The following is a 142,502-nucleotide window of genomic DNA, read 5'->3' as shown; positions in this document are numbered from 1 at the left end:
ATTGTGCTTTCTCTCTGTCCTCTACTCATGCCCCAGTTCAGTCACCTCTACAATTTGGGGTTTTTTTCAGTCTGTTTTCCAGCTCTGCTGAAATCAGGAACAGTTTGAGCTGCACAACAGGGCTGGAGCCTTCCTGATGGCGCACACCTGGCAGGCTCTGGTTTTCCTTAGGTGGGGCCAAACGGGAGCTCTGGAATCCAGCAGCAGTTGGAAGAGGGCTGGTGAGCTGGGACATCTCCAGGTTCAAATGGCAATCTCCTCCAGGGAGACTGGGAAAACCATGTTACAGGACTGGCCCAGGGCCCCGGCAGAAGCGATGCAAGGAGGAATGGGGGAGCTGGACAAAGTCCCCTGACCCCTCTCTGGTCACCCCTGAGCCCACACTAATAAAAACCCAGGCGATGTCCACGTGTGCAGTGCCAGGAGGACAAGCCCACAAGAACGGCACCTGCACTAACACACACCACCCACCAAAGCGCTTGCCGAGACCCTGTTGCTCAGCAAAACAGCCTGAGACAAGGAGTTACTTGCCAGAGCAGAAGAGGTTCGTCTCCAGCACATCCTTCACTCAACAGATGTATTTTGGGTCCTGCTGAGCTGTAAAGAGACTGGCCAAGAGTCCTTGATGGGTGCAGATGGGCTCAGCTCCATTAGCCATCATTAACTAGACAAAATGTTTTTCATTAACTCAAGAATTCTGGATTTTGAACTCAAAGTCGAGCTGTACAGGCACTAAAGCCACCTGAACACTTGCTTACATCACCTCTTGCCAATGCACTGACCATCGTAAGCCGCAAACCCAACCTGCTGCTGGGCTGGAGGCGCAGCCGGAGGCAGCCGCTGGCAGATCCAGCGCTGGAGGCTGCTGGGCACAGGGGGGGAGAAGCTGGACTTGCATGAAGAATCATGGCAGAAGCACATTCAACACGAGTAGCTGGAGCAACAATTCGGGGTTTCTACGTTACTTGATCATTTCAGATCACAGATGAAAATATCCAAGAGAAGCACCTTGTAAATCACACAGGCTGTGGTTTTTCCCTTTTTCCTCACTGTGCTATGATGGAAAATTGCAGCTGGTGTTTCCAAAAGCCATGAAATACCATGCAGGTCCTGGCAAGTTCACGTCCAGCTGAAGCAAACTCCACTCCAGTTTGCAGCTCGCCTTTGAAAAGGTCACTGAACCCAACAGCTGCATTTTGCTGACTGTAATTTGCAACTTTCCCCCAGCTCATTTGGCTGCTCTGATGCCTTTTGCATCAGTGTTGACTCAGTGTTGTTCTCATGCCAGCCTTGCACCCCTTGAACACAACTGCAACTGGTGGATTTCTGAAAGAAAACATGGAAAAAGGCATGGGCAGGCAGCTGTGAGAGAAACAAGAAGGGATTTTTTTAATGTCATTCTCCAATAAAAAGAGAAAAGACTGCTAAAAGTTGCCATGCTGTACCCAGCAAGAGAAGATGCTTGGGCCCAGAAGATCATCTCTGCTGCTGCCTTCCTCCACGGCCGGGAGAAAGCACAGCGAGCGCTGCGGCAGAGACACCTCATAGCACTCGGTGCCACAGCTCTGCCTTCAAAAACCACGTTCTCCACCTATGCCCAGCCTCAGTGGTGCAGGGGCAAATTGTCACCAGCCTTTCCCCGATGCTGCCCTCTCACCCCTCCCTGTGCCTGGGGGCTGCCCCCATTTATCCACGGGGCTCAGGGCGAGCATCGTGCTGTTGACTGAGAGCAGCAGCACTTAGTGCTGCATCCCAGATCAGGCTGGCATCCAGGATATGGCCCCTTGATTACCCTGGAGCTATGCTAATGGCTTTCTATTTTAATTACATGGAAGTCTAAACATACTGCAGGGTCTGGCTAATTCTGCACAGCACAGAGGAAGGCCTGCACGTCACCTGGCAGCTTATTTTTTTTGCATAATAAAGGTAAAGTGACAGCGGGGACATGTGTCTTTATGGTCCCATGTCAGCTGCCTGCAGGTCCTGAGAGCCGTGAGCAGGGGGAGAGAGCGAGGGAAGGAAAGCAAAATAAACAGATAAATCCCTGGAACATATGGCTTGTGCTCAGTATCTTTACGCATGAGGCACCCCACTTAATAAAAGTTTAGGATGGAAAAGCCAAATAAAATTGATAATCTGCCCAGGGAGGGTGATACAGATGAAGTAAGCACATTACAAGGGGGTGACTGATTTACAGTTTTCTTCTATTTGCAGTTTTATGACTATTACAGTTATTCTTGTGAATATAATTCATTACCGTGCTATTATTCCCAGAAGTGAAAATCAAAGGTTTATCAGCCGACACCGGCAAGCATGAAATACTGCCCCAACGCACAGCTCTACACTGGAATCAAAGCTCAAAACCCACCGAGGAGGCAGGAGCCGAGCACTCGCCTCTCTCCATCCCCAGGTCCCCTCCTGGGATGTGAGCTGGGGCAAGCAGCTCAAAGCCTGCGGCATCTTCCAGCTGGGCAGGGAGGAGGAGAGGAACCAGATGGGTATCGGCATGACCAGGATCTCATCCTGCAAAAGATGACGGACACAGGAGTGGGAGAGCGAGGCTGGCTCAGTTATTTGCAAAAAAGTAATAGAGGCGTGTGTGCTGGTGGGCAGCCCTGGGGTGGGCACAGGCAGAGGAGAGCTGTAGGAGCTGGGTACCAGAGAGGGGTCAGGCACGCTGCCTGGTCCGGGGCCACGGCACACCCACAGGCACGGGTTCAGGCACAGCATCTCGCTGCGCTGTGAGGTGCTGGCAGGGGCAGGGTGGTGGGCTTGAAACCAAGAGAGGATGACCTGGAGCCAGAAAGAATGAATTCAAGGGAGGGTTTTGTTTTGACTCACAGCTATAGCTGGGAGAAATGGACTAAACCAGGGTTTCATCCAACCTAAAAAACAGTGAAGAGAGGACTGAAATATACTTTAGATTGCTGCTTGGTGGGTGCCTTATTCTATAGCCCACATTTAAGGCAGAAGCTGTTGCTCCTATGGCAAGGTTTCTCCAGCGGCAGCTGAAGACCAGCCCCAGCCAGCCACTGGTGCAGCTGGTGCAGCCCAATGGCACAGCCCTCCCCGGCTGCATCCTGTGGGCTTTCAGGCTTTGTCACTCCTACACACCAGGCTCAGCTGTGAAAACCAAGACAAATCTCTGCCAGCTTCCCTCTGCTCCTCTTTTCAGCAAGTTTTTAGCTAAGAGTCACCCTTTGCTTTCCGCTGTTTGGCTCCATGATGGATACTTGTCCCAAAGTCTTCTTTGCAGTACTCCAGGTACTCTTGTTGTCCTGCTCCAGCACTGATTGATAGTTAGCAGCTCTTGATTAAAAAAACCCTCCAGAAGCTAATGGCAAAGAGAGCCCTGCACAGCATGGAGACCCTGCAATAACCCCCTGTGAATGAGGAGAGGAGAGGAGAGGAGAGGAGAGGAGAGGAGAGGAGAGGAGAGGAGAGGAGAGGAGAGGAGAGGAGAGGAGAGGAGAGGAGAGGAGAGGAGAGGAGAGGAGAGGAGAGGAGAGGAGAGGAGAGGAGAGGAGAGGAGAGGAGAGGAGAGGAGAGGAGAGGAGAGGAGAGGAGAGGAGAGGAGAGGAGAGGAGAGGAGAGGAGAGGAGAGGAGAGGAGAGGAGAGGAGAGGAGAGGAGAGGAGAGGGAGCCCAAGAATAGCATTTGTGGGCCAGACCAAGGGCCCTTTCAGCCCAGGATCCCACTGCTGGTCCTGGCCAAGAGTGAGTATGATGGAGGGATGAGGCAGACTTGAGGGACATGTCCCTGGCATCTACCCCTATGGGTCCCAGAGCTTGTCTTGATGCTTAATAGCTCTTGATGGATTTTTTCTCTTCCTAGAATTTGTCTAATCACTGTCTGAAGCCTTGCGAAGTTTTGGCGTTTGCAGTATCTTCTGGTAATAAGTCTCCAGCTGAAGGACATGCTGCGGGAGGAGGTTTGTGTGCTTTCAAAACCCTGGTCTGTGGTGCTGGGATCTAAGTCCCATAGATGTAGAGAAGCACGAGCACAGAGGCAGAGTTTACTCCTCATCACTACAAAGTGCCACACTGGGGGCAGAGTCTCTGAAGTCTGAATTGCTTAAAAGGAAATACAGCTGTCACCAGCTGCATTGTCAGAGCCTGTCCTCAGCCCTCTGCTCTCTCCGGGGCCCTAAAAATGGCACTGCCTGGAGCAGCTGAAAACAAGCCACCAGGACGAGCCACAATTGCTGTTTAACAGCTTTAGATCAGGAAAAAACCCTAAACCCCACACTTAAACAAATGTGCCCATAGCACTGGAGGGAACTGAGCCTCGTTCAAAGCGAAGCTCATGTCAAGTGCTCTGTTGAGAAGGGGCAGTTTGGCGAAGCCAAGAGCTGTGCTAGAGGGATGTGACCACACCAGCAAAGCCTCAGCCTAACAATAGCCACTCCTGTGGCCCCTCGGACTGGCAGTGCCAGCTCAGGCCACTCGTCCCTGTCCCGCTGCCACGGCCAGATGCCAGGCTGGGGCTGTCCTTGGCTTCCCCAGCACCACCAGCACGGTGGCTTCCAGCCAGTGTTTCGGCAGCAACTAGCTCCAACTGGACATGCGCAAAATAAATCCTATTAAGCTGCAAACGGCATGAAGTAAAGGCAAATCAGCTGCAGCAATAACCGTGTACTTCCCCTGCCAGAGGCTGGGGACAGTGGGCAGTGGGGCCCTGAAAGTGCCCAGCGAGGACACAGCTCCAGACTGAGCTAACGGCACATGTGCGGCCGAGAGACTTCGGCATCGCAGTTAATTGTGATGAGCAATAAAATTCCAGCTGGGGATGAAGGTCCCAGCGCCTGCCAATTAGTCCTGGCACCCTGAAGACAGGCTGTAATGGGATTATTGAACCAGTCCTATTATGCACTAAAGTGTTCGGGGAACCTCGCCACTGTGCCGCTGCCGAGCTGATGAGAGTGATGTGCACACCAGCTCATGCTGGGAAGGGCTGTGTGGGGAGCCAGGGTGGGAACCAGGCACCCGCCTGCCCTTCCCACAAAAAAATAAGCGCTTTTCTCGCTCCCTGGTTAAAGCAGTCATCATGCCAAAAGTGTTTGAGTCGACAAGCAAGCAGTAAATTTGGGCAGTGACTGAGATTTTGCTGTTTAAGATAAAGATGGAATAATTTTCTCTCTTGAAAGACAAACTCGGAGAAGCTGCATCAGCCCCCAGCTGAGAATATTTAAAAGGCAGCACTGATGCAAGAAGCTGTTTGCTTGGCCATCTTACTATAATGGCAGGTATTTGTGATTTGGAGCTTTTTCCTTGGCAGCCCTGCTGAGATTTCGTGTTTATAACACTACAATTAAGGGTGGGAGGATGGGCTCAGCCTGCCAAAGGAACTGCTGCTCTCTCCGGCTCATGGGGGACATTTGGGGACGGTGGTTCACCACAGCAGATGATGGAGGGAGCATACTGCAGACCCCTCCTCTCAGCAGCTGCTGAAAATACGTGACCCTCTGGCTCCGCTTGCTGCAGACGTTGCTGGAGGGACCTCTCTTTGATGGGGGAGAGACCAAAACTGCTATTTAGATGACAGAAACACTGGCAAACCCAGGCCATGGAAAGGTGCAAACATGTGCGTTGGTGCTGCACCTTTGTCTCTCCCAGCACCTCCCAGGGGGGTGCCCCTGGCAGTCAGCAGCTCAGAGGCAGGGCCCACGTTTGGTGTGTGCCCACACCGTAGCCCCTGTGGTGCCATCCTCAACCCTTCCTGGAGCCCTGAAGCCACTAATCACCCCAGAGAGCCCCTCGTCTGGTCTGGAGCTGAGGTCTCCTAAGTTATCATATGGTGCCCATGGTCCCTGTGCCACTCAGTGCCCATCACTCACAGCTTTTGGCTGAACGGCCAAAATGTGCCTTCATTTTGCACTCTGGACTTGACCATAGAGATAAAGTAGTACTGTGCTGAGAAAGGTCATCTTCTGCTCATGGCTCACTCCAAAACTTCCCCTCCTCTGGTGCAAGGACCTGGCCATCAAAGGGCTCTCTCAGCTCCTCCATGGAGGGACCCAGGAGCTTTCTGCTGGGGCTCCAGCCCCTCCGCTCTTCCCTGTCTCCCCTCGGCAGCACTGCTTCTGCGGGATGAGCTCAGGAGCCCGTCCGTGCTCGGGGGCAGGAGCCCACGCCAGCCGGGGTCAGCGCCTGCCCCAGGGGAGGACGACAGGCATGGCAGGTTTACAGGCAGATGATGGAATTGAATCAGACGCCATTTATTAGGCAATAAAGGGGCAGACTAAGCGGAAAATGAGTGAGGTGGGAGAGGATGGGCTCTGGGCTGTGTCTGCAGGAAGCATTAGCAGGACATGGTTTACAGGGATGAAAAGCCATTTGATTATTAGGGCAACATTTAGTGCCTGTGGCTGCCGGAGAGGAAATGCTGCTGCTTTTCCCCTGCTCAGCACAGCGCAGAGCCGGAACTCGTCTGCCCGTGCCCCAGGGCTGCAGAAGGTGGAGGAGCGCAGCCACCACGGCTGATGATGTGCTGTGATCCAGGGAAAGGTCAGCAAAGGTCCTGCTGCTAGAGCAAGGCTGTTCTGCCCACACTGGGCTGCAGTTAGGCCTCTTAAAAAAGCATTAAGAGGGTCTGAATTTTATCTTCAGTCCATAAGGAGCTTTGCTTTTCCACCTGGGAGACTGGTGCAAGGTGCCCAGAGGTGGGGATTCATTTATCATGCTGGGCAGATGCCCCCAGGCTCCTGGCAAGGCTCAGCCAAGATGATGTGCACATCTCAGAGCCCAGGGAGTTGCAGGGAAATGCCCTGGGAACCCCTGGTGGCCCACGACCTGCCCTGCTGTCCCCATGAGGCCAAGTGACACTGACAGCCCACAGCCACACTCCAAATCAACTCTGAATCCATCATTTCCACTGCATTAATTTCTACTTATTATTGATCACCTTGTAACATGCTAGGACTGTGCTGCACTCCACCAGCCATCAGTTATGAGCCCATCATTTTTTGGCCATGGTAAACCGTGTGCTCTTAGGAGCCATCCTCCCTCCATGGGAGAGGAGAGGAGAGGAGAGGAGAGGAGAGGAGAGGAGAGGAGAGGAGAGGAGAGGAGAGGAGAGGAGAGGAGAGGAGAGGAGAGGAGAGGAGAGGGAGAGGAGAGGGAGAGGAGAGGGAGAGGAGAGGGAGAGGAGAGGGAGAGGAGAGGGAGAGGAGAGGGAGAGGAGAGGAGAGGAGAGGAGAGGAGAGGAGAGGAGAGGAGAGGAGAGGAGAGGAGAGGAGAGGAGAGGAGAGGAGAGGAGAGGAGAGGAGAGGGAGAGGAGAGGGAGAGGAGAGGGAGAGGAGAGGGAGAGGAGAGGGAGAGGAGAGGGAGAGGAGAGGGAGAGGAGAGGGAGAGGAGAGGGAGAGGAGAGGGAGAGGAGAGGAGAGGAGAGGGAGAGGAGAGGAGAGGAGAGGAGAGGAGAGGAGAGGAGAGGAGAGGAGAGGAGAGGAGAGGAGAGGAGAGGAGAGGAGAGGAGAGGAGAGGAGAGGAGAGGAGAGGAGAGGAGAGGAGAGGAGAGGAGAGGAGAGGAGAGGAGAGGAGAGGAGAGGAGAGGAGAGGAGAGGAGAGGAGAGGAGAGGAGAGGAGAGGAGAGGAGAGGAGAGGAGAGGAGAGGAGAGGAGAGGAGAGGAGAGGAGAGGAGAGGAGGCTCTCCACACTCCTGCTCTGCATCCCAGGGCAGTAGCCATCAGGTTACAAATCCTAATGCAGCCACTGAAAGCACTTACCTGCTCCTAATGGAGCGTAATGAGCTAATTACAGAGCTAATCACTATAGCGGATTCCACTATAGGCAGAGCACTCCTGAGGTACCTGGGAGCCAGAGAAGAGAGCAAGACCGGGGGATATCAGTTGTTTACATTTTTAAAGACTTTAGGGTCAGTAGCCAGGATTTATCCTGAGTTAGAAGTGTGAACCGGTGCGGTGCATTCAGTTTGCCCAGGGCCAATGTCCCACTGGTGGGACCCAGATACACATACTGGAGCCACTTCTCAGACCACATTGGTGTCTCAGTGGTCCCTCTCACACCAGCACTGCCCTGGCTGCGCAAGTGCCTGCTGGGAGACCCTGAGCTCTCTCTAGAAGAGGACTAAAAGCACACAGACCCCCCCAGAGCTCCTTCTGTAGATTGGTGCTGTCACCTCCTCCCAAGGTCATGTTTGAGCTATTTAATCTGCAAAGTGTCCTGCAGTCCCCAAGGCAGTAGAAGGCCCCAGCCAGGCAGAGGCAGGAGCAGGAGTTTTGCTGGGAGCAGTGGCTGCAGGTCAGGGGCATAACAAGCTGATGAGCCAGTGCCAGGCTGGTCACCGTGAGCATCCGGATAAAATAAAAGGGGCTTATGACACGTGGGAGCACCCCACAGACCCCCCCTTGGCACTGGGCAGCTGCCTCCAGCCCTGCTCGCCCACCTTGGTGCCCTGCGGGGTCTCCTCGGTTCTCTCAGCAGCCTTCGCACCCGCTTCTAATGAAAAGTGCAGGTAGCAAGGGGAGAAGGGGGGAAGCTCGGTGCTGGAGGGTCTCCCAAAAGCAAACAGTACTTGGATTTATTAAAAATTAGATGCTCAAGGGCTCAGCTCACACTCAGGACTCGGGTACAAGAGCTGTGTGCATGCTGCAAGCGAGCGGGGGCCTGTGGCCGGGGAATGCGCTGTCAGGGCAGCCTCTGCGGATACTGGAGGTAGAAGCAATATCAGAGGGGTTTTGCTCCTCCTGTTGCAGGGTGGGAGGTGGGTGGCAGCAGGAACCATGCCCCTCGGCAGCGCTTTGTGTGCATTAGGTGCATTAAAGGACAGAGCAGCTACAGCATCAGCTGCTTTGGAGATGCTGGGAGGGAGGGAGCATTGATCTCTTCTCGGCTGACAGTTTCTGTGACCAGCGGCAGCAATTAGAGCATCCCCGAGGAGGACGCAGAGCCATCGCAGCCGCAGAGCACTAATGACAGTGGCAGAGGCGAGGCAGGAGGACTTGGTCCTCGTTGTGCCGGTGATGCTGCACATCACAGCTTCGTGCCCCGGGTGAAGCTGTGCACCAAGAGTCCCAAGGCACTGTGACAGCTCCCTACCCCAAGGAGAGCACACTGGGATGTCCCCAGCTTGCTAACGGTGTCCCTGTGCAGCGGAAAGGGAGGGAGAGGTGGTGGCCTCCCCCAGGACAGGCAGGACAGGAGTTGAGGTCAGGCTTAGGGCGAGGGCAAGATCAAATTGCTCAAGCAGGCAGTGAGCAGCAGCATTTCCCCCCATTGAATTCGCTCTCGTTTGGCCTTGGGTTTCCCTCTTCCCGCTTCTCCCACCCTGAAGGGCTTTCTGCACACAGGAGGGAGCTCTTCCCACAGCCCTCGCCTTGAAATACTGTGTTATTGATCCTCCTGGCATGTCAAGACATCACCTCCCTGTCACCCCCTGCTAATTGCAAGATAAGCCTGGATTTGAGGGCAGGTGGCACACAATGTTCGGGCGCATGGGGGAGCGAAGGGATGCCAAACATCGTCAGTCGGAACAGGGACACCCAGTGAGGCAAGGGGCTGGCGGTGAGGTCCCTGGAAAGTATCGGAGATTGCAACGTTCACTGCACAGAGCTATTTGTTTGAGAGGGGTGAGGGTGTCCTTACATTACAAGAGCTGACATGCCTTCAGCTGACCTGCCGTAAGCTGTGACATGAGGGAGAGGACAAGGAGGGCTGGCTCTCCTTGCTCAGGGACAAGCACACCCGTGAACACTGCTCCTCTTGACAGAGCTCGGCTCAGCGGCTGGTCCATCACTGCGCAAAACTGCTCTTGCCTTGAGCAGTTCCTCAGCTCTGGACACCTGAGTGAATCCTCCAAGACAGCAGAACTCCCCCGGCGTGGGCCGCTGTGCTGACGGCACAGCCGCACGCACCAGCTTCCTGTAGGTTATATTAATAACATTTATTTTAGGTAATTTTTGTTGTTATGAGCTGCAGACTCAGAAATGCTAGCTTCTTGCCTTCATCAAAACCCAGAGCAGCTCTGTATGTGCATTAAAACCCAGCACACGCAATTTATCTCAAACCACCTGAACTTCTTGTTCTGGTGTATCATCTGCCAGCATCGGCCCTGGAAGGCGTTACAAGGCATTTCTCTGCATGGAGCCCCAGTCCATCAGAGCCTCGGTGTTTTAGATCCTATTTCCTCAATAAGACATAAGCTGTTGGAAAAAAAGAGCAAACACGCTGCAAAAATGACAGGGAGCCTGTGAGCACAGATGGAGAAAAGGCAAAGCAAGTTTCGGGTTTCCCATCTACACTCTCTTGAGAGTCCTATTAAATTTGCAAACTGACCGGAGGCAGAACGATCCAAAGCCCAGCTGTTTCACAGCTGTGTAGGGGGAATTGCTCTTGGCCCCCATGCTGCAATTTGTCAAATGGCATTTTCATCTTTAGAGGCTCTTAATTAGCCCCTTCCTCATTCACCAAAACTCTTTTTGGTTTTGCAGCCTGCATGTTGGGATGGGGTCACCCTGGGTGCATGATCCCAGCATCCTGGATGGTGCTGCCCTATTCCTATAGGACCATTCCGGTTCTCCACAGCAGCACTTCCCTCCAGCCCCCTAATATTTTTTCCAAGTCATTTATTACTAAGAAACTTAGAAACAGGCTTAAAACTCTCATTTTGGCTCCAGTACTCTAACATACCAACGCTATAAACAAATGGCAACAGTCTCAAACCTTCAGGCAGAGGCTCCTCATTTGGGAGTGATCCTCTCCCGAGCCAGGCTGCTCCTCGGGGCTGCGATGCTGCTCCCCCAAAACAGCGTGGGGCACCTGCAGAGCTCCAGGGGGGCTCAGAGTGGGCTGCATTGTGCCCACAGCCACTGCCAGTCCGTGCAAGTGGGGGATGGCGATGTCCCCTTCCCACCAACACCCAGTCGAGGAGGGAAAGCACAGGGATGAAGCAGGACCTAAAACATCACAGGGGTTCTAAGTGACTCAGAGGAGGAGCAGCCAAACAGCACTCCCTTTATTGATTTATTTATAGAAAATGAGATATGAATGCAAGACCTGTTGTTTGAACTGGTTTCTTCTTGCTGTGCCAAGAGAGGAGCCCTGCTGGGCCTGGGTGTGTGCGTGCGCACGTGCAGGCGTGTGCAGAGTGCTAATCCCTGCCCGCTCCCCTCCTCGCTCCATCTGTTCCTTCAGATGATTTACTTCGACTTCTCAGCTTCCAATTCCCTTTTCCCCAACCTGAGCAGGGAGCAGTGGGGAAACGTTTCATAATGCACATGATTATTCCTTAGTCCGAGGAATTTTAATTAGCTGAAAATACAGAAGAACAAGTTTTGCAGGTCGGATGCTGCAGCCTGGCGGTGAGACCTCGCTGCCTGCCTTCTCCTGCCCGCAATGTGCCTTGGATGGTCCTTCGTTGCTTGGTCAGAACTAGCACCTCTGGAGTTTCCTGCAGCTTTATTATTACTTTTATGTCCTGAGTTTTATAACATGCAGGGTTTACAGCAGGGTATTTTTTGTGACAAGTTTTTATCTTGGTTTTGGTTTTTGCTCAGCAGCATAATGAGATGATGGGATTTATGGGCAGCTCTGTGCTTGCTGTACATCTTTTCTTAGCAAGATCATCACTTTTGTCACTACCCTTGCTGGCCTTTCGCTCTGGCTTTGGTGGTCCCCCAGAGACGCAGCCCACATTAGTCTCCAGCTGTTGTTCGAGCAACCCAAGCAGTGATCACACAGGAGCTGTTGTAGCCAAATAAAAGTTTTGAGAACAGCAGGGTTTTAAAAGTCTTCTGAGATATTTCTGCTGTCATCCATTAACACCGGCTTGAGCAAAGTCCTGCTTATGGGAGACAATGGCAAAAAGCATCCTCGGTTGGAAGACTAAGGACTAACGCAGCAGTCTTGAATGACTGGCTGGGGACTGAGAAAGCAGCCGAGAGCTGCTGCAAAGCCAGGAGCTATAAATTGGCAAATGGATAAAAAGAACCAGGGTGTTCTTAACCCTAATGATGCCCAACTCAGGACTCAGGTGGGGAAGGTGTGAGCCAGCTCCCGCTTGTGCCCGAGCTGCGCTGGGAGGAGCTGCCTCAGGGCTGAGGAAGGAAAGGTTCTGCCTGGCCGTGAATTTGAGGCAGCGGCTGTGAAGACTGAGGGATCCCCAGAGACCAGCACGGATGAACCTTCCTGCAGTTTTGTGATGAAGGGAGAGCAAAGAGCACCCTTCAGCTGAGGTCATGGTGAGAATTTGGGGAAACACCTTGCTGGGTAGCCAGCAGCCCTTGCAGGCTGATTCCCAATCCAGCCCTGTCTCAGAAGCAGGGCACCCAAAACACAGCATCGGCTGTGTTTTACCTTGTGGGCTAATGAGATTCACTCATTAAAAACCCCGCCAGCCTGCCCACCCACCCAGCAAGAGTGTGAGGATAAAGATCCAGCAAAAATCTTCTCCCCCATGATTTTGTGAAGTTAACACTTGAGTCTTGTGATTTCCTTTATCTGGAGCCCCAGAGCGGGTACCGAAGGGCAAAGGGATGCTGGTACAGCGGACTTGCTCCTTCAGCCTCTCTCAAGCAAAGATGAGGGCCAACAGCTGCCTTTTCACGCTCTTATCCCTGATAATTTGCAGAGACAAGGACATTTCAATGCTTTTGCATACACTTTGCAAATATTGCCCCACACGTTTGGCAAAATATTGAATATTTTCCCCTCAAGAGAAAATTCCCAGTTGCAATGTGGTCCACGATAGTGTTAAGACAAATACAAAGACTGGAGGTGTCCTTTATAAAGGTGCATTTCCTAGATCTGCGGCTCAGCTTAGCAATTACAAGATCATTATCTTGCAAGTCCTTCCCTGGAAAAGACTACGGAGGAATCACGGGGGGGGTTGACGTGAGTGGCACAGACACCTGGCAGGCAGCATGCGGGCAGGGCCAGCCCCATATAGGATGGGGCAGCTTTGCCCAACCTCCTCATGGGCTTCCCTGAGCTCTGCTACCTCCAGTGCCACTTCTCACACCAACAGCCCCCTCCTTGCACTCAAGAAATAATGAAGACAGGAGGAATTTCTAGAGGATCCAACTACCTCGTCTTAGGAAGCCTTTCCCATAGCAGGAGCTCTCCTTCCCTCCTCCTGGCAGCATCAGGGGCACGGCAGGGCTGAACCTGCTCTCCAGCAAGATGAGGAATTGCTCATTGGGCAGTGTAAATATTTCAGCAGCATTATCTGCCACATTTAAGTGCCCTGTCCACTCCCACAGACTCGCTGCTAATTCCCTGGGGACCTGTGCAAAAGCAAAACTGATGCAAAAAAAAAAAAAACGCAGCTGAATTGTTGCCAGTCTTCAAGGAAAATTTAAAAAAAAAAGAAGGTGAGTTTGTTCACGTTTTATGTGCTCCTAAAGCCTGGCCAGGCTGTGAATCACTTGGCTCTGCACAGGGCTGGGGCCAAGCTGGGACAAACTGAAACGAACACAAGCCAGGATGAAGTGACTGGCTGAGCAGCACTTTGCTCCAGAGCCCTGGAGGCACGGCTGAGGTGGTGTGTCCAGACCCTTGATCTTTGCATAACCGGAGAGCTGGACCTTCAGGGACATTATAAACCCAGGTCCCTGGGGATGAGCACCACGGGCTCTCATGGCCATCCATCATCAGAAGCTGCCTGGGCTGGCAGCAGGACAAATCATCACCCGTGCACTGACCTCCAGGGCTTTCTGGCAGCTGGGGGCTGTTACAAACTGCTGCAGGGACACACAGGGCCTCAGTGGGCTGGAGACACTTGTCCACAGCCCCTGGGCAAGGGAAAAACAAAAAGGCTCAGCCTGAAGCAGAGGAGGTTGAGGGAGGACACTGGGATGTGTGTCCCAGCTCCAAGGGCAGGGTAGATGGAGGTGGGTTATGAGCAGGGGAGATGAATATGGATCGGAAATGGCATGGTACAGCGGGTCCTACTCCAAAGCTGAGAGAGATGGTCTCTATAGTGATCCCTTCCTATGAAATCTGCCTGTAGAAAATAAAAATAATGATACTCATCCGAGATTCACCAGCTACACATTACCTACATCAACAAGGCACTATCTCAGCATTAGTAAAGCCTCCCTCCCTGGAATTGCAACCAACCAGGCCAGCAAGACATTATCCCATTATATTTGGGAACGCGATGAGAAATCTTGTATGGTTTCCCTGCAAGGGGCAAAGCAAAGAGGGCTGGTTTCTCTGGCAGAGCCACAATAAATGTCAGAGGAGGAGGGAGCCAGGCTTTGCCAGCACTGGGCGATGTGAGGTGGCAGCAAGGGATGCTGATAGAGCGTGGCTGAGGCCATCTCCTCCCCATGCTGGGTGTCTGCAGGACACAGCTGCTGCAAGACCAAAGCCAGGTTGGGCTTGTGCAATGCAACCCAAACCCAACCTGTTAAGCAGGGAGAAATTGCAGGAAAATGACATTTCCAGATTTAGAAGACAGAGTGTACTTGACAGGAGAAGTTAGCAGAGAGATGAGATGCTCAAAGGGGTGCTTGCTATTAGCAATCAAAAGAAAAAGGGGCAGGGATGCGGAATAAAAGCAGAGCTGCGGACGCTGGTAAAAGAAATCTTTGGCAGAGGCACAGCTCAGTGTTCATCTTTCCCAGACTGCTGGAGGACTCAGGCTGACCTGGACATCTCTATCCTTCATCCCACAGGAGACTGATAGCAGCTCCAGGAGGAACAGCACCTGTCCTCAGTAGCCTGTGGTCAAAATAATAATAAAAATTAAAAAAGAGGCCAAAAGCAATCAAAGCCCAGGAGAGTGAGGTGAATTTAAAACCAGGTAGGAATTTCCCGGGAGACCAGTTTGCTGGCTGAAAACGCCACTTTCATAAAAAAGAAAATTTTTCCTTTGGGAATATTTCAAGATTGATGAAAAATTATGAGTTTCCTCTGGGAGAAGGGGTGGGAGAACTGAAGACATTCACCTAGTCCCATCTCTGCCTTCAGGGAGAAAACAAAATTAATGGGCACCAGTTGAGCAGTCACGCGTTGAGCAGAGAAACCCCACTGAGCTCTCCTGAAGCTTTTTCCACCCACTCTGAATACCTCCTCCTGTGAAAAAAAAAAAAATCTGATATTACACTTCACCCCAATTCAGGTCAAAAATTGGCTTCAAAATCACATTCTTGAGCATGGATGGGATTTTATTTTCCATCTGGCAACAGCGACCTCACATCAGCAAAAGATGTGCTATCTGTGGCGTGCCCTGCCCAGCCTGCCCCAGTGTCACCAGTTTAATTAGCTGCCATCCCCAGTGCCTGCGGCTCAGCTTAACCTTATGTGAATAAACCCTGCTGTGCTGGCCAAGCTGAACTCCTGATTGCACCAGGGCGAAACCAGTACCTTTATCCCCATTTTTTTTCACTAAGACCTCATGCCAGGCAGAAGTTAAAACTCAGAAGAAGCCCCCAGGTGGATTCGTACCTGCCTCAGTCACACAATCTTGTCTTTTATCTTAGGAGGAAAACAGGAAAAAAAGGGACCTAAGGGAAATTAATCCTTCACCAAACCTTGATGTGCAGCTTTCCAGGCTGCCAGTGTCTGCCTGGGAGTGGGATTAATACCCATCGTGGGCAGTCATGGAGGAGAAAAGCATCCTCACCAGACACAGGAGGGTGCAGAGAGGTGCCAGGGTGGCCACACAGGGGTAGAAAACACAAAGACAGGCTGGCAAAACTGGGCTTTAGGCTCAAAAAGAGCAGGTTGTAACAAAGTGATAATGGGGAAAGTGATGGCAAGGAAGGGAGATGTTAGTTCTTCATCCTCTGCTGGTTAGGACAAGGTGGGATGGACAGAAACAACAGCAAGAACATTTGGGGTTAGACATCAGGCAAACTCTTCAAGGACAGTGATGAAACATGGGGCAGGTTGTTCATGGTGAAGAACAGACCAGATGCACGTTTCTCTGGAAAGGTACAGGTGGAGCTGGTCCTGCCTGGATGCAGGGCTCTGGACTAGACAAATTGCTGAGGTTTCTGCTGCTCATTTTCCGCTGGTCCAGCCCAGGGCCTGACCCTGCCTGCCTCCCCAGGGGAACCAGTTTACAGCTGCTTTTTGTCACTTTACCCCTCGGTTTCCCAAATGACAGCAGCACCCACCGAAGGCTTGGGTAGCCAGGTGGGACCCCATGGAGGCAACTGGATTTACTGAGCTGCAAGGCAAACCTTCGCATCCCCGTGTGAGCCGAGGGGGCTGGCAGCACACGTGGCTGGATGCAGCGAGTGGAGACAAGGACATCTGCTTGCAAATTTTGCACGGGTTAACACAGCAGAGGGGACTTGGAAAAAACTCAGAGATGTTTGCTGAAGCGAGGTTTTTCTTGCTTGGCTCTATCAACCAGATCAGGAATTTGCAACTGGTAACCCACAGCACTAAAGTGATCACTTTGCCTTTGGACACATGATCAGTGACTTCTCCAAAAGGTAGTAGAAGACAGATGGGATATTTTCTCTCAAGAAACAGAGCCCCTCCAGTGCTCAGGACTGCATCTACCAGGCTGACCTGTATTTCCCTCAACCAGCAGCTGTGTCCTGTTCCTTCCCCCATGGCTCAGGGGGCTGGTTTGGCTGGTGGCCACAGCAATGAGCAGCGGTGCTCTCAGGGACAGGGTTTCGTCTCGCTGTCAGGGTAGAGGAGGGGAGCGGGAGTGATAGTAGGAAGGGGTAACCCTGCTGCTACAGAGTTTAGCAGCCTTTTATGGTGCCTGATTTTTGTCATCTGCAAAGCCATCAACTGAAAACGTCAAATTAGTGCTGTTAGTCCACTGCGTGGCTCTTATCTGCTCCTCTCAGGATGGAAGACACTTCAAGATGATTATTGTTCCCCACTGCTCATGAAATGAAATCGGCCCTCCTGGAGCGCTAAAAGGGAACCGAGAAATTGTTTGCCTGAATTTGCATGAAAAGCCTCGGAGACGTAATGAAAGGGGGTGACAGGCCCAGTGTCACCTTCTGCCAGCTAAATGATGGAAGAAAAATTTTCCTTTGTGTTTCTGCTTCATTTTAGGGCCTTGACTCCCTCTTCTGCCCCTTTCCCCCCACCTGCCCCTGAGCTCCTGAGCCCTGCGCATCTGCCTGCCCCATGACTGCCATGGGTGCTGCCTGCTTTGGAGCCTGGATGATATTTTGCCACCCAAGGAAGGATGATCTGTCCCCAGTGAAGATGTGGACCCTATTCCCAGCACCACAACAGTATCTGTGTGCCCAGGAACTGGCTCTCCACCTTGTCTCTGTTTAGTCAGTTGTTCTGTCACCCAATGCCCACCCCCGACTGAGAAGGAACATTGGGAAAAGGAAAGGAGACCCATGGGTTGAAATTAAATCAGATTTAATAAAATAATAATTAAAATCTAATATTTACTAATACTGATACTCATACTAATACTAATATAAAGTACACAAAGTTATACTCAGCCCATTTAGTGGCCGCAAGCTGTGCACTCCCAGCAGCGAATGCTGGATGTCAAGCTCTGCAAGCACCAAAGCTCCAGCAAAAGCACGATGGTCACAACAAATGGGAGAGTGGGCCTTGGGAGCAGAATGATAGGCAAGACCCTCCAGGGATGGTGACCATTGAAGAAGAGGGCCATCCCCAGCAAACTTCCCAATTTATAGTGATTGTGATGTTCATGGTATGGAATAGTTCTGTTGGCCAGCTTGGGTCAGCTCCTTCTAGCTTTAGCATCTGGCTAACTTGTCAAAAATGCAGCTTTCCTGAACAGAAAATTGATTCTGTGATTCTACCCCAGCAAAACTAGGACACACCTTCACCCTGGGGGCAAAGTGGGGTCCCCTTTGCTCTGGGACACCCCATCCTGCTGTAGCTTTTCCCCTATTTAGGAAGTCCTGCACACTGGAAAGGGGTGCAGTGACACAAATTTGAGTCACAGCCACTCTGCCATTGCAGCTTGACATTTTCCTTCTGATCCACTCACTTCACTGTGAATAAGCAAGGATAACATGGTCTTGCAGGATAAACAGACAACCGTGTGCTTCCAAGCCTCCTCCTGATTGCCATGGGATCGTCAGCCCAAACCTGCAACACCCTGTATGGGGCAGCAGCTTAATGATGGGGTCTGCTGCTGAAACACCCACAGCACGAAGGCAGGCATTGCTGGGGTTTGGCTGGGGAGAGGTTCCTCACTGGGCTGACTTCGCAACATTTCGGCAGCCAGCTCCTGCAGTGCCCAAGTGGGACTCCAAATCCAAGTCCTGTTTCACCCAAGCGTGCTCATAAGTGTGCGTGTGTGCTTGCCCACGCTGGGCAGCATGCAGGCTGTGCAGGCAGCTGGCTCAGGGCAAGCTGCAGCCGGCTTCCAGTACTGAATATGCTCACAAGTTGTATTTTGTGGTATCACTAATTCTCACCAGCCTTGTGGTGTTCGCTGCCTTCCTCCAGCGCTGGTTATCCCCAGTTCATGGCTTTCCTTCGGAGGAGGAGCACCTTCTTAGATTTTGCATTTGCGAAGAAGGCCTGGAAAGCATGATGCAAACCAGCCCGAAAGCTCAGAAACCCGAAGGCAAATACTAAGATTGCAGAAAATGTGATTAAAACAGAAACTCACAATCTATTTCGTTTGTGAAAGGAGACAAGATGCTCTGCCTTGCTTTGCAGGGCAGTGCTGGGCCATCTCCTCCCTGGCGATTGTGGATGCTGCTTTCTGAGAGTCCAACCCCATTGGATCCTCTGTTCCCAAAAAACTTCATCCCACATGGGTCTTCTCTCTCCTGCCTCCAGCCGAAGGGCTGCTCAAGCACCAGCACAAGCGCTCTGCTCTGCATGGGTGCAAATGCCTCCAGCTGGAGGTGCAGGGACCTTAATCCACTTGGTTTCACTTTTCATCCAAACACAAGGAAATATCCCAGAGGCAGGACCAGCTTCTGCTGGGATCTCTTCCCCAGTCTCAGCCTTTATTCCTAAACCAATTCCTGCATTTCTCCTGGTGCGGCATCTTCTGCTGCCAATTACCCAGCGCAGGGCTCACAGATCACAGCCCATCTAATGAGAAAGGGCTGTTCCCCCGGCACCAACGCCGGTGATGAAGGGAAAGGGGAGCAGAGTGAAAGGGCTGGTGAGCTCTGCAAGCACCCACTGTGTCAAAGAGGGAGGCTCAAAGCAGTGATAACTCATTGCCTGAAGATTTCGTTCCTCTCATCATCAGGGGGAAGGCAGATATAAGCCCCTGCTCAGCAGATGGGTGGAAATGGCTATTTCAAAGATGGAGACTCCACCAGTGAGCCCCAGAAATGGCCCCGGGGCAATGCCAGGGGCGCAGATGCTTCTGGCTCACTGGGTCTATCCCACAGGATCCATTCCCTTGCCACAGCCTCAAAACTCACTTTCTTCTTGATCAGTAAATTGGTCCCAGCCGTGCCCAGCCCCGGGACGGCTGGAGCTGCTGTCACCTCACTGAACCAAGCAGGTGTCCTCAGGTTCACGTGGCAGATGAAAAACGCCAAGTTTTGGGGCACTGTGATTTAATTTGCACGGTGGGAGGTGGCGTTAGGAGATCAGCCCAGCTAAAGAGCACAAGCGGGGAGGGATGCATGTGCGATGCTCTGCCTGTTGCGATCTGTTTTCTCTGTTTTAATGGCAGGCTCAGGAGAAGGCAGGAGCACCAGCCGCCGCTGCCAGCTGCAGCAGGGCTTTTGGGGGTGATGAAACCGTATGGCACATGGAGGATGCAAACCTGCCCTGCCACGGTGCTGTGTTTAGAGTATTTAATCCCGGCACCTTGCTGGCTGCGGCTCTGTGAAGGACTCAGCTGGGTCTGTCAGCCTATACATGTTCCCATTTCGCCATCACCCTGCCCGGCTGGTATTTTTGCCTCAACCTCCACATCGGGGAGCTCTGGAAGGGCTTTAAAGCACAGCAGCAGCCCCCCCAGCCCCTGGGGGGAGTTTTGCAGGGCTGGCCTATGGATGCATTGTGGCAGCAAGAGGGATGAGTGAGTGTTTGCAATGCAGTGTGCCGTTCCTGGGGAAGGGATTCCTGTCCAGAGCAGGGCTCTGAGTGATGAAACACGATGGAGCAGCCAGCATGTGCTGGGGCATCTCTGTGGCAGGAGAGCTGATATGGGGCTCCCACCACGGGGACCTGGTGGGACATCACCATGTCCATCACTCTCCCACTCCCCGACACATCTGCCCCTGCAGAGCAGCACCATCCCCTTTCCCAGCCGGACATCTCCTGGGTGCAACACGGGCAGCATCCACAGCAGACACAATGTCTCACAGGGTGTTTTTGCCGGCTCTTGATTCCCTGTAACAGCTTCTGCCTCGCCTCGCAGGGACCAGGAGCCCACAGCCCATCTGTGCCGACAGCAACCCGCCCCACACAGGGTCGCAGGCAGGATGCGGAGCATCTGCACATGAGAGAAAATGCAACCGGAGTCCCATAAGCGTCTTTGTGCCGCTGCTTGGAGAAACCATGCTGACACATTCTCTCTCTTCCCTATTTTTTTCCACCTCCAGCAGCATAGTAGGAGTTTTCTTGCTGCTTCAGCTCCCACAGCCAAGCGAAGGTGGGATGTTGTGTAACGGGCGTCCTCGGAAAGGGAAACTGAGTCACACCATGGGGAGTTAGGGTCCATCCCCCCACTTTGCTGGAGGGGGGGGCGAGGGAGGGCAGTGAGCAAGCCCAGCTTGACCATCGCTATGTGGCCGGAGAAGCCCCCTCCAAACCAGGGCTCAGGCGCAGCGGGGTGCCTCCCTGCAGCAGACCTCGTTGCCATGGTGGGGAATAAACCTGCCTGGAGTGAGAGAGAGGAGAATGTGTAAACAGCCATCACATCCCTGGGAAGGCTCGTACGCTACGGCTGGCTGCGAGGGGAGAAACTCAAATGGAAAAATATATGGCTGAGAACTAGGAGGGAGCTTTTGGAGTCAAACAGAGGGATCAAAAAGCCTGGCTGCAGAGTCAGAGAAGGAAATGCTTAAAGCTCTTGTGGTTCGGTGGTGAAATGAAAGCAGCAATTACAATGGGAGAATGTATACATAGCCGAGGAAAACTAGATAGCAGTTGTTACATTATGGAAGATGTGAAATGTTAAGAATGTAAAAAGCAAGATGAAAATGCCAGGGAAAAACCATGCCTGGAAGGGCTAAGGGCAATAAGAAAGGAGTTTTTAAAATTATATTTGTGTTATTACAGACAAATGCTTAATAGAGATGGCAAAATTGCTAATGATGATACGTAACAGGCAGAAACAGGCAGCAAATATTTGTTTGGTATTTGGAAATGAGCAAGCAGCTGTATTTGTCTCACGTCAGGCTGCTGAAGCACTTTGTAGTTCATTAATGATGCGGCCTTATTAAATATCATCTGCCAGGAATAAACACTGGAGAAGCAGTGGGCCAGGGCACCTCTGCTCTGTGCCCTGCCCGAGCCACAATCACGGGTCCTGGAGCAAAGCCCGGAGCTGGGGACACTGCAGGAGGTAAAGAGGGGGGAGTAAAGGTGAGTTGGCTCCCAGAGTGGGGATGTGGGATGACCCAGATCAGTGCTGCCTCCTCAGCCTGGCTTTAATCCTAGGCAAAATAAAAAAGAAGCTGATGTAAGATTCAATTAATAAAGAATTAAAGGATAGAAATCTAATTAATGCCAGTCCACATGGTTTATGGAAAACAATGTCTTGTTAAACAAAGCTGGTTCGTTCCATGATGGGGTGATCAGTTGGGTTAGTGGAGGTGAGCACATGCTGCACCAATGCATGCTTGGCGGGACCCCGGCTCTGAACTGGGGGTGTCCTGGTCCCCCGAAACTGATGTAATGCCCATTAGCAAAGAGCATGTGGCCGGGATGAAATCTAAGCTATGAACAGCTCACAGCATCGCAGGGACCCTCACCCTGCACAGCGCCAGCTTCTGGCCCCACTGGTGATCTGACCCCGTGGCACTCACACGGTGACAGGCACAGGGACCACTGCTCTGCCAGCCTGTAAGCTCTTAAGGGCTGGAGTTTCCCGTGTTAGCTGAGGCTGAAGAACACCCTCCATGGCTGCCTCTCCCGGCAGGAGGCATGCTTGCTGTCCCTCTTGACAATGTGCGAGCCAAAATGACCTCTGCTCGGCTCCTGCTCTTTGCACAGTCAGCCCACCAGCTTGTTTCCCCCTTTTTCTTTTTTTCATGATTCTGTTATTGCTTTCACCTTGATTTTTTTTTTCCCCTTTAGTTTAATCTGTAGCTTCTTGGGGTCAGATTTCCTAGGTAGACTAAATACTGAGGATGCCTGTCTCAGGGGAAGAGGCTGTGTGTTTACTGAGGCCAGAAGGATGCATCTCCCACACTTGCTGGGGTACGCAGGAGGATTTGGGGGACTGGAGGGGAGTGGTCCCTCTCTGCATCAGGAGCTGGGGTGCAAATGGGTGCTGTCTTCAAGGATGCAGGCTGTGACACTTGTGGCAGAGGTTGTCTGTCTGTCTGTGAGCGGTGGTCTGTTCCTCCACCCTCCTTGCCCTGCTGGCACACACACCCCTATTTACCAGGGACTGCACAATTCTGGCAAGCTGCACATCCCTCTGCTTTCACTCTGGAGGAGGAATTATCCTTACAGGAAAATACAAAGGTTCTGGGAGGCCCTGATGCAGCTGGTGCGTCACCTTGAGGTGCATCACCGGAGGGGGAATGAGAGAGCTGCTTGCAGGGCAGAGCGGGCTAAAATAGTCCCTTTATCAATGGGAAGGGAACGGAGAGAATAGCTTCTGTTCAAGACAACGTGAGCAGAGGGGAAGAGGGAAAAATCAGAGATGTCTCAGCACATGCGGGAGCACCCTGGTGCCACGAGCCCGTCTGGCCGCAAGTGCCTGTGAGGCCCCATCCCCACGCAGCCGTCCCCTGCCTGGGGGCCGTGTCCCCAGGTGGGGAGCACAGAGGGACATCTGCATTGGTTTCATCTGCGCTCCAAGCTCAGCCCATTTCAGCCTCATTGCAATTCCACGTCCTCATGGCATCTCCTGACACTGGATCATTTACAATGCCCAGGAGGCAAATACAATGACTCATTATTATTAGTTAATGAAGCATCCAAGCACTAAACCCACAGTCTGCCGGACGGATAAAGAGCTCAGGCTGAATCCGATTTACCATGTATCTTGCTGGCTCCTCTGGCAGCGATGGAGCTACTGCCTGCTGCAGCCCCCTAACCCCTTCCCCACCACAGCGAATGCAGGGAGTGGGGCCAGGAGCATCCATCCCACTGCCAGAGCCAGCGAGTGGTGCTGGCTGCCCCTGTTGTGTCACCTCGCAGACCAGAGACCACCAGTAAGGCACCAGTATCTCCTCTCCTACAGTGCCATGGGCTTGATGGAAAAAACCCTGACACAGCATCAACTTCAAAGCCAACAGCCCCAAGGAACAAGGGACCCCTGGGGGACAAGGGACCCTGCTCTGCATTTTGAGCCTGCACCGAGGGGACCAGGGAAGGGGAGCAGGGGCAGGGGGAGACATGAAGGACACGGCATGTCCTTGGCCAGCAGCACAGATAATACAGAATCTCTCAGGCTGCATCTCCCTTCCCAGAAGGATAAATATTTGATAACAAATTACTTTGAAGATAATCCACTTAATTCTTTGCCATGTCTCCAGGTTTCACTGTAATTAAAGTGTGATTAATTTTCTAAAGAAAAGCTAAAACCCCATGCCTCTCCTCACCCCCTCTCCCCAGGGTGCAAGGGGCAGGCTCAGCTCTGTGAGAGGGATGATGGGGTCCTGCCTCGCTTGTTGTCGGTGGCTGAGCAAAGCCCAGAACTGGACCCACACACACCCTGCACAGCTCAAACCACCAAGCTTGGAGCAAGGGCATGAAAGCCAGATGTGCTTCTGGCACTGGGAAGGGCTGACACAGAGCCCCCAGAAGCTGCTCACTCAGATGTGTCACTGGACTGGGAAGGGGGGTTAGACCCCATATCAACTCCCCCCAAAGTCTTCCCCCAGCCCCTTAGCTCCCTTAGACCTTGTATCCTGCCCAGACCAGCTCATGTCCCACTGGTGTCCCAGTTTGAAGGCTGGGGTCTACAGAGCTGGCAGGATGTCCACCCCATGCTCTTCTGCATCTTCCAAGGTCTGGTGCAGCTCCACGCTGGGGGTTTCAAATGCTCAGCCCTTTAACCCCCTACCTTCATAGAGGCAAAAATGTGTTACAGTGGCTTTGCTCGTGGCAGGGAGCTGCTGGTGCAGAGCCAGCATGGGCCAGGGAGTGACGCAGAGGGGACATGCACAGGCAGGGCCCTGCTGATGGAGCCAGATCACCTTTCCACTCCTCGAGCACCAAACCCAGGGCTGACTCAGTTGATCAAAAATAGAGAGTGAGGGGAGGTGTGAAAGCCAGCAAAAAAAAAAAAAAAAAAAGGAATAAGGGAGAAAAAGACAGAAATCCCAACCAACCTGACTAAGGCAATCTGCATCCACCTCCTCCGAGGTCCCAGAGCCCAGGGAGTGGGGACCCGGCTGACGTTGGGGCATTTCAGAGCTGAGAGATACTTCCGGGGAGCTGCGCTGACAACTCCCTGATGCTCCCAAATGTGGCAGCGCCGGTCCCCGTGGGGCTGGTGGCAGCTCTGTCTTGGTGTCACGCCTCACTGCACCAGGAGGGCTGCTGAGGGGTGGGGGTCAGGGTGCTGGCAGCAGGAAATGGAGCGCAGGACCCTTCCTCTGCTCTTCACTTCCCAGTATGGCTACTGGGGGCTACTGGCACCATGAGGTGCATCCCTCGTTCCCAGCTATGTCCTGTGTCTCAGAGCTGTTTGCAGCAAAACGCAGTCGGATTTTCTTGCTTTTTGCTGGTCGGTGTTGAGTAGAGCAACCCAGGAAGCCCCAGCTTCCCTACAGACTATCACTGTCCCAGGTTTGGGAGCTGTCCCTGGGGCAGCACAGGCTGAGCTTGCCCCAGCCCCATGTGTGTCCTGTGGTCCCACTGTCCCCTGTCACTGGGGCAGAGTGGAGGAGAGGACAGAGGCAGCCCTGGCTGCTGGCACTTAGATATTCCCCTTCCCTCACAATACAGCAGCTTTCCCAGCCAATACTGTGAGGATGGACTTTGCTGCATGCAACTGACTCTTGGCCCTGCATGACGGGTGTCACCACCTTGCTGGCCCCAGGGAATTTCCCGGGACTGGGACAACTTCAGCCCAGGTTTCAAGGCTTCAAAAAGTTCCCAGCTCCAGGACAGCTCCCTTCAAGCCAGGTTTCAAGGCTGGACGCCCTAAAGAGTTCCCAGCCCCAGCACAGGCCAAGAGGAGACAGCCGAGCAGCCAGGAGGGTAAAGCTGCAGGGGGTGGTTGATGGGAGCTGTCCCTGCTTGGGAACATCACAGCACATCACAGGCATGAGGCCACCATCTTCAGTGAGAGGCAAGCCGAGCTGTCCGTGCCAGCTAGGGGAATGTTAATTTGCTTTGCCCACATCTAACAAGGACGTGAATCCCAGCTCAAATTAACACTGTGCCTTCACTGAACCAGTCCTGGTGGGGCTTTCCTTATTATCTGTCTCAGGATAGTTGTGTCTTCAGGTCAAAACTGTTAAGAGAAGCTTTGGAGTTCAGCACAATTCATCATAGAGTAAAACCCCCCTGAGAGCAGGGAGCATGGGAGAGCTGCAAAGAGCCGCACTTACCAGATAGTTCAGCCCAGTGCTGGCTCCGAGGACGGAGATGAAGCTGCATTATTCAGAATATCAGGTTTTCCTATTGAATCCCAATAGCTGGCCAGCACTTATGAAGCAGCAAACAGAACGGGCACAGCGCTGTAAGTCGGGATGCTGCCCTGGAACCGCTTCTGCAGCAGCCACGTGTGCACAGGCGTGAATATTTGCTGAAGAGAAAGAGCCAGTTGGTGAAGGCTGCCAAATTGTCAATGGAAAAAGAGTTACGCTGCTGAAGGATCAGTTATTCAACAGAGATGGCAGCTTCATTGCTGGGATGAATCAAAGAGCCGTGTCGGCCCGTGGCGGGGGGACTCTGCCCACACAGCCAGCAGAGGCTGCACAGCCGTGGGGGTATGTGCTGCTGGACGCCGTCGGTGTGGTGTTGCACTCTAAGAGCAGGGAGATTTTCCAACAAAATACCACTAGTTTTTGCATCACGAGGTCCAGGGTTTTCATTAAATTGTAATGATAAGGAATAAAACTCAGCACATTCCCAGTTTTTCTCTTGCAGATGTTCAGCACAGTGCAGCCTGCAAGGTAAGTGAGCTCTGCTGTGCGTACTTTGCTTTTGCTGTACTCCAGGGTAGCCCTGAGGAAGGCAAGAAACAGTTGCTTTCACAAGCGCTCCTTCCTTCCTCTTTCCTCCTCCTCTTCCCCCCATTGAATTCAGATTCACAAACAAAACCAGGGAAAGAAACTCCCGTGATGGTCACCGGCTGAGCCCACTCCCTTCACTTGGCTGCAGCAAGGAGCTGTATTTTAGGAGCACCCCGCCGGGCTTTCTGCATTTCTCTCCCCCCTTACAGCGCCCAAATGAGCCATACTACAAAAGACCAGGGGAAAGCGCTTGAAATCACCATCTGCCTTGACCAGCATCTCCAAAAGCCCTTTGGCAGTGTGGGAACCCCAGAAGCCCTTCCCTGGCTCTGCGTCCTGGCTGGCAGTGAGACACAGGGGACAGGCTGAGCATCCCCGCTGCCCCCTGTGCCCCGGGGTGCCCCCAAGGGTTGTGCCCACACTGAGGCACAGTTGAGATCCACCCAAGGCAATGCCAGCAGGCGAGTTTTGTGTTTATTTCCCTTGAAAACACCTCCTTAACGGGCACTTAACGCTACGCTTAAGTGACAAGGAATTACACATTTTATTTAAGAGCAGGCACAAAGAACACTGTAATTCCCTATAGACTAATGGTGCATTTCTCCTCACAGACAGACAATTAAATATTTAATCAGCACAATAGCCAGTTAAGTATTGAATATGGACATAAATACAGCCCAATACATTTCCACGCCACATTAAACTGAAGCTTGTAGACACTTGTCTCCACAGCATCAAGCACAACAGCTCAGTCAATGCATCCTTCGAGAGAAGATTCTATTTATTTTCTGTCGTATTAAGGAGGCATCATTTCTGTCCTGTCCCAGCCAAGTATATTAACTCTTCAGCAGCACCGTGTGAATAATCTGCATCGAATTGTGGATTAGGGGAAGATCGCTGCCTTCCTGCTCAGCAGCTGTGAACTGACTGCAAATTTCCACGAATAATTTCTCTTCGGGTCACATCCTGGAGCTGTAGCAGCAGCTGGAGGGCCATTGGTCTCCGCACTCCTCAGATGCTTTAGAAGAGACGGAAGATTTAGCAGTTAAAGGCACAAGATAGAGAAAAGGGGAAATAAAAGAATTCTGCTCCTCGTTCAATGGAAAATGTTGTGGTTAAAAATGAGGTTTTCAGACAGGGCATCCCCACATGGAGGGAAGGACAGGGCATACGGCACCCTCCAGGTTCACAGCAGAGCACTCAGCCTGGCTCTCAGTGAAAGGCAGCATGGGCTGTGGCTGTGGGCACAAGTGGGGTTTCCCGTGGGCAAGCAGAGCCGTCCCCAAAGGGGGGCAGTGCCAGATCTCCATGGGCAGGGCTATGCCCAGTATGGTGTGCAGAGAGAGAAACATTCATTCTGTTTTCCCACCATCTAGGAAACATATTCATTCCACAAGCGTCTTCCTTCAGGCTTGACTTCTATTCAGCATTCTTTCAGTCTCCACTTCCCAAGCTCTCATCGGCTCGAATATAATTGTAAGAATAAATCTGTTTACAGTGCATTGTTGCAAAATGAATCAATAAACCTGAAGCAAACACAAGGCTAAACCCTCAAGAACCTGAGCGGGTGGCTTTGGGTTGGCTGCAGCAGGTGTTGCCTCCCACATCCCCCCTGCATTTCTCCGGTAAGCGCTGTTTGCAAACGCACGGGTCGTTCCCAGCGCAGAGAGTTAAGCACGATGGATTATTGACAGCTGGTTTTCTTTTCTGGCTTCTGAGCAACTTTCGATACAAGTCCAAATCCTCTTCTCAGTTCTGCAAGCCTTGGTGCTAGTAAAGTTACAAGAGGAATATGAGCCCCTGCGTGTGGAGATAAGCTACTCATGGAAAAGGGGTCTTTGCTTGATCAAGACAAGCACGTAACACAGGGCATGCTGCGATACAGCACCTAAACACGACAGAGACTGAGCAAGAACAGGATATGGTGTTAGATTGCACCTTCCCTGCTCAAGGCATTTCTAGGGCTTTGCAAAGCACCGAGCTAGCAGAACACAAGCAGGGGGAAGTAGGAGCAAATTTGCCCCACACTGGGATGGAGCTCCCAAACATCAGGGGCTATTTCACTAGAGGGGCACCAAGGTAAATCCTGCAAAATGTTGTTGTGCAAAGGCTTTTCAAGGTTTGTGAGCCACCTTTTGGAGAGCTAGAGACTGTGAAAGGGTGGTGTGGAGAGAAAGATCACACTACGGGAGGGATACCAGTTTGGGTTAAATTTATCTATCTTAAAAGAGTCTCTATAAAAGCTGTAATGTTACATAAAGGTTTTGGGAAAGTGAAGGCTGCGTGGCTTGCTGGAGACTGATGAACCGACTAGGCACCCCATGGCACCACCATCCTAGCCCCGTGACCAGTGCTGGTGGGATTGGCTGTGCTGAGTGGGTTCACATCTTCCCAGTGAGCTGTTGTGGCCAGTTGGGGCGGTGATAATGGGCTTCATGACCTCACGGTGCTTTAATCTAACATGTTATTCCATCCTCATCCAGGCTATGAGCACGCTTGTGCCGATTACATCATCTCGGCTGAAGCACAGTAAGGCTTTAAGCCACATGAACACCCTCGGTTCTGTGCCCATTGCCTTAATTATAACCTGAATTTAATCAAAGGTTAATTTGATCCTAGACATCAGGAGCAACAGAGCTGGGACGCTGCCCTCAAGCACCCCCAGCCACTCCCATTGGCTTCCTACTAATAAATCTCCTTCCATTAGGAAACAACAGGCAAGTGTTAAAGGTGATTTCCACTTTTCTATCTCTGTTGCTTTTAGTTCAACCTTTGCAACAGCTGCCAGGAGCCATAAATCACCAAGCACAATCCTGGAGCTGGGGATCACTGTCTTGTAAAACAAATATCTTCCAGATTTTGTAGCACCTGATGCTGGTTACAAACTGTTGCTTGCCGAGTTCTTCCTTTTCTCTTCCATTTATTTCTCAGCGCCGCATCTCTGCTACTCCTTGTCTGCTATATATCTCCCGTTTATTGTTATTTCTTTCCCCCCTTTGTTTTAATAACTCTTTTACTGTGAATTCTTGTAAAAACAGCTGCTCTAGCCAGTAAAAAAAAAAAAAAAAGAATATCTGGAAACAGATGCCCTGGCATTGCTTCAACTGTAATCTGCTAGATTTATAATTCCTCTTCGGTTCAATATTGATTCAGAATAAAGCAACTCAAAACACACTGGCAGCTCATAGCTTTTTGTAGTCGTCTTCTATCTTTCTTCTTCTCTGCCGTGACATTTCTTTTCTGTTCATCCACACAAGTAAAACATACAGAGGAACAAACCAATGCAAGCTGATGAGGTGCCTGTAGAGCAGAGGGTTTATGTCTGCTGAAGCTCAAAGGAATGTTGTCAGCTCATTTTTTATTGTTTTCATTTCTTTCCTCTTGTCCAGCATTATCTACCTCCTCTCAGCATCCCCCCTTAAGTCACTCCCCTGTGTTTCAGGGACTTACAGAGTCCCCAAGGCTCACACATAGGCGATGGCAGCCCGGCAGCTCCAGGCCGGGACATGGTACCTGCCATAGGACACAGTTGTGGCCGTCCCCCTCAGGTCTGGGTTGCGGCAGCCCAGGGGCCAGGCACCAGGGCTCCTTCTCAGCCTGTCTGCCTCTGAATGGCTGGGCAAGGGTTAGTGAGTCCCTTGACAGCACATTGAAATAGAAACACTAGCATTTCCCTTCTGTAAAGTGCCTCAAGAGCCCTCAGAGAAGGGCAGGAGAAAGCTATTAGCACAGTTCTTTCAGGTCTGTAAAAAAAAAGCCCATTTAGGATGCATGTATCAAATATACAGTTTATATCCCCACCAACAAGCACAGGCACCAGGAGTCCCTGAAGCCTGCCTGTAAGTTGCTCGAGAGCCACACCATCCATCCACGAGCATACAGATTTCTTCTAACTTACCCCACGCTGATGAGATTGTACCTAAGTGCAGAGCGGAAGGCTTGTTTGGAACGTAAAAGAGGATTCTGTTCTTGTGAACATTTTCCCGTACATCAGACAATGCCATCTCTCTCCAACATCTCAGTTTCTCTCAGGGCTATTTGATTTGAATGGTTGGGACTATTTATGCCTGGCTTTTCCCTTCCAAGCCCCATCCCCCCTTGCTCCCTCCTGACAAAGCTCTGCCAGCCCTACGAGCTGTGTCTTCCCGGCAGAGCTCTCATTTGGGTACCGTAAATTAGCTTATTAATTTCTTCTTCAGCAGAGGAGGTAGCCTGGGCTCTTTTAGGTTGCAAAACCCCAAGTGGTCTCCAGTTACCACATCTTGCCCACACACAGTACTACTCGCACTCTCCAAGCCCAGCACAGTCCTTTGGGTTCCCCCACTAGGTTCTCCCCTGGGTTCCCCTGCCTCTCTGTCTGCCTTCACCTCTGAGGAGATGGGACAAGCTCAAGGGCAGAACACAAAGCCCAGCAGCCACCCGCCTCTGTGCTTACCTAAAGCCAGGCACTAACAGACACAAACTTAGGAGGTGGAAATAAATTATCAGTCCTATGACAAGGTGAAAAACATCGCTTCTAGCAGAGCTACTCTGCTGGAGGGCATTTGATTTGTGGAAACAAGCTCCAGCCCTCCCAGCCAACCGCCAAGCTAGCTGTCTCAGTTGGGCAAGAAGTTCACCGAGTCCCCAGGCTCTGCCATGTGTCAGCCTGGGGCTGGGAAACATTCAAGTAATCACTTATATCACTGTGCCTGGAATGGCGGAGATGGTCATAGAGATGCTCCCAGAGGCTTTACATCAGCAGGAGAGCTGCTCTCCCTGCTGCCTGCCTGCGGACCGGGGTGTCCTGTCCTCCCCCAACACGGAACCACATGGTGGTGGTGGGTGATTTCTCCAGCAACCAGGAAGGATGGGAAGGCGCATGGTTTTAGCAAGCTCAAAAGCCATCTTTGGCATGTTGGCCCAACCTGGAATATATGTTAGCCAGGGAAAATGTCACAAGCAGGGGCAGCTTTCTGTGCCAAGAGTCCCCACGGTCCCCAGCCAGATGTCAGACACAGCCTGCTGTAACCAGACAGCCGACCTCTCCCACTCTTTGCCCTGTTTGCAGCCCAGCAGAGCACATGGGCAATCCTGGAAAGCCATCAGAGAACGGCAACAGTGAAGTAACTGAGTGCTTCCAGCAAAAGCACCTCAGGGGGGCAGAGGTGGTTGTGAGTCTGGGGGTGCACCAGTGCATCAGTGCATCTTGAACACGTCAGCTGTGTGTCACCAGGAATGCCTCCCTGGCTCTGTACTCAGCCCTCAACAACAGCGGTGGGGTTTATAGCTTCAATGTACCACATTTTCTGTGCTGTCCCCTCCGTCCCACAGGAACAGCCCCAGGATTGAGCCTGTATGTGAGAGCTGAGGTCTGCCAGCCTCAGACCTGGGGCCCATCACCTGCCTGAGGTTTGTCACAGCATCCTTGAAATCTGCTTGTGCAAAATGACAATGATTTAACAAATTGGCAGTCTCTGGGGAGGTGTGGAAGGGTGGGAATAAAGTTCTGTTGAAGTATTTCCAACGAGCTCTGTGGTCACTGTGGTTTTCCTTCAAGAGCTGATGCATTGGCAGAGATGCACACCCCATGCGTGGTCCCCCAGGGCAGCCCCTCTCTCCTGTGTCCCTCCTACCTCTCCAACTCATTTCCAGTGTCATTCCCTGCTGCGGTCCATCACCCCTGTTAGTTACTTTGACAGCCGGCATTTCCAGGAATGTGCAAGCAGGCAGCTTTTCCTACGCAGTCCCTGATGCTCATGGCAGGGATTGTCCCTGTCCCAGCCCGGGGAGGGACGGGATCCCATGGGGAGCGCAACAGCGTAGGGAGGGCTCACCGGCCCAAACAACCACTATGCCAGGACCTAGCAGACCCACTGCAAACCAATCTGGGGTTGTCCTAATTTCGTTATTTTTCGTCTGCCTTCAGGGTGCTGGAGGTTGGTGTACTCAGCCACGACACACGCAAGGGTTTGTGACAGAGATTCATTAGGCTTATTGCATACCGTATTAGACACAGTTATGAGAGCAAGTGGCTCTGACACAGCTCTCTAGCAAGATTTGCAGTTGTACTGGTATTCCTTGGTCTGTCTTTATTTATTTCTGGCAGTGAAAAGAGAACTGGACATGATGGTGGATGGAGAAACAGCCCGTGTAAGTCTATAGGGTAGTCCACACTTCTGTAATCCCTGTGCAAGGAGCAGGGAAACTTGATTTCCCAGCTGAGAGCATCTCTTGTCCAGTGGTGGACACATTTACTGTGTGTTCATGAGGTCCTGCTTCATTGGCAGTGGGTGAAACACCCTCCAGAGGAAGAAAGGGCAGATCTCTCCGGCTCTGTGTCGGCGGGAATGAGCAGTGCTGGGGCTCTGCCAGGAGTTGCCAGGGGCTCGGAGTGGCTCTCGAGCCTTGATAAATCACAGCAACTCTTCTCCCCTCTCAGACAGCCCAGCAGCAAAGCAAGAAGCTACTCTCTGAACTCTGGTTCACACGGTTCCTCCCTTGCTCGCTCTCCCAAGCAAACCCATGTGTCAGCTCCAGGCTGAAATGTGGGAGTCCCAGAATTGACCTTTTTTTTTTCAGTTTCCAATAAATTAAGCAAGCAAACACCAGATTTGCAGCTGGGCATGTCGGGGCACAGCAGACCATGAAAGCCTTCCCTTTGCCCCTACCTTGGTAACAGGATGACCTCTGATACCACCCCTCCAACCCTGGCCTGCCGTGATGGTGACCACACAGCTCAGGCCAAGGGACTTATGTGGCTTTTATTTCCCCTCTGCTGCCTCTCCATGATATGGGCAGGGCTCAGCCTCAGGTCTCCCTGGGAGGATGAATTTTCCCAACTCCTCTGAAGACTTTTAGGTGCGTTTCCCAGGAGGGAAAGATTGGGGGGAACCCCATGGGAAGTGTTTTGTCTTGCAGTGCTATATACTGAAAGATGATGGTTATTAGCACAATTGAAGAAGCTGCCAGTTATCTTTCATCCTGCTGTATCCCCTGGGAATAAGGCAGAAACCTCTGCACAGCGCCTTCTCAATAGGCTCAAGTCTTATCCGTAAGGCTGCTGAATTACGTATCCTCGGCAATAGTAACAGCAATGTGACAGACAACCATAGCCTGGGATGTCTCTGATGTCTCGTGTCAGCCCTGCAGACTCATCTTCTGCACGGGTGTGGGACAGGCAGTTTTGCTTCCCAGGCTTCCTCCAAAGGCAGCAGCATCCCTCCTGCCTTCCTACCCACACCCCATCCCAACACTGGTGCCTCCATGTCCTCTTCCCTGCAGAAGGAGCCTGGGAAGCGCAGGCAGGTTGCCAGCACTGAGAGCTTGTCACAGTGAGTTTTCCTGACAGTCCCAGGTTAATCATTGCCTCTCACGCACACAGCCACTTAAGGTTGTTCTTTGGTGCCTCAGGAGACTCGTGACAGCTGGGCTGCCTCACAGGGCGGGAGGAGAGGAAGGAGGAGGATGGACTGCAGACTGCAGGGGGAGGAGAAGGAAGGATGTCTGGGACTCTCAGGATGAAGGCAGCACTCTGCATGCTGAGCTTCAGCTCTCCAAGTGTAAACTGGTCCAAGCGAGTCGCCGTAGCATCTTCTGTAGTCAAAAAAAGGAAAAAAACACCTCCAAAGGAGTGTCTGCCTGCCAGAAGCACCTGTTGGGACAGGGCCTTCCAGAGATGACTGCCTCTTCATTGACCTCCAGATATGTGTACATCCGTTTATTGAAGAATAATGGGATTTCGGTTGAACTACAAGGTTCAGCTGATGGGAGGGGAGCTGTACAATTCTTTACACAATGCCTTTGTGTGTCTTAGAGGCCAGAAGCATTAGCAGACTCTGAAGGAATAGAAAGAATGAGAGCAACCCTGGGGACACTGGGTAGTAGAAAGGAAACAGGAGGGTATCCAAATCTCTGGCTTTATGATATGAGTTCATCTCTAAAAGATAAAAATCCTGGAAAATACACCAGGCAGCTGAGCAACTCCATCACTGATTGATGGCTACCTGAAGCCATGCAGCAGCCTGGAGGTGTGAAGCTCCTTGAAGAAGTGGAGGGCAGCCTTTGAGACACAGCAGAAGTGCTGATCTGACTGGTTGATGGTACAACTCATCCTGTGGGCCTGAGCAGTGAGCTCCCAGCTGCACAGAGCTCTTGGCTCTCCCGCTGCATCGCCACAAGCAACACCGGTGGGCACCTGCCCTCCCAATCACATTCTCATCCCATCCCTCACTGCGTCTGCCTTGCTTTTCTGCTTTTCAAATGCTGTTTTTTCTGCCTTTCTTTTTACAGTCAGAAAATAAAGGACAAAGGACCTGGTGTCCTTCTGGCTCTTGAATACAAGAGCTCTTGGAGAGGACCTGTTTTAAGAAAGGACAGCCTTCCCCCCACTGGAAAAGTAGCTGAGCAAGGGCAGGCTCAGCACTGTGACCTCCAGTCGGGCACTTGAGACACCTGCTAGCAGCCACTTCAGCCGCCAAATGCTCATCTGGCAGTGGCAGAAATCAATGTCTGCAAGACATGCTCCAGGAGGATTCATGGGGAAGGTGAGGAGATTCGTGCCCTGGGGAGAAGCTGTCCTCGCCATCCCTCGAACTGGCTCACTGCTCGAGCGGCAGCAACATCACCTTCTCCCTGGGGTGGGCTCCCCATGGGCGGTGGGCAAGGGCACCTGCTGCATGGCTTGGATCCCCTCCACGGCTGAACATCTTATGTTTTCAATCCTTGGGGCTGAAGAAGCAGGAGTTTGCCATGACGAGGGCTGCCCAGGCTCCCCTCACTGATGGCAGTCATGAAAATTTTTCAGTATGAAAAATCCTGAAGCTGATTTTATGTCAGATGCAGAAGTCAGGGCATGATCCTGCAGAGGCCATTTGGCACATCTCACTCTGTGATCAGCCCCAGGCTTGGGCTCCAGGGACACTCTCACCTTGGAAAGCTCTGGTGTGTCTGCTCCAGCCCTTCCTGGCAGGTCATTCCCTGCTTTTTTGATTCTTCACTTGGGAAGGTGCTTCTTGACATCTGTTCTGAATTTGATTCTCCTCTATTTACGTTTTATAGCCCTTGCTCCTCTCCCCTTGGTGAGGCTGAGCACAGTAACTTGAGATGATATTATCCGTATTGCTTGAGTTTTTATGCATTTCACTTAAATTCTCTCATAACCAGCTTTATTTTTCCCTTTCTTCTGGCTGTCTTCAGCACTAGATATTTTAGTGCTGGGTTAAGCATCTTTATCCTTCTTTCCCCTTTCCATAAGGTTATTTTTTAATGATGCAAGCAGAATTTATCACACTCAGCAAATAACCTGTTAAAGGAAAGCTTGAGCACATAAGTGTTCTTGATCCACTGCAGATCCACCCTGAAGACCTCAGACCCAAGCAATGCTCCTTTCACCCCAGAGTGCATCCAGCGAGCTGGAAGAAGAGCATACCTCTCCTCCAGGTTCAGCTCGGTGACACACAAACTACTCATGTTCATAACAAAGCTGCAAACCTCCCTCTAAATCAGCTCTATGTTGCTCTCGTGTACACACTGGAGATCTCTCTAAGATCCTCCTTGCTAAAACCATGCGAGCCCATGGCGAGCACATTTTAAAAGCCAGCCCCTGTTCCAAGCACCAACGGCTGCTACGGGAAACAGTCAGAAAAGTGAGGCTGAGGGCTAAGATGTTCAAAGCTGCCTTGCTTATTAGAGCATGAGCTTCCAAATCCCTCGAGAAGCACAGAAAGTCTTGGCCTCAAAATTCACGGTGTGCTCAGAGAAGCAGGAGCCAGGGAGTTTTGGGGACATCTTAACTGCAGTCTGCCTGGCTGGCTCCGTCGGTCTTGGAATCAGTCCGATTCATTGCAGCAGCTCTGAATTCAGAGCAGAGGGAGCAGACAAGGCTCATTGCCCATTCCAGCCAGAAAGACTGCAACAACAGTTGCAGTTTTCATTTTTTTAAAATAATGTTACTTGAGTAGACAGTCAGGGAGAGACCCTCTGTCTCCCCATCCCCAAACCGAGCCCTGCTGATAATTATGCACAAACTGTCAGGGCTGTTTTGGGAAAACCATGCTAGAACTAAAGCAGCCTGATGTGGTTTTGTGAAAGGCTTTGCCTGGAGAAGCAGGGTCCTTGCCGACCGCCAAAGCCCAGAGGGGAGAGCAGGAACCATTCAGTCCCTGCAAAATGGAGTAAGGGCTTTTTCTCCTCAACCACTAATGGTCCTGCCAGTTGGGCAGCCTGGCCCGGAGACAGGCAATGGATTCAGGTTACTCCTGGGGAAAAGCACATTCTCATGCAAAGCAAATCTCTGGATATGTTGGTGCATCTGTTTGCAATGTGGAATGCATGAGGCTCACGTCCCTCCTTGCTTCACACTTTGCTCCACTATTTATCCTCCCAGCAAGCCATCGCTGCCTCGTCCTCCAGGACTGTGCTTCAACGTAGACATCAGCAATTTCCCCTGCCACAGGCAATCAGTGAAATTACCCGCCTGATTTAAGGCCAGGGGTGTTAAGAAAGTGTTACACTCCGAGAAACTCTTCCAACAGCTTGGTTGCTTTTGCACCTCTCCGGGTGGCCGCTCCTTCCATGTTGCACCAGGCTGGAGGAGTGACCGCTGGCAATGGCATCACTTTCCAAGTAAGACCCTGAGTATCCTTCAGCTGCCTTCTCCTGCCCCACGCTGCTGGGCTCTGTTTGTCCGAAGTAAACACAGGCAGATTTCCTTGTTGACTGCAGGGGTTTTGCTTGCTCAGGTGGATCCACTGGGAATATCAGCATTTTTTGTTTTATTTATTTTTCTGCTAAAAGCTGTGCATAGGTCTGTCTTATGCAGATAAACCCTCAGGCCAGTCATGTCACGAATAACTCCCTACCTTGCTTCCCAGTCAGGGGACAAGGATCCATGTATGTTGGTGCTGTTTCTGCATCCCTGTGAAGGCTGGGGAGAGGGTTGGATGCCTTCCCACAGTGCTAGGGCTTGCAATTTCTTTTTAAAAGCCTGTAATCATCCTCATTTCTCTGAGGTATTCACGCATTTGCATTGTTTCACAGCATCTTGAGTGCCGGCTGGAAGCAGCTCCAGGTTTCAGGGTAGCCCAGCAGGATGGCTGTGGGCGGCCATGCTGGCAGGCAGCCCCCCCGCTGAGCAGCAGAGGAGGGCTGTGCTTCTGCCAACAGGTGAGCTGGTTCCTGGGCATTGCCTTTTATCGGGAAAGAAAAAGGAGGAAAAAAACCCCAACAAATCAATTCTGCTCACATGAGATTTGAGCTGAACTTCAACCAACGAACACTGAAGGATAAAAAAATGCCATGGAAAAAAAAAAGTCCTGTTTTGTCACAGCCACAGCTGAGGTTCATTCATTTTTAATTTTTTTTTTTCTTTTCTGCTCCTGGTTAAAAATTAGATTTGCAGAAAAATCACCACCAGTGTACAAACATCTATTCAAAAACCCACCCACAGGACAAGCGGATGAGTCGACTCTCCCTAGGATGCAGCCGTCTGACATAAGACACAGTGCAGACATGGAGACCTGAACTGGAGTTTCCCACTCCATCCCTCATAGTGGCAAGATGTATCTGCCGCATCCATGAACCCAAGAAAAAAAAACAACAGGCTCTTGGGTGGTATTTTGGTCCTGATATCCCCCCCTTGCTATTAGAGGTAGATATGCCATCCCTCCAGCAGTATTCTTTTCCCCTAACCCATGCTGTTCGGCTGGCACAGCAGCTGGGGTTACGGGAAGCCCAGTCTTGTCTCAGTCATGAACAGTGAGCAGGAGAAAGGGGAGTCCATAACCATTCAGCAATCTGGCAGGGGTGGAAAGGACCCACTGCTTTCCATCACCCATCCCTGCAGGAATCCCGAAGTCAGAATCTGGCCCTTCACATGGGTCGGTCCTTGCCCTGAGGAGCTGCAGCCAGAGCAGCAGAGCACTGATTCCCTATGTCTTTGCCACCTCGTTTCCATGCTGTCATGCCATCTGTGGGCTTTATCCCAGGAACTCCTGACACATCCACTCCCATTAGCATTTTGCAACACTCTTTTGCCCTTTCTCAGCATTTGCTGACCAAGTCCCCCTGGTCACTCCTTCTCCTTTATCCAAGGCTTCATGATGACGCTACCCACTTTCACAGCATCTCAACATGAGCTGCAAATCAGGCAACCCAGCTTGCTAGCAAAGAGAGCTTCCAAACGGGGATTGAGCTGCTATTAATTTATCCTATATTTGTTTTGAAAATATGCCTGGGGAAGGTACACCATTTCCCTTTCCAGTTAGAGGCTTAACAGCCACAGGCTTTCTTCTTCCTCAGAAACATAAATCCATGTTTATTTTGCATGTACCAAACTAATCCCCAAGGCATTGCTTCCAACAGACCAAAATCAGAGCTCCATCTCCACCAAAACATTTCAGAAGAAAGAGGAGAGGGAGAAATTCTGGACCTTTGATAGAAGAAACACATCTATTTATTTGGGACTGAGGCAGCTGCATGGGGTATAAATGATTTTACTTGGTAACCCCAACAGGATTCACTGTTTCAAAGCGGGAAGGAAAGACTTGGAGCATCCACATCCAGTGTGATCACGGAGGAGCAGCCAGGCTCAAATTCCTAGGAGGCTCTTCAGAGGATTTGATTGTTCAGGATGCTCTCATATATGAAATAACCTGCAGCACCATATTCTGTTCCCAGTCAAAACTTGTGCAACTCTGCTGAAGTCAATTTAGGAGGCAAACATTTAATTTAGGAAGCAGGCTCACAATTCTAAATTTAAACATATGTCAAACCAGCTAGTAGCTTTGTTTTAATTAACTCTCAAACTTTGTGACTGCCATTTCTTTATATAAAGGAGGATGTTCTGCCAAGGGCAGACTGTAATCCTATGTGCATACCTACGAAACCGCCTGCTATTTCACAACCACTTTTCAAAGAGCTCTTGCAGAGGCAAGGGGATGTGGATGTTATTATAAGGGTCCATATGGCAGCACGCTGGCACTGCAGTATTAAATCAGAGGTATTGTAGCTCTCCAGCCTAGATTCTCACAGTACCAGGTAATGTATATGTAGCTTTACTGTTGTACAATTTTAGTGGCTATGCATTATTCAACAGTGGCCAAAGTCTCTGCGCTGCCAGAGGTGATTCAGTGATGATAAAGGGAATACGTTTTGCTCTAAAGGCAGGAGCAAAGGGATTTCACGGGTCAGTATCTTCTCCAGCCATGGACGAACAATGGAAGCATTAACATTTCTAGTAAAGAAATCACCTGGCGACAAATCCTCATCGATATTAAAATGAAAGTACAAGCTGCCTTAACACGTAGTTAGACTTGGGAACTGTAACCCACTCTCTAAATTAAATGCTTTCCTTGATCATTTGGCTCTCACAGCAGGCACTGAAATCTGCTGGAAGATGCCATCTAGTGGGTTACAGAAGTTTGTTTGAGTTTAAACCCACTTGCTGGTGTGGGGTGAGGCTGGCAAGAACTGCAAATGCTGGGGGGCATAATGGTTTTTGTAGACTTTCTGTTGTTGCTCTAGGAAATAAAAGTTCCCCTGCAGGGGTTTACGTGGAAAGAGACATAATATGTATGTTCCCAATCCCCGCAGCAGGGGACTGTGTTGTCACAGCCTTGCTGTTGACATTAGCCAAGCAGCAGGACTGTTCCGCTGGCAGGGCATCCTCCTAATCACGAGGGCTGTTTGCTCTTCATTTCAGAAACGAAATCGGCTCCCCCTTTTTGGAAAAGCTGTAAAAAAAAAAAACACCCCAACCGCCATCCCATGCCTATAAATTATCTAGTTATCTAGTAGAAACCACTTAACTGGTACCCAAATAAACGGCACTCCTTTTTAATGGGAGCCATGGCAGGGGAACTGACAGGGAGCAATCCCGCCTGGCGGCAAGGCCCGGCCGATGGGCTGATGGCATCTCCATCCATGGAGCGCTGGGGACCGCAGCCTTGGCCCCCGGTCGCCCTGTGCCCGTGGGGTGAGCTGCATCCCTTCGGGGAGCAGCTGAACCCCTCGGGGGAGCAGCTACACCCCTCTGGGCTGCTCTGCCCCCCCCCCCCCCCCCCCCCGAGCCCGGCCCAGGCCCTGGGCCCACCTTTCACCCCGGGGGCCGATTCCTTCTGGCCGTTACCCCCGCCGGTCCCCGTTCCCCCCATCCCAACGTGCTCCCCCCCTTGCAAACCGCCGGCGGACTTAGGGAGAAGCCCGGCCCGCTTGTGCCGCAGGGGCCGCTGCTTAACGGCCGCGGTTACCGCCGCCGGGCTGCTAATTGCGGAGCCTCGCTGAAGCAATTAACCGCCTCGGTTTCCCTCCCCCGACGGCTGGTTCGCAGCCCTCTCCCCGCCCCCTCCCGCGGCGCCCACCCAGGCACCCGCCGGTGCCACGGCATCCTCCGAGAGTCATTATTAGAGGCTCATTAGCGGAGGGTCATTAGCGGGGAGCGAACGAGCTCGGAGAGGCGGGGCGGGGCGGGGCCGGGCCCGGCCGGGCCGGGCCGCCCTGTGGCGGCGGTGGGCGGGGCCGCCGAGGCCACGCCTCCCCCGCGCGCGGAGCGGAGCGGAAGTACCGGAGTTGCCGCCCGCCGCTGCCGCCGCGCGCGCGGGGGAAAGTTGGGCTCCCTCAGGGCGGCGGCGGGGCGGCCGGGCCGGGCCGCGCTCCCTCCCTCCCGTCCTTCCATCCTCCTCCGTCTCCTCATCCCCGGCGGCGGCGGCTCCGATGCGGCGGAAGCAGAAGCGGCTGCTGCAGGCGGTGGGGCTGGCGCTGGCCGCCCTCGTCTTCTTGCCCAACGTGGGGCTCTGGTCCCTCTACCGTGAGCGGCAGCTGGAGGGCGGCGGGGCGGCCGGCGGGGAGGGGGCCGCCGCCGCCGCGGGGCCGCCGGGGGCAGCGGCCGGCGAAGCGCCGGTGAGTGGCGGCGAGGAAAGAGGCGGGGGGGGGGGAGAGGCATGGGGTGTGGGGGCTGAGCTGCCCCCCGAGTGCGTGGGGGGCGAGGTGGGAGCCGGCGGGTGAGGGGTGGCCCCCGTGGGAGTGGGAGCAGCCGCTCTCGCATGAGCCGAGGGCAGAAGGGGTTTGTGGTTGCCTTGTGGCGAGAGGGAAGCCTCGGCGGCGGGTGGGGGTGGCGGCGAGAAGCAGCGGCCACCCCTTCTGGAGGAGGGGGCGAGGGAGAGGGGTGGAGGGGGTGGGCTGCGGTGCCCCTGAGGAAGGAGCTGCTTTTCTGTAGCCTGTGCCTGGGTTGGCGGGCGAACGCGAGTACTTTCTTGGCAATTTGCGGGTGCGGGGACTGGAGGGTCTGCTTGCGTTTTGTTTTTGGCTGAGCTTGGTAAGGGAATAAAGCGAGGTCTTTGCTGCTTGCTCCAAGGAGCAAGGAAGGGGAGCTTGTCCCACCCTTGCACAGAGAAGGACAATCATTTTGTCTCCCAAGGGTGCGCCTTTGTGCCATTTCTCTTTATCTGCCTTAGAAGGCTACAGGGAGCGAACATCACCCGTTACCTCTGGGTCCTCGCGGAGCTTAAGGCGAGGGCTAGCGCAAAGTACCAGGTGGAGCTGAGAGATTATGTCTGCGTCTGGCCCTCCGTTGGGAAAAGAGGAGTGGGTAACCCTTCCGGAGAGGGACAGAGGGTGCCTGCTGGATACATGGCCTGATGACGGTACTGCAACACATGACTGCATTCCTTTCTTGTCCCACTGGTGTAGTAGTAAATTTAACAGACAAACCCTTCTGCTTAGTGTGTGAGACAGGAAGGCTAGATCACCCAAATTAGATGTTTGGAAGCTCAGTTTAGCTGCATTTACTTTTGGCTGTGTAATTGCTTTTTCCCCTTCTGGGTTTGGCTTTGTACCATTAAGAATGATGGGGACTTGAAAGCTTGAAATGTCAGTGTGTAACTGTCAGTTCAGCTGCCACTCTACAAGGTTCTGTTCAAAACCACTTAAAACTGTCACTTGTCTAAATCTTTCCCTCTTTGGAGACTTGCCGCTATGACTGCACCGTAAAGATGGAGAAACCTACTGTGGCAATTTCTGCTCTGAGGGAGAAGAGGCTCTCAGGAAGAGGTGTAGTCGAACTGAGACTGAGCTCTCACTTCCCAGAAGAAATGTTTTTTCAAAACCAAGCGTTTAGTGCAAGTCTAGGTATAACCGTCATCATATCCTTGTAATGCCCCAGCTGGTAGGGAAGGGGATCAGCCGTTAGTTGCCATAAAACATAAATTTGTAGTGGATCCTCAGACCTGCGCAGAAATCCCTTTAATGTACACACTGATCATTACATACCTGGAGTTCCTGATGTTACTGTCTTATGCTTCTATTTCTGATGGATGCAGGGAATCTATTTTGCATGACTGATAAAAATCAAGCCCTGGAGTCCGCTGCTCCGTAGCTTCATGTGGTCTGGTGTTATGGAGACATGAAGACCACTGTAAAATCATGTGTCGTCTTCCTCATAACAGGAGGACGTTGGTAATTACTCTTAGGAGGCTTCAAAGGTCCATGTGGGAAGTAGCAGTTACTTCAGGTTAAATCTATACGGGATGGAAAAACAGTGACAAGTTGACTTTATTTTTGATCTTCTAAAATTGTCCTTGTACTGTGGGCTTTGGGTTACGGTAAGCCAGGCGGTTCTTACTGTGCAGTACATAATTGCTGATTTTGGGATATGTTCAGTGTTCTCGGTATTTAGATATCCTGTATTGCCCGTGTTGTACAGAATGTTGGCTCTGGTTTTCTTTGTCTGTTTAAAGTATGGCAGCTGTCAGTAAATTGAGATCTGCTTTTGTTTTGCTGGTGTGTTGAGCTGGGCAGGAAATGTCTGTGCAGTTTACAGGAGAATTTGCAGTAAAAACCTCTTTGCACTCGTGTAAATCAGGGTTGCTGGTTTTTGGGCTGATGGCTTCATCTTCCAGTCTAATTAACGTGGAGTTACGGGCTGTAGTGGACCCGTGAGTGAAGATAGACTTGCATCATATGCCTATTTAATTGAAGGATTGGGCCCTGAAATGATACCTCCTGTTACACTAAGCAAGGGAAAACCTACCCTAAATGACAGCTGGCTGTCTTGGTAAAAAGTTTAAGATGAAGCAGAACAAAGACAAACCAAATGGTTTTGTGTTTTTTTTTACTGTTGTCATAGAGGTATCTGCCAGCTGACTGCAGAGAGGTTTTTTGGGCATCCTCATATTCAGTGGTTCCAGCCTCTCTTCCTTGGTCCTGACAAGCATTCATGGTTTTTGTACTTACTAATCAACATCCAGCTTGTAAATGAATATGCTGGTTGTCTGCTTGTTCACGAAGCCATTCAGAAGAGCTGACTTCTTAATACCAAAACTGTAGATGAGAGGAGGCTGTATCATAAAAAATGGTGCTCATAGCAGTCAGAAAAGATTTTCTTCTGTTTCTGGCTTTAATTTGCCTTTTCGTGCAGGCTAATCTCTGAACTGAGGACATTTCGTATGTGATACAGAATTGAGCTTTTCAATGAAATCTCTGTCCAGGCTCATTCTTTCTCTTTAAATGGTGTCTGCAGTTTCAGTCAGTAATTTTATCTTTCAGAGGAATAGCAAAAGGGAGACAAGGTTTTAAGAAAAAGCTGAATTAAAGCTGTAAAGCAATTCCTAGAACATCTAGAGTGATGCTAAAATTTTGAAGTTTAAAACCTGCTAGGAGTTTGTATTGTTGTCTATCTTGTGCTGCATGTTACCTTCAAAAATGACAATATATCCGTGTAGACGATTTTGCCGCCTTTAATCTTTCTAGTGCCTGAAAGAAACGTGTCAGAAAATGAAGCAATCAGAAGCCATGTAAATATATTCTAGGGAAGATTATGCTAAATGGTTTGTGCAGAAGTGCCTAGGCAGCTAATTGCTTCTGTATTTACATGTTTAGGGGAAACATTATGGTGGCTGAAAATAATGTATTTCTTTAATAAGGTGGATTAGGTCTGTGTTCTTTCCTTCTGCCTTTGGGTTTGTTCTTCTGCAGCTCTGTTGGGTGCTTCTTGCTCCGCAGAGAGGGGATGGCCTTAAGTCATCAAGGTCTTGGCCTCAAGGTCATGCTGCAGATCTCTTCAGAAGAGCTGATGCATTGGGTTACTCTTCACTACAGCTGCATGCTCAGAAGTGTCCTTTATCAGTGTGTGGGTACAGTCGCTCAGCAGATGATGTGAACTAGAAAGCCCTTTTTTCGTGGCGTGTGTAACAGGTTTGGGTAGTGTGACTTTAAACGGGGGTGATGGTAGCAAGGTACTGAAGTGTTTCTGCTGACAGCAAAAGTATTTGCTTAGAAGCTTCTTAGACTTCGTGATTATACTTTTTTGCTCACCAGTATGCATGTATTGCTATGCTCATGTAATGCAGATTGACTTTGGTGTAGTTTCAGGTTTTTCCTTTTTTAACAAGTATTCAATAAGTAAAAGCATACGATCTGTAGGTGTGGGGGTAGGAAAAAGCAAGAGAAATGCAGCTATTCCTTTTGTCTCTTGAATCTCTGCTGTCTGCCTCAAAGGCTGCTGGGCATCCTCAGCCGAAATGTTTAATTGATGTGTAGTCCTGCAGTACGTAAAACACAGATGAGTTAGTTTGTGGGCTAGTGGTTTAGCCTTGGGCTAACACAATGTTTATGTGACTTCTAATGCTCTGCAGAGATACTACTCCACACCTGTGTGGTCAGGCTGGAGATCTGTGCTCTGCATGATACCTGCTGTTATGGGAACATGGCATTTGAACTCGGAGAGATGCTGAGCTTGAACATTTTCTTTGAACTGCTGGCTAAAAGCAGTGTAGCAAATTAGCTGCCTTTCATTGCATGCTTTTTTATCTGATACGATGTATGCTTTATGGAGTCATCCTGTAGCTTGTTGTAGTAGTAATTTGTGCTCTATAAATTAACTGCCGAGCATGATGGAAGTGTATAAATCACATAGGTGATTGTGTGGTGCCCTCTGCTGCCAGCCGGCTGGAGTGAAGTGGGATGTACCTGCCTGCTGGTACGTTGTGAATGAAAAACCAACTGCAAACTTGTGATTGAACAATGGTTTGCCAGAATGCTCCTTTTGGAAAGTTTGGGGTTGTAAACTTTGGCTTTAGTGCAATTAAGCTTAAAGTTTCCGGCTGGTATTGCTGATAACGTAGCCCTAATGAGGAGCTGAGTGGGGAGTGTTGCTGTGCTGCCTTCCAGACTGCTACTGCTGTGTCTCCTCAGCAGAGGACGATGATCAGCTTTGCCATTCTGACCTGGGGGCAGCTATGGAACTGTCAAGGATTGTCAGCTTCACGTTGCAGTTGGCAAAAGCTAATAAGAGGGTGGTTTAGCAGACTCTATGCTGCCAAGGCTGGGGAGGGAGGAGAAGGGCTTGGGAAAAGTGAGAGGAAAACCTTTCTGCTCTCTGCCAGCCGGAGGTAAATAGAATAACCATCTTACCACACTTCCTAGGCAGATTTCTTTGGCAGTTAGCCTGGTCTTGCCCTAGACCTTGCTACTGCTGTTAAGCTCTGGGGCTTGGCTCCTCACGGACCTGTTGGAGGCTGCCGTGTTGGCAGTTGTATTTGCTAGTCATTCACCAGCTGATATAAAAGCTAACTTTTAAAAGCTCGATTTGGTAAGCATAGTGTAAAACGATTAGCGTCTAAGGACTGAAGTGCAAGTGCTAGAGCTGAACAAGCCTGTTTTCGTTTGAGAGACTGATTTCAGTATGGGCTACTCCGAAGTTCATCGCTTCATTGTACTTGTGAAACAAGCAGGTTTTCCTGGAATAGATAAGTATGGACTGCACTTCTGATTAGCAAAGTGAGCTGAAGTGAACATGAAGTGGCTCAACCATCTCACAGCTGTGAAGTACAAAGTTAAATTTGGAAAAGATGTTTATTAAGAAACTGGAGCTTTCGGTGGTCTTCCCTCAGGGTCTCATTATTCCTTCTGGTGACCTTTGCTGTAATGGCAACACAGAGCTGAATGAACAAACGGGCTGTATTCTAGGTCTCCTATGTTGTGTGAAAATAAAAGGTTTATTCTACTTGCTGTTCTTTGGGGGAGGCTATCGTGGAGCAGGTGCTTCTGTTACTGGACAAGTGATTCCATGTTTCACCATTCAAACCTGCTCCATATGCAGTTCTTAATAGCTGCAATGGTTACCTTTCTTCATGGAAAGACTATTTCAGCGGGAAAACTTTATGGCTCCTGGTATCTGGACTACTTTTTAGGTCACTAGTGAAAACCATGATTGTACAGTGGTCTCCAGAGCTATGTGTTTTTCCTGCATGAATATGGATCAGATCATGGAGACAGCAAGATTTAAGAGCAACTGTAGTTATAGATTTCCTGGCAGATAACTGCTGTGTATTTGACTAAATGGACTGATAAACTAATGGGAAGTTTCTTGGCACCACTGAGGAGTGTTGGTGAAATTAGTCAGAAAAATGCTACCAACCAGCCTTCAGTGATACGGTATCGTCATCTGCTCACTGCTTAAATACAATTACCAGTGTCACTGTAAAAAGATAATGACCTGCAGTTAACCTTCCTGTCACTCTTGTATTCGCTTCTGTGTGGAGCCAACTGTAACCTTACTTACACTGCGTAAGAACAGATCCCATCTAACTTAAACTTTGAGGAAATTGTTATCCAGGTGTGAAAGCAATCTGCACTCTGTTTCTTTGCAGCCTTTTCCTATACCTGGTGGTGTAGGCAGGTAGCCTTCGATTTCCTTCTGGAAAGTAAAGAGCTGATGGGGTTCATTAGGAGTTTGTAGGAGCTGTTCCACTCCATGATTGTAATATCACTAGGAAAAAAAAAAAAGTTATGCTGCAGAAATTTGTTTTGATCCCCTGTGGAAGCAGGCACTTCAACCCGCTAGCTTGGTATCCTGTTGAGTGCAGCAGAGCTGTCGTTGGTAGGCTTTCATGGGATGCACCTTAACTGGAGTGCACCGTGCTGAGTTTCATCGTACTTCAGGATGGTGTAAATGCTTATGTAAACAAAGCTGCTGTGATATTTACTATCAGAGGACACTTTCTCTTTCTAGTGTCCATCACGCTTCATGTTTTCCATCCCGTTAACTCTGTAGAGTAACCTCTAAGGCACAGCACTTAAAATTGTTTGATAGTAGCATGAATAATGCATGATACTGTGTAGATACAGGGAGAGAGGTGGCTTCAGTGACTCTGTGCACATGAAATCTTTTAATAGTAATAGGTACTCTCAGGTGAAGTGACCGGAGTGTATGTGTAGATTTTCTTCTGGATCACGTTTGCTAGAAAACTGGAAAGGAATTTTTCCGTGTCTGAATGGGTTAAAAACTGGCTATTCTGATGGAGTGTACTGCAGTGGCAAGCAGACATTCATGATTATTTAAATAATTGTTCATTTAAGTATTGTTTAAATATTGCTTCAATCAGACTGAGGTAGATTGGGTTAGAGCTGAATCGTAACTTTTTGTTAAACTTGTATCTATCTGTTCCTATTCTTGAATCAAATTGGGAAGAGCCTTTCTGCCCTACTTTTGCACTTAGTCTTTACCTGAGCTGATGTCCCTGGACACAGTGGTTTCGGTCAGTCCTAGTGCAGTTTGGCCACCCATGTATTCCTTCTAGATACAGCTGGGCCTGGGATTGATTCCTCTGCTTCTAGAGAGAAGTATAGAAGACATCCTGACTTGACTTCAGACTGTTTGCAAAACTGATAGCGGTTGGTGGGGATTTTTAGCAGCTAACAGAAAGTGTGAATCTGTTTACCAGATTTCACAGACTCCTGAACAAATCCTGACGCTTGAGTCACTTTCAGTAGTATAACAGCATGATGCTTTATTTCCAAATCCAGGGGTAATAGCCCCCCCTTTTCTAATTTCAAGTTTTTGTGTTCTGCTTTTGGACTGCCTTTTGACTTGTTTGCAGTTAATAAACTTTCAAATTCTCAGTTATCTCTTTAAGAGTCTACTTGTGGTTTTACCTTCAGATCTGGCATGCTGCTCATGACTTCTTACAACCCAGGGAGCTAGGAAGTGTTACTGGTCCTGCTTTATTCAACATGAAGCCTAACCTCTCAGTGGTAATGGTATCTTTTCTATCAGTGTAACCGTCACTCATGGTGGTATTTCCTGCATTTTGTGTTACCCTGGCTAGATGATGGATAGGGAACAAGGAAGGGAGTGTTTATCTCCGTGGCTTTGTTAAGAATATAAGTAGTACTGGATTTCAAATTATGGCTGACTTGTCAGACTGTACCTCTTTTGTTAGCTTTAAAGGGCCTGGCAAATGACTGCAGAAGGCTACAGATAAGTAAATCAATACGTAGCACAGTAAGTTGCCGAGCAGCCCCCCTCTTCAAATGCCTGGGTAGAAGACAAACTTCTACTGTGTCTGAGATCTGCTGGCAGCTCTGCATCCAAAGTCCTGTGCACCCCCTAAAATATAAGAAATATGTTACTTGACGTGTCTCCTTATTGTTCATAAACTCGATAAAGCTTTAAATTGCAGCTTCAAAGAAGGGAGGTCTGCCATTTCTTGGTCCTTAAGTTTGCTTTTCTTTCTACATAATTAGCTCTTTTCTCTGCCCTTTTGCAGTTCCTCCATTTTCTCTAATCTTAGCTCCAGGGTTAAGAGAGAGCTCTCTAGAGAATATATCTATAATTAAGGCCTTTTAACCACAGTTACAGTGGAGTATAAGCAGTGCTCCGGTGTTTCCAATACCCAGGAAAGAAACTTGCTTCAGTAGAAAAGCTGTTGGTTTTATTATAATTGAACTCTGCTATCCCCATCATGGAGTTCCCTCTGATACTGGTTCATGCCTTCCCACTTTGGCAAGTTATCTTTCTAAGGTTGATGACCATTAATGGCATATCTTCTGTAGCTCACAAGAATAAAAATATTTATTCTGCCTGTCATTTTTTTGGAAAGACAGGCTGCCAGCTATTGCAAGCAGTGTCCTTCATGAGTATTTTCAGAAAGCTTGAGGAAATGTCATCCAGCGCATTTCTAAAGGCTTATTGCAACTCCGTCCAGGCATCTGAACTAAAACACAGCTTTTTATTAACTGTACCGATGGTTGGTGGCGTGCAGCAGCCAGACTTTCCTCTTCTGGAGGTCACGATCTAAACACGTGAACGTGTTGCCACCAGCATGAGTCAGGATTGAAATTACTCACTTAGTCGAGATGCTCTTGGACGTCTTCCAGCTACAATGGACCAGAGCACACGTGGAGGCAATGACTAAACAATAGATGATGGCTTAAAATTTGCACCCTACAAAATTCTGTTAGTATTACTATATCTTTTGCTTTTCTGTACTACTGAGTCAAACTGAAATGATAAGCAGTTTAAACATATTAAGGTTTTAAAATGGAAACCCTACTTTAAGCGAGTTAATGTAACTCCTGTATTATGATTCTTTCCTTGGCCAGAAATAGAAAGCAAAGGAAGGGGAGGAGGATGGAGTCAGCGAAGGCTTGACTACATAGTGCCACCCAGCCTGGTGGAGAAGTCAGTTCTTAATGTTTATTTGGTGACTGTGTCTTCCAGTCTCAACTCCTTATTAATTTTTCAACTGTAATACTTTTTTTTTCCTTCCCAATTAGCACATTGAGTAGCAGAAAGCAACTTCTAAGAACCGTCTTTCAAAACAGTGAATGCTGGTGTTAAGCTGATCATTGCCTCTGCAGTGAGGTAACTAATTTCTGTCCGAAGTATCTCCCCTCAACGCTATTATCTGTTTCTTGCATGTATGTTGTGTAGCTGATGTAACTTTCAGATAGGGAACTTGACCCATTCTCTGTTGCTGCAGTTCACAAGGTGACTCCTGAAGTCAGACTTCCAAAAGGCATTTCAGAGTGTTTTTTTTAAAGGCAGAGAAAATGCAGCTGTTTACTGAAATAATAACCAACCAAGGGGTAAACTTCAGACAAATGTTGAAGGGTGGTTTTTCAGGTACAAATATTTGAACTTGTGTCTTAAACTTGGACATCAGTAAATGAACTCTGTCTTCCTGCTATTTCGTCATAAAAATGAAGGATTTTCCGAATAACAGTAAATCAGTCTGTGTCCTGCAAGAACTTTCTGGAGGCATGAAATCTTCCTTCTTGTTTGAGTACTCTTTCTCCAAAAATCTGATTAGAATGACATTTTGTCTTTGTTAGTCAAAGTCTTGCAATGTCTTAAGGCTTTATCACATCTTATCTGGAAATACTGTCAGCTGTCCCTCCTACACGTAGGGCTGCTTTGCCTCTGCCCTCTTGAACAACCTTTTTTATAAGATTAAGTTGTTATGAAAAGTTCTGCTCTGATTGATCTCTAAAGCCTGAAATCCTTTGCTTGCAGTTATGAGTGCAAGCTAAGGTGACTTTGCAAAGGAAAGTCATCCTCTACTCATCTTTGCTTATGATTATTCAGAAGATGTAACATTTAAAACCTGTAGTAGCCAGGCTTGTTTTTTCTCAGTGGAAGATCACATAGGTTTGTCTTTGTATAAATTACCTTTACTTGTGTTCAGATTGATTTGGGAAGTTGTTTTTACCTAGTTCATGACACTAGCAAGAAAACACTTTTTCTCCATGATGGAAAAAAAAGTAGGGTTTTTTTCTTGATCTTACCTAACATTTCTCAGCCTTCTGATGAAGTCCAAAGAAGAAATTTTTCACAGGGACTAGTAAGCATGAGCTGTTGCTTAATAAATAAAACAGGTGAAGGAGAGTTTGAGTGTTCTTAATGTTTAGACCAAAGTTTTCAAAGATGTCTTAGAGTGTGATGTTCCTTTGAAAAATAAAAGTCTTGGTGACTTTGATCTAGGGTATGATACAAAAATAACCACATAACCAGGTCTGTCTTCCCATAAGATTTCTTTTTTGTTTTCTCTTTTTTGTATTATTATTATTAAGAGTGAGCAGCTCCTTCACTTCTGCTCAGAGTGACTTTCATCTTAACTCTGCTTCCTTGGAAGTGGCTCTCTTTAGAGACTGTACTTTCAGCTCAGATAAGTAAAACCAAAATATATTCCTTCACTAAAGAAAATCAGAACCCCAAAAGCTAGATAAATACAGACATAACTATGTTGTAAAGGGCTTCAGTTAGGCAAGTAAGTTATTCTCTATAACATTCCAGAAGGTCACTTAAATTTGGCCCAACTGTCAGTTCATGTTAGCCACCACGTAACAGGCTTATTCTGGATCTCAAAAAGAAGTGAACCCTGTGATTATCTTCTGTCTTCTCATTTATCTTCCAGGTGGCCTGTTTCCAGGGTTTAGTGTGTGATAGCCAAGTAATAAGGACTAACACTTTTTTCTTTTTTTTTTTTTTTTTTTCCAATCCTGCATGTGTTAGTTTTGCTGATCCACCAAATATGCTCTGAACTGCCACTTCTCTTTGATTCTCAGGCTGCGGCTTACTGTGGTGGAAATATCTAAAACTCCTGTTGATGTTTTGCTGTTGTGTGCTGCCTAATTTTTTTGGTGGCTGTTTTGGAATCTGATTGAAGGTACTGATTTAGCCGGGGCGGGGGGAACCAAACCCTGTTCAGAAAACCAGCATCTGTTCACAGGTCTTGTTCACAGCAGCAAAGTTATATTGGTACAATTCAAGTGTTTGGAATGAGACTTCTACAAATTATTTTGTTTGCCTTGTTCCGAGGGCATGGAAATAAACTGCAAAAACACTGCAAAGTATTGGAAGACCTGGGATGTTGATCTGGAAACTGGCAGAATTGTATTTGCTTATACATACAGAGACCAGAGGACTATGCAAGTTGTCATCGTTGCCATTTTCCTGCTGTTGCTGCTGATTCTTTGGAAATGTGGTTCCTTCCCCATTCTGCCCCAGGTTGTTTCTGATCTTCAGCTGTGAGTTGTGTGCTCTGTGAATGGAGCTGTGGAAGATTGGAGAAGTCTTATCTGCAACGTGTGAAGGTCCTACTTGTGTTGTCCTTGATTTTGATTGCTGCAGAGTATCTGCCTATAAAAGATACTAGGTTTTCTTTCACCATAGTGGCACGTTTTCTGCAAACAGGAACTTGGGCCAGCTGATTACAGGAAAAGAATCCTTGGCAAAGCAATTACAAACAAGAAAGTGTCTCAAATCTCAATCTGTGCCAAGACCCTTTTCCTTGCATTTTGGCCAAAGCTGTTATCAGCATAAACTAATACTGGTTACCATGGGTGAAAGGCCTAAACTCTGGAAATAAGTGATGTCTTGTAGCTTTCCAAGCAATTATATTTTCCTAATAAGAGGCTGCTTGTAGTAGAAATGCATCTGAGAAGCTGTGAATTGATGCACGTGAGCAGAGACCACTGGCATTGCTGATGAATTAGCTGGGAATTGTCAGCCATGTAGAAGAACTCAAATATTGGCTTAACATGAAGATGTTAAATGAAATCTAAAACTACAGATTTTATCTCTGGATATTTGAAAACAATAACAAGTAATCTGAAAACTTGTTTTTTAAAATTATTTCTAGAGGGTATGAGTTTTCAAGCCTAATTCAGTGAAGTCTATTTTTTATAGTCCTTGAAAACAAAACCTGACAGACCATATTTGCCAGCACTTATATTGCTCTGGTGACAGTGCTGCTTTTTAGAGCACGCCAGAGGAAATGCTCTGTGCCGGAGCATATGTCAGTGATTAGTGGGACCAGTGCTGCGGGATGAAGTGGGAGAAATATGACTGTGTGTAGAAAAAGCTGAATGGGCAGAACATGAGAAATGTAGTGGTTTATGGAATGGTTTTGCAGTAGGAATGGAAAATAGTTATTTTTAGGGTTATCTGTATGTAACTGTCATGCTGTCTTCCAAATCAGTTGAGGTTTAACCAGAGGACAAGTGGTGCCTCTGTACGTTTCCCTTAATTTCTTCTTCATTTAGAAAACTGTTTTCCCCTTTGAATCTATCACTATTTCTGTAATGTAGATATTTGCATGCTTTGTTTAGCTGGAGTGAGATGAAAGCTCTAGGAAGTGAGAGGCTCTGGTACCCAAATATTTTTGTGGATTTGGGCCTAAGTGGATTTAAGGGCTCAGGCAGAGAGTGATCCTCAAAAACCAGCCCATCCTCCTGGCTCCAGAGTTCTTGCCAGTCAAGCCCCTGGGGTGCACGCTCACGTTTTGCTCCTGAGTAGTTGTTGCCACCTCCTTCTCCCTGCAGCCCAGCAGCCGTGCTTAGCGTTGGCCACCTCTTGTCAAGGACGCTGAGTTCAGAGCACAGCTCTCAGACCCGAGTTCTGCGCGAGCCATGTGGGACTCCGGGTTCTTGCGTCTGAAGCCCTGGGCTGGAGGGGAGAGGAGGACGCTGCCACGCTACCCTTCCACAAGGGCTGTCGGCAGCTTTTACTCAAGAGTTGCGGTGCAGTAGCTACAGCACTCGGTCAACTTTGCCTCCCTGTTTTGGCTGTGCAAAGTAACAGGTAACCCCTGCTCTGTGTTTGAGAGGAGCAGCTCGAGCATCAAAGTGTGCAAACCGGTATGAGCTTTGATTCCTACGTGATACAGAGGCCACCGTGTATGTAAGGGCCATGTACCCAAGACCTGGAGAAATCAAGACGCCCAAAGCCTGTCTTGCCCAATTGTTTTGAATGTGATCCTGAAGACGCCTACAGACCTTACTCGAGGACATAGAGCTCCCTGTGGGAATTGCAAAGCTGGAAGCTGAGCTGCAGGATGCACAGCATTGCAATATCAAAGTTTCTTGTAGATTTAGCCCTTGACATCATAGATGTAGTCATCACTCAAGTGCTGTATAAGATGTTTTCCTGACTTACCCTGTTCTTCATATCTTGTCAGTTATGTTGGAGTGTGAAAAAATTTTTCTATTCAATATAAATTGGAATAAAATGAAAATGCCCTGCTCCCTTTATCACAATTGATGTCTGTATTTGAACTTTGCCAGTATTTGTTTATGAAAACTGTTTGTTTTCCCCTCTGAAATCTTTTTGTCAGAGCAGCTCCATACAACTTGGATTAAGGGAAGTCGCAAGAGGTTAAAGAATCCCTGAAAACTAGAAAAAGAATGTATTTGGCTGCTGCGTAGCCTTACCCTGCTGGTATCACAATTAGACTGCTACTTTTGTAGAGTAGACATTTGGCTATTAATAGTTAAAGAGATAATGCAAGAAGACAAGTTATTTCAAATTAAATCCAAGTTATGAAATAATCGTCTTGGGTTCACTACAGCTGTGACTTGTGTCTTACAGTTCTTTTTGTGTAGAATTTTTCCTCACATTTAAGATTTTTTTTAAAGCTATTTTAGGTCTGGTTTTTGCTAGCCTGTAAAGTTCTTGCTTTTGAGTGACTCTTGAGATAATTAGAAAAACAGAATTAAATTCTTTGGGCCCTTTAGGGAAAAGTGATGGCTTCGTGAGGATTGATTTGTATTTCTATAGCACACAGGAGGCCCAGTCAGAAATCTGCAAGGAGAAAGTAAAACACCCAGAGGAAGACTGCTTCTCACAAAGTAATATCAACTGAAAGTGTATTTATTTTCCTTCCCTAAAGTTGCTCTATAGAAAATGCCTTAAAAATTAGATTGTTTGCTGGTACTTGTACCAAAAACCCCAGCTTCTCAGCAGTGCAGTAATTTGATTTTCTATTGTGTCACAAGTACTGCACAGTTTTCTGAAAGGGGCAGCTGGTTTTTCACTGGTGACTGAATCCAGTGTTTATAAAGATTTTGGGCGTTTTCTGTCTTCTGATCTGTGGTGTCTCTGGATTTTGTAATTGCTTCATACTTGAATCTGCTGGCTCAGGCATGAGATTTCTGGATCCAGTTTCTTCTTTTTAGTTTGTCAGAGCTGTGAAAGGATTTGACTTTGAAACCTTGATTATTTTTAATCTATTTTTAATTCCTTAAAACTGTTAAAGGTCTGAACATTTAAGAGGAGCACCGACTTACCTCATTTGTGAGTCACACCTTCACAGTAACAGTATGTCTTTGGCAAAATGTTTTCAAGCTCGTCGAAGTCGGATCTGTTAGTAATGGGTTCACGTGGGTTTTTGGCTATATCTGCAGATAGTCTGGGGTTTTTAGCAGAAATACACATACAAGTCGTTCTTTGAAAGGCTGCTGTTCCTGGGTAGTAAAGGAAGGGCAATGGCTCTGACCGGAAGATCATCCGTGATCATGATGTTCCACCCTCTGATGGAAAGCTATTGAAAACTATCTGTGTCTTTTGCTTGTGAAGTGTTGTGATGCACTGTTAAGGTAGACTTGTTCATCGATTCCAGCGATCTCCTTCGTTCAGGAAGTAGAAAAGAATGCCAAAGAAAATTTTTCTTCCATCCTATTTATAAATTTTGTCAGCTTAACAGGACTGAGTTTGGGCATATGTTCAGTGCTGCTGGGTTATACAGTTAGGATTCTGTTCTTGCTTCCTAAATGAGAACAATGTGTAGTACATCACCATTCAGTGTGTGTGTAAGCTGTTCTTGGTTCTGTGCTGTGTGCAGTCAGTGAGAAAGGTCAGGAATTAAATAAAGACGAGATCAGTTCGTGCACCTGGATCTTGTTGGAAATCACAGGGTACAAAGCTTCTAAAGCCTCTAAAAACTCTCAGCTGCTCCTCAAAAGAGGAGGCTGGTTGGCAGAGAAGGCCCTGAAAGGTTATAGAGTACTCTTAAAATTTAATGAAATATAATCCAACATTTTAATTGCATGTCTGGGCTTACGAATTTAATGTTGACTTTAGCAATTCTGCTTAGTACCTAATGGGGCTAAACTTTGTGTAACAATGAATCTCCTCCAAAGATCTTAATCTTAAGAAATACTAATAGTTGAAAAAGTAGGGAGGGAGAGGCAGCAGTTGCAAAGATATCACCTGGTTTCTTGAAGCTCCTTGAGTTTTAAGTGTCTTTTGTGGTTCAAAGCAATCCTGACTTTAGCTTATGTTATTAACACTTACTCCTTGCTAGTCTGCAGTATGGCTTGGACAACCTGCAGCGAGTAGGTTGTGAGCTGCAGCAAAATGGTAGAAGCATTCAACAATGCTCTTTAGCAAAAGAACTGCAGAACAGGTTTCCAAAGGGATTTATTATACCTTAACCAGTACCCACAAATGCTGGCATGTGTCTATGGAATGCTGAATGTTTGAGGAATGGCACAGTTTGCAGCAGGAGTCAGTCAAGAGTTAATTTAGGTACATCCCTGCCATGTAATGCTGTACCATCACTTCAGTCGGTCCTGCAATATTACAGGTTTTTGCTTCTTTACTGTTACCTTCTGCTTTCCAACTCTGCCTTTGCTAAGAGGTGACAGTAAGGGAACAGAAGGAATGCTGCTGAACCTTTTATCCTCTGACTGCTGCACACAAGATCTTTGTAATTCATCTGTTTGGGGTTGAAAGGGAGGCAGGGAAGGGTGTGTGGTTCCTTGGATAGCGGAACTGGTACAGTTTTTCTCTTACACCTTTGGTATATAGCCGTGTGCCCAGTCTGAAATGAGATGCTACTTCAGTGATTCTTGCTCTTTGTGGTGGTTTACATTCAAGCCCAACATAGGACAGTGGGAGAATTGATGTAGTTCTTGCCAGCCACATATTCACTGACCACGGGAGAGTCACTGACTGCACCCCTTTCCAGCTACATAGGCTGTGGTGGGAATGAGACTGAACGTGCTTCTCTGAAGCCGTGGACTTCAAGAAGAGGAAGTAAACATCCATTTCTTCATCTTATCCTCAGACAACATCCTACCCAGCTGGCAGAATGGGTGACATTGGGCAAAACACTTGGCATTAGCAAGGCTGGTGGTTTTGTAGTGCTAGACAGCTGTCAGCTGTGGATCTGACATAGTGCTTGACATAACTATTAATCTATGTTAATAGGATTGCCTGAGTGGCCTTAAGTTTTCAGTCATTTCATTCATCTACCTGCAGCAAGGTGGATGCATCAAGTCTGTGGGACTGAATATGCACTCCCAAGGCACCCACCCAGCTCAGAAGTGGGAACCGCGTCCTGGCGCAGCAGGTTGATGGGCAGCAGGGGCAGGAAATGCTTGCTCTAGAGCAGCAGTCGTGGAGGTGGTGGATTGTGTGTCCTCTCCTGCTTTCATGTGTCAGAATAGCTCTGGTTTCTCTTGTGGTCTGCAGTTTGAGATTGAAAGAAAATGTCTATCATGTAAACACTTCTGTGTCTGTATAACAGAAACTGTAAATGGTAAGGTGTTTTGGTATCTTGCAATGCAATGTACCATCTAGAAACAGTGCTATTGGTTGAATGGACAGCTTTCAGAAAGAGAAAGGTGTCTGCTGTAGCTTTTGTTGCTACATCTTTGAGTTTCTGTTGCTAGAAAGAGACCTGCTGTACTTTGGAAAGGTTATAGTTGAAAGAAGTTACAAAACATCACCCCAGCAGGGTATAATCTCCTCAACATAATCTCTTGGAAACTACACATACTTGATAGACGTTTCAAGGCATAAGCCTTCTCTAAAGAGTAAAGGAAAGTTCATTGGTATCCAGACAAAGACACTTTAGCCATCTGGACTTAGATGTTGTCTGCTCCTTGCTTGTGGGTGAGGAAGTGCTGTCTGAGCTGTGGATATAAGGTGCTATGCAATGTATTTTAGTAGCACTTAAGCTCCCTTGACCTAATTCACTTGCTTTTTTACTTGAGCACGGATTAGCAGTGGCTTGCTAGTGTAAAACTAAGCAGCAATTAATTCTTGTAAGTCAAGTCCTGTATGACTGTGATTTGGGCAATGCCATCTTTTTGGAAAAAACAGAGCGAACTCCTTAAATAAACATGATAAAGAATAGGCAGGGGTGATCTGGTGCCAAGTACTGACATGGTAGGCAGATCGCATGTTGAGACTTGGACGATGCTGGCTACTTCTGACTCTGCGTTCCTTCTCTAAGTCACGACTGATCTCAGCTCTTAGCCAGAGCAGGCTTCCTTGGAGGCCTTAACACATTCCTCAGGATTCCAGATTGTTCTGGAAATACTTTCTAAATGCTGTCTTAATTAAAGATTTCTTTAAGTCAGAATTAAGTTATTAAAATGTTCCAGGCATTTTCTAGAAGTCTTTGAAAGCTGACTGTACATTCCTTTCAAAGTTGATCTACTGTGTGTTATGGGTAATAGTATGCTGTTTGTGGGTAACAGATAAGTTCAAATAAATGAATGATTTTTTTTTTGCAGCAGCAGTTTGCCTTTTTGTGAACGGACACTGCCATTGAGTCACTCTTCAGGATTTTGCAACTGTGAAGTTGTGGTCCTTTAGCAGTAATGGAAAAAAATGTCTAGTGTTCCTGGGAGAGCATTTCCAAAATCCCTGGATATGTCAGACCAGATAGTGCTGCATGAGACAGTAACAGCCATCTAAAGTGGCTTCAGTAGAGTTGTCACCTTTTCCTGGTGAATGCAGTTAACTTCTGCAGAAGATAATATTTAATCTCCCCTTTACTGAACCAGTGTTAGGAAAACTTGGCTGCTGGTTCGAAGATGAAGTCAGTGCAGAGGTGGCTTTCTGAGCTTGTGGTTGGCCTTTGGCATTTTGCTGCTCGGCTCTATAAAGTTGCAAAAGGTTTAACAAAAGTAAAATTGGAACATTGTCAGTTTATGTTGCTTCTGCTGGGACCCACGAGCAACTGTGAAACTGCTTATCAAGTTGATGTTCAGATTCTGACTGGAAATTGCAAGAGCATGTCAGACTAGAACTCAGCCTGAAAACAAATGTGTGGTTATAGACAGCACTATTGTCGTGTACATCATCCCACGATTTTTTACAATAAGTGAAATGTCAATTGTTTTCCATTTGCTTTGCAATCTTCTGATGTATCAAAAGCCATGTGGTTATCTGTCCTTACTAAAGGTTCAGCAATGGGAATGGATGACTGTCTCCATATTTGCTGTGCAACTACTGTTAAGTAACAGGAAAGCCTGCTAAGTGGTCAGTCAGCAAAAGCATTACTGGAAAATTACGCTGCTATTGAGCACTTAAAAGCTAAATACAAATTTTGAAGTGTCTTCTGTGTTCTGAAAGAAGGATGGGAGGCAGTTCTTCCAAACTTTGCACTGAGATCAGAGACTAAGCAGTGAAAGCAATAAGTGAGTGCATTAATCTGTGGGGCTGAGAAAAACATTTCTTTCCTGAGAGGACAAAGTATGACAGGGCTGTTTATCTCCCTTAAGTTTCCCAGGAGATATGAACCCAAAATTGTTGCACTCAGTCTTTTCTATCACTGTACTAGATAATTTCTTTGTAAAATGTCTTGCCCAGAGAGGTCAGCTTTCTAGCACAAGCCTTGCTCCTCTGTTCCTGCTCTGTCCTTGAAAGTGTTTTGCAGATTGGCCTTGTTTGTGTGAGAAGCTTCCTCGAGAGCAGCATAGGTAATAAAAGGTTTAGAGCTGCTTGCATTGAAAAGACAAGGCGATAACATAGTTGTGAGACAGTTGCTTCTCTGACCCACAAAACATACGCTGGGAAGGTGCGGTTGGGGAAGTTTGGGGAACGTAGTTTTTGGACCACTTTGCTGCAACCTGGAGCACAAGTTATGTGTTTATTCAGAGAATTTCCACTTGTAGTATACTGTTCTCTCACTCTGGATCTGGACAGTGGACTAACCTTAGGGGTGTGGGGTTCTTTGCTCATAGACAACGAAGTTGTGCTGAACATTGGTTATTTGAGTTGGACACGCTTGCCTGCCTGTTGGGCAAGTTCTTTCAGTTGGCTTCAACCTTTCCATGCAGGAATGCCTGTTTGGGCCATAGGAACAGCTGAAATAGCTGGTTTTCTAGGATGTTTTGCTTGAGTTGTCCCTAAAGCCAAAGCCGCAGAAAGCTTTTCCATAGAGTAATTTGAAATGGGCAAATGCAAAGTTGGCAAAGCATGTAGAGCTGGTGGCAATTGAAGGCTTGTATAGAAGCAGTCCCTGAAGGAAGGGAGAGGCTTTCCAGAGTGCCCTGTCGGTTGCTGGTTGCATGCACAGCAGTGAAACTTGCGTGGCTGGGAGTGAATCCACAGCCCTAAGTATCAGCTAGACCTGTGACACAAGTTGCTGTGCTTTTCCAGCCTCTGTGTTTGCGCACCTTCTGTCTGTGCTGATTTCCATAGCTCAAGAACCTTTGGAGCAGGAAAACCCTGCCACCTTGTTTGGATGGCTTTTGTTCAGAGGGAGTGGAAGGCCTGGGTCAAAACTGAGTTTCTGACCAGATTAAAATCCTTGCAAGAGATTCACTTAATTTGAAACAGTGAGCCAGTCTTTATTTGAGATGGAGTTTAAATTTTAAAACCACAATGTAAATTACTCGGGAAGGGATGTCACTTTGTGCACCCGTAATGGTGATAACCTGGATAAAACAATCACAGGAAACTTATTTCTGGGGGAGAAGTGAAGGGAGTTATTCTGGACATGGTGTTTTTATGATAAATTCTGGAGCTTATGCCTTTTACCAGAAAGATTTTGGATGTTTGACTGGTAAGATCAAAACCAGCTGGATTATGGGAATTTGAAGGGGTTTTTTTAAAAGCATTTTTTAAAAAATCCAAGAAGTCCAATTAGTAGAATTCATTTCATAGGCATTTAAAAATTAATGGTAAGTTACGTTGTAAAATATAGATCACTTGAGACTAAACTAAGAGCAGGCATATGGTTTTGATTTTTTTTTTTTTTTTCCCCTTCAAAGACTGGCACAGTACTGAGGCCAGACAACTTTATTTTCTTGATGCATTACAACCATCTGCAGATGTTTTAGACATTATCGCTTCTAAATGGGCTTTGACGAATGTCTCCTGGAAGCCAGCAGCTTTAAATATTACATGCAGTGTATTCTGAGGAAATGTTGAAAATAAAGTTTTAGGAATTAAACGTTCAGTGTCTGAATCAAGAAAACTTACTTTCTGCCATTGTCATGGGACTTGCTAGCTGAAAACATTCTTTTGCGAGACACGCGCAGATGTTAGTCGGGCACATAGACCGGAACAAATACTGCGATGGATGGTCTTGCACGGTATGTTACCTACTGGCCCTCTATTGCTGATACTGGATGGTGGACACTTGCTTGAAAGGGTACTTCAGCATATATCTAAATGCTGAAATTTGTAATAGGTATGCAACTTTTCAGCGTTAAGGCAAAAAAAAATTGAAACATGTGTTTGAACATATGGAAACACTGTATTTTGTGCATCAGTGACAATGGCATGGCCCTCTACTACAGAAACTTTTGGATATTTCAGTTACTCTGTTCAGTAGTAAAGAACTTTAAGTAAAGATCTCTTGTGCTTTTTGTCTTTGCTGCATAGCTTTGAATTCAACACTGGCCCAGAAGGGTAATTCATATATATATATATATATATATATATATATATATATATGGGGTACGAAATGTTGCTTGCATGTTCAAATGTATGGCTTTGGGGTGGAAAGGGACTATATGATTATTGACATGGGAATTGCATCGGATGTCCTTGACTTCTGAGATTCAAATAGCCTGATTCATCACTACATAAACAATTCACTCATTTTTCCATATCCTGAGAGAGGCTGGGAAAATATCTGTGCTTTGCTGTAGACACCTCATTAAAATGTGATTCAGTATGCAGCACCCTGAGTTCTCAGGAGGAGAGAAAGGAGGCATCCTGAGAGGACGGGCTGATTGCCCAAAGGCTGAAAGCTCAAAATCCCACACTGGGGTGTGCCAAACAGGCAATGCCTCTGATAAGAATTGTGTATGTGTTAGCAGTTCATCAGGTAACGGTCGTCCTAATTGTTTGAAATTGTTGGGGGTTTTGTCAAAATATAGAGAGTTTTAAAGGGAAATGGGGGTTGCTGAAATGTTATCACTAGCTTTTTGTGCAAAGACTTTTTTAGTAAAAAGGTATTTCAGAACAAAGTATGTACCTTTTATATATATATAAAGCTTAACGATGCATCTAATTTGTACCACATAAGGTAATCAAAGGGAATCTCCTTGCCTGTCTGTGTTACCCCTAAAGAGCCTTCCTCCTGCTTTGGGCCAGTTTAAATATAAGCCAGCTTGTGCTCTTTGAAATCCCTGGAGTCTGCCTGGCACTGGGGAGCAATTCCAAGAGAAGATTAGAGATGGCAAGCATCAGTGGGTAACTACTTGAGCAGAGACCTGCATGCTTTGCTTGAAGGGACATGGCACACTGCCCTGCAGCAGGGAGCCGAATCAAGCAAATGCAAGTCTAATGATTTGGATTTTGCTACTTCACATTAGTGTTTAAAACTGCTTAGATATAATCCTCCTAGCAAATCTCTCCATGCTTTGAGATGGCGAACATTCACTGCTGCACACTGATTTTTAAGTATGAACTGGTTATACTGAATTCTTGTGCAGCTGAACAAAGGCTCTCACTGATGCCTGGCAAAGAGGAGAAGTTTTTGTGTTTGATTCTGTTTGTGCAGGAGCATAAAATGGTTCTTTGTATCAATGCGCTGTAACAAATGAAATATTCAGCCAAAGGTTTGGTTTTGATACTTGTCAGTTGTGTAGCGACCCCGGAAAATGTATATATCAGATATTTGGTGGGAGGGGGGATTCTGCTAAATTGCTGTAGAGCTACTGGTTGCTTGTGTTTAGTTGGACGTGTTTTCTTGTCTTACAAATTATTATTAAGAAAGTTTACACTGAAGGTTGCTGTTCAGAGTATGAATCTTTTCTTAGTGTTGCTCGCCTGAACCACGAAGGAGTCTTGTTTTGATTTGGTTTTCCCCCCGCCCCCAGGATGTTTCCACTATCTCTAGAGCTTGCTCTGGTTTCTTGCTGTGACTTCATCAGAAAAAAATTTCCAAGGTAGTATGTACCCCTCAGCTGCAGCTGTCTTAATGTTCTTAGGTTCAGAGGTCCCTTCTCTGTACAGTGTGTGGAGCCTGAAGTCCTGATTAAAAGACAAGCTACCGTTAATTTTCTGAAACATCCATCAAAAGCACACAATATTTTTATGAAGCACTCAAAAGATTGATCCAAATACTCTGAAATCCGTAATAGTTATGAACTTTGGCTCGCATCTTCTTGTAAGGCAAAGAAAATGATTCTGCATTTAATGGAAACGAGCAGAAAGTTGGCCTCTATTTAACTCGAAGGAATTTGGGGTGTTTTCTAGTCACTGTAGTCTAAGCGGGATATATTGGCTTGTCTGAAACAACTGCTGCTTTTTGAAAATGCATTTAAAGGCATTTTGGAGGTTAAAGGATTTGATTTTCCCACATCACCACCACGTACTATAGTTTCCTCATACTTTCCCTTCCTGGATGAAATGTTTAGCTTACTATAGTGAGAGCTGCTATGTAAATTGTTTCAGACAGTGAGAATAGTTCTTACTGAAGATGGAGAATTAAGTGATGAAGGCTTTTAACTTACATGAGCATTGGGGTTTTTCTGAAACTGATCTTTCTGAAACTCATGAAGATGACTTAAATAGAACAGTGTAGCTGCAGAGTCGTTGTTTAATCAGGATCTTCTTTGCCTGTCACTGAGATTAAAATGTTAGTATGGGCTCGATGCAGTTCTGAATACTAAAGCAAGTGCCTGTTGAAAGTTTTATATAGGGAAGGTGTCTTAAATTGGAGCAACCAGTTAGATTCAACTGTTTGGAGATGTACTAAGCAGCCAAAAATGTGTTGGATTTCCCACATACTAGTAAGCGCTTCCTGATTCCTTTAAGGCTGGCACTGAGGTTTCCCTCCTGTTTTCACAGAAGCAACTTTCTGCTTTAGAAGGTTTTTAACCTCTTTAGTTCAATAAGCCTGAAAGTTGGGAGACTGTGGAGATTGAGACGTGTTCCTATGTGAGGGAGTATGAAAGTGTGAATTTGAGTTCGTGAGTGGTAGAGATAGCAGGAAGAATAGTAAATTAATTGCCTGAATATGCTTTCCTGCCTGATTAATAATGATCTAGTAACCAAACCATGTTAAGGAGGGCTTTGACACAAGATGTCTCGGTAATAGAGGCGATTTGATGATCTTGCCCCTATTTTGCAGCGTACTGCCCCCTTCATTGTGCTGGTATGGCTCTGGATGGGGAACTGCTGTAAACTAGATCGATGAGATGAGCTGGATTTGAAACAAGAATAAAGCCTTTTAACTGATCTTTGCTCCCAAAGATGATGAGTCTAGAATAGCAGTGTAATTCGGCAAACTGTTTTTGCTGAGCTGTGTAGAGGGAAAAGGCTGGTCTCACCTGGTCAAAGAATTTGCAGGGATTTACTTCAGGCTGTGGACAAAAGTGTCAGGATTTGTCAATCTAGGGTTAGTTTTACTTGAAAGTACATAGCAGTCTTGATTTTTGTTTGTTTTGTTATGCAAATTGGAAAGTAATTCCACTAAATTGTATGTATTAAGAATCTTACTTTTTACTTTTGGCGAGACTGACATCTCACCATTACAGTAAGTGTTACGGTCCTTCCTCCTCCTAATGTAATTTGTGAAAATCCAGTCCTACGTAGGTTGCTTCTGAGCAGCTGTCCTAAATGGGATTACTGAAACATTGACATTTATCTGAGCTTTTTACTTTTATAATTCATAATAGCCAACTGCTCTGGCTTATGCTTTTTGAGATGGTGAGCTTGTCTTGCCTCTTTGCACAGTGGTAAATTTATGGAAATACATTAATATTTCCTAATCTGGGAGCATCGTATGGACACTTAAATCTTGAAGTCTTTTTGCTTGTTACTTCAAGTTTCAAGAGATGTTCTTAAAAGTAAAAAAGACTAGTTCACTTAGTGTGTGGCCCCTAGAGTATTTTATAACATGAAGCATAGGAAAATAGGTCTAGTTGAAGGCATCTGTGAAGCAATACTGAGAGAGAAGTAAAAGCTTGAGGAGGGGTGATGGTATTTCGTTGCTCTGTATGCATGTTAAAGTGAACTTAGGTGCATCTGAAAGACCACTCTGGTTGGCATACTGAGGCTGACTTATAGTATACATTGGATATGAATTATGAAGTGATCTGAGTCCATATTCAGTGTCCATATCTTAACTCAACTTTGAATAATTTTATGCTGTTGTTTCCTAGCGTTAAGTGCCTGGCATATTTATGTTTCTCTTGCCTTTCTAGCAAAGGTGGTAGCTTTCACGTGTAGCATTTTACTTGCATTTTCAGAAGGCAGTTGCTTTTTTATATTGCCTTAAAATATGTAGCTTATCTCCCAGCGGTCTTGCGTGTGCCAGTATCCAAAACTAGAACCGTATGTATTTAATGAATTTAGTTCGGTATTCAGGCTGACATTTGTCACGGTTTGAGGCTGGGCCGGCTGCTAACGAATGACAGACGCTCTCTGCTAACCCTTCTCCCCTCCCAAAAGAGAAAGGGAAAGAGAACAAGAGAGAGAGACTTTACGGTTTGGAAAAGAAAACTAAAACAGCTTTGATGAAACAATTACAATAAAAGAAAAGATAATAATAAGAATAAGGGAATAATTAAATATATACAATATGTACAAATATATACAAAACCAATACCGAACCCAACTCCCCCCACCCTGATGACAGTATATCACCACCACGCTGCAGGGCTGGGGCAGTCCCAGGCTGGACTTGGCAGCAGACAGGGATGGGATACAGGAGCTGGACTCAGGCACTGGATTCAGGGATGCATGGATCAGGATTGACGACAGAAGAACAGACAGAGTCCTCCTCAGATGTCGGCCATCGAAGAAGAGAGGAAGAGAGCGAGACCCTCGTGATCTCTCAGCTTTATACTGAATATGACGTCTATGGCATGGAATACTCTGTTGGTCAGGTTTGGGTCACCTGTCCAGTTCGCTCCTCCCTGTAGGGGCGACCCTTTTCACTCCCGGCACCCCAACATGGAGTACAAGATTTAGCAGTGACCTTGGTCGCCATAAGAACAAGTATAAGCAAGGGCCTCTCTGCATCCCATTCCTTGGTACGAACTATAAACACCAGGCCTTATCACTGCTAGGAGCAGTCACTGTCTGGAAAAACAGGCTGCTGTTTCAGAAAATGCCGTTAGTTAGGGGAGACGTAACTGAAAAGTTAAAGCGCTAAAACAGAATTAGTTCTGATTTAGCCCAAACCAGGACAACATTCTTGAGCAAAAAAAAAAGCTTGCCATGTAGCATCATGTTCCAAGGTCTCATGGGGAGAGATTACTCACAGGTTTAGGTGTGGCTGACTTTGGTTTGGGCTAAACCATCTGCCTACTTATTACTACTAGTTTTGGTAAACAGTGTGATGGTTTTTTTCCTGAAGCTTGACAACCAGCCTTCCTCTTGTGGTTCCACTTTTACTGAAACAGCTGTCTTTCTTACCACAGCCTTTTTTCTTCTGTGTATCCTTTCCTTAAGAGGAGCACTGCGGAGGTGATGTTTTCCACAACAGGTCAGTTGATTAAATGCTGTGACAAATTACTACAGCTACTTGAAAGCAGCTGCTGTTGTCTTTAGTTTTACAGTGTCAAGTTGCTCTATTTTAACTAAGTGCCACAACGCTCCAGCTCCCTTTTGTAGAGGTCATTATATGTGGCTCACCTGTAAACAGGTCATCCCCATATGTCTTGTCTTTCACAGAGGGGAGAACAGATGTTTCTACCTACCAAAAGATGCTTCAGGCACTTCCTGCAGGAGATAGTCGCCAGGCTGTCAAAAGCAATCTTTATGGGCAGGCTGGTCTTTCACGAGGAGATGTGTTTACAGAGCATGAAATTAACATTTTTGCACAGAGGCAAATAATTGCTTACAATGGAGACTTTACTAGCAGATTTGAAGCTTGAATGATTATTAGTAAGGTCAGATGGAGCACATAGTGCTGTCCACCTCCGGAGCAAAGTCATTCAGAACTTTTTAGTTGTTCATTTATGCTGAAAGGTTTTAAGATGTTGTAATGTTCACACCCTGAGCTTGTCACTTTGGATAAAAACTTGTAATAGGCTATGTTGCTATATCTGTGTATGTGGTATGGTTCCTTGAATGGAAGGCTGTTTTTTGACTTGGAGAAAGAGCAGGGAACCCCCATTCCCATTGAGTCTTGAGCTATTATCTGGTAGTACTGTAGCAATGGCAGAGGTTTTAAGAGACTTTCCACAAAGTGTTGGTGAAACAGGCTGTTGTCAGAACAAACGGGTTCTCCGTGAAAGCTTTCTGTGGTCAGGAGATGGGTCTAAAGGGCTGATAGGTCTTGGGTAGTCTTAGCTGCCCTAAGCTGCTGTGGCTAATGATCTCGCTCGTCAGGTCAGGGATTTTTCTTAAGCAGTGATGAAAACCTGTTTCTGAAGAATGGATGTTGGCAAAATTAATCAGATGGATTCTTCCCTTAGGACACAGATCAAGTCTTGAACTTCAGTCTTCTATGGTAATAAGACCAGTTCATCATCATTAATTGCATCTCTTCATTCCTGGTTTCCTCAGCCTGCTTATTCCTTCAAGGTGACTTCCCCACTCCACAGATGTGCGTGTCTGACAGAACATTTGAAAACCACAGAGCCTGAAGTAGATAAACTTTGTGTAAAAGAAATTCTGTTTCATTGCAATTAACTATGTCACAGAATTTAGTAAGTCTGACTAATATTCAGTGCAGGTGTCCAGTCAAACTTCAAAGAGGAGGTAGCTTTTCCGCTCTGCACACCACAGTTGTAGATGGTGCTTAAGGCTTGGAGTGCTCCATTTTCAAAACATCCCAGCTTCTTCAGGTGTCCCAACCAACACTGCAAAGGCTGTTCTGAAAAACTTTTAAAAGGCTGCATGTTACACCCATGATCTTCCCATTGCTTTTCTGTAGGACATCGTTCTTCAGAGGCAGTGGGACTTCTCTTTGTCCATGTTGTGCTGAACAGCCTTAACCGTAACCTTTTCCAGTAGAGTTATTCTTGTCTGTACTGAAAACCAGTGAATGTGGCTCTTAAAAGGAACATCTGAACATCACCTGAATATTCCACAGAACAATTGCCCTCGTGTTCTGGGAACACCCAAAATCTAGGTTACAGGATACGTCTCTCTCCCTGCTCCCCTTAAAAGAAGGCTTTAAAATAAGGTTAAGCTACTTCTGTACAAGACTGAACAGAGGTTCACCTTCAGAACTCCTCCAAACAGGTGAAATGGAGCTCAGTGTTTCTGCACTCTGTAAGCTGTGCGATAGCACTGTTTTGCCAGCACTGTTTTTGCCATGAGACGTTACACTCTAAATTTTCAGAGGACACAAGAGAGATCATGCATACAATGAATTACTCGGATGCTCTATAGCAGGACTGCTAATAGCCTACCCTCTTTGAAATAGTCGTAGCGGCATGAACTTTTTTTTGCCTGTTTAATAAGACGTGGTAGAACAAACACCTAAGCAAATCCAAGGAGTTTGTATCGTGTACAACCATGCATTTTATTTCTTTATTGATTTTTCTTTTTTTGTTGATGCTTAAACAGTATTCTTTCAATATGAAGTGAGACTCATAAAAATATTAGAATATAACATGTTCAAGTTGAATTGGGTGGTACTTTATTCTGGTATGACAAGCTACAAAATCTCTATTTCAGAGAATGTCCTGCTATACAGCAATTTTTCGTAGTCCCAGGGAGCTTCATTATAGCGAGGTCAGACTATGTGCCCTAGAGAAGAGAATTTATATTTTATCATAGGGTTAATTGCTATGCTCTTGCAATGACCCTGAAGGACAGTAAATGCTCCAAATAATTCAATTTCTTTGGAATATAGTTCTACTGTGCTATAGGAGCTAGAGTAGATCTAGGAAAATAGAAAATACTGTGGTATATTTTAATGTGATTCCCACTGGATGCTTGTGAGCGTGTTCAGCTGCCATAGCCCTGTCCAGAAAGCAGACAGTGAAGATTTCTGGAATTCGATGTTTTTAGTGTACCCTCAAAGGAAAGATCTCCCTTAAGAGCCTTGTGGTGCAATGACACACCTCAAAGTCTAATTGCCTCTTGGCCCAAGATGGAGTGTATTCATTTCTGATGTAGTTTAAAAGCCTCTTTCGTAATTTCATGTGTTGTGCTTTTAATTTCATGTCTTTCCATTTTCTTCTTTGCAGCAGTGTGGAAAAGTATGAGGACTAGTTGTAACAGTTGCCCTTCCTTTCTGCCCTAGTCAGCACCCATTATTTTGCATTTGCCTTTGTATGATGTTTCTGTAAATACTTCAGGATGAAACTTGCTTTTTTCAAACAGTGGGACACAGATTCGTACAGGCTGTGATCTGTCATCACCCAGAAATGGCGATAAAACAGCCGCTGAACAGCTGCATAACAAGTAATTCAAGTCTTTTGTTCATACAGTTAATGCCTTCTTTACTCACCCTTTGAATTGTATCCCAAACTTTTTGATGCGTTGTCCTGTTGTTGGGACCGCTTTTGAATTTTAATCCTGTTCTCCACTTAGCTGCCAACATCAGCAGATTTAACAAGCATGCTTTTCATTCCGGTATTGAAATCGATAGATAATTTTACAGGGTCTAGAAAAAAAATCTGGCAAAGATAATTTCGACACGACCTGAATGTTTGCATCAAAATGTGTAAGCTTTGATTGGATTTGAGTGGATTCCATTTGGATATTGACAATAACGAGACTCGGTATACTCACTTTGCATCATTGAGTGATGAATTTCTTCTGTCTCCTGTCTGCCCAGTTGTTTCCTGTCCCAGAAAGAAGCTGCTTGTTTCTTAGTTTTTAATCCTGACATTACTGTAGTTAGTAGCTGTTTGTCACACTTAAGATGACACCCAAAAGTCATTTATCACCTTTTAGGCGTATACAGTGTTTTGGTATTTGTCCTGCTCTTCCTCAATTCCCCAGATATTTGTTATCTTCCAGTTACTGGAAATCTCATCTGTCTTCTGCAGGTGCCCTGAGACTGTCAACCAGCTTCTTCCCAGGCCCAACCAGTTTATTCTACCAGTTTCTGTTTTTTCGCTGCTGAACCCGAACCAGGCTTGGTGTGCCCTCTTGCTACGCTGGCGTTACAAGCAATCGGGTGGTTTCTTGCCATGTTACAACTTGCAGTTGCCCGTGTCAAGTGGTGATCGCTACTCTAGGAGGTGAGCGTCTCTAGGAGGAACCAATGTACCTACACAGGATCTAGCCTCTAGATTCAGCATTTCAGCATAGGTTACTTGATCCTCTCCTGGCCTTGGGTTCGCTTCATCTCAGACCGTGGTGGAGGCGTGGACATTTAAAAGATTTGGGATGGCATAAAGTTGTGTGATGTTCACAATTTCATGCTGTATTTGAAAGGGGTAAAGTCAGACCTCTTGAGCAGCTTGCTTAGGAGAGAAGTATTAACCTGGGAAGTGCGATCAGTTGGCACACGGAGTACAGACGAGTACTGCAGGGAGTTCTGCCAATGCTTCCCTTGAGGAGGGAGGAGTGGCAAAAGGGTGGTAGACGCTCTCTTGCTGGGTACGTGTACTTGGCACTTCAGCTTTTAACTGGTGAGAAGTCTCTATCGAGTACTGTAAATGCAATCTATTTTTAAGGTGCTCAGAACTTTCCATGGGATAACCTTCCCCATATGGTTCATGGTGGGGTTTTGGTCCTGAATCGTATGATGTGCATGCTCTGCAAGTCGTCTTTGCCACCCACCAGTGGTGGCTTGGTTTCCTAGAAGAGGTTGAAGACTGAAGTTGGGATTTTTGTGCTTGGCTTTTTGTTCCCGGTGGAATAATGTAGCTTATGCCTGGTCTTCAGGAGTGGCTCATGCTTCCTGATGAGGACAACTGCTTACAGGAACAGCATGACGGTACAAGAGTCTGTTACAGCTGTTGCCCAGCTGCTCTGCCCTGCAGTGTGCAGCAGGGCTCCTCCTCACCATCAAGGGCAGTAATTCTGTGTGCTGCCTTCTGTACAAGGAGAATCTGAAGATGCAAACAAAGCCCAAGTACATCAGATGAACTGACAACATGGACAGGGGGAAACTGGGGGTAGCATGGCTCAGGGTTTTGTAAGTAACTGGGGTAACAGCAGTAAGTCTGATTCTGAGAGGAGTGTGATTAATCCTGGCATTTGCTGTTGCCACGTGCGATGTACTAGTTGTCTGAGCAGCAGTAAAATAACTTCTTTGGAAGAAGAGGTATGTTAAATGTTGCTTTTTAGTGGTGATGTTTTCAGTTTAACATAACACTGTCAAGAAGCATCAAGTCTGCCAGGAAGCTGGTAAAGAATTTGCTTTAAAATCCTTAAAATAGCTAAAAGGAAAATAGTGGTATTCTGTTGCTGAAAACCAGAAGAATGTGGTTTTGCTGAACTGCTGCTAACAAAAAGCTGTGCTGAGACCAGTGCTAACAGTGTGAATCAAGAAGCAAAGCAAAAGGTGGGCTTCTGAAGTAATAATAAATGTTTAATTGAAAACAATGTGGGTGTGGGGTTTTTTTCCCTCCCCTAAACCAAAGCTGTCACAGTGATTGTTACAGGTACTGTTGGTTTCCCAGTTGACTGGAAGGCAAGTGAGCAGTGTCAGCGCTGAAGGTACTGCATGAAGAGTGCAGAAAGTAAAATAGAAAATGCTTGTGATTCTCTTTGCTTTATTGAAGTCAGTGGGAACTATTTTGTTCAAGTGATGTTTAAGTATTATGTAAGCATGGTATTGTTCCTGGTAGCAGGAGATAACTGGGGAAAAAGTACTCTCTGAAAGTACCCGCGGGTGTCTTGATGTCTTCAGTGCTCCCTAGAATCCTTTTGGCCTGGGTCTTTATTTGGTGGGGGCTCCTCTGTCACCTGGCCACGTTTCCAAGGACGTTTTATTGTTAAACCGCAGCTGTGGTCTGCTGAGCAAGATGAGCTGGCACAGCATGCCTGGGGATTATTTCCTGTGCTAGCAGGTGAATGCCACTGGTAGATGATTTGACATCATCTGCTTTTGGGTCTGACTTTTTGGCAGATGATGTTGTTGTCCTTAAATTGTGTCTCCTTTCAAACTTTTGATGAAAGATATTTCTATAACTTTATGTGTAACCCCCTAATGATGGATAAGCTAAAATACAGACTTTTTACCAGTATCTTTCAAAATTTGTTAGGGAAAAGCAATTTCTAAGCTTGATGTGCAGCTTGCTATGGGAAGCAGTCTGTCTGCTGACATAAAACACAAAATCTCAGTACCTGGCACACAGCTAAATGGGAGTTGTGGTTCTTATTCCAGGTTTTATATCTGTCACATAGCTTTTGTATGGATTGAATATAGTTTTCAGTAGCAGTAAATGTTGGCTTTTTTTTTTTACGTTGTTGGAGCATTTCAGAACAGTGGTATTAACCTCTCTGAAGCCAGTGTGCTCTGCATGCTGACAAATCTTTGCCCCTCACCAGGGCATCAGACTTCTGTAGTGTGCCCTTGAATTTTGTTTGAATAAGTTTGTCGTCAGCCCAATGTCAGTGAAGAAAGGTAAATATCTGCTCTACGTTGTCAGTTGTTGCAAAGACTGCTGCAGCTCTGTGAGGCTTATGGGTACCTTGTGGTGCTCTACCTGCTTTTCCGGGCAAAATCCAGATCACTTCTGTCTACTATTACAAACTATAACTGTTGGCAAGCTTTCAAACCTCCTTGCTCATCCTGCCTCAGAAAATATGCTATAATGCAGTCTCTTGTGTTGTGCCTTTCTCTATCACAAAGTGCAAGGCATCCTGGTAGTGTAGTTTGCGCATTGGCAAGTCCCAGAATTGTGTGGTTTTCTCTTGATTTGTCTGTCTCTCTGGAAAATATTTAAACTTCTTCCTTTGGGTGTCTAGCAGGTAGGTTTTGTCCTGTGCTCACTTCAAAGATTGTTGGAGCATTAGCATCCATCTTTTTTATTTTTTATTTTTATTATACCAGCTTACACCAGGAGTTCCCAAGGACCTGGTGCCCATCCAGGTGGATTCCATTTTATGAAAGACGCAAGTTGTCATAGTTCTTTCATCATTCAAATAGTTACAAATGCTGTAATTTTTTTTAGTAAACTGAACTTTTACTGAAAGTAAAATTTGCGGTCACACTTTGCCAGGTCCATCTACATGCAGCACCAAGCCCAGCTGTAATCTTGTATTGGTTGTCTGAGTGCTGTGAATTTCACTTCTGTGTAGTATTTCAGTGTTGGCGATATATGGGATGTTTGTTGTGGTGTATCTTTAATGAGATTTCTGCTAGTATGATGTATGGTTTGGTTCTCTGCTAGTATTCAGAATATTTGGAAATTGTATTCATCTGAGCAGTCCTTGATTGGTTTAACGTTCCTATAATCTGATCAGGAGTTTGTAGCTCGAGTACAGGGAATTCAGGGAAATGATGGAATTAATAGGTTTTGTATGCTGCATTTTTATTAAATCTTAATGCAGATTATTCAAGTGTCTCAGCATATACAGCATAATCTGTCAGTCTTAATTGGCAAGTCAGATTTCAGAACTGGTGCTCCAAAGTGCATCCTTACAGGTAACTACTACAGCTTGTGTGCTGTTTGCTGCTGTTAAACAGGGCGTGGATATATGCAGACATCTGGAGGATTCTGCCTCAATGTCTGTTTCTCAAATTGATTCGAAACCAGCTAATTCACTCTTCTTTCTGTGAATATAAGGCTGCTTGTACTTAAGACAGCTTCAGATAGCACTAAATGCTGTGGAAAACAAGTATGTGTCTCTGGATTTCGTACTTGTGGGTTCTGCTGGGAGTTGCGGTCAAAAAACAACTCTTGGACACACAATAAAATACTACATGTATGTTGGCTCCTTGGGACAGCTCACCTGGTTTCCAGAAAGCATGTAAAGCAGAAAGGGAAAGTGAGAGGGTTGAGAAGTCTTTAATCTCATTTGGAATGACAGTTCAAAGATTACATTTGTCTACATCTTCATATTTCACGTACTTGCTGTCAAAGCCCCTCCTGGCTGTTGTACCTCAGGCAGGGTGAGTCAGGGGTTGTCTCCTGCCTCAACCGGAGGGTAGCCCAGGGAGTAACGTCTTGTTTGGGAATTTTATAATGTGTTGCTGTATCTTAAAGCAAGGTCAAAGAAATGTGCTTATCGCTTGAGGGGGAAAACAAGAAGGCTTCTGGTGCAGCTAAATGCCTGCAGGAGCTTATTCCACAGTTTTGAGCAGATCTTTGAGACATGCTGCTATGTGGGAAATGGAGCATTTCTGTAGATGGGAAGGGCTGTAAAACGTTTTAGTGAACAGAAAAGATGAGAAAGCTGTTGTGGGCAAAAGAAAGCAATGAGTCCTGTTCTGAAGTCTAAAGCTAGGTTTTTAAGAGCTGAAAAAGAAGTCTGAGGTTGAAACTGCTGTGCTATCACAAGGTATGCTAAAACCCGGGGAAGAACTCCCTGCTTGGTGCTCTGCGCTGACTTGGGAAAGGCGCTGTGCATTTGGAGGCTTGGATTGAATTAGTCAAACGGTAAATTTAGAACAGCAAACACTGCAAGAAAGTAATATTATTGCTAAAGGTAAGTGAAGAACAAAGTGTATGGTGCTTGGTAGAGATACAATGACTAAGCTGGATGTCATATCGCTGTCCTTGACTGATGTCTTTAGGCTTTAATTGGCTGATGAACCAGGACTTTTTGCTAGATAAAATTTTGTGGCAAGGGATTTTCAGCAATTGAGGTTAAATAAACTGAAGGAATTTAAAGAGGGGGAAGAAGTTTCAGTTCAACAAGTACTGTTCTAGCACTTGATACAAAAAGCTTTCTGCATTAAAAAGTACAGAGTCAGCTAAAAGTGGGTGATGCTGAAGCAGTAGACTTCCCTGTCCACCAAGGAGCTGCATGCCTGCTGTTCTGCAAGGAACATATTTCTTCAATAGCTCTATACACAGCTACCAAATATCCCTGGGCGTTCTGCAGAAAAGGCCCTGCTGTGTGTCTGTCTGCACTGATCTGTTCAGCTGGTTCTGGTCCAGCTGTGGTTTAATCAGCTGACGTGGCCTCAGGACTGATCCAGGAGTGCTTGCAGGATTTGTGGCTCTACTTTCTGGAGGACTGCAGGCAGTTTTCATAGCCTGAAGTGTGGCATTCTCAAGGAAAAGCATAAATCTGAAGATGTGACTTCAGGATTACTGGTGTTTCAGATGAGAAAGAGCAGCATGATGGTAGTAGCATCATGCAGGAAACTTTTAGGTCTGGTTCAAACCTGTTGCTTATATCTGAGTAACAACACAGCTATGAAGACATACTTAGCTTTTCTGTCTTTGAAAGCACTTAATTATTCCACGTGATGTGCTGCTGTTTAGTCCTGCATTGCTTTTTAATAGTTCTGAAATGTTGAAGGTATGGATTATGTTAATGTAGCTTTTAAAATTTTGATGGACTGCAATAGCATTAAAAATTAACCTTTTGAAAACACTTGGGAAGATTGCACAACAGGCTTTTAGTCGCTTTCTTTTTTGAGTAATATGCTATCTCCTGTTCCAGTAAATGAACCTTGGTCAGTCAAAGCTCTTATGTCTGGCTTCTTGACCTAGGATGAATGCCTCATGCTGATGTTGGAGATATTTTATTTTTCATTAGATCATCTGAAATGCTCAGCTGTTTTTATGCCAGTACGAAGGATGGAGGCTGTTTGTGCTGTGCAGGTGTTGTACTAATTTGTTGTTCAACACATGCTAATAAATCTCTGACAAACCAAAAGAAGAATTTATTTATTCATGGTGCACTGAAACTTGATACCTGTTTGTTTACGAATTTGGTTTTATTTATTTGGTGTGGATGGTACCACAGTCATTAAAACTGAGGATTCTTGCTGTAGTGAGGGAGAGGATTCTTCCTGGTTTCTGCTAGACTTGGCTTCTCTCACATTTCCTGCCTTCCAAAACCCTTTGGGTACTCCAAATGTTTCTTATTTCTGTTTTGCCGTGGCACAGATCGTGACAACTAGGTTGTACCTAAGGTGCGCACTCTTGAGTCTTCTGCTGAGTCCTCCTCAGGTTGCAACTTCCTTTAATAAACAGAGGAATGGTTTGTATTTGCTCTCCCTTTCCCTCTTGTTTTTCTGGATTTTGTTATCTTTGGCATCTTGTTGTAGGATATAAATGCAAGATATACTTGTTGAAGTGCTGGGATAAATGAAGAGACCTGGGATGGCACAGATACCCCCTTTAACACTTGTCTCCAAAGATCATAGCTTCTTTGGTTTAAAAGAAAATAATGAATCGCCAAAACTAATGTTTGAACAGGGTCTGAGATCCATACAGCATTATGGTTAGTGTATGTACATCAGCAAATCTTTTTTCCTTGTATGTAGAGAACTTTTGGCTTACATCTCCATCCACCTTTCTTTTATTCTGCCTGGAGCCAGGCACAGTAAATAGTGATTAAATAAAAAATTAAAATTCCATTTTTGTGCATTTGGAGTTTGAACACTGATCAATTGCTTTGGCGGCATGTTAAGTAACAGCACGGTAGACAACAGAAGGGGCTTATTTACAGCAATCTGTCTAAATCAATTTTCAATATATTGCTTAATATGCCTTTCTACTCTAATTCATTTTCAGTTTTTAAAAAATGAAGGATGCAAACAGGCAGGAGGTTAGTTTAAGATGTTGCTGGAGAAGTAATCACTCCTTAGTGGTAAACAACTTCGGTTCTTAAGGGAAAGAAAATGTGCTTGAGCTGAAATAGAACTTATGGGCTTGCTGTAGGAGTTAACAGATAAAATTCAATGGCTTGTGCACTTACATAGCTCAACTAGATGATCATAATGAACCTGTCATGCTTTGAAATCATTGATGTTTACAGCTGACCGTTTCAAAAACGAAAAGATTTTTGCAAAGTGAGAAACTAAGGTAGAGCAAAACAAAAAAATGCAAAGGATATAGCCTTACTGACTTGTTTTGTGGGGACACAAATCCAGATCCATAATGCCAATTTACTCTTAACCATGCAGCATTGATAACGGCAATGTTCAAACAACCGTTGCCGTATTCCACAGTTAAAATGCAGAGCAGGGGGGATGTGCTCGTGGGGTTTGCACAAACACGTTATGCCTCCTGCTATGCAGTTAGAATTAATGAGAAATCAGGATAAAACTGAAAATTGACATGGAATATAGTATTGCATGCAGGACGTAGCTCCCCACAAATGAGATGCTTGTTTAGCAGTTAAAGCAGAAGTCAGTCCTAGGAAACTTGCTGTGTTTTGCAGATTGCTTAGATATCACAGTCTAGACTGTCTGTTGAAGGGGTATCATCAAGTTATGTAATTTGCATAATTGAGTCAAATCCCATGCAGCATCCCTGAAGGAAACCACTAAAAAAAGCAACATTCTGGTCTGTGTGCTGTGTCTGGATTTCTAGAGCTCAGACATATTTTACAAAGAGAAAATAAAGGGGGGGGGGGGGGGGGGAGCTTCCAAAATAACATCAATGTCAGCAACCTGCCCATTTTCACAATGCAAGAGACTTTTGAGCACGTATATCGTATCTTCCCTCTGCCCACAATGGCATGTTGCCTGCAACTTTGCACACTGCTCTGCTAATAGTAATGACATGAGCATAAAAATTGCGGTCGAGGGGGGAAGGCAGTGTTTTATCGTTCACACTGACTTATTTTGGTAGTCTGCTGAAATTAAGCTGGTCTTGAAAGTGTGATTCTTAACAAGAAATACGATGTTAATCAGCCTGCTGCAGCTACACCTTCCTTTCGGGCTTACGCATATTGCGGATGCTGGTAAGGTCACTGAAGCAAAGACACTGATATTCATTTTCTAGCACTGAAAGTGACTTCAAAATTAATGTTCAGACATTGTTGACAGAACTCGTCGATGACTCACAGCAGACTTTTCAGATTATGGTGTTTTAATAGTGACCTGCAAAACCAATATAAGCATTATATGTTTGCTTGCAAGGGATGTGGGTAGGAATATTCTAACCTCTTAACATTTACCCAAGCTGAATTAAATTTAATGGAGCATTTCTGAATTGGATTGGCTAAGTAACTTCTCTGCCCAAGACCAAAAATCTCCAGAATGCAACATGTCTGTCATGACAATCTGCAGCTATGTCTACCCTTCAAGATTTTAAAAGCTGTTTAGAGAGGTATGTTGATCCAACAGAGATTAATGTTGTGTTTGTCTTGTGTGAATCTAATTTGGCTTTAGTTATATAGGGCAGTAACATTGTGAGCACTGCAGGCAGAGGAACAGGTAATGAGTCTCCCTGCACAGTCCTCATTTTACTTTCCTGGTGCCAACATGAAGAAAAGATGGTCCTTGTAAGTCTTCAAGACTGAAAGCTGTACAGAGCCTGTTCCTCAGGACTTAAGGATCGATAACTCTTCTTCCATGTGCCTCCAAACTCCAACACTACTGTTTGGAAAGGTCTGAGAAACTGATGCGTGTACTCCATAGTTTCCCCTCTTGCTTAATTTAAAGTTTACTGAATTTTTTCTTTTGGTATCTGTGGCCTTGACAGGCAGGGTTTATCTTAGCCCAGCTCAAAGATGCTTATTTGGGACTAAGAGAGGTAATACATCTGTCTACTCGACTTTCTACTGTCTGCCAGCCTATTTGGGCTTTATCTAATACAGTAGTAGTCTCTGTGATTTCTTCTTTTTATTTTTTTTCCTTTTTTTTTTTTTTTAACAGCACTGTTGGATGGTGTGCCTCTGCCTGCTTTGACTCAGTATCACAGTGTTTAAATTGCTTGTGTTGGATTGTTGCTTGCTCTGAGGGTATTTAAATGCACGTTGCTGACCTCTTTGAAGAACGACTTGAAGCTGCACCGAAAATTTACTTCCCTGTTCACCTTGTCCTGTATTGAGTGCCCAAACACAAGGGTGACTCCAGCCCAGAGTGTGGGGGTGCTCGCCCTGAGCAGGGGTAGCTGGATCTGCTTTTTAATGGATTTTATATTGTTGCTTGGCATGATGAGCAGAGGCTGTTTTGGTGGTACAGCGTTGTAATGGTGTGAGACGCCACTCTCGGAACAGCTGATAGCCCAGTGGTGTGGCTTCCCTCTGGAGGGTGCTGGAGATGTTGATTTGAATCCTTTGGGATATACTTTGAACTTGTCTCCCACCTACTGAGAGCTGTTGCAGAGGGCAGCTCAAGATCCATCCCGTTAGCGTATTTCAAGAGGCGAGCAATCCACACAGTACCTGGGGCAGTGGACGGGTATCTTCTGACAGACGTTTTCAGGCTAGAGTTCAGAGGGAAGGGGGGTGCCTCTGCAACTCTGGCTTAAGTTGACTGAGTCCCAAGGAGTCATGGGATTTCAAAGACTTACCACTGCCCTGTTAAGCAGCTTGGGTGTCTTTTTGCTGGTGGGCCTCTTTCCTTTTTTTCCTCCAGGGTCGCCTGACTTCCCCTGGTCACTTTGTAGGGGCTTGGCATTGGGTGCTGGCTTACCATGTGCACAGTGGGTGTGTGAGGCTCAGTCGTGCTGTGTGTTTCTCCTTTTACATTTAATCCCTAGGCACTCTTACAGTGCTGCTCTTTCCAGTGGTGGGTGGGAATTCTAGCATGGGGGTAAGGGGTTTACATGTGTTGAATTGCAGCAAATGGCAGGAAGGATAGTGGCATTGTAAACAATTCTCCCAGTCCGCTCATTCAGTCCAGAGACAAAAGACACTTAAAATATTGAGGTTTCAGACTTGCCAGTTGTTCCTGTGCCTGGTATGACACTTATGCACAAACAAGCCTAGTGCTCAGAAAGTCGGCAAAACTCTCTTGGCAAGGAGGTGCTCTGGTCTGTGAGAGGTTTCCAGGACTCTTCCTGGCAGGGAAGTATCCTGGGGAGGAAACTGGCTGGTGAGCAGGCCTGGCAAGATCCCTGGATCTTGCAAAACTGAGACAAAAATCTCACAGAATGGTAGTGTGCTCTGTGCCTTATTTAGTGGAGATGATCGGGAGGGTGGCATGTAATCTGAAAAAATTACAAACCACTATGGTGGCCAGACATGCTGGACTGTTGCAGCAGCGCAGGGTGGCTGCTTCATGGTGCTGGAAGCCTGATCCGTTTTACACCAAAAATAATCAAGCTGTTGCTTCTACTGGCTGCCGCAAAGCTGTCATCCAGACCTGCTCATGTGAGCTGGCACGAGCTGGCTAGCGAAAGTCAGATAGAGTTTGCATAAATTGTTCGTGCGAACATTGGGTCAGACGGAGCCGTGGGTAGATGCTGAAGTTGGGTTTGCTTGCCCATGCCCTGGCTCACCACACCCCAAGGAAGCATCTCAAACCACTTCTGCTCGCACCCGCTGTGCAAAAGCAGTAGCAACCTCCTGCAGTGGAGCACACGTCAGGTGTCCGGCTGGTGTTGGCATACGCCCTGAATATTTTTCAAGGTGCTCTGTGATCACGTTGCTGACACCAAGCTCAGGTTAACCCGAGGACCAGCTGCATGCTTTGTTTTTCCCCAGAAGTGCTGTTGTCCACTGTGTTCCGTTTGCCCTCCCAGTGCTTTCTTACGTGTTTGGTTCCTGGCTCACACGTTCATCTTGACACTTAAAAGTACTTTTTCATTATCAGCAGGTAGAAATTCACATTAAAATGGTGTTTAATGGGATGGCTAGAAAACCACAAGGCAGGTTCAGCAATTTAATTTGATATTTATATCTGGTGAGTTCAGGGGTGGTGAGAAGCCCTTCCAGAAAAGGGGAGAGTGGTTCTTCACCACAGCTCTGCTGCTCTGGAGCTTACCTTCTCCTGCATGATGGGAATCAGTGAGGCTTTTGCAGTGCCTCTCATAAAACCTCTTTCCTTCAGCAAACGCAAGTCTTCAACATGTGCAGTCAGAGCTGAACTAAAGGCATTGGCTTGGTGGTGACAATCTTGATTTTATGCCATGATAGATGCAGAATGAAACTAAGGAAGGTGTGCTACCAGTTCCTGTATTTGAACAGAAGCAGAGTTCATGTGCTAAAAGGACAGTAATTAACAACATAAAAATGAGCTATTGCTTTTCATTCATGTAACTTCATCGGAGTGGAGAATGAGAGAACAGATAAGATGAAGAAAATCAAGGAATCATGGGGTAAATGAAAGAAATCAAGTACACCATCTAAATATAGGTCTTCTGGGATATTTCTTAAAGTAGTCACTTTTTTCTGGGTGTAACTATTCTTTCCTGCTAACCAGCCTTTTCTGGGAGTTGTCTGTTTTTCACCACTGGTAATCGCATCCTGTAGTGCGATTCTGCTCTTTCTGTGCCCCTTGACACTTTCTTTCACTCCATCTTCCTGCATCATAAGTAGTTTTCAGAAAATATCCTTGTTAGCTCCGGCTGGCAAAAGTGGAAGTTCCTTAATACTTGTTCACATCATGAACTAGCTGTGTGACTGACTTCTTGTCCATCCTGAGTGCCCTTCGCTCTCCTTCGGTGAAAATAAAATTGAGTTTCAGGGAGCAGGAAAGGGAATGCTCTGAGTATTGATGTTAGTTAATTGAAATGTGTAACAATATGTCTGGTTTCATGGATGAAGCTTGACTTCTGCCAGATATGTTATGATCTGCAAAACATCAAGAAGCTGAGTGTAAATCATTGTATGATCCGTGATTGAAAGGATCTAGATGGATTTAAAATCTCTTATGTGAGGGAAAAAAACATTCTAATGGTTCACAGGCCAGCTTTTAATCAGGTTGAGCTCTATTACTTTTAGACCACTGGTTTATTACCCTTTGGCATGGTAATACAACCAGCACAACTCAAGGTTTTCGTGCAGTTCCTTTGCTAAGGGTTACCACCCATAACAGAGCAGGCAGAGCAGAGCATGTACCTGCGTTCAGCAGGTCTAGTTCACTTTGACATCTTAGCTGAAACCTGTCTTCACTGATGGTTTTGTAAGCTAATACACAGGGCTCCCTTCCTGCTGCATGTTGTAGAAGAGGGATGATGCCATGGCGATAATCTGCAAAACCTTCACAGCAAGGTTTACCAGAGCTCGTCTGTCAGACCGCAGTGAGGTGAGCTGCATCAGGCCAAGTCTGATGCCTTGGAATAACAAGTAAATTGTTGAATGTCCTATTTTCCCAAGACAAATCTAGGCATGAAGACGAAGAGTTTGTAATTTAACTAGTCAGGCAAATGACATCAGTGTCCCAGATGCCAAAGATGCCCAATAACCTTGCAAGGTAACTCTGCCAACCGTTGCTTTTCGGTGGGTGGTTGGTTGGTTTGAGTGACCCATTAGTGAAACTTTAAACTTCTTGCTCTCCAAGGAGGGAAGCTTTTTAGCTTTTTTTTTTTTTGTTCACTCTGAAGGTCATGAGAAATTAAGAGGGGGAAAAAAACCTTTAAGTTCTTTGTGTAGCTACTTCTGCAGTAATGATACTACAAATGACTTGCATTTATATGCTACCGACATATTACAACATAATTGAAAACTTGTTCTCAGAGAAGATGTTCTCTTCTTGACCCTAAAACCTACTTAAATATATGAAATATTATACATACGTATATTTTTTTTTTTTGCCCTTGGATTTTGGGGATGTCAGTGTTTGAGATGTATCATGGGGTTTTTTTCCACACACCGTAGTCACTTTGATCCTGAATTCACCCCGTCTTTCATTTGCTAACTTGTTTCCAAAGCACCTATTGCTTTTGAATTTCAGGAACGACATCATGAAAAGAGGAGCTCTAATTGGGTTCAGTGCAGGCTCGTGCCTTGCTGTAAAGTTTGCTTTAAAGTTGAGCAGCAAGGGTCTTCATAAATAACCTTTTAAATCTTATTTTGATTTTATTCATGTAGAGTAGTGTGGTCATTAATAATGATCCTGCAATAGGTCTCCCATTACAACTTTTTTGCTAATTAAATAGGATGTAAGATGTATTGGATGTTTTCGAAATGAAAATGGGAGTTTGTAATAGATTCCCTGATGAAGAACACTGGTCTGCATACACAATGGTACCCTGAAAAAAAAATCACTTAGTGGCTATAGATAAAGTACTGTTCTGAGGTAAGCAAAACTTCCTTCCTCCCTCACCCCTTTCAGGTGAAAAACTGCTTGGTTGTGATGGTCCTACCTTAAGGAAGATGTTTGATCTCCTCGTACAGGAAGGGGAGGCTGTTACGGAAAGGTTTCACATGTTGTGTATTTAATATATCCAATCTTTTGTTTAAAAGGCATCATACGTGAGGCAAAAGAAAGACCCTTACTTTGGTGATGGACAAAGGAAAAAGGACTGGCATAACAAAGAAGCTATAAGGAGGGACTCTGAGCGTGTAGGTATGTAAGAGTACTATAAAAATATTTTAATACAGATTTTAGTTTAGTTTGATTTTTATTTGGTAGACTGAGTGCAGAGCAGCATGTTCGACTTCAGGGTCAAGATGATGGTCTTGACATGATGCAATGGTTATTGTGTGTTAATCCCAGTTAAAGCCTTTTCCCCAACTCCATGAGAATCATTTTGAGGTGAAAATATATCAGTAACATCTTGGTGTTTTTAGGGTAGGTGTAGTATTGATTTTTTTAAAAACTTAGCAAAGAATGTGTGCCTCTGCCTCTCGCAAAAATGGGAGATCTAGAAAAAGAATAAGGAAAAACGTTGTAGAGTATAACATTCCTGCAAGTTTTATTCCATAGTTCTGAGTTTTGCCTTGCATTGCATAAAAGGGCCCATTTTGAGTGGCACAGCTTTACACTGGTGTGTCTGCAAGGGCTTTATCTCCTCTGTGCAAAAGCTCAGGTTGTTAAATATATATATCCATCTGTGCTGAAAAAAGCAACAGTGATGAGGTATGAGGTATTCAAACCATATGTAATCTTCCTACAGTGAAACAAAAAGCTTTCTATCGATCCTCCACAGTGTTGCCATAGCCCCTTCATCTGTTTCTGGTGTTAGAAGGAAGACTTTTAACTTCTACAGTTTGCGCAGCTGAGTGGTTTGTACCAAAACTGCTTATCAATTAAAATTGTTAGGTTGATGTGGTTGACCCAGTGCTAAATATGACATTGAGCACAAAAACTAATGAAGGAATTTTCAAAGGGCTATAAGATGACTGCTCTTCTTTTGATACATGGATTAGTTTCTGGCCGGTTAAACCAGCCAATTAGTAGTAATGATGCATGTTTACTTTCTGTCTATCCACAGGAAATGGAGAACAGGGAAAACCTTACCCAATGACTGATGCAGAGCAAGTGGACCAGGCATACAGGGAAAATGGCTTTAATATCTTTGTGAGTGATAAAATTTCTCTGAATCGTTCCCTTCCAGACATCAGACATCCAAAGTGAGTATACGGTTTGCATTTCTGAGTGAAAGTTTACAAGTCCTAAATGACCACATCTGCAGGAGTTCTTTTTTTATTTGTCCATCAAATACAGTCCTTTAACAGCTGGGTCTTGCTGTCTGCTTAATAAAGGACAGTGTATAGTAATTGCAATGGGAAATAGAGGAGACCAAATCTGGGGAAAAAAAAATCCCTTTTTGATTCCAAAAGACTTTAAATTGCCAAAAACTTGCAGCCCTGCACAGAAGAGATCTTGAACTTAACCCAGGGGCGTTTTCTTCCTTCACCCTCGCAATGTGACAGTTCAGTTCCTGAGCCCACTGATGTAGCTAACAGCTTTTAGCAACTAATAAGGTGGAGCTCTTTCCGTCTGTAGTGGAAACTGATGTAAATGTCTGACTTGGTGTAGTCAGGTGATAACTTTGTCACTGAACATCCTGTCCAGTTCTTGTGTTGACCACTAGCTGGAAATGACCGTGAAATGCTCAAGAGCAGAACAAGATTTGAGTAGCTCCACTCAAACTATGTATGAAGAGTTTTATCAGAAATCCTTCTGATTTGTGGATTAGTTTCTTAGACCTCTTCCTCATAAAAACCTCATCAGCATTTACAAGTAGAAACTACTTCCAGTTGAATGCTGGCTTTTGAGTTCATGTATTTTTGGACGTTATACCTTTGGATGGTGTCAAACTGGATTTTGTGAAAGCCAGAAAGAGTTTTTTGTTAGCAAAAGTGCTTCAGTTAGGACTTAGCCCTTGTTTATACAAAGCTGAGAGATTTTAGAGTACTGTTTGTGCGGTTCTTAATCTGAAAGCATTGTTAGACATTTGAATGAAGCTTGTTTTGTGAAAAGCAGTGTTTATCACAGTCTAGTGAATCTGAACTCAACATCTACTTTATTCATGACATATAATTTCCAGAAGTCAGGTTTTATAATTTATTAGCTGCACATTTGAGAGATACCTCTTCAGCTGTCACACCAAACCAATCAAATACACTGGCTTGACACCCTTTCTCAATATATACTCATAAACCAGAGTAGCGATATAGCTCCATAAATATTTTAGGCATGCAGCTGAAATGTTTAAACATAGAGATAAATCAGGTAACTGAAGATCAGCCCATACTCAAGTTCTAGGAAATACAGTTTAGTTTGCTAACCTAAATTATGCCTGGCCTCCATTTACAGGGGCTGCCATGGGCTCTGAGAATTTAACACCAGACATGCGAGTATCTCCTCATCTGAGGATTTAATATATTACCTCACATTCCCTATTGTTTCCCAAAGTTGCTGACTCCTCATTGCTAATTCTGCTGTTTAAACTTCTTTAATGTGAAACTTCTAACTTCAGTCCCCAGTTAAAATTAATAAGTGAAGTGTCTGGGTCACCAACAACTTAAGCTGTGATTAATGATGTCGCTGCAGTTGGTTTGCTTGTTGCTTGACACATCCTTTCCCTCAATGTAGTGAGTTATAATTGTGGAGGTCTCAAGGAGAGGATAAACAGCATGTGTATAATGGATGCTAGGATTAGCTGGGCAGGGAGTGGGGTTACGTATAATGCAGATTTGCAGTAAAGGAATTGATGACTGAAAAGGGCTGTTGTGCATTCCCTGTGCCCATTAAAAAAGATATACTTGAAATGGTATGGTTGGGAGGTTGGTGAGGGCAATTTGTAACAAACTTAGGCTGAGGTGAAGTCCATAAAGAGCGTTGTAGAAAGAAAGGAGCTGTGTTTTGGAGCACTTAGTTTACCTAGCCTTTTACATATGGTAAGAGATAATAGAGACTTTGTCGTCTAGAGATGATCCCACAGACAGCAGGAGCGTAAGGAGGAGGTGAACCAGGAAAAATGCAGCATCTGTCCTGTCCCAAGCTTTGGGGATTCTCCCCAACAGCTGTCCTGGGTGGGGAAGGACAAAGAAGCAGCCAATGTATTTGCTCAATCCTGAGGTGGTTTGTGTGGACCTTTACTAAATAGTGTGTCACCTCTGCTGTCTGTTAATTGTGGGAATCGAGGGGCTGGGGAAGGGCATGTGCTGGATCTAACCTGGTGCACACGTACAATGGTTTGTTTCAACAGTCATGTCTTCCCCTGCTAACATTTCCTTTAAGTGCTTCTGGGTTTTTTTATATTAAATACTAATTTTGCAGGTCTTGTAAAGCAATTGTAGATGTGGTAGCTGGAGGGAAACAATTTCTTTCCATGCTTAATGGTTAAACTTAATAGCTAAAGTTTCCCACTTGTTAAACTTAGTCAGACAATGAGAATTCCAGTTTAAGAAGAGTTAGAAGAGGTATGGGAGCTCTTGTTTCATATTGGAACAGAATTACAGCTAGCAGCTATCTCAGAAGAAGGTTAAGATTGCAATGCCAAGGGCCGGATGAAAGCAGTCCGTGCAGCTTTATTTTGCATCTTGCATCTGTGCATTGCAGCCATAGCGTGCAAGCTCTTGGCAGCACCCCAAGACAATTCATTAGACCCAGAATAAGCTACTGTCCTTTCACGCAGGCACCAGAGTAACTTCCTGTAACCACAGATTTATTGAGCTTGTGTAACGTAGGTGCATCCTTCTCCATTCCCTGGGAAAGGTACCAGGAAAAAGCTGCCACTGCCAGACCCGGTTTTTTCCCCATCTGCCCTTATGGGGAGGGAACTTCTGCGTGCGTGCATGCCCTGCCTTGTGCACACAGTGAAAGCCTCGCTGAGCACCTGGCAGGAGAGAGTCTGCAAATCGGCTCTGGCGCAGGCTGTGTGAGAGGTCCGGGGTTGGGGCGGGGCGGGGAGCGGAGTATGACCTCCCTCGCCTGCTAGTGGGAAGGAGGGCAACCTGCCCTGCTGGCGCTGTCGTCAATATATTCTAAAAATCTCTAGCCGTGCAGCCACCTCTGCTTTGCACTGGACACATGGGGTTCTAGGGACGTAGTAAATTTTTGTCCCCTAATGAACAGCTACTGAGTATTTTGTAACTACAGTTGTTCGCTGTATGGCCTTAGATGTTAGCTGTTTAACAAGGTTCAAACCCCACTTAGGGCCACATCTGCAGGAAAATAAACACTGCATTCCTTGCTGCAGTGTGAAGTTTCTTTATGAAGGTACCTTGAAAACATCCCCACAAGCAGAAGAGCATTACCCCTATTTCAAAATTAAGACGATTAATGCTGTGGGGAAATACCCCCAAATTCAAGGGGTCCACGTGGGGTCTCTGCAGGCCTAACTCTCCAGCTTTATCAAAGTTCTGCGGTGCTTTTTGTTCAAAGCCCAGCCACCTTCGCTTCTGTCTGCAGAACTGGTCCCAAGTGTCAAACTAGACATGCTGAAAAATGGGGAAGACAAGATTGATTGTTTAGGAATAGTATGATTAGAATAATTGTCCAGCGTGACAAAGGAAGCCTTTGGTAGAGGTTGGAGGTTGTTGTATTTCTTTATTGAGGAGTTCTTACTGTGCCATTAACCTGTCTCTTCTATGTACTGTTCACAATGTCTTGAACTTCTGGGACTATTTAGGGAAGGTGCTGTCACACAAAATCCTTTCTTCCTGCACATTTTGTTTAAAAAAATTCAGATGACAGTTATACTTGTGATTAAAGTGATCTGCTTCTCTGAAAACTGGGAATTGGTGAGCTAAACCAATATACTGATGATGCCTGGACATTCAACTTCTGAAATAACTTTGTTCTTCTTCCTAGTGATATTTGAGGTATAAGGACAGGGAAAACACGTACTTTAGAGACTTTTGGATCTTAAGCTATAACTGGAGTTCCCTTTAAGAGCGGCTTCAGCACTGAATAGATCCATCTGACTTTGTGTTGCTAAGCATCACTGGCCATTAATGGTCACCACTTCATATGCAAATTTTTTTTTGTCCAGGTGGACTAGATCAGGTCAACACTGGCTTGATAAGGCCTGAAAGTTGGTGGGTGCTTTTTCAGGTGCTTTGCATCAATTTGAGGAGTAAAGAATGAATTAAGTTACTTGATTGTAATTAATGTGGAAGAGCTGGTGTTTTTTGCTGCCACCTTTTGACTTACTCTGTCTATGTCCAGCTGCAAGAATAAGCTGTACCTGGAGAAGCTTCCGAACACTAGCGTGATAATACCGTTCCACAACGAAGGATGGTCCTCTCTCCTCCGGACAGTGCACAGTGTCCTGAACCGCTCCCCTCCTGAGCTGGTAGCAGAGATAGTGCTGGTGGATGACTTCAGTGACAGAGGTATGGTAATTTGTCTGTAACAACTCCACCATGCTTACCTACCTATGCTTACCTACCGATGCGGCCAATGAACTTGCAAATATGTGTATAATGACTTGAGGGTCTTTACTTGCCAACAGCAGAGCTCAGATGAACCTTGCTCCACTGCGTTTGAAAGGCCAAAAGTCTAGCAAAAACTCACGTTCCATATTCAGTTGGTGCTGGTTTAGCTGCTGATGGCGTGGGCTGTCCTGCATTTTAGACAATGTGAATAAACAGGGAAGCTGGTTTTAATATTCTGCTAAGGGCTAGGGTTAAATGTTTGGCACTTGGAATACAAAAAAAAAAAACCCAAACAAACCCAACCCTAAAAACGAGGGGGAATAGGTCACTCCTCACATTCTGCCTTTTTTTTTTTTTTTTCCTAGACACAGAAAATAGTAAAAGAAGGCTTGATAAAAGTTTTCCACCTTGGACTGCCTCTGATTTGGCTTACTTTTCTCCTGAATTTTGTGCTCTTGAAACGTAAATCTGCAACATCCAAAACTTTGACTGTTGTCACTTGCTGACTTGCCTGCATCTATACTCCTTGTTCTGTACTGCATTGCCAGGAGTAGTCATTTTGGATTGCGTTTAAGTGCTACATGCAAAGACGTGCAGCCGCTGACATAACGCATCACCACAAATGGAACAACCACTTGTAATTGCAGCAGAAATGTGTAGATGTGGTTGCTGGATTTACTTGTTCTGTAGCAGAAAGGCAAGGGATCTTTTTCTCTGGGCAATTTAAACACTATGTGATATAAATTAAGCTAGACTTTACTTTGTGTCTTGTAGTTTGCACCCTCGCTATGGTAGAAAAGGCAATCGAGTGAAGGAGGAATGTATGCCTCTATCATGTAGACATTGCATAGCTAGAAAGATCACATGGAAAGTCTTCTGAAGTAGCTGGTGTTCCCCTGTGTTGAAGAGGGTACAGTGACTTTAAGGGGTTCTGATCAGATCTAGCAACTCTATTTTCTGCTTTAAAATTACTAAGACTAGGTGGCTTTATGAGCTGCAGAGTGCAGGAGTCCTGCACTGAAATTACTCAACTGGGTGAAAAGAGCTCTCTACACAAATATTGAAGGATATGCCTCCAGAAATCTGACACGTAGGAAGCTCCTAAAATGAGCTTGGAAACAAGCTTGTGAGTATTTAGTGTTCTGACCTGTACTGACTTTGAAAGAAGCCTTACCCAACAGCTGTAGTATTTGTTCTGAAGTACGTCTCTAATTAGTTTGCAAGCAAGGCATGCTGGTTTGAACAAATCAATGTTATATGAAATACATATTTCTTTAGAGGATTTTTCAGACTAAGCTAGGGAGAAAAAAACCAACACCCTCCTAACAAGGTCTCTTTATTGCTACTCAGTCTAGAAGCAAATAATTAGACAAGCTCATGCTGTAACCACAGCTGAATTGTTCAAACAAGTTTGTTTTGAGAGAAGTGGAAGTAATGAAATCTGGTTTCCTGTGGATCTATTTTCCGTGTTCTCTAGATGTGCCCTTCTGACCAGGCGAAAGAGAGCACTTCTGGCTCTCCACTCCTGCCCCTCGCCAGTCTGCACACGTGCTGTTCACCCAGCTCGCTCTTGCTCTCTTCCACCTGCCTCTGATAAGATGCAAGCTCTTCTCCGTCAGTCATCCGTCTTTCATGCAGAGGTTGCAGGAAGTAGCTGAGATTAACTTGTGTGCAGCATCATTTATAGAAGGATGTGAAAGACGACTGGTGTTGGACACTGAGCTAAATTATCAAGGGAAGAGAATGACACATGAGCAAAGAGAGTGCTAATAACCTTTTTCTTTAAAAAAAAAAAAAAAAACAAAACACAACAAAACAACAATAATCAGTGTTTTCCTACTAGCTCAGTTGATCTATGCATGTTGGGACAATTACTGGTTAGGATGAAACGGTTTTCCTTTGCTGCTGTCAGTTCTGTGTCTGCACTGTAGTGTAACCTGCTGGCTGCTGCTCCTTTTCCAGCAGTCGGTGTTCTTCCTTAACCACGCTGGTGTTGGCTTCCACATCCCTCCCTGGGTTTAGATAGATCCTTAGACTTAAGGAGGCTGTTGAGTCCTAAACATGTGATCTTGACTTGAAAGGCTACTGGTTACAAATTCCTGAGTTTAATATATCCATCGTATGTATTTAAAAAAAAACAACCCACACTTCAGCCCAATACCTAAGAATTGATAATTTAGTGCATCAAATTGAACTGCCTGAAGGAGCAGAGGCTCTAGGAAAACTATTACTTCACATGTTGTAAGAGTGAGAGACTTCTTGATTTTCTTTGGAAATCATAAGTGATTAGTCCTCTGCATTGTCTGCAGGATGGAATGCTGTGCTTCTGATTCAAATGCTAGTTCCACAAAGTTGTAACAGCATCTTTCTTCGAAAACTACAGAATCACTGCTGGATGTAGTGATAGTAGAGGCCACATATGAGATCAGAGGCGTAGTGTGAACAGCAAATGTCAGCTTCTTCCCCAAAGAGATCAGTAAACAGTCATCATAAACTACAGTGAAAAGCAAAAGATGAAAAGGATAATCGCTCAATAAAAATCTGTGATTAATTTTTTTTTATCGAGAGGTTACCCTGACAAGATAAAATAACAGGTAGGCTCTGCTGTACCTCATGACAGTCTTTCACTTGCGGGTTATCTAAACAGACCTCTAGCACTTTAAAAAGACTAACCTTCCAGAACTTGGCTTTCCCTGGCCAGGAGGCTATATCCCTCTTGCTAGCATTCATTTCTTGTGTACTGACTTGTGTTGGAGTTAAACATACTGGGCTTGCTCTTGAGGTTCTGTTGGCATTGCTCTCTTTCTGCTATTGCACTGGTTCCAGTAGGTGCTGGTGTTAGTGCCAATCCACCAGCCTCTTCCATCCGTGTGTCTCATACATGGAGAACTTTGCTTAACGTGAAGTAAAGAGGACTTTTCTAATAACAGAAGTAGTAAGCGTGGAAACCTGGCTGGTGAACACATCAGTGTTTTTTCTGACTGATGTTACTTTCATATGTTTTTCATCTGTTTTTAAGCTTGGGAGTAAGGAATTTTTGGTGTGACTAGGGAGAGGGTTGAGAAGTTGGCTAACAAAGTGATAGAGTGAAGAGAGATTTCTGGATTAGTTGATGGCTGCTGGGGTCTGCCGCGTACGTGAGAGGCAGCTGTGTTGTTTTGCATTATTGGAGCTCTTGGACAGATGAATCTTCATCTGGAAGTGTCAACAGCCATTTATTTCTTAATTTGTTTGAGAGAATTCTGTGACCTTTAGCAATAAACGCTTTTCAACCAAAAAAGGCTGTCCTGATGACAGCAAATCTTAACAGAGAGCAGCAAAAGCTTTACAAGTCGTGTTTTTGAAATGTTTCCTTTGCTTTGTATTTGAAAAATTGAAATGTGCTGGAACAACTTGCTGTCTGGATTTTTTTTTACGTGCCTGTAGTATAATGCAAATGATCAAAATCTAGCCTTACTTCAAACAGATTTAATGCTGGATTCCACATCAGCCACAGTGCTCTGGTAAAGGCTCCCTGTAGGAGGGATCAGTCCAATGCAGTACCCAGCGTCCGATTTGCCTTGAGCTGTGGTCCATGTTGTCACCTCCACCAGCTGTCTTTGACACTTGAGTCTTCCTGTGTGGGGATTCCCTTGTTAGGTTGAGTTAGCTTGAAAGAAACTGCTTTCCAGCCTGTGCCAGTGGTCACAAGAGAGTAAATACTGTGGGGTTATTTTCTGTTTCTCTAACAATCTCTAGTATCAGTGTGCCGGTCCCGTTAAGACTATGATAGCTTATGCTTTTTTCCCCACAAACTTTTTTCTCCTGACCATAAGCATTTCAAAACAATCGTAGGGATTTAGTGTGCAGAAGAACATAGGTTATATTGAAGAGGGAGGCACCCATTCAGCAGCCTTGGAGAATAAGAATTAACCTGCCTGGTGTTGTGTGCCTCTTCCTGCACGCTGCTGAGAACTGCTAAAGACCCACGGGCTGACCTCCTCGGATTAACTTCAGCTATTTCAGGGTGGTCCAAAATAACACCTACCCTTCTGGATAAGCAGAAATCAGAATGCCATACATGTGAATTACGACTTTAGAATTCCTGATCATAAAAATGCTTAGCCTTGGCACTCCTGTGTGGATTTGTGGCTTCACTTTTAATTTCTATAGCTATTCTTTAGTTCTGATCTCAGTTAAATTAAGCCTTTTCATATGCTGGCTTGCAGGGTACTAATTATACCCCTCTGAGCTTCTTGTTACCAGAATGGCCCTAAGTAAACTAAAATGCTTTTTTCATGTATATCAGTTTTCTCTTGGGGACTGTCAGATGTGAAATTTGTTTGCTTTTTGATTATTTAATTACAATGCTGCTCAGTGGTAAGTGGGTTTCATTATATCATAGAAATGGGAGGAGGGGAAGAGAAGTTGAAATGCAGGTCAGTTTGTAACACTGCAGGTTTTTGTATCAGCTTCGATGGCATTTTATTATTGATAGCAGGCAACAAATAACAAGACAGGCAGTTCATGATTCTTCAGGGCCCGCTTCAGTCCCTGGACCTACAACCTCAATCTGGCTGTGGTTCTGAGAAATGGAGCCATTTATTGTGTGTCCGCATTGTACAAAAGGGATTGTTGATCTCCATCTAATTCTTGTAGCTTGGGGACACCTGCTGCGTAAGCTGTCTCTAAGTTTGCATGAACAAACATAACACTGTCCTGTGTCTCTCACTAGATAAATGAACAGCCTTAAGCTGAAGGAACCGAGGGCAGAGGGTGGCATGTTTTCTTTTTGCAGGATGCTTGTCTAAATGTTCTTTGCTTTTCACCTGATAAATATTTGGTAGCTCTGTACAGCAGTGGAACATCAACTATATACTACAGCTGGGTGAAAGGCAGAAGTCAAGCTCTCCTCTCTTCTGTCTGTTTTGGAGAAGAGATCACTTGCTGGTGGAGGCTGGACGGGCACACATACAGAATCACAAACAGTTGAGGTTGGAAAGGATGTCAGGAGATCATCTAACTCAACACCTGCTCAGCTACAGCTGGTTTCTCGAGATCTTACTCAAGTTTTGAAAATCTCTAAGGATGGAGACTCCATAATATCTCTGGGGAACCTGTTCTGCTTTTCAGTCACCTTTACACTGACTTAATTTAAAAAAAAAAAAAAAAAAAAAAAACCACAACAAACCAAAAAATATTCTTATGTTTAAGCAATGTTTCCTCTACTTCAGTTTGTGCCCAAGGACTCCCAGGTCCTCTTATGCAAAGCTCCTTTCCACCAGTCAGTGTTGGCGTATGGAATTACTCCTCCCCAGGTGCAGGAATTTGCATTTCCCTTCGTTGAACTTCGTGAGGTTCCTGTTGGCTCATTTCTCTCGCCTGTCAGAGTCCCTCAAAGTGGCATGTCAGCCATGCCTCCTAGGCTTGTAGCATCTTCAGACCTTTGGAGGAACACTCAGTCCTGTCATCCGGGTCTTGTATGAAGATGTGCAGTGGTGTTAGCCCTGATACTGGCCCCTGGGGTGCACAGCTGCTGACAGTTGAGGCCTCAAGCTTGGCTTTGTGCTGCTGATTACAGCCCTTGGAGCTCAGCTAGTTTTCTGTCCACCTCTCTGTCTGCTTATCTAGCCTGGATTTCATCAGTCTGTCCATGAGGATGTTACTTGAAAGTCAAGATGCCTTTTAGAGGTAAGAAAAACTTAAGAATGAGGGAATCCAAATGTATTGGAAGACTAGACCTGATACAATGGGCTGCACAATCATCCTGTATGCCCCGATGCCCTAGTCCCCTTGTCGTGTCACCAAAAGGTCTAACTGTCTAGGGAACACTAATACCTCTTAAACTAATTTTTTGTGTTTGTGTGTTTATCTGGAACAAACTGGCATCGTGTATTTTTCAGCCCTTCTTTCAGTGTAAAATGTGGTAGGGTTTTTACCTTTTCAGCCTTTGCAGCAGTGGAAAATTTTAAATTATTCAAGACATTGTAAACTTGCTGTGTGCTAGAGGGCTGTGACTTAATTGCTGAATGTCATTTAAAAGAAACATCTTGCTGCATACTTGGGGCTAACTCTGTGCAGAGGAAGATGTACACGCCACACAGGTGGTTCAGAAGTACTTTGGGTATGTCTGATTTTATGGCTTAGCTTGACAGAAATTGGTGATTGAGGGTAAGTGCTTAAATTTCATGTAAAAGTCATGTTTCAGCATTCAGTTATTTGCATATTGACTGACAGCCTGTTCTTACTCACTTTAAGATCACTTTTGTATAAATGACAGTATTTTAGACCAAGTGTTGTCCCTTTTTGAAGAATGAGAACAGCAGCATCAGTCTTCACTAAAGCATGTACTACATGCAAAGCACTGTGTTGGTACACTAATGAAGTTGTGTGTGGCAACACTGAAAATACTGAGGTCTCCAAGCATCAGGATTGTTCTGAAATTGTTAACCCGGCTGGGCTGGCTGCCTCAAGGCATTGTATGTCTGTACAGTAGCAGTACACGAAGACTTAACATCCTTCTTGCAGTAACCAGTCAAAATCTGCACCTGTGACCGGGAGGCAGTAACAGTTTCAGCTGAAGTACTTGAATGTATTTAACCCAGGATGACAATGACGTTTGCAAAGTCAGCCTTCTGGCTTTTAAGATTAAACGTGGTATATGTTAGGGTGTGGTTATCCAAGAGGCATGGGTACTTGGCAGTACTTGATTTCAATGAGAAAATTTTGTTACAAGCAAGGTGTGTGGGATCTCACTTTTCCGTGGGGGGGAGTCTTTAGGGAGGTTCCAAATTTCAGCTTTGTCTCTTTTAAGACTGCCCTGTTCCTTGAGCCTTATTTCAATTTGTGAAAATTACATCTGTTTCGGAGTCCTGAAAATATTTATTTGTTTGGCCATTCTTAAATTTTTCTTATTCTTCCCCTGCTTTCACTCACTTTTTTTCTTAGTTGTGTGTTTTCAGCAGGACTTTGTACAATAAGAATTAGAGCTGCTCTTTGGCGTTTGGGAGACAGTGAAGCATTATGAGCCCAGGCTCTGGCATGTGGCCACTGCTCATCTTTGCGAGGCAGCAAGAGGCTCTTAGGCCTTTTAATAAAAGAGTCTTAGGAGTGTTTTCCCCAGGCAGTGTCATCTCAGCCCTTGGGTTTGACCAGCACCTACTCCTTTGTCCTCTCCCCTTGCGTAGGGCCGGTCAGCTGCCTTTGCTTTGCACTGTTGTGCTGTCTCCACACAGTCCTGTAGCTCGCTTGAACATTTACTGGCAGGGGAGCCTTGGAGCCCATCCATTCACCGAGTGTCAGAGGGAGCCACAACCAAATCCTCTGTTTCCCCTTTAAAGATAAATCCCTGTGACTTTTTAAACTTCTCTTTTTTTATTGCAGTACAAGTAATTCTGAAGGTAGCCATATGGGATAATCTGAATGAAAAACAAATGTGGGTAAGGCTACTTGGCTGAACCACATGCAGCATAATTTGGTCTGAAGGGCAGAAGTCACTAAGTAGTGCACTGAGGGGAGAAGGCAAGGGATGATTAATGTGTCATTTGGTGCAGCATCAGGTACGTAGCAAATACAACTCTGTTCCATTAACCACATCTGCCAGGCCTTAATTGAAAGAAATCATGTTCTTAGTATCTGAAATAGAAAAAGGTTTAATACTTGAATTCTTTTTGATCTTTAAATGGAACAGTAAAGGATTTATGCAGCTAAAGAGATTATCTTTTCATCTTTAGGCACATGCATTGTAAAAGTAATTTTTTTTGCCCTCTTAAATGCGCTAAAGTGCATCTGGTTAGTACATCTCTGAATATGGAGTGACTGTGCTTAGGATGAAGTGGTCACAGTCTGTCTTACTGAATTTTGAATATGATTCTTTTAAAGCTCTTACCTTAACCTATTTAAAAAAAATGAAAAGCCGAGCTGTTCTTAGGCAACTATGCTTTTCCACAACCTTTTCTTAATGTTGCTTTCAAGGTCACTTGTAGAAGTTGTGGCAACTATTGTCTCAAACAACTGATGAAAAGATTATTTTTGTAAATTAAGTCACAGAATAAAGAGGTGTTTTCCTTGCTGTTAGAATTCATTGCAGACCACCTCAGGTCTGTTTAGACTGTTATAAATAACAGCTTTGAAGTAGCTATCAGTGAGATCTCCCCTTGGATAAGTGGGAGAAGGTTGGTTCTTCCAGATGGAGAGACTTGGAAGTCTGAGAAAACAAATGTACTCTTTACTTTCATTAGAATGAAATTCTCTGTCGTGAAACATGATAACTTTGATACCTGTACCTCATTAAATCTCAGGCTCTCGGTGATGCTCTTTGTTGGCCTGGTTGTTCGTTTGGTGGTTTAACACTGCCAGGTCACAAAGTCACAGAGCAGTTTTCAGGCTACAGTCAAGTTCTAAGAACTTTTCTGTTAAAATGCTTCTGATGGAAGCCAATACTGATGTCATTTTTCCATGTAGAAAGTGACTTTGATAAATGTCACTGAATCTGGTAGTGGCACAAATACTACAAAGTGAAATAGTCTTCAAAGTAGTTGTAACCCACAGTCTGGGTGTTTGGTACCCCAACTGCAGTGTGACTTACAACAGGTAGCGCAGCAGAGCATTTGTACTGGTGTGGAAGTGAATTCATGAACTCGCCAGTACTCCGTTCGGTAGTGAGCACCAAATGGGGTGGAGCAGTAGACTAAAACCTGATGCGGATGTCCGATTTTGGCTTATGAAAACAGTAGTTGTTGTTCTCAGTTTCTGGCAGTGTCTTGTGGGTATGGGATACTTAAGGTCTGTCACTAACAACTGTCTAGCTTTGGATCCATAGTGAAGTGTGGATGGGATTTGATTTGATGTTTTTCTTTGAGTATTTATTTTTAATGTGTCTTTAAACCCCGTTTCTGTACTTGTGTGTACCCTTCATAAAGGGATATCTCAAACCTGCATTGTTCATTAAGCAATGGCTAGAGAGTATTAAAAATATGTTCTCCAGTGTTTTAAGGGACCTGAGGGCCCATTGTGGTTGTTTACTTCAGCTTTTTTTTGTGACAGTCTAAATTAACTAACCAGTTTACTTTTCATCATCTTGTATTTATTACTTTAAGATCAGTCACTATGGCTGAAGGATTCTTCTAGAAAGGAGATGAGGTAGCTTAGGTCCAGTTTACTATGACCTCTTTCTCAGCTAATTACCATGTAGTGAAGGATGTCTGGCAAACTAAAGTTTTAAAAAATAAATAATTGAGGAGCAGAGTTTCCATTACAGCTCATTAAATAAATCTAACTGCATTGCCTGCTACTGAGAAACCCTATGCATGTAGCTTCTATTAGTGGAATTTTTGCAGGAAAACAGCTTTAATTTTATTCTCCTCACCTTGAAGTACATGTCCTCATCTGTTAGGAGTTAAAAATCTAGATATCTGCCAGCTGCAGTGCAAATCAGCATTTTAATGCTTTACAGCTGCTTCTGTATAGAAGTTAATTAGAAATGTGATTCAAACACCCTCTGCCAGTACTCATGTAGGGTGTCTATTATTGGTAATCGTAGTGTCCGCTGTTTAATCATGCGGTTTGGGTGGTATTGACAAAGCGATTGTTCCTACATAGGGACTTTGGTAAAGGTGGAAAATTCTTCACTTTGAGAAAATTGGAAGATAATGCTGCTGCAATTTAGAAATAAAAGTGAGTAATCTAGACCACATTCCTCTTCTGTATAGTTTTAATTGAGATTATATTTTCTTAGTAAAGAAATGCCACACATTCTCTTGCTACAGCATCTACTCACAGATGTCATGAGGACCGCTGTTGCCTCTTACACGCAAGTATTACACACTACAGTGGAACACAGTAGTTTGCCATGCTTAATGTTGGAAGCCAAGGCCCAAGATTTAAAAGCAGGGTACCTCCTGCTGTTAGTACTACCCTCTCCCTTCTGTCATCCAGCTATCAGTTGAGAACAATATTGTCCATGAGATGGTTTAGGTTTGGTACCAGCACAACTGTGAACCGTCCTGGATTTGTGCTTCAGGATTTAATAGATTTATTGACCTTTCTGGCAGATGTCACTGACTTATTGTGATAGTTGTGTTTCTTGCCAATAAAGTAAACGAGAGCATTGGGAACTGGTGGTGAAGAAGTCTAGAAGAGTAAAATGTAAGTTTGTAAAACACACTTCTGACATGCCAGAGTTTGTTACTACAAGTCAAATGTGTCTGTGTTTTTTCCTGCAGCTGTACTGCTATTTTTTTCATTTGCCAAATATTTTGTTTTCTGTTCTTTCTCATATAGACAACAAGAAAAACATATTTTCGCTTTGTCATTCATGGTTAATAATGTGTGAGCGTTATTGTAGGAATGAAGGGTTATCAGTTAGTTTTCCAATATTCCATTTGGCTGCAACCCCAAAGCAAAAATTTTGTAGGTCTGCGCTATTAATTTTAGGCTTCATAGTTGTTCTTCCTCACTTAGAAACTTGAGATCAAAGCCTTTGGACTCCAAAGGAATGCATTCCTACCAAATCAAAGCAACTTTCAAGTGGGTTACATCTTGGACCTAATGGCATGTTCTCTAACAAGACAAAAGCCCAAAGTAGGATTTTCTGTTAATTCTTGTGCTCTTTCTGGAATCATTCCTTTTTTGTTGGTTTGCACTGAGCAAATACTTTCAGGCCAAGAAGTTCTTTGTACATGAATACTGCTGATAAAGGCAAAGCTGAATCTCTGAGGACTGGTTTGTTTTGGGCTGGGTTGTTTTTTTTTTTTTCTCCCCCCCACCCCCCCACCCCCCCGCCCAACTCAATGACTTTTAAGGCTTTAATCTTACAGCTTTGATATGTTCCAAAGTGTTTCAGCATGAAACATCTTAACACTTCATCTGCCTGCATCTCCAAATGATGGCAAGTTTTGTCTTGCTGTCAATCATAGGCTTTAGGTTTGTGTCGTGATGTGCTATCCAGTACGTCACCATCAATAGTGAGTGTGTAACAACATGCTCACCAGAAGTAGATGCAGCAAACCCCAAGCACAGCAGCTTGTTCTGACTCAGCCCTTGTGCACCTGTTCTGTTCTGAAGCCTGCGGGCTGCAGAGGAGTCGTGTTCAATTGAGTTTGTTCTGTCCTGTGAGCAAACTTCTGAAATGCTTTTGCACCCCTGCTTGTCTCTCCAGTGCTTAGAAAGCAGTCAATGATGTAGATTAAAGGCAATGAAAGACTAATCTGGTCTGTCTCAATTGTTAACTCTGCTGCAGAAAGCGGAGTATAAATTTGCAAGATCCTGAACCGCTGTGTGGTGCGTGTATTAGCCTCGGATAGCTGGAAGTGGTGATGCCGTTGGTATCATGGCTTGTCTTAATGTTTTTCGATGTTTTCACCTGCCCATACAGCGTTTATCAATGTAGTAGAAGAGTGTTAGCATTGAGCAGGAGTGCAGACGTTCCCTTGGTTAAACAACTGGATAATCAAAAACACTTATTTGGCCTTAAGATGAGGGCACAGATTCCCTGGGTTGAAGGCAGTATTTGGGACAGTAATGCCCTTGCTGCTAGTCACCATGGCTACATCAAACCTGAGCTGAATATTAAGTGTGCTGCAAGGAGCTCACTTCTGTTTCAGCGGCTACAGAGGCTACATAGGCCAAAACTTGCAGCTATCTAGTTTGTCTGTCAGCAAAGCAGTCTCTCTCTTAAAAGCAATCCTCAGGGAAATGACAGAGAGTCACAAAATCACCTCTTTAGATCAAATATAGTCAACTAAAGAGGAATAAACCTAAGTGGGTACTTTAATCTTGACATATATTTAATGAAATGGGAAGGGAGAAAAGTAAACTAATGAGAATGACTCTTTCCCCTGGGAAAGATGGGTTATGGCACAGGAGGAAAAACTGATATTGTGGATCAACCAGGGAGTCAGTATGCAGGACATGAGACCTAGTGCATACACCACAAGTTGGCTTTACAGCTCCTAACAAAAGATGCTTAAACCTTTCAGCATGAAGGAAGGGTGAGTAAATGGATTTTTCTGCATTCCCTCAGGAAGAAACAGTTGAAATAGACTTCCTTTACAAATGAAACTTTCCTGAGAGATTAAGAGGTTATGCTGTAGCTAAGATGATTATTCCCTGTGTATTTCCCTGCTTAGAAACGCAGCCTACTAAACTTTCCCTAGGCTCTGGGTGTATTTATATGCTAATGCAAGTAAATGTGAATTTTCTCATTTTAAGAGAGAATGCACCTTTGCCTGTGCATTCAGTACTGGTATCTCCTGAAGCCATAACTGAGCAGGGTTTGGATGTCTGCTGTAGGGTAGAGGAAGCTATGAGAAAGTTCCCTTTGCGAATTCAGGAAGTAATTGATGATACAGGCGAGACAGCAGAAGCTTACACACTTGAGTTTATCGGAGTGCACAGCACAGGCTCACAAGTGCTCTTTGCCCCAGCAGCTTGCAGTCTGGTTTATTCCTTAGGCCCCACGCTTCCGCTTCTGTGTACTTTATTGTACCTGAAATGGAAGCTTGGTTTTAAAACATTTAGAAAGAGAACAAAGTCTGTTGACTTTGATTTCCAGAAACCTAACTCTTTTAATCCTTGTTACAATCTAAACGGTGATGGCTGCTGTATTAGCAAGTGCGGTGGTATGCTTTCAGCTATTGTCCCATGCACAGAAACCATTTTTTTTCCACCAGTTTTTTTTACAGGTGTGCCGAGACCCAATGCTGATGCAGAATGGGCAGTGGAAACTGGGCCTCCTCCCCTTTAAGAGGCTACGACAGAATTGTAATCAGCGAAGCAACAGATACTAATTTTCTCCTTTTCCAGGCCTCCTCCTCTTTGTTTGTAAGAAGATTCAGCTTGGAAAGCTGTGATCAGCTTAATCAGTTTGCTATTATTGGGACTGGTGTTCATAGTACAATTTATTAAATCAGTTTATTATGTTCCCAACCAACTTCAGTGATCAGAATGTGGAAACATTGAAGGAAAATTAAAACTAGTGTAAGTGCTGCCTGTTTGGATAACAGAACATTTTGCTATTTAAAAGGATTACTCATCTGCACCAAAACAGGGAGAGAAGTTAATTTTGATGATGTAGAGCTTTCTATTTCAGGGAGGCCTGGCTTGCACATTGTGATGGATTCATGAAGAAGTATAATTCATTCTTAAATTGTTAAACAGCACGTTAGGGCCAAGTATCTAAGTAAAGATGAATGGATTCGTTTGTAATCTTAAACAAGCCCCTCTCTGTGTGGGAGGGTGAGGACGGGAGGCTGGGATAACCTGTAAAGGAATGCCAGCTGAACAGTTGCACTTCGGGTTTCGGTGGTTGGAAAGTAGCCAAAATAACCTGCAGGGAAGGGAAACCAGCCCTGTCTGCTTAAAAGGGAATTCTGCAGGTCCTCCAGTCCTCTCCTCCTGTGCGCTTCAGCGGGGAGCGGGGGGAAGTTCCCTGGATTTCCAGAGTGTAATGGTTCTCCTGCCTTCATCTTTAACCTTCTGACTGTGAACTGAAGCAAAGCGCCTCGGCAGGAGGCACGGTACTGTAGGGCAGAGGGAACTTTGGTTTCACCAGTGGCGTCCAAGTCATGCGGGAAGGTGTCTGGGAACATTTCTGACTTCTGCAGTGCTGCTCACTGTGGATTGAGTTGATGGTATTCATATGAGCAAGGGCACTAAAGCTGCGGATGTGCTGTGCAGTGTAAAATTCAGAAACCAAAGCTGATATGGTCTAAAGTAACACATGAACCATGAAACGTTGCGCTAGTAGGACAGGGGAAGTATTTGCCTTATAAGTCTTTCTCTAGACATAAATCTGTATTATATTTTCAAGTCCTGACTGATGCTTAAAATGAGTTAATTTTTTTTCTGTAGCAAATGTTGATGCTCCCTTCCCTGCCAAATACTGCAGGGATGTTATAGGGACATATATAAGTCATTATGCCAACCATATAATTGACAAACAAACTGCTTTGAGTCCCAAAAGCTTTACCCTGTCCTCCTCTGCAGAGGACAGTTTGCCTGAGTGAAAGTAAAGGGTTTGCTTGCAGCTCCTTTGAGTTCAAGCATCTGTGAAAATAAAGGTTTCATGGGATGGGACTAAAAAAATCTGCTCTTTGCAGCCTTGGAATCAATTAATGAGCTTGACAACTCAGAGGCCTGAGCAATGGCCACATTATTCAAAACATTCAACTTGAATCCTTCGAAGTACAGAAAGCAAATGTGTGTTGAGCTCTCTCGGTTGCAGCTGCCCAGGATTCGCTGCAGTCGGAGGTGGAGGTCTTCTTAATCATCTGAGCTCTGCAGAGTCTCAAAGTGCCACCAGACCATGAGTCTGCTCTGAGAGAGTAGATTTCCTCAAAGCAATACCTGTCTTTGTCTCGGGAGAGAATGACCTGAGTTGTCAGCTCCATGTCTTTCAAGCAGCATCTCCTGCTTAAAACCGAAACAAACAGTCAAGAACTCAGCAGCCCTGATGCAACTGCTTTTCTTTAACTCTGCCAACCGACTGGGAAGCAGCCTAGCACGTTTGCCTAGTGAGGGAGGTATGCGCTAGCTGCACATAGCCGTGGCTTTTGTAGGTGTCGCTGGGGAAGGTAACCACCCCATCTGCAATTATATCTAAGCAGGTGCTTCAGGTCTTGGTGTGCGATTTGGGGGAGGGAAATGGGCACAAGACAGGCCAGGCTCCATGTGGCCTGCTGCTGACTGGAAAACTGAGCTGCGTGAGCTCAAGAAAAAGAGGTTCCTTTGTACTGCAGAGCAGCTCCTGAGGCAAATAGCTGTTGAGCTTAAAGTACGAAGGCAAGGTGATATAAACTTGAGAATTGCTGGATCTCATCCACTGATGTTTGTGGGAAAATTACTTTGGTTGGAGCCAAGTCAATTCAAAATAGGCAACAAACCTACTGATGATGTTGCATAAGCCTCTGTGAAAACCTGTCAGAGCCAATGGGATGTGGAAGTGACAGGGAGGATCCAGACACTGCTGAGTGGAGACAGGTTTGCTGTGAGGGGATGTACTGAGTTAACTTCTGCTTTGACTTGAACGGTTGAGTCCCATGGACCCTGCAACTGCAGTGCTATTTAAGCTCTTCAGGTCCTGTAGATCCATGTGTAAGTTGCCTTGTTTCGCATACATTTGCATCATTTAAGCTGTAAAAAACCTAATCATTGGGCTCCTCTGTCCTCCTCTGGCTTCTGCATACGTCTGTTTTTGAAGTGGTAACACTTCTTAGGTGCCTGTTCGATTGGCAGACGTGCAGTGGCTGGAATGAAAACTCAACTGGACGTAAGACATTCCTATCTTTCAAAGTCTTTGCCATGCTACAGGTGGTCACCAGACTAGTGGCATCTGAGGGCAGCTCTGCTTGGACGGTGAGGCCAGAAGGAAGAAGTGCAGTAAGACCACCACAGGAATTTGACTGGGGGGTGGGGCAAATCTTCTTTTAGAAAGCTTTGGGACTGCTTACGTTAGGCAGGCCTGCTGTTGAAGTGTCTCCGTTATCTTCACACAGTTTTATTTACAGCTCAAAATAAAGGAAGTAGTAGTTCTTGACTGGTACTGTTAACATATACACTGTATATCAAGTTTATTGCAAAGTCTGTTAGCAAGCTACCAGCCTAGTTTTTAATCTGGAGATAATTTTATTCTCATTTGTATGTTTGGGCTGTATTACTTTGCCCAGCGTAGGCGCAGCCACTGGAATCCATCCAGTTCACCGAACAACTTTCATTAAAGAAAATTGCCCTTGTAATAAAAATTACTCAGTGTGACAAGATTCCATGATATATTTTTTTAAAGCCTCATAAAATTTTGTAGCAGTTAATGCCACTTGTTTGGGTTTTTTGAGATTTTTGTTTTAAAAGCAAAAATTGACATAATTGTGACAATATTTATAATAGAATGAAATAAATATTTTCTGTTTGGGCATATAGAGGGCAAGCTGGGCAGCACGAATAGCATGGGGATAAGGAAATAAGAAAACCTTGTCTTTGAAAAGTACATTTTATTGTGTTTTGTATGTTGTTCGTGAGGTCCCTTGAAAGTCTGAGACTCTTTAGTAAGGGAAAGTAGACACGATAAAATCTGCTCACTTGCAGTTTGTGAGTCTTAACCTCACAAAACACAATGATCAAGGATAGATTTTTCTGCAGCAATTGAGAGCAGCTTGTCTGAGCATCATCCCCCCTGGCTACGAGGACAGCACTCGGTATGTGCGTCACCTGCGTCAGTGAGAATACGTGGGTGCTGATGAAGTACCTGTAGCTTTTCCTGGCCTCTTCCAGCCGCCAGAGAGATGATTCCTAATGTGTGAGACATTTCTTCCCAGTGTGGCATAGAGCAGGCTACTGGCTGCAAGCATTAAACGCTTTGGTATTGTTTTTACTACGGAAACATAGTAAAGAAGTGCTAGAGAACCAAACCTAGCGTTTTATGGGAAGTCAGTGGATTAGACTTAGCTCTTTGCAGACTACTTGCCTGAGAAAACTCTGTGGCTTCTATGCCTCCTATTCTCCTGTTACACTATAAAAATGGGGAAATCTTTTGGTTCTTAATTGCTTGTTCATTAATAGATCTAAATCAACCTGTCTTCAGTTAGCCTGTAGCAGAGCAGCCACGATTATCGCTGCAGATATGGCCAACTCCAGTGACTTTTTGTTCACTTGCTGGTGTGTGTGTCTTCCTATGTGAGACAGATCCAAAACCACACCAGTGTTTCCTGGTAGCAGGCTCAGCTGTGCCGTGCTCGTACCCCTGGAGGAATCGGGCTGCCTTTCAGGTGTTGCCACAGATGAAGTTGCACAAAAAACCAGGACAGTTCAGGAAGGTATGTGATGCTGAAACACAAAATGACTGGCACACAGGTGGAAGACAAACCTCTCTGATCTTTCACAATCTCATTTTCTTGTTCCTACCATAATAGAGTTGCAGAAAGTCTGTATATATTTTCCATTGTTTTGGAGCTTTGGATTTTTTAAGACTTTCCAGTGTTTTGTAGGTTTGGTTTAGATAAGGTAAATATTGTGGGGTCTGAGCTTCCAAGTGCTACAGTATCTGTAGGCTACTGTTAGGGGAGCCGGACCCAGAGCTTCTGTATGATGGTTACCTCCTGTATTATAATGAGCACCAGTGGCCACTCTCATGTTTATCTTCTCTTGGGTAGATTAACTAAGGTGAACCTCCTGGCTTGGGCTTAGCTGATTTATGCTTGAAGTGAGGATTGTTTGTTCTCTTTCCTGATGAACTAATCTTTTATGATAAACTAACACTGGCAAGGGATGAGCTGTGATGTTAAACAGCGGTGGTGGCAGCTTTTCTTTTGGCTTTTTAAGTCTACCCACTGCCTCAGGAGGAAGGCAGCTGCACTAATAATATATCTAGTCTCTATGGAAGGCCCTTATTTGAAAAATCTGTAATTGAGTGGACAACATTTCTGGTTGCTTGAGAGGATCTATTCAGAAGGGACTTGAAAAGGATAAGGGAAAAGCATGCTAGGCAGCAAGAAGTACTAAGGGCTCTGTTGAGCAGGGAAACCTATGTAGATATTGTGAGACAATTAGACTTGTCAGGCAAAACACTAAAATGCATTTGTGAGCAAAAGATCCTGGGGAATGTTAAATAAACCTTTGTAAAGGGCAAAGAGCTTGCTATGAATACCTCAAAAGCAAAGATGTTGATTTGGGTGATCTTTGAAGGAAGGAAGATGATGGCAGCTTTAAAGAGAAGGTGCAGAAAAGGTGTGTCAGTCACTGAGATTTTGCCCATTTTCTTCCTCCAGTAGCTAAAACTCTGAAGCACAATTGCTGGGTCAGCACCATGGGGGAGAACTCATAACTGAGTTAAGTTTATTTCCCCCTTTGCTCTTTTTAGAGAGCTGTTCCAGTACCCAGCTTCCCTGGTGCCCTGTTCGGGGCGCTTTCACACTGTTTGCCTTTTCAGCCCCTGCCTTTCATTCCTGCTTTGGAAGCGAAGGAAGGCTCTGCTATACAGAATGGAGTGGATCTGTTCCCTATAGTCAAGGCAAATAAACCTGTGAGGTTATTTGTATTTGAATGATTGCCTCTATTCAAGTTTTGTTGTGTGAGATTTTAAGGTTAGTTAATTGCTTAGATTGGACAAACTAGCTTTTGCCTAGCGAGGTTTCCTTGATGGGTTGCTGATGGCGGTGGATAGTATGGTGCATTAATGAGCAGTTCCTGGCACGCTGTGAATGGGCTTTGCTGTCAAGTAAGTCAAAACTTCAGTTGCCTAAAGATCAACCCATTAGTGATTAGGCCAGCGTCAGCCCTCGGCCTATTTTTAGGTTTTTCTTTGGTGCTTCACTCTTTGATGTAAAGACAGCTGTGTGCCCCTCACTCTTTATGTAGACCAAGCTTTTTATTTCCCCATCGAAACAAGTTGTCCATTGTTTTGATCGCTCAGTAATCTTTTCTGCAGCTCTTCTGTTTGAATTCGTGTTCATCGTGGTGACTGCAAGTGTCTGTGCTAATTCAGATGTGGCTCCGGTCCATATTCAGTAGCTTAAATATTTCCATATTGTAATGCAAATATCTTCTCTGATAAGCATTGCCATAGCCATCCAAATATATCCAGCAGCTATGCTTGCCTTGCTGGCTTGGAGGGGTGTCTGACTTGGCTTTTTGCGGGTTTTTATTTATGCATGAGTGGATGGCCGTATTGTGTGTCTTGAAGAAACCAAACACAACTTAAATGCACTGAGTGCAGTTTACTTCTGAAAGTAAATTGTCCTCTGTCTCTTCTAAGGTATATTGGCTTTCCACAAAAGTGTCTGAGAACGCCTGCTCTGATAAAGTTCTACCAGACATCTGCCAGCTGGCTTTTTATTCCTTTTCCTCTTCCTCTTCTGCTTGCTTTCTCATTCTGCACATCTCCATCTTCTCCTAGTTCATTTTGTTTTGTGTTTGGTTTGGTTTTTTTTTTTAGATTGCTTCTAAGGTTCTGGAGCATCTTCAGAAGTCTTGGTTAAGCAATAATGTTTAAACCCTGGATTTAAAAGAAATTATTTTTACTTCCTTTTTTACTGTCACTGCATTTGTTAACTCTTCAGGACATACTTCCAAAGACATCTCTTGCTGATAAAGAAGGAACTGCGTTTTTAAGAAATTTGTCGTTACAGTGTTTGAATTTCTCATTTTCATACAGAACACCTGAAGAAACGCCTGGAAGATTACATGGCCCAGTTCCCAAATGTAAGAATCCTCCGAACCAAAAAGAGAGAAGGGCTGATAAGAACTCGAATGCTGGGGGCCTCTGTGGCGATAGGGGATGTCATCACCTTCTTGGACTCCCATTGCGAGGCCAATGTGAACTGGCTGCCACCCCTGTTAGGTAAGCATGCGGCGCTGTGTGTGGCTGAAGACTGAACTGCTAAAGAGCTGGCAACAGATGTTGGTGTTGAATTTGTTTTATTGCCACCTGCTGCTCTCCTCTCATGCTGCAAGGGGACAAAAGGAAGATGAAGTATCTTAAAAGGGAAAACAAATAAACAAAAAAACCAACCACAAGACTCAGGTGAATTGTTGGCAACTTGTAGCCTTTAACATAAGGGTTTTTTTCTGTTCTAAAGTCCTGCACTGTACAATAACCCTATCATATGCTTTGCTCAATTAAAAAGCAGAGATCATATTCTTCTGTTTCCTCACTAAATGAAATCTTAAATAATTGACAGCTTCCTAGACGAGTGCTTGCAGAGAGGAATGGCTTTATGATACAGTAAAGATCTTTACACACAGTTTTTAAGTGGCTTTTAGGGTTTTTTTCTCATATATAACCATAGCGAACTTTGTATCTGCAAGCCTGTGGAAAATACTTCTTGTGAATGACAGCTGCTGGTATGTATTTGTAGAACATGTGCAGTCCTTTCCAAGGCAGTGCTTCGTCTTTAAGGAGGCATCAGTTTTACAATGTCAGTTCTTTTCAAGTATGACTAATTGAAAGGACAGTGCCTTCTGTTTCTGGTACCTGTATGCCTCTGGCCAGTGCCAAACTCCTATTGCAAGTGACCTGTCAAAGCTGTCTCTGAGGTGTGACTTTGTCAAATAAACTGGCAACAACAGTCAAGCCGAGGTTTAAGAAAAACTCATCAGATTGTCAGCAGGATTGTTGGATAGGAATGGTGTTGCTTTCACTACAGTTTGTATGTGGTAATAGTGTAAAACATTTGCAGCTTCATGAGCCCTGGGGAGGGAGGACAGAATTAGCTCAAATGCCACTTAAATGAGAACATGTAGATTATGCTTTAATTTTAAAGCATGGAAAGGATTTCTGTTAGATGTGCATTGGAAGCTGAAACATCATTTGTCGCCTCTGCTCTGAAAGTTAACTTCCAACAAGAGACCATCTCAGTAATAAAGTATTTAAGAAGTTCCAGATGTTTATGCTGAAATTAATCCTGTCTTGTATTATTTGGTTGGAAGAAAAGGTTGAGGGAAGGAGGTACACTTGCATTTCTTGAGCCTGCAGAGAGTAGTTATGCCATTAGTCTGAATTGCTTCCTGCCAGATTCTGGCGTAGCAATTAAAGCTAGGTGGTACACTGGGTTATTGCCCTGGCTTTGAATCAGTGCAGAAAGGGTTCACCTCCCGGTCGCTCGTTAAAATGAGGGCTGTTCGCTAAGTGCAGCATCGTCTGGTTTTCGGCTGGCGGTTTGGGATCTGTGGTAGCGTGGCTGTGTCTTCAGTTCTGCTTCGGGGTGATGGTCACTGTAGCACGAGTGCCTGGTGTGTTTATCTCAATAGTTCTAGCTTGACTATCTCAATTATTGCAGAAATACCAGATAAATTGATATAAATTGGAGCATCTGCCCAAAAGAGAATGAACGGGAAGAAAGCTGTACCGTTCTTGGACAACTTCATATTTTGATGCTCTTTTTTTTGTAATTTCATGGTCAAAGGAACCAGCTGGTGCAGGTTTTCTAACATGTTTCTCCAATCTTCAGATCGCATTGCCCGAAACCGCAAGACTATCGTTTGCCCTATGATTGATGTTATTGATCATGACCACTTTGGATATGAGACTCAGGCTGGAGACGCAATGCGAGGTGCATTTGACTGGGAGATGTATTACAAGAGGATCCCTATTCCTCCTGAGTTACAGAAACTTGATCCCAGTGATCCCTTTGAGTAAGTTACTGAAATGCAGTGTGCTAAGAGCTGGCTAACAAAGTAACACCCTGTTACAGGGTTGATTTACACCTCAGTGTAGTGAAAGTCAGAAGCTGGTGTTAAGCTACTTGCTTTTTGGCAGCTGCTTGCTTTGTTGGTTTAAAAGAAATGCATTGTGTAGTAGCTATGAACACTGTCCTTTTCACTGCTATTTTTTGCCACCTTAATTCCTGCAGAAGTTAACATTTCATTTAAAACTGTAATGTGTAACATTTAATGTGGTCATTTATTACTGAGATCTTTCAAACTTAACTTAGTATCCCTAATGCTCTGCCAAAAACAACAAACCAATGGCGGCTGGTATGTCATTTCCAGGTGGGGGAAGAAGAAAACCTAGCAGAATAATTACAGCAATTTTGATGATTGCAGTGCATTGCAGAAGTAAATCTGTGATCAAGTTATGTTCTGCTGTTGCTGTGCTTGCCAACATTGAGACAGTTCTGCTGTCCTTCTGCAGTGTTCAAAAAAAAAACCAAACCCACAACCCCAACAAAACACTTTTTGAGGTCAAGCTCAATGACTTGATCGTACTACTGAGACGGAGCACCACATGTGCAGCACATGGGTCTTTCTGGGAGAGGCTATGACCTGTCACTTAATGGTCAACTCTTCTGCCTGTTTGGAGGAGAGGCATTGACTGGTTCTGAAGGGAGCCTGGTCTGGTCCTCCTCATTTGCAAGGGGGAAATGAGTAGATAATGCAAAACCAACCATTTGATGTTCCAACAGGGCTGCTGAGGCACCCAGAACATTGGCTGGTAAAAAGAATATTTGTCAAATCTTGCTTTGTTTTTCAAATGTTGAGCTAGAGATCTGTATCTCTGAATGTGTTTGTAATATGGAGTCTGGTTTTTCCTTAAGGTCTCCTGTAATGGCTGGAGGACTGTTTGCAGTCGATAGAAAGTGGTTCTGGGAGCTGGGAGGGTATGATGCAGGTCTGGAGATATGGGGAGGAGAGCAGTATGAAATATCCTTTAAGGTGAGCTATGTTCTCTGGAAATTACTTTTGTTTTGAAAAGTAAGAATTGTCCTGAGGTGCAGAATGTGAATGATCTATCTTGTACTTGCTTTTGCGTGTGACTAAAGGTGAAAGAGCTGGGAGTAGTACGATAGTACACAGCAGAAACAGTGATGATGTGACCAGTCATTTGTGAGGGTCAGTTCTGGGGCATAATTAGCTGGGTTGTCCCCCCCCATTCTGTGTCACACCTTCAGGTGCATGCGCTCTTTGCAGCAAGGGTAAAGTCAGCTTGTGTGGAGCTCGCTCTGACTGTTAGGCTGCTTAGTACTGGCAAGATGATGAAATACTCTCCTTGAGGGAAGGAGGATTCAGGCAGTTCAGTCTTTGCCCAGTTGGGTACCTCAGTCCTGAGCTTGGGTTCCCAGAGATGAGAGTAACTTACTGTCTGTAGTCAATCCATCTGACTCCTGGCTGCAAGGAACTGCGACTATTAATTACCCTGTAAGAAATCCTCAACAATCAGAATAATAACGCTGTTGCTGGCAATGACTTCAGATCATTATCTGTCTGGCTTGGGGACAGTTCTGTTATTTACTGAATGACCAAGCTGTTCAGTTAAGGGCTTTAAAATAAGATTAGCCAGCTAACCAAAAATGCTTGCTAGTAGTAACAAATCGCTGTGACCCACAAAGACCACTGGTGCCCGTGTTGTCTTGGAGTATGGCACTCTGAAATCCATTCTAGGAAACCCACTGGAATGTCTCAGACTACTGAAGACAGTTGCTAGTCTTTTCTTCAGTGGAGGGAGTCCTTTCCGTAGCTTGGAGCAAATTGAGTAAAGATTTCTACGTTAAACTCTGTTTGGGCCACCATGTGGTTTCTCTTTCAGAGGTTGAATATATAATCTTACAGGTGTCTGGAAGCCACTGAACGAAGCTAATTGACCTCAGCACGGAGCTGGAAGATGGTGGCGATGCTAGCATAGTGCACAGTTTATCTTCAGCAGCTAAAATTCCTCATGTCTCCACTGACAAACAAGTCAAGACTGATCTCTTACAATACAGATTGCTGATTCTCAATACCTCTGTGCAATTCAAAGGCATATGAAATTACGTTCAGCAAGCCATATTACCTTACAAACACACCGTGTGCTGCTGTACGGCAAACAATGGAAGAAGAGACATTGTTTTCAAGACAATGTATTTTCTTCCATTGTTTGCTCACAAAAAAACCTTATTAATAAAGTCATGTTGGAGGTCCCTTGTCCTCTGTAGTGGTAGCAGGAAGGGAGGGGCAGGGGACCCCCTCTTTGGAGTTGTCATTGCAGTTGGAACTGTTTGTTCTTTGTGTTGCATGTAATGAAATTGTGTGACAACGTCATTCTCTGCAGGAGGGGCAGTGGCAGTATTCAGCTGCTTTTGCTTGGCCCTTTTTGAAAATGCTGGGTTCCAAGAGTGATGACAGTGGCTGGGCAAGCCCGTTGTCTCTAATGCCCCAGCAGACGGTCACACGGCTTGATCTGCAGGGAATAAGGCTACTTCATTCATCTGTTTGCTTATCCTCTATGAAACACACTGTGTTTTATTTCAGTCTAAAGATGGTAATTTATGGAGGGATAAATTTGCTTTAATCAATCTCTGCAGAGACCCCCTTTTTTCTTTCATTGTGCAACAGAAAAATGAAGTTTTAACTGAAAGAGGCTCAGTGTATTTCAGAAATTAAGATAAATTGATACATTCATCTGTGGCTGATAGATTTAATAATTTTGCTGGAATTGCAAGAATAGAAGGTTTGTTCATAGAATTTATGAATCTCTGACATTTCCTGGCGAGCTTAGACTACGTTTTTACCTTTAGAAGCAGACTGAGATTTTAGTTGTAGTTAAAGGGGCACCATCAAGTAATTTAAAGCTCTGGGTTTAGACGTGGGGTACCTGCTTTCACATTATTTATTATCTAACGGGAATTCAGATTCTAAGTTTGCCAAATTTGCAGCCCGACTTTAAGAAAGAATCCATTCCCGTGCCTGGAAGTTGTGGATGCCAGTACTCTTTTGTACTGCTGGTCTTTGATCCATTGCATCAGATGTGGCCTTCTCTAGCCTGACCAGGAGTACTTTTCTTTTTGTTTCCCTTAAGATATTCTTTTTTGGCCATGTATGGACTGTGCTTTACAGTTTTTTGCCTTTATTTTAAAATCCAGGGCTCTGTTGCCGAGAGACTGGAAACAAACAAGTTTATTTAGGAGCCTCTTGCCTTTCTGTTTTGAGATCATATGTATTTCTGTCATCAGCTGGCTTTACTTCCTTCTGAGGAGAAGCTTTCAGGCTGAAGGGAAGCCAGCAGAGAAACCATCAGTGTTTAGCACCTCAGAAAACATTTAGCCGGAGGATGGATCAAACTCTATTAATAGAAGCCTTGTTCCCTGTGTGAGATGTGTACACCAAACATCACTAGAAAACCTAGTATACTGGAGGGACAAAAAAAATGAGGTGAACTTTAAATTAGAAACAAATTTTCCAACCCTAATTGCTCGCTTGTAGTTTTCTGGGTCTTCTCAATCCCTTGAAACAAATTTCTAGATTAGAAATGAAGGAGTCAATCTATCTGTTCCATATTGAAGCAGAAAGCATGTGCTTCTTCCTTCTCTTGATCGGGGTGTATCCAGAATAGCTCAGTGCCTGTAACCCAGTACTTCTACAGGTCAGGAGTCTTCCTATTTCTGGTCGTCATCAGATGCCACAGGACGATTGCAGTCTTGAATTTTAGTTGCAGGCATTGTACTTGTTCAAATGAGCCTCATTTTTTCATGAACGGCGCTTGCAGAATGCTCCAGTCTGCGGGGTGTCAGAACCGTTCTCCCCCATCTCAGGGGATTACCAGATGCTGACCTTTGCGTGCATTCTCGTATTTTGGAGAAAAGGGAAACAAGCATGCACAGCTATTTCTGTGTGGCACTTCTCACCTTTCCTTTCTGCTGCTCCTAACTCTACAGCCATAGTTTCTCTGTTCAATGGACTTCAGTGAGTTTGGGGGGTTGTTTTTGTTTTTGGAGCGTCACTTCTGTGTCTCTCCTCTCTTACTTTTTCCTGCTCTTTTGCATCTTTCTGCAATGATGTGAGCAAAATTGAATACTTTACCCAAAGTGCCAATGTGTCTTTCCTCTTCTAAACACAGCTTAATAGCTCTGATTTTCTGAATGCTCCTGCATACTCAACAAATACCCACATTCTGCTGCCTACATAACCACTTCATTTTCTTTGAGATAAATGTATTTAATTCAGAGTGTGGTATATATGAAGCATTTAAACTGTTCCTTTCTGCAAATGCTACTTTGTACAGCACTTATCTGTGCTGTTTTATTTGTGATCATGTTGCCTCTTTGCCAGTATTTTTGTGGCTTCTATTCTGTTTGGCTTACATAATCTTGACTAAACTGCTTCACGCCTCTCTTCCATAAATATATAGTCTCTGATTTTTTGGGTATGGGAAAACAGAAGAGGAAAAAGTGATGTCTCTGACTTGTATAGGCATAAATAGAGATGTACTTTGTACCTCAGATCTTGAGCAATGTGATTCTCAATCCTTTAATTGTACATTGTACTTGAAGAGCAAAGAGTGAGAATCTGGAATGCCCCTCGCTAGGTGATAGATCATTTCAGTTTTAGAAATGTTTGTCTTGTAATTTAGAGATTGTAAAGCCTTCATAAAATTCAAAGGGCTTGGTGCAAACAAGCCATATCGACAGTTGCCTTGTAAAGAATAATTGAGGGGAAAGCAAAAGAGATGGGCTGTACTCATGGGCTTTACTCCTTGCTTCAGCAACAGGAAACATCCACTGCATTTACTCTGGTGATCTTAGATCATTGCATTTTTCCAGATCCTTTTCCCAAAGCATCAACATGGATTGCTTCTCCTGATTTCCATAGCATAAAACATGGATTTGTTGGAAAACAGGCAACAAGTGCTCCACAGCTTCTGTTTACATATCTAATGCATGCATCTCCTTTGCCCTGTGTCAGCAGCACATTTCCGATTCACGTTTTGCCACTGGCCTCCTGGCAGGTGTGTAGTTACGGTGCAGCTGCCAAGGGATCACTTCTGACAGCATTTCTAGTTGTATCGCTGAAGTTAGTGCTGATTGTGAGCCTCCACTGCTTATTCCAGGCACATTCTCACACCACTTCCCAGCAGCTCACATTTGCCCACACTGAAACAGTCCGGGCATTCTGCTGCTTTTTTTGTGTGTGTTTTTTTTTGAGCCAGCACATGCTGCTTAATTCTAAGGCTCTCAGCTGCAGTACAGGGTGGCTTCTTTCTCCCTTCCTATCTGGTGATGCAGAGATCAGTTTCAGACCATTGACTTGAATTTTTGGGCTCTGTTCACCCTATGTGCTTGGTTCACGTTCCAGAGTAGCCTCCCACCAAGCAGCAGCAGGAAAGTGGACCCCTCCACTCTCTGAAATGTGATTATTTGAGAGTGCTATCATTACTCTAAAATGCTCCAGACGGTAAGGAGGGGCCATGCTGCTGTATGTTATGTGAGAGAAGGCGTTGTGCAAACACATAGATCCCAGTGCCTTTTGAGCTACCTTAATCTTTTATAGAGCAGTAAGTCCCAGCTGCAACAGCAGCTGATGCTTATAATACAGAGGATTATGATTTTCCTAAATTATTGGTTGCCCTTGCTTTCCTTCTCTCAGCTACCTCGTTATGCAGAGAACCCCCTTGACTTATCCACTGTGCCCTTTTCTTCCCGCCTTTCAGCGTGTGCTCAGACAAGAAGCCAGCTTCTCTCCCTTGGTCCATCCCGTGGTCTTTATTTCTGTGGCAGCTTGCAGAAGCAGCTTTCTTTTCAAGGCTTGACTCTCCTTTGTGTGTTTTCCTTCTCTTGGGAAGCATTGGCTCATCATGGTGCAGTCTTTGGAAACCATAAACCTTGTATACCCAGATAATTTGTGTTCACACACCAACTGCGGTGTTGTATTGTATGTCTGAGAGGAGAGGTTCAGCTGTCTTACGTGACATTGTTCTCTGAAATGGCAGAAAGGGAATTGGATCAGCATAACATTCCCATGTAGAGAATAGGTGGCATATTATCTTGTGCTTTCATAGCACACAAGCTGAGTAAAAGGCTCTTGAGTTGCTTTATGAATATGCAGTTACAGCTCTCCAGGCCACTGAGAAGGTGGAAGTATTGTATCACCAGTGGTATTATTTTACTTCCCTTGTATATGGTTTTATTATTAGGGTGAGATTGTGGCCTTAGAAAAATCTGTTGCAGTATGTCCATTGACCTCAGTGTAGCCAGGTTTTCGTCTTAATTCTAGCAGATCTGTCAGCTGCTAAATTCTTAGCTTAAAATGTAGATTGGTAAAATTGTGCCTGAGGAGGAAGAGACATTTCCTGTTCTCTCCTAATGAGATCTGATTAGATCGTTGTATAAAGCACAGCCTGCCTGACCAGCTTTAATTCTTGTTCGGACCGCGTTCTAGTAAATGGCTGATTGAAATTAAGTGCGTCAAGTTCAGGCTCTGATGTTTGCTGTTATGTCAGCCAGGGAGGTGAGGCACCATCTCACCCTTCTGTAAAACAACAACAACAACAAGAAGCAGCCGGCTCCCCTGGCCTAAGGAGAACACAGTGACAGTCAGTGTCCCTGGGAAGGCACAAGGTGCTGCCCCACAGAACAGCGCTGTTTCAGCTGTTCGGCAGCGCTGCATTTCGAGCAGGGTAAGTTCTGGTGTGTCACGCCTGTGAACTGTGCCCTTGTTTAAAAACAACCAAATATCGCTAACTGGGCGGAAGCATTCTCTCAGCTAGCACACAGCTATTTTGGGTTTGCTTCACTTGCAGTTATTCCTTGACAGACCCTTGGATGCGATTCCCCTGACCTTTAACTCTAGCTTTCTAATGCTTTTGTTAGCTGTGTTTTACCAATGCATGTCACGCTCTTTCCCTCTCCCCCTTCTTCCAGTTTTATAGATAAGGACTGGTAATTGTCTTTATGGAGGTTGTAATGAGTTCTGTCACCACACAAAGAAGCTCACTAATAAAATAAATCAAAGCAGCAATGAATGAATGGAAAGCATGCTTTTAAAATTAGATTTGTACTGCAAGTGCCATACCGTCACTTGCAGCATGAGACAATGTTAAAAAGGCACTGAGTTGGCAAAGTACCTTGAAAGGGTCACTGAGCTCTGCTAGCAAGATTTAGGAAGATTTCCATTGCCTCCATGCAGCACTGGTAATTGCAGCATCACTTGGGAGTAAATATTTTACAGCATGATTAGGAAAAAAGCGCGAGAAACTGATCTTAGATGTTACCTGTTCAGTAACTCAGTTAAGTAGCTTTTTTTATCATATCATTACCTGCAATGTCATCTTTTTTGCCTGGAGTCTTGTACCAGCTCAGAGCTCTTGGCCCAACACACCAGTTCTGTCTAGCTGCCCATACCCCTGCCTCTCCAGCGTGCCTCTCGGTGGAGAAGTGCTGTCTGTGTTAGTGCTTCACAAGAGCTGCAGTGCAAGGACAGGGCTCTCCTCTCCAGCCACGTAGGGACTGCAGGGGTCTGTTCCTCACGTTCCTCAGGGAAGTCATGCTTCCAGAGGAGATGTGTTCTCACGGTGACCGGACTGAGCCTTAGAGATGGGGGCAGGCGAGGCATCCTGTGAGCAGGCAGCAAGGATAACACGCCGGTGTTTTCATTCAGGCTTGTGTCGCGCTAAAAGGCAGCGGCTTGTGAGCCGGCAGGGCTTTCGCGATGCAGGGTGCAGCAGGCAGGGTAAGAGGGGGGGTTGTCGAGGAGTGCGTGTGTCTGTGCGACTGAGCTCTAGGCTTCTTCGCTGTAACTGCAGTTTTTTATAGTTCCCAGATCTGTTGCAGTTCTTACAGCCTTGCACAAACCATTTCTGTCACAGAAACACAAAACATCTCCAAATTCTTGTTTTCGCAGTCTACCTGTTAATTTTCTAGCAGAGAAATCGCACTGTGGCTCTCTGCCACAAAAAGCAGCAGCTACAGACTAAGAAGCATTTCTAATTCCACTAGAAACTTCACAGAAGCTGAGTGCTAGTTTCTTTTTTCTTCTTCATCTCTTCTGTACCAGCCTCTCAAGACATAGCAGGGACAAAAGGAATGGAATTCTGTAGCAGGAGTGTTTGTCAACTTTCTCCTTGTCTCTCTCACCATAACTACATGTAATTAAGTACCTTGAACTTTAGAAGTTGCCTGTGAAAAATATTCCTCTAACTGAGAGCAACCAACCTCCGTTAAGTTATACGCAGTCAGCAAATGACTGTAATTATTAGGGCCAGTAGACAGAGCTGAAACTCCAGAGGACTTTAGTGTCAGAACTAATAATTATGCAGCAGCCTTGGCCAAATATTTCTCTTCCGAGCTGAGTATTTAATATTGTCACTGTAGAATATTAATGGAATTGCCTGCTATGTGTGAAGCTGTTGACTAAGCTCATTGTACAGTGAACTGCGGTGGCTCAAATTATCCACAGCGAATAGAGGGATCAAGAACACTGCATCAGCCTGCAGCACCAGTGGACCTTCTTAAATACCGCTGCCTTTGGGGCATTAGCATAAGATCTGGGGACAAAATGAAGGGCAAGATGGTGTCTTGCTTCAAGAATTCAGGAAGTCATTTGTTTTGCATACTGAAGGATACTTTTTCTTTAATTATTCATTAGATATCTCTGGGAAGCACGTATGAATATATTTCTTAAACCTAATGAAGTAGATTGTGTGGTTCAGAGAACATTTCCTTTGGTTTCACTTGGACAAAATGATTACATCCATGCTATAAATAAGGAATAAAACAAAGGCGTTGCAGAGTGTTGGCACAGAGTGAAGTCTTCCCAGATGGGGAAGGAAACTTCTCGGCCTAATCTAGACATTAACCAAGCATCAAGGTAGTTGTCTTCAACTAGCAGTGTGTTCCAGTGACTTTCTGAGGGTTTTTATTTAAAGCTACTTATGTTTTCACCAGGCAGGGATTTCTACTTAATTGTAAGGCTGCAAAAGCAATGAGTGCATGTCAGCAGTGGAAACCATATGAGAGCAGTGATAACCACAGGAAAAAGTAGCAGTTTCTTCTGGTTTCTGGCACTTGAACAGGCTCATGAATTCCCTGGAGTGTTTTGCATAACACGTGTCCCGTACTACAGAGATGGCCTTACGTTACACAACCCACACCCAGGTCTGACGTGGCAGTCCAGTTTAACTATTGTGGTTACTATTGCTGTAATAACATGTATCAATTTAAAGTGGGATGTGTGCTGTTCTCTGGGTGCTTGATTTTTTTTTTTTCTGTTCTTTTCTCAAAAGAATGCAAAATTGAACTGTTTAGATGTTGGGCTTGATAGCACTTGTGCTAAATCAAGGCTGGCTGCATGCCTCTAAGCGGGTAGTTACAGAATTTGAGACTAAGGCAAGGAGGGAAGAATATTTGGGAGAGTGTACTTTAAAGTAAAAAATCTGGGTTAAGCTTTTTCATTATTTGAAAGCCTTTCTTTTTCTTATTCTTTTTTCCGCATATAACCAAGAGTAAATGTGTTTCTCTGCTGTTCCACAGGTTTGGATGTGTGGAGGTCGCATGGAGGACATCCCTTGCTCTAGAGTTGGTCATATCTACAGAAAATATGTTCCGTACAAGGTTCCAACGGGAGTCAGCCTGGCAAGAGTAAGTGGCAATGGCATTCCCCACTGACTGCAGTGTGACCGTGCTGTTGTCTGCTTTCACCCCACGATGAGAGGCAAATGTAGGCTTTGTAGTCCCTCAATTGTACTTGTACAGTGGCCAAACTGAGCAGTTTTGCAGTGGTGGATGTTCAGCACGAAGGCAAGAGAGCCTAGGGGAGCTGCAGACTCGTGTGTGGACAGCTGCCTTGCTCCAGACGTCAGCCATTGCTAGGTGTTGGGAAGGGACTTTGCGATCAGACGCTGGCTATGGAATCACCAATAAAAACAAGTTATGGCTTTATTTGTGCAATACTTCAGTCATTTTATAGCTGTGCTCTCCAAGAGCAGCAGGCTTCAGCATGATGATTGTGTTTTGGTGATTGAAAGACCTCTCAACTTCAAGCATCACAGACCACCGAATGAGCACGCTGTAATTTTCCACAATGGAATGTTCTGTGCCGTCTTATTTCTTAATCTAGTGTAGCCCAAAGAGGAAAGAGCTTTTGCCTCTCATGGACTAGGTTTCTCCAGTTAATTTCCAGTTGAGAAGGGATTGCATTGCCCTCTGGTGGGAGAAAAAAATCACAGGAGCAGGAAGGCTGCAAAACTAAAAAGCCACAAAAAGGTACCCTGCTGTTCTGCAGTCTTATGGCTTGCACAGTGTTAAAATGTTTGCCAGTTTAATAGCATCACCCTAGTTATAGATTTGGATTTATTAGTCAGCCCAGCAATGACTTGTCAGAGCGAGAGAGTGCTCTCCTGTCTGTGCCATCTCTTCAGGAAGGAGCTGTATTTCTTTTGATTCCATATTTGGCTCCTGCATACTCCCACAGTGCTGAAAGGAGATGGCAGACAGGTATAAGAGGGCCATTTCTTGGCATCTGAGATCATACAGTCACCTTGAGGGGAACTCCTGCCCTTGTTGTGCATAGGCCGCATTTGGGGCAGGGTCAGCATGCTGCTCATTCCTAACATCCCAGGTTTCTCGGTAGTCAATGACCACTGCTGGACTGGCCACCTTCATGCAAGGCGGGCAGTGCTGCTGGGTCACTGAAGTCATGACTGTACATGGCACGTTGGTGTGTGGCACCGAGAACATCCCTGATGTTGACAAAGCACAGTCCAGGGTCCAACGGTCTCTTGGCTGGGTTGTGATAAGCAGTAGGGCGGGTATCTTGAGGGGGTGGTGTTCGTTGCCGCCCTGGAATTGTGGCATGCATTAAGCTTTACAGTGATACCTGAAATATACTGCTGCCTGGAAGTAAACCCTTTGCTTCTGTTCTGAAGGGTCATCATCTGAAAATTCCATATTCCTGCGGTATCTCAGAGTTTCTCTTAAACAGCTTTTTACCCAAAAAAATGGAAAAATAGTGGTAAGAAAGAATATTCTGAACTGGAGGTTTCTAGAAGGGAGTACTGCAAATCCCATTCCTAGATGGATATAAAAGATGCAATAAGAAGGATTTAAGAAAGCAGCTTTTTGTCAGGGACTTTTGAATGTCCACTGGTATTTACCAGCATCATTTTCTGACTGGCTTCCTTACAAAAAAAAAGGAAAAAACCCAACTTTTGATTAATGTAGTTTTTCTTAGCCACAAGGAACAAGATATAATGGCCAAGTGCCAGGATTCTGATTTGACCTCAGCTGAAAATATCTTTCTAAAAGTCCCTCAGAACTAGAGAATGTTAAAAATAATCTTTGTCCTGAAGCTGGAGAGGAAGAGTGGATGTGAATGAAAATCCTTTCTGAGCAAAAACACAAGAGCTGTTCTGAATGCTCATGTCAGCAGTTTGTGCAGAGTGTTCTCAGGTGTTTTTTTCCTCTCGTTTTCACCCGTGACTGTTACCCACACAGAACTTGAAGCGGGTGGCTGAGGTGTGGATGGACGAATATGCAGAGTACATATACCAGCGCAGACCAGAGTACCGGCATCTTTCTGCAGGGGACGTCGCAGCTCAGAAGGAACTTCGCAACAACCTCAACTGCAAAAGCTTCAAGTGGTTCATGAACGAGGTCGCGTGGGACTTGCCGAAGTTTTACCCACCAGTGGAGCCTCCAGCAGCTGCCTGGGGAGAGGCAAGTTTGTACTCTGGAATCTGCAGTGGGCCAACAGGCTGCGGTTTGGGTTTTTGAAGCTGCCTGACCCATGTGCTCTGGCACCGGTTTGCTGGAAGGTGGCAAGCGAGTGTTTAAAGATCCTGCGTGAGAGGTTTCAAAGGCCAGAACTCCTCTACCATTATGTTGGCTGATCAAAGGCAGCAGTGAGGCAGCCATTTCCATTACTGCACAGCTACAAAAAGAATAGACTTGGCTTGTTCTGCACCTTGCATGTTTAGTAGAAGGCAGAACTTGCCAACAGGGAGGACAAGAGAAAGGTGGCAGCTGAGGAATAGTTGAAATCTTTTCTTTCCAAAGGGCTACACAGCTGTATTGAGCTACTCTGCTCCTTAGCTTTCCCATCTGAAAGCCAGGAAAACCAGCCCTGTTTCTGGAAGTCAGCTGTGCTCTGGGAAAAGAATCACCCCAGGAGTGAAGTCGTGGATTGTTACATACAACGACATAGTAGGCTTTGCAGCCCTAGCTAATGGGTTTTGTGTCCTGGAGGTTATTGTACAGCTGGCTGTGCGTCCCACTCTGAGTTCCTATGCTTTCTTCTAGCTGTTGTCTGCCAGCTCAGATATGTAGTTCAATGAGGAATCTTAAAACTGTCTTAATACAAATACTGCCACTCTTTGAGGCAATTTAAGCCTTCTTTCTTGTCACTTGGCAAGAGTAGGAGATTCAGTGACTAATTTACTATTTCAGATACGCAATGTAGGAACTGGACTGTGTGTGGATACTAAGCACGGAGCCCTGGGGTCCCCACTGAGGCTGGAAAACTGCGTGAAGGACAGAGGAGAGGCAGCATGGAACAACGTGCAGGTAACAGTCCCTAAATGAATTTGTGTAGGGAGAAGTTATAAGAACCAATGTTTGAGAAGGAAGGCCATTGTAGAACTCGGTCAGGTGAACAGAGGGTGCTGGGCACCCCTAGGCTCATGTGCTATTTATACTTGATGGGCTTGTAGCAGAATGTGGCTTGGGCCTGTTGCAGGGCCTGGAGCCTGGCAGACTTTGTGCAGAGCCTTTACCTCTGCTTTGAAGTTCTTAGAGCAAACAAAAGAGAGCACAAGAAAACAATATGCCAAAATAATAAACCAGTAACAAGGCAGCTGTAATATGTAACAAAGTGAATATTAACTTCAAAGGTTGTGCTGAAAGAAGTGATAGAGGAGCATCATGCATATTAATGAACCTGCAGGAGCATTCAATAACCACTTACTATCATACTTCTGACAGGAGGCAAATGCATTATAAACACCCAACCATTGCTGGAGAGAGATGAAACCAGCCAGGCTATAGATTCACCCTCTCAACATATAAGGTGCCAGAAACGACAGCTTTATTGTAACAGAAGGGAGGGAAATATTAGTTTGTCTAAACTGTAGCAGCAGAGCTGAGAAAAGATCAAGAAAACAATGCCTCTATTACAGAGCCATGCATAACTCTTCAGGGGGAATGGTTTCAATAGTAGGAGACAGAGGGTTATTGCATATCAATTTTGATGCATGAAAACTAGAAACAAAACCAATTTACTTGGGCACAGTCTGAAACTAAGCTTCTGTAGTGTCAGGAGGATCTGACACAATTAGTGTTGGCTTATGTTTAGGAGGAGAACCTGTTTCGAACTTCTGTGGAGCATGGAGCCTAAATGATTGTGGTAATTTCTCCCCCAGGAGAGGATTAAGAGAGAGACAGAAACGAAGTAGCTTCTTTGTGCAAAAGTTTTTGGCCACACTGCTTGGAATAGTAGCACCCTCATTATTGGTCTTTCTTAGTGGCCCATGAGATCTCTCTGAGGAGAGCACTGTCCTCTACCTGGCTCCAAAAGGAGCCCCCAGAACAGCGCTTCCCCTTGGGGACTGAGAGGGGCATGTGCTGACTAGTAGCCCTGCAGAACCACCTTGGCTAGTGCTGGTCACAGGGGACACTTGTCAAAGCAGAAAGGAAAAGCTTGGCAGCGGTGCCTGCCTTTAAACAAGTTTATCTTTTGTGGGATCCAGTCCTGTGATCTTTAAAACATGTCATGAGCCAGGCCATGATCACCAGGCTGAAGATGCAGTTTGACCACGCTACGGTCTCAAGCTGTGGCCAAAAGCAGATGCCACAGGGGCCGGGCAAGGAGCAGAGCATGCATGTGGTGGTACTTCCTCCGACTCTTCACCCATGGTGCCACCATGTGGCTCAGGGATTTCCAGGCCATGAGTGCTGGCATCTGGCAGCTTTCATCAAGGCCACAGCATTGCCAGGCATAGGTTGTGCCTAATTACTAGAGCTAAAAGCCTTTATCGTCTTTTCTGTAGTATCCCTCCTTTCATTGCACCTGAAAGTGCTGAGAGATCATTGCAGGGTCAGTAGAAGAGGCACCAAGAAGCATTGCCCTAGTGTTTGCCCTTCTGACGCTCTGGTGAAGTAGGGTGGGGAGCCGTGGGCTCCTGGTCTCTTGTCCCAGAAGGTGTGGGACAGGCTTCTCTCAAGGTGAAGGTGTGGGACAGGCTGCTCTCAAGGTGACTGCAGGCTGCCTGGGCAGACTCGGGTGTTTACTGCCAGTGTTAACTCAGAGCTCCTGTAGCTCTCGGCTTTTTTTGCTAGCTGTGAAGTGCTGTAATTGGTCAGCTGCTCACTTAATCCATGATGTATGTCTGCATTGCAGAGGCATTTAAAGCTGCTATTAGTACCCAAGCTAACTAGCATGGCTGTTTGCAGCAGCACGGTCTCATTTAGCATGCTGTGTGGCAGTCCACGGGGTAGCTGTTAGACTCCCCTAGTCAGCAGTGCCTGTCCCCAGAGGTGGCAGTAGTTTTTCTCTAGAAGATACTGTCCTTTCCCTGAAGCCATCCCCACCCTGTGGGCAAAGAAGGGAACGTCATTCTGCTGGAGAAAGCACCGTGCCCACTACCAGCCGTCCTGAGGGTCCTGTTTGTCCTGACAGGTATTCACGTTCAGCTGGAGAGAAGACATCCGTCCCGGGGATCCCCAGCACACCAAGAAGTTCTGTTTTGATGCCATTTCCCACAGCAGCCCTGTGACGCTCTATGACTGTCATGGAATGAAGGGGAACCAGCTCTGGAGATACCGAAAAGTGAGTCTGTGTGTGTGTGTGTGTATGCACACGCGTGCATATGCTTGTGCTCACTTAAGGTGTCAAATTGCCTGCAGGCACTTAAGTTTCCTTAAAATGTCACCGCTTATGTTTTATTCTTCTGTTCACGTAGCTGCAATAAGAGAATCTGTGGGCAGCCTGTTGTCATTGTGCCATTAATTACTCTTGATTAGAAAGAGGTGACTCCCCTCTTCCACTGCTTAGAAATGGTGACGGCCGCTTCTCCAGGGCTTGCTAAGCAGAAGGACACTCCTTGCAGTCCTGTCCACAGCTGGCGCTGAGGTGATGCAACACCCCTGCAAAACCTGTTTGCAGAGAGGTGTGCTGTGTTTATTTGTTCTGAGTCCTAGAAGATATGCTGAAAGTAGATAAGGATTTATTCATCCTCCTACCAAGCAATGCTTTTGTGGGCAACAGGTAAGTGAATTCTTGACTAAACGTCCTGGCCTAGGCCTTGCAATCTGCATGTACTGTGCTGTGGAGTGCCTGCAGCAGGGTGTGAGCCTGTAGGCTGGAGAACCTGGCTTCAGACATAGCTTTTGAGCATCCCAGGCTGTCAGGACTGCAGGTGTGAGGATTGGGCTGGATCTGTTGCAAGGGGTAGGAATGGACCCTGACGCTTGCCAACCAGTTATGTGTGGAAGAACTTCTTCAGATACACCTGAGTAACAAAGCAGCTTGCCTTGGTTTTTAAGACTTCTTTCTGTTGGATTTAAAGCAGCTTTGCTTCTCTGCTTAGCCACCTCATGTCAAATTTCTCTTCTCCAGGACAAGACCCTCTACCACCCAGTAAGCAGCAGCTGTATGGACTGCAGTGAGAGCGACCGCAAGATCTTTATGAATAGCTGCAATCCTTCATTGCCAACACAGCAGTGGATATTTGAACACACAAACTCAACTGTCTTGGAAAAATTTAACAGAAATCTTGATCTTTAAAAGACTGAGAAAATATATATATATTTTACAATTATAGTTTTTACTGGGGAGGGTTACAAAAATTTTTTTAAGGATACTTTTTTTTAAACAGTTCATGAAGGTAAAAGGGAGAATCTCAGGAGAAGGTTAACTAGCAGGCCAGTCTTTATTGTGAAGATGCTGCATCCTTCTCCTCTGGGGATGGTGGAATTTTAAAGGCTTTGCCAGAGCCACTTCTGTGCTGAGACTGGAACAGAAACTCTGTTTTTAGAGGAGTCTGAATGTGATTCAAAATGCCTTTTTTTTTTTTTTTTTTTTTTTTTTCCCCCTGCTGCTTTGGGGTTTTTTTTGCTGTTTTGTTTCCCACCTGGGTCTGATGTTAAATGATTGTGTTATCCAGGACTCGCCAGGACTTTCTGTAGCTCCTATACCACCCACTGAAGCATTCCCACATAGGTGCTTTATCTTCCAAAATCCATATAAGTAAAATATCGAACACAAGATTCAATCCTCCGATCAAAAAAAAAAAAAAAAAGCCATCAAAATGTAAAATGAAATGAATATTTTTTTGCCCTAAACCAAAATATATTTCAAACAGGTTGAGTATTATTACTTTCCAAATCATAGCTCTGATAAAGGAATGAGCTTTAGTGGAAGTGCAGCCAAGTGTTGGGAATATCGCTGTAGTTATTAGCGATGGGAATCTGGGTTTCTGGTCCATTCACTTTGCAGTCAGTTTGTCACTCACTGTTGAATCTTCAAGGTGAAAGATTATCAGAGGGTTTTTAAGTAAGCACAGTTCTTAAAGGTGAAGATCAGGTTCCAAATTTGACTCTTATTCAGAATCTTTTTAGCATGGACACCTCTAGGGTTTCTCAGAGTTTAATCTACTCCATGAAGGCAACTTCCGTTTTTCCTTTAGAGATTTGAAGGGTAACTTAATTCACAGTTGGCATGAGCAAATTAATTCAGGGTAATTAAGTCGGGGCTGAGATTAGCCTTTATCCATTTGTTCATCAGTCTGTAGTTTGTTGCAGTCATGAGCCCTGTGGTCAGTAGTGTTCTAGGCTTGTGGGAACGTGCTATTAATCCCTCCTCTTTTCCTGACATCCGCAGCACTGTGCAGTTTGCTGTGACTGGAAATCTGTTTGCTTAAGCAGAGACGTGGGATTGATGGGCCCATTTCACTGGCTACCCTGTCCTTTGTGCAGTCAGTGAGCAGTGCAAGGTGTTACCCTTCTGGTTTGGCTGCAGGATCTGCCAGATGCCGAACCAGAATTGTTTCATCCCAGGAGCTGAAAAGAAGTACTGACGCTAAAGGATGAACAGAGGACCATTAGTCTGTCTGAAGCAAGTGTTTAAAAAAAAACCCACACTGGTTTAAAATGAAGTTGTTGCAAAATCAGATTTACTAGTTCCTAGGCTGACTTGGCCTTATGCTGAAGGCAGCAGTGGCATTCTCTGGTGAACGCTGTGACTGACGGTGCGGTTAACATTGGCAAAGCTGTGGTGTAAACCTATAAAACCAGCCCTTGGCCGGTGATTGCCTGGCTCTACAGCCTGCCCAGCTGCCCCTGCGGGGTGGTGTGCAGCCAGCGCTGGGAGAGGAAGGCTGAAACACGCGGGGGAGGAGCGGGGTACCCCTCTGGGGTGGGTTAACGGACTTCCCTTCCTTGGAGGGGCAGGGAAGCTCTGCTCTGGGGTGCCTCTCTCACGTGAAGGCAAGGAGATTCTTGCTTAGTGTCAAGAAACAAGCAGGCTGGCTCCCTCTGCAGAGCTCCAGCAGTAAGAAGCCCTTTCTGATGCTGCCAGTGGTGGGGTCATTGCCCACGTTTCAGGTGTCTTGGAGGACGTGTAGTGCTGTGTCTGTCGACCGGGAGCAAACTAGGACACAGTTATCTGCCTTTCAAGTCTGATGGATTGACTATGAGGCTCAAAGTCATTTCCACCCCTCTCATCCTCACAGCTGAGGCCACCTGTGACCTCTTCTTGGTACTTGCGGTGACGAAGCAAGGGACACATGGGCACAAGCTGGAACCAGGCTTGCCAGTGTTGGGAGTGAAGAAAGAAAAAAAAGCTCTAGGCTTTCCTCGTGACAGTTGTGCAGCAGTGTTGCTGTGGAAGTGAGACCAGTGTCAAACAGAGTTGTTGACATCTCATGTTCTCAATAACTACAGTGTGTCTGTCATTAAGATCCCTTTTCATTTCTATGGAAGACAGAGCCACCTTCCAGTGCTTTGTGTCTGACTGTTGCTTTCCTTAAGTTATTAATGCTCTCATTAGTCTAGTAGTGCTGACTGTGGATCGCTAGATGGCCTGACTAGGTGTTTTTATGAATGTTTTAATACCTGTGGAACAAGAAGCTGTTTGTCCATGAACAGTGCTAGTTTTTTATAATTGGGACAGAATCAGCAAGTTACATAAATGGACTGTAGGTCATTCTGCTTGCAGCTTGCAACTTTGTGTGTCTTAGAAGCTAATCCTCTCATTAGAAAACTGTTTCTAAAATGCATGGCTTGCTTTGTACTTGGGCTCACCTTGTGAAGAGAGTCCTAGCTGCTTGTCTTGCTGGACGCTTACTTCAGAGAGAACTGCAGTAACGAACAGGTCTTTTACCACTTCATGATCGCAATCTGGAGAGAAAGGACAGCTCTTAGCAGTTTGCACCAAAAGATGAGGTAAGGTAATTGTTGAGGCAATTCCTGTTTGACACCTGGAGCTTTAGCATGGATGGTCCTACTGGGTCCTTATCAGTATGGCTGATCTGGTCTGTTTTCTGAAGGTTTGGGATCCACGCGTGACAAGTGCCTCGCAAATTCTGTACATTTCTGACTGGCTCGCTGGGCTTTGAGCTAATAATTTATTTACATCAATTATACTTTTCAATACCCTAGGGGCTTTGCTAACTAATGAGAAGACTTAATATAGCCAGCCATCCACTGATTGAGAAATAGAAGCTGTATTTCATCATCTACATCTTTAATTGAGCCTTTGCTGGGCAATCTGGTTAATTATTCCAATTACTTTTGGTTATTTGTAAGCAAGACTGCTAAAGTGTGAATACATAAGCAAATCTTCACATCTGCATGCAAGTCAAGACTGGAGATTAAATACCAGTGATTATCTAATGCAAAATAAATGTTTTCATATTTTTTACCCAAAAGTATTCAACACCCCTCTCGCTGTGGCTGCATAAATTTTGCTGCTTTTCACTATCAGAATCCCTGACAACAAGGGGATCCCTGGATGTGCGTTAGGTCACGTAACAATACTTTGATTTGCTCTTGAAGCTGTTGTTGATTTATACTGGTGCTAATCTCTAAGGCCTACAAACTGAGTATAGGTTTGGGGCTCTTACGTGTGCAAGGTATCTTTTTTCATGCCTGGGAAATTAACTTTCTTTTCCACACCATGATAAAGAACATGTGAGCCTTACTGAAAGAGGAGTACAGCATCATTAAAATAAAGATGTGCCTTTTTAGATGTAAATGTACAGCAAATGCTTAAACTTGAACCATTTCCTAGTGCCTTGCTGGACAAGAGAGAAGAGAGGAAGGGGGTTGGAAGACAAGGATGTAAGAGAAAGCTTCACCTGTGCAGTGTTTGTGTGTGTTTTTTAAAATGTCTGATTCTAAGTGCAAAATCTGTGTGAACGACAGCAGTTCAGAAGCTCCTGGGTTTCCTTTGTTAAATCGATCTCATTAATGATTTAGGGGGAGTGGGGGGTATCATTGCTAATAAGATGACTTGGAAGGGATGGCAGCTTCCTCTTGGTGCACCGTAACAACTAAAGCTTAGACCAGAGGGTGCCTTGGTTCACCTCATGGTGAAGGCTCGTGCGTTTTACTGGCGTGCAAGATCCTGCTTTTTATTTTTACTAAATGTCCAAATCAGAAATCACAAATAGTCCCAAAGGCATATAAAATCTGTAGCAGAAGTGTCTTTCAGGAAGTTGATGCCTTCCATCACTGGGAAACTTTTAAAAGAGTGTGTTCGAATACAGAAGTAGCAAGAAAGCAATTTCTCAGCTTTTTTTCTCTCTCTCCCTGGCTTATTCTACACCAGTCTGCGGACAGGGCTTTGCTTTCCATTACCAGAGAGTTCCAGTCAGCAAACTTTCCTCTTCCCTGCTGCACCGAGACATCAATGCACTGAAAGTCAAACCAGCAGCACCAGCGACCGGCACTGCAAGAACACAGTGCGCTCGTAGCTCCTGCAGGGTCATTACAGGCTTACACCGCCCAGGGGAGAGGAGAGAGAGCTCCTAAAAGCCACACTGGGCAACCACGCTGGGTAAAAAGGGAGAAGCTCTTATTTTAAATTGTCTTTCAAGATCTGGACAGACACTTGAACGGTTTTGACTGGAGAGAACAGACAGCCTCTAGCAGTCAGCCTGTCATGCTTTCAGTCGAAAGAGCCCTGGGGAAGCTGTGCTGAAGCAGCCTGGCTCTGCCAGCACAAGGGGTTCAAGGGCACCTTGTGTCCCACGTCCGCTCCCAAATGCTGCGCTTCGTGTTCCTGCTCGCCTATTGTATTTCTAACCGCTTGCCACAAAGGAGCCTGGCGGGGCTGCAGTCAGCCCTTACCTGACAAGTGGCAATCTAGGTTTCCATTTTAACCATCATTCAGCCCCAAAAGCTTCTTCAGTATTTAGCAAACTGTTGCCAAGATGGTGTGTAGCTTTAGGGTGATGTCAGAGTCTGGGGGGTAGGATTGAAAGGTCTTTCACAGGATGCATAGCAAAAGGGGAGCTGGACTGGGACTCGGAAGCACTGGGTCCTGCTCCCAGTCTACCAGTGGCCTGTTACTTCATGGTAAGCAAGGGAAGTCTGTGTGCTGCAATTTCCCAGTCTGTGTAAGGTTTAGCTTTAAGTGCTTTATTTGCTGACCTAATGAGTGTTGAGCCTATATTTTAAAACAAGCTGCAAGTCCTCACCCAATTTGAGTGGAGAGGAGAGATGCAATGGGTGGAGACTGGGAAAGCTGAGGCCTGACATTTCCATCGGCAGTCACCACGCAGTTGTCAGTTCATTTCGTATTCCCCATTAACCAGTCGGATTGATTTATTCACCTTATAAATTTAAAGCATAACTGAAACAAACTGGCCTCCTGCTCCGATTGCTCCTCTGTAGTGTCACACTTCAACTTGGACGTCTTTGTATGAAACTAGGCAATGATGGATTATGGAAATCCTAATAAAAATCCTGTGTCTGGTTTTTGACTCTGCCTCTGCTGCCTGAGCAGGCTCCTTTATTCACTGCGTTTGAGCTTTCTTGATGCTTCTGTATGACCCAAAAGGCTTCAATGATTCCAGCAGATGTGAGGGATTTGGGAGTTTTATATAAAGCCACTGGATCTATGTGGTTTTAAATCTCCTAGTTCAACTCTAGGAAGAAAGTCCTAATCCCACTTAGTGAGCAAGCAAATGGGAGCTTCAACCACAAAACAAGATGAAAACTGGTCAGGCTCATAGGCTGAAACATTAGCCCTTACGATAACGACAACCAATAGCTTTGGCCTCTAGGGTGGAGAAGGGAATTGGTTTCAAAATGCATTCTCCGGGATCTCGGTGATAAGGTCTAAGTTTGTCTGTTCTTTGTGCTGCATGCATTTCATCTGTAAAACTGGATGGTGCCTCTTGAATCAGTGTATATTTATTTTGTGCATATTAGGACCAACAGCCTAATATCTGGAGGTGGTAAAGGACTTGTAGCACTTTAATGTAGTAGCTTTCATAAATTGGGAATCATTGATAGAATGCCTAGTGTTTTTAAAGTTGAATGGACTTCCTTTTATAATATATTTAAAATAAATTTTTAATGTGTTTTCTGAAAACTGTGTATGCAGAAATGACTGTCCCTGCCTGCCTTGCTGCAGTGATTGATTTCCCTTCTCTCTACTTCTTATGAGAACAAGGTTAGTTATGCTGGTCTGGTGTTTCCCCAGCACGGGCTTCCTGCCACATCACACGCTGCTCTCCTCCAGCCCCGTGGGACACATCCTTCTCCGCTGTCCTCTCTGCTGGGCAGAAATCGCGGGGTTTGCTGCCTTCATGCACAAGCAGCCCCAAGCCCACGCCGGCGCGCTGTGTTGGGTGCCCGGGGCAGGTTCAGGCAGCTGGGGGCTGCCCCTCACAGCTGCTTCCAGCCCACTCTGAAACCCATGGGAACAACCCATCGTGCCCCAAAACTTCAGCCTGTCAGAGGACCCTGCAGCACCTCAGACAAGTTTAAGGGAGAGCGGCAGCCACGAGGGGAGGGGAAACGTGAGGAGATGTGGACAAAGCTGGGGCTGTGGAGGGAGATGTGTTCGTGCAAGGAGGTGCTTTGCACCCCAGGGTGCAGTCCTGGAGTGACCATGGATGAGTTGTGCCGAGGTAAGACACCCCCCAGGGACAGTGGCCATGGGCTATCGTTGTTGGTAGGGCAGGCAGGGAAGCACAGAGGCGCAGAGAAAACCCGCCATGGAGGAGCGAAGACAAAGAGTTACACACGTGAGCCTGACCTGCTGCACCACCCGTCACCTCACTGAAGGATCGGGGAGAAACTGCGTGTGAACCGCAGCAAAGGGGAGGTGAGACGAGGCAGAGCGGAGGCCAGGGGGTTGTACAGCACTTAGCCAGGGGAAGGAAGGTGGTTACTTCAGGGTGTGTTTTCTTTTTTTTTCTCAATAACGAAATCAGTGATTAGAAGTTTGTGTTAATTGACAACCGAGTAAGTGAAGATTCCCCAGGTTGATGCTGTTGCAGATGACAGCATCATCCACTGCCTCATGGTCAAGCTTTCCATCGGGAGGAGTTTTTGAGTGTAGTTGGCTGCTCCTCTGTGTGGGAGAGCACTTCAGAAGAGGGGCTGGGGTGGGACTCTGGGGCCCTCTTGTCCCCCTGACCACACGCTGTCGTGCCTGGATGGTGACCCTTTGCAGCCCCCGTTGGAGCATGGGCCTCGCTGTCCTGCCGAGCACAGAGCCTCTGCTGGGCCTGCTGGGGACACGTCCCTCGCTGAGCCTGCCGTCGGCCACGCGTTCAGAGCAACACGCAAAGCTTTCCTCAAAGGCGGTTCGTGTGTTTACTGCTGAGACACGTGGCCACAAGAATAAAACGTTAAAATCACCTCAGCCTGTACGCGTGTCTCGTCCAAGCTCCCTTTTCCTGCGCTTTGGTGGAGCTCAGCATCGCACAACCGTTGGGGCAGCGTGAAGGTGTCGCTCTCCTTTTCCTGCGTATCGGCCTTGAGAGCGACTGCTGGTCGATCCACCCTGCCCCGCGGTTTTCAGGGGAGGGTTTTTAACAGCTCGCTGCCCTCCTTGTGTTCTAATCTGTGTGGGGGGAGAGCAGTCTCTCAGCCCAAAACAAGGCAAGTTTATAAGCATTGCTTGTGGCCCTGTCCCATGTTCCCATTAGGACCCTCAGCGCTTTCTCCTGTCACCATTTCTTTTGTGGCCTTCTCAACGCTCCTGTTTACTTAACTCCATGGGGTGAAAAACAGTGAAATAAATGGAGGGGAGACAAACAGTAACGTGTGAAAATCAGCACGTGTGAAGGAAAGGAAAGGCTCGCCCTTGGGGGACCAGCAGATAACTGCGAGACACGCTGCTAAGGGAAGACTGTGCCAGGTTCTTGGCCACCGGAATATTTCCCAGGGGGAGCGTGTGCCAAAAGCTGTGACAGCTGAAGCGTTTTGGCAGGTTCGATATGTGCCACCCTAAAAGAATGCTGAGGAGGGCGGGACTCTGGGGGAAGGCGCTAGGGCAGGGTTCCTGTTGGCCCCCAAGGTACAGCGAGTGGGAATGGTCTGATTTCCTACGGGAGGTGTGGAAAAATAAAACAGGCTTCTCCCCGGGCTATTTTTGGGAGCACAGGCATTTTGGAGAGTAGCGTTTCTGTCCCAAGAACCCCCAACGGCTCCATTAAAACGAGGAGTTCCGGACGACAGCCACCTCGCAGACTTCTCTTTAGAGGGTGGTGCTGCTCCAGCTAAGATTTAAAGGCTTGTGCAGGTTCCCCTAATTTGATTAGAGGGATGGCTTGGATGGCCAGGCTATTACAGCTTCCCCGGCACTAAAGCTGCCGGGGTGCTGATGGGTTTATGAAACATTGTTTCTCACTTCATTGCAGCTCCCACGAAGAATTATTAGATCAGGCTAGTGATAGATACCTAATAAAGAATGTCTCTATGAGGCAGTTTATTTCACAGCAAGCTAGTTCCGGACTAGCAGACTGTGAAATCTTGAGGTTGCCGTGAGGATAAATATGCTGAAATAAACTGCAATTATACGAACACCTCCATGCGCTTTTTTTTTTATTTGAAAGACTGCAAAAAGGTGTCACTGTGTTAGCTTGAGCTGGAGGTACTTAGCGTTGGATCAGCAATCAGACAGTGACAAAATCGGGGGGGGGGGGGGGTGTTGGGGGGGTGTTCCTTTTCATAGGCATTGCAAAACAACTTTAAATCTTTCCATTTGCATGGGATGGGAGTTTGCAGCCAAAGATGAGGTACCATCTGATGGTAAGCACCAACCTGGCACTGATGGTGCCTGTCCCTCCAGCCACTCCCAGCTTCCGAAGAGAAGCCCAGGGAGCACTTGCAGAATCTCCTCCTCACGGGGACAGGAGGGAGTCCTGCCTCTTCTGCTCGTGGTCCTTTATCTACTTCCTTGCTGTTATTATCATCTGTCCCCGCAGTCTGTGTTTTCAGCTCCCCAAATATCAAGACAGTCCTTCAGCAAGATTTCCTCAGCCTGCCATTTGATTTTTGTTTGTAATGTTAAGATAAACCTAGCAAGCTTGCTGTGGGGAGCCCTGAGATCCCTGTCAGCCTCCTGGTATTTTCCCTTTCTCAAAACCAAGGGAATATCTGTATGGTTTTTGCCAGGAGGGTATCACTTCAGGCAGGCAGATCCCAGCCAATTTGGCCAGTGGCTTTTCTAAGCGTCGTCGTCTTTTGCTTTTTTAAATCTCTTTGCTCTTTGCTAACTGCTTGTTTGTCTGTAAAGTTACTTGTTTCCACCGCCTTCCCACGGGAGCGGCTGGCTCCTGGGAGCAGTGTCCCCAGCACTGTGGTGCCCTACTAGTCACACGGACAAATAGAGACTAGTAATTCCTGAGTGCACCAGCAATAAAAGCTAAAACAGGGCTGTTGAGGAAGAGTATTAAGTCCCTGCCCTCCAGACTAATTCTGAAGCATGTTTGGTATTATAAGGACTGCCTGGAAAATACACATTTTAGCGTTTCTCGATCTTCTTGTGGGGAGCAGGCAGAACAGGCTGCCAGACGCCTGCGCCTGTTGCTGTGGAGCTGACTGATCTGATGGCCGAGGGCTTTGAGGAGCCGCTTTCTTGCAGAGGTATTTCGTGTGTGTGATTCAGCACAGTTCAGCCCGTGCTAACGCACATCGCTCCGCGTGCGCGACTCCAGACTTTGAAGCAATTTTAGTCTAGAGACCCTTTTTTCTGTTGCTGCATAAAGTCTTTTCTTCAGGAAGATGAAACCCTTTTCCACTTACAGCTGCCCACGCACCTTTGACAATAGCATACGCTGCCTGGTACTACAGAGGTCACAGCACTTCCAGAAGCAACATCTTTTCTTCACAGACCAGTAGGAATTCATTTATTTTTCTCTCTGCCTTTCTTGCCCCTTTTTTTTTTTTTAATTTTTTTTTCCTCCTGAAGATGAAAGAAATGCAAAAACTCAGATTGCTTTGGGAAACGCTTTTCCAGGTCCCATCTTTTCGCTGTCCCTGCCCTGTAATTAAGGGAGGAAAAGTAAAACCTCCTTTAACACCCTGCCCGCACGACACCGGGAGCCTCATGCGATGCGGCAGCCGAGACCAGGCGTCGGTGGAGTCACGTCGACCCGAGCTCCGCACCCGGGGCCGGGCGGGAGCCGCCGGTTCAGCCGTTACCAGCGCGGTGCCGGTTCCGCTCCGGCCGGTGGCAGGAACCCGGGTGAGGAGCCCGCGGCCCCGCACACGCCGGCCGCAGCCCCTGCGTTTCGCTGCGCGGCTCTCCAGGAGCGGAGGGAGCCCGGAGGCCGGCGGGGCCGGGGGCGCCTCCCTCCTCCTTGCCGAGGCAGCCGCTCCGGCGGCGCCCGGGGCCGCGGGCAGAGCCCGGGTCTCCTCAGCCCCCCCAGGCAGAGCGGGCGCCCCGCGGGGGATCGGGACCGGGCCCGCCGCTCCCGCCGCCGCTCTCACGGGGGGGGGGGGGCGGGGCGGGCACTGCGGTGCCTTGGCAACGGCGCGCGGCCCCCCCGTCCCCGCGCTGCGCGCCTCTCTCCCGGCGACCTTCCGGATGCCGTGCGAACGCGGAGGCTGGCCGGGGCCCGGCGGTGGCGGCAAATAGGCAGCGCCTTCCTCCAATGGGCACGCGGAGCGGCGGCGGCGCGCCCCGCCCTTCGGGCCATCCGGCCCAACCAGCGCCCCGCCTGCAGGCGAGGGGGCGGGATTTCCGCTGCCGGGGAGGCGGTTTTGTGTGTGTGTGTGTGAGTGCGAGCGGTGCTTGCGGGGTCCCGGCTCCCCCGCGGGTGGCGGCGCTTGGGGGGCCCGGCCCGGCCTCCGCGGCCACCGCTGAGGGGCGGCGGGCAGCCCTCCCGGCGGCGCGGCCCCCTTCCGCCGGCGCTGAGGGGGGGTCCCCCCTTGAGGGGACCCCTGCAAAAGCGGGGGGGGCCCCCGCGGGGGCGGTGGGGTCCCCCCGAGGGCGCGGGGCGGCCCGGCGGCGGCGGCGGCGGCGACGGCTGTTTCCCCGGTTCTCGGCTCCCCGGGCGGGGTGAGGGACGGGCAGGTGGGCGATGAATGGTTTCAGCACCGAGGAGGACAGCCGGGATGGGCCTCCCGCCGCCCCCTTTTACGGCCAGAGCTGCTGCCTCATCGACGACGGCGACCGGTGCGTGCGCCCCGCCGGCAACGCGTCCTTCAGCAAGAGGATCCAGAAGAGCATCTCGCAGAAGAAGCTGAAGCTGGACATCGACAAAAGTGTGAGTCGCGGCCTCCGCCGGTCCTGCCCGCCGCCGCCGAGCCCCCCCGCGAGGGCCGGCCGGGCGCGCCTTGCCGTCCCCAGCCCGCCACCGCACTGCGGTCCCTCCCGGGGGAGGCCGCACTCCCAGCGCAAAGTTGCTTATCGGCCCGGCGAGCTGGGCGTTCCGGTTGCCCCGGAGGGGGTTTCACCGGACCCCGACGAGCTGTGGGGAGAGGGGGTGCGAGGGGCGATGGCTTGTGGTGCCAACCCGCTCCCTCCGGACCGCGTTTTCCCCCCTTCGGGGTTACCCCGTGAGGGCGAGAGAAGAACGCGGCGGGGTGAAGATGCGGCTCTGCCCCGGGGCGCGGGTTCTCTCGTGGGGCTCCGTGGAGCAGCGCTAAACCCCGTGTTCGGGAGGAAGGCCGGCGCGGTGGGGAGCAGAGGATGCTCAGGGGGAGCAAAGGAGCCACCGTCTCTGCCCGGGAGGCGATAGTGCCGGTTTAATTTCGGTTTCGTGTTGAAAACCGCCGGCGCTGCTAGGCGGAATCAGCGGTGCGCGTTGCTGTTGCAGTCAGGCGTCACCGGCGTTACTTTTTTAATGGGTAGGAATCCGTGTTGCAGTGAGGTAGGTCGTTAGAAACGAGCGATCGCCTCTGACGGGAGCGGCGAGCGCTGCCGCTGCGACGGGGCACTTGCGCTCCGGTTCGCCGGCCGGCACGGAACAGCCCGGGTTGGTGCTGACCGCGTAATGACGTTAAGTGACAGCTGTCAGCTCGGGCTGGGAACGGGTCGTTTGCCGAGCGGAGAAGTAGGTGCCGCGGTGCAGCCCGCCAAGGTTACAGGAGGGATTTCTCAGCAGTGACTCGGTTAACGGAGTTGTGCTCAGCTTGCTTTTCTTTCCTGAGCTTTCAAGATTAAAACCGCTCAAAACAAAACAAAGGTGAGGTTTTGAGTCAGTCTGGCAGCTTCCCCAGCTCTTGCACAGCTGAGATACGTCATGTCACAAGAAGAGAGTCAATTTGAAATACAATTTTATTCGTACAACCTAGACTATTTCTCCTGATTGTAATCCTCAGCAAGTTTGTCTAGTGGAGTAGCAATTTCTTTCGTTTTAGAAATGATTCTTTGTTGACAGATGGGAGGCTTTAGAAATAAAAAGAGGAAATCAGACTAATGAACTCAAAATGAAGGGAAAGTATGAAGCGGGCTGCATACGGGGATTTCAAATGTAGGGTGCCTGTGTCATCTGAAGACATTTTTGCCTTACAGGTACCAAATAATTTTGATCATTTGTGCTGTTTTGTGGTATGTATGCTAACTCGAGTGAGAGAATGTTTGTTAAAAAGGGCGTTCCATGGCAGGATAAGCTATAGGAAAGAGACATTTTTGTCTTAATTGAAGTAATTAGCCAACTTTTATTTGGTCTAGGTTTTGAAACACTTGTGTTAATAATCTTCTGTACTACTCAAACCAGCAAGTTCACGAGAGTAGAACAGAATAATATTTTTCTTGGTAGTTACCTGGTAGCAAGTCCTGAAGCAAATGCACTTCATCCAGGCAATTACTTGTTTTTTTTTCTGATGAATGTTTGTAACCATAAAAAAGAAATAAAATATCTGTAGAGGTTCAGGTTCGGCTGGAACTCTTGAGTCCTTCATTTTCCTTGTTTTTCGTCTTTGTAACGTAAATTATCCCTGACTCAAGAGTGCGGTCTCAGGCCTGGGGTTTAAGATTAGAAATTCTGTAATGTCATGAGGCAGTCAGTCATGCCAGTCATGGGGGATGCGCTCTCTAATACTGGTGTCTAAGTGGCTGCTGTTGAATGCTGCTTCTACAGTACCTGTTTTGATTCCTTTTTCACCACTTCTGGCTCTTAGGTGAGACATCTGTATATTTGTGATTTTCACAAGAACTTCATTCAAAGCGTCCGAAACAAAAGAAAGAGGAAGACAAGTGATGATGGAGGTGACTCTCCTGAGCATGAAACAGATGTCCCCGAGGTTAGTGGGTGCCACGTGGGTGTAGGCTGCTTTACCAGTTTGGAGGATGTTGAAGTTTCACTTGGATGTTTTCGTCTATTGGAAAATATTTATATTTTAAATTGCAGCTCCACTGAAACCGCTATGTTTCAGTAAAGTAAAGTGCTGCTCTCACTTTCCAGGAAGACTTTTTTCTGATGTGCGATGTCCTAATTTTCTCATTCGTTCTTGTACGAGTTCTTTGCCCCTGTGAAGTTTTCTGTAAAAAGATGTATGCTGAGGTAACTGCACAGCTTCATGTATGGACTGCTTCCAAACAGAGAGCTGCTGAAACAACGTTTGATACTAATTCTTTTTTAAAGGTAAAAATAAGTTCTTTTCGGTGGTGGTGGCTGAGGCCCCGGTATGGTTCCTCATTACTTAGCATGCATCATTTTGCAAATACACTAGAGAATGCAGTAGGTCACTGTCTCTGTGTTTGGGTATTTGGGATATTAAGCTTCTCCAGACCTTTGCATATGTGGTATTTTTAGCACTATTTAAAACTACCTTCAGGTAATTCGTATCATCTTTTTATTTTCAGGAAATAGGCCTGAGGGAGGTTCTCTGTGTTACAGAACTCTAGAATAATCTGTCCCCTGTGCCATTGTGTGCTGTATTTGCTTTGGTGATGTTTCTGGTACTATTGACATTGCGAAAAGTTGTGCAGAGGTGATGTTCGCAGAGTTCTGGCCACGTCAGCAGAGCCCTCTGCTGGAAATGCCACCCGTGTTGGCAAAAAGCATTTTATTTCTGGGGGAAAAAAAAAAAAAGCCACCAGGAATCGTTTTGCCAGCAAAGCTGTGTCCTGGCTGCAAAGCTGTGTCCACACATCTCCTGAGTGGAGGTGTTGAAACAGCAGCAAGTTTTCGGTTTGGTGGGTTTTTTGGTTTGTGATTTTTGTTGGTTTGTTTTTTTTTTTTAAGATACCTGATCTGAAGGATGCGTGTCACCTAACTGAATAGGGAACGCTGCAGTGTGTCACTTTTAATGTCATTTTCTTCTTGGTTTTCAGCAGATTCCTTTTGTCTTTGAACTGTGGCATTTCCCACATGATTTTCATCTTCCTTCCTGTAACCTCCCCCCCCCCCCCCCCCACCTTGTTTTTAAACTGTGCACTTCCCATTTAAGCATTTGAATTTCACTTCTTCTCTGTACTCTGTTTTATGTCACAAGCCATTTGTTCAGTGCCTGCTAAATTGTTATTTCGTGTGTGAGCTTTTTAAACCTTGTGGGAACAAAAGGTTCCCCTTTGCTTGGAGGTTGCAGAAGTGTAATTGAGAGCAGAAATTGGCCAGCAATTCTGTTGACAGCATGTGAACCAGAACAAAATTTTGTATTTCCCTGAGGCTATTTTGGTCCTTTAAAATATACTTAGATTTGTCAGTAAGGCAAGCCCATGTGGTTCTGAATGCAGACAAGGAGCAGTCCTGTTGAGGAAGAAATAGTTATTTTTAGATAACTCTACGTTTCTGCCTAGTAGAAGCTAAAGGTAGTGCTCATCCCCTCTTCTCTGCATCACTTCCAGGTTGACTTGTTCCAGCTCCAGGTGAATACTCTGCGACGTTACAAGAGACATTATAAGTTGCAGACTAGGCCTGGACTCAACAAGGCTCAGCTAGCAGAAGTAAGTGACCACAGAGGTAGTGTTATCTCTGTTAGTAAAAAAATTCTTATCTCCGCTGCTCAAGTGCACGTTTTGTGGAAGCTGATACCTGTAGTGCCTCTCAGCAGTGTGTACCGTGGGCTCTGTGAAAGGTTTCGGGGGATGACGCCAGCGGAAAGCTGCGTGCTTGCTTTCATCCGAGACAGTTGTGGAAGACATGGAAGCTGGCTCTTGAAAGCATGTTTTAGTAGCTTGCTCTTCTCTGCTCCCTTTCCCTCCTTGTTCATAGCCCCCGTCTGTGACCTCTAGGGAGCAGAGGCAGCACCTAGTTTCCAGAGGCCGGGGTGTCAGCTGAAGATGGCTGTTGACTGAAACGCAGACTTACACACTACTAGTCACCTTAAGTGCCCCTGTTACTTTTTCTTTCCTCACAGGCACTTGAACTGGTTGGAATTGTTTAATATTAAAGGCAGAATCACTGGCCATGACTTCAGATTCCTTATTTCCCTCCCTTGTCCTGACGTCTTGTGGTTCTGTATTAAGTCAATAAAAGGCTCTTTCCTTAAGGGCCTCTACTGCTGCTTTCCCACCATACGGGGCACTTGTTAGGAAAGAACTCTCTGTCTCTCTGTTATTTGGGCTTGGTGTGCATCTGCTCTGTTCTCTTTCCTGACTTGATCTGAAGGCATTCTGTGGGAAAAAGTCTTCTCTAAGCTGGAAAAAACTGTAGCAGTTACTGAGTGGTAATGAGGTTGAGTTTTATAAGCTGAGGCTTTCACAACTGTCTGCCCCAAACTGCCTGTTTTCCTTTTGCTTTAAAGAACAAAAACCAGCAGACCAGAAAAGACAGCGACTGCTGCCTTGCTCTCTTTCGAAGTCAGCTAGGGAATGAATATACAGAATATAGAGAACAGGTAGTGTGGTGCCTGTAGGAGTAGGTTGAACGAAGCAGGGTGGGTGTGTGTCCTCACTGGTAGTTCTGATTTGTCGTGTTCTAACTAACCAGTTCATAGTCTCTCAGCTGCCTCCTGCCATGATGGACTACTTGGGCAATTTACCCTGGGAGCGCCCAGGAGGAAAAACAAAAAAACAAAACAAAACAAAAAACAAACTACTATGCAAGCGGAAAATAAAGGAAGCCTAACCTAAAGTTGTCACACACTTCCCAGATTTCCTGTGAAGTCTGAGCAGCTGTGACCCTACGCTGGATCCTCGTCCAGCTCCCATGCTTGAATCACTGCTGCCTGAGGCTCTTAGACTCCTGCTGCTACCCCACCGTAAGGAAAACTCAAACTTCCATAAATCTTCTTGGAGTGACATATTGCTCAGCCTGCATCAAAATCCAGTTCTGGAGCTGTGTCTGGTACCAAAAAAGAGCTTCTTCCATGGGAGAAGCAGAGCTCATCCAGCTCCAGCATGTTTTCTACATTCATTTTCTGAGGAAAGAGCAGCTAAATAGTTCAGGGCTTATGACAGTGTCAGAGAGGGGTAGCCCTAACCAAATCCTAACCCTCCCATTGCAAATCCCCTGGTATTCCTTTCAGTGAAAACTTACCCGGTGTGTTTTCCTTTGGACTCTAAACCTTTGCTGCATCTGGTTCACACAGCAAAGTGTTTCAATATTTCTGACGCTCTCCTTTAAAATACTGAGAGGCAGGAAAAACTTGCTCTCCGAGTAATCTCGGCATGAAATGTCACTGAGGAGAGGCGATGCTGCTTTGGCAGGAGGACATTCTGGCTTCCAAATTCCGCTTGTAGGTTGGCTGCAAATACTGCTGACGTAGCAAGACTACGCTATGTTTGTATGCACATTCCAGCTGTAAAGAGAGAGAGAGGTAAATGAGGACTGACAGTTTGAATTGGTGCATGTTTGGCTAAAAGTATGTTACGCTCGGTGGCCATAAAATCGGTTTTGGAAAGGGAAGAGAAACCCTTTTTGTTCTGATTATTTCTACTTTTTAATTTCAGAATTTCTGTCTCTTTACATGTTCCTTCTAGACTGTCAGTCGTCACTTCAGAAATATTCCTGTGAACGAGAAAGAGACACTTGCGTATTTCATCTATATGGTGAAGAACAACAAGAGCAGACTGGACCAGAAATCAGAAGGTAGCAAGCAACTAGAATGAAAACTAACAAGACTTGGAATAAGAGAGACCTTGAAGGAACAGATGGTATTGTGCATTTTAGGTATATGGAAACTGTTGAAGTATATTGTAAATTTTTTTTAAAATGCAGTAAGTCTGGATGACAGAAAAAAATATAGACGTTCTTATCAGGAGTATTTGAAAACATGTGCCCAGCGTGTTTCTGAAGACGACTTCCCCTCATTTCAAAGTCCCGTGGGAATAAAGAAATGAGGATAATGGGGAAACCGAGTAAACCTGTAGGACCGTGGAGTTTGCCACCTCGGTGTTTTAAACCATTTCTGGAAATCTGCATCTCAGTGCAATTCAGATCACAGCTGGAGTTTTTTCACTGATTTCAGACTGCATCACAAGCCAGCATGCAGTTTGTCTTGGCACAGGACTGGAATAGCGGCAGAGATAAAATTCATTATCGAGGTGCAC

At 45.9% G+C, this 142,502-nt stretch overlaps 2 protein-coding genes across 4 annotated transcripts in view; both read left to right on the top strand.

The window, feature by feature from the left end:
• The first annotated feature begins 40,909 nt into the window (after positions 1-40,909).
• GALNT10 (polypeptide N-acetylgalactosaminyltransferase 10) lies at positions 40,910-125,381 on the top strand. Its single transcript, XM_086470916.1, has 12 exons — positions 40,910-41,089; positions 83,082-83,184; positions 84,053-84,191; positions 88,240-88,406; positions 107,572-107,757; positions 109,367-109,550; positions 110,453-110,570; positions 119,135-119,242; positions 121,097-121,318; positions 122,048-122,164; positions 124,275-124,424; positions 125,214-125,381. Exons 1-12 carry the CDS (start codon positions 40,910-40,912, stop codon positions 125,379-125,381), a joined length of 1,842 nt encoding a protein of 613 aa, XP_086327042.1.
• Positions 125,382-136,143: 10,762 nt separating this feature from the next.
• The window catches only part of SAP30L (SAP30 like), a 6,555-nt gene continuing 196 nt past the window's right edge, over positions 136,144-142,502 (top strand). The window contains exons 1-4 of one of the 3 annotated variants that reach the window (XM_086470748.1): positions 136,144-136,329; positions 138,188-138,310; positions 139,857-139,955; positions 141,933-142,502. The exon at positions 141,933-142,502 is cut by the window's right edge and continues 196 nt beyond it. In XM_086470748.1, coding sequence (XP_086326874.1) covers positions 136,144-136,329; positions 138,188-138,310; positions 139,857-139,955; positions 141,933-142,061 — 537 coding nt within the window. In that variant the 3' untranslated portion in view covers positions 142,062-142,502. The remainder of the gene's footprint in view (positions 136,330-138,187; positions 138,311-139,856; positions 139,956-141,932) is intronic. The other 2 variants (XM_086470751.1, XM_086470750.1) reach the window with 2 other exon arrangements.

Source organism: Leptosomus discolor, chromosome 10, assembly GCF_034619465.1.
Source record: "Leptosomus discolor isolate bLepDis1 chromosome 10, bLepDis1.hap2, whole genome shotgun sequence".
Taxonomy (NCBI): domain Eukaryota; kingdom Metazoa; phylum Chordata; class Aves; order Leptosomiformes; family Leptosomidae; genus Leptosomus; species Leptosomus discolor.
The sequence above is the reverse complement of the archived record's forward strand: the minus strand, read 5'-3'. Positions and strand labels throughout refer to the sequence as shown.

What these genes read in the sequence shown, in the direction of transcription:
- GALNT10 (XM_086470916.1), top strand. Translation starts at nt 40,910, where the DNA reads ATGCGGCGGAAGCAGAAGCGGCTGCTGCAGGCGGTGGGGCTGGCGCTG. An exon ending in GAGGGACTCTGAGCGTGTAG is followed by an intron (nt 83,185 to 84,052) that starts GTATGTAAGAGT and finishes GTCTATCCACAG; the next exon opens with GAAATGGAGAACAGGGAAAA. An exon ending in GATCCCAGTGATCCCTTTGA is followed by an intron (nt 109,551 to 110,452) that starts GTAAGTTACTGA and finishes TTTTTCCTTAAG; the next exon opens with GTCTCCTGTAATGGCTGGAG.